The following is a 144179-nucleotide window of genomic DNA, read 5'->3' on the forward strand; positions in this document are numbered from 1 at the left end:
TAAACAGAGCATTTGGCATTTGATCCTGGAGGCAATAGGAAGCCAATGGAGTTTATTGATTAGAAGAGTGACATAATTGGACCTGTGCTTTAGGGAAATAACTTTGGTAGCTGAATGGAGGATGGATTGGAGTGGGGACAAACTTCAGACGGGTGTGTGTATGTGTAAATATATGTATATCACCATATCTGTTCATTGTTTATCTATCTTGCATACCAAAAACCTCATCAGAGAAATTTGATGCAATGATTCTCCCCCCACTCACCCACCATTTCACCATTTTTCTAGGTTTATTAATTTTGTTTGTGTAGAAAGTTTCATTTTGATGTAATCAAAGTTATATGTTTTATCTTTTGGAATTGCCTCTATGTTTAAGATATATATATTATGTATACTTTATTGTTAAGGATACATTTCCTACCTATGGTCTGCTTCTCACCTGATTTTAAAAAATATTTTGATTTTTAATAGTAAGTTCATATAACCATTTAAAACATATTGTGGAATCTAATACAAAGTTTTGGTCAAAGTCTGATTTCTCTCATTTTATTTTCCAGTTTTTCTAGCAGTTTTAATCAAGTACAGAGTTTGTCCTAAGTAATTTATTTTTCAATTTATTGAACAATGGATTATTAATTCCATTGTTTCTGATTCTCCCTTGTCATCTCCATTTTTTTTTAGGCAATTGGGGTTAAGTGACTTGCCTAGGGTCACACAGCTAGTAAGTATCAAGTGTTTGGTCTGAGGCCGGATTTGAACTCAGGCCCTCCTGACTTCAGGGCTGGTGCTCTATCCACCTCACCACCTAGCTGCCCCTGTCATCCCCATTTTTTAACCAACACCAAATGGTTTTGTTGACTGCTGCTTTACATATGGCTTGAGGTCTGGGAGTACTATTCCCCTTTTATCCCTATGTCTTTTCATTACTTCCCTTGATATTCTAGATCTTTTACTTTACCAAATTAATTTTATTATTATTTCATAAAGTCCTACAAAATGTTTCTTTGATGATAGGAATGGTAAACCATTACAGCTGTAAATTAACTTTGGTAGTATATAGTTATTTTTGTTATATTTTGCATGAACACTGAATAATCCTCCAGCTATTTATGTTGCTCTTTATTTCTTTAAGGAATATTTCATAATTGAATCAAGTAAAGTATTACATTATGTTGGTAGATTGATTCCTAAATATTTTAAGCATTTTGTAGTTATTTGTGATGGGATTTCCCTTCCTATTATTGCCTGTTGGATTTTTAAAAAATATATTATATGGAAATTCAATGTAAGGGTTTATTTTGTAGCCTGTGAGTGTTGAAGTTATTAATTGTTTTAATTAGTATCTTTCCTGACTACCTTGGAGTAAATGATAATTTACTTAGGAAATTAAATTATCATTTCATTGGCAAATAGGGATAATTTTTAATCTCCTCTTTACTGATATTTATGTTATTAATTTCTTTCTCTTGTCTTATTATTGTTGCTAGCATTTCCTGGAATATGTTGAAAAATAGTGGAGAGAGTAAAGAGCCTTGCTTTACTCCTGTCTTTAGTGGGTAAGTTTTTTGTTAACTTCTTTGCATATGATGCTTGCATTTAGTTTTAGATAGAATTTTTTTTATATTTTAAAAAGACACCTCTATCCCTGTACTTTGTAGGTTTTAAGTATAAATGAATCTTGTACTTTGAAAAAGACCTTTTGTGCATCGATTGATATAATCATGTGATTTTGGATTTTTTATTTTAATATGATTGTGTTGATTTTTTTCCTAGTGTTGAACCATCCTTGCATGCCTGGCATAAATCCAATTTATTGATCATGAAGATTTCTTGACTGAAGTGCGATAGTTTGACAGTGTTTTTACTTGAAGATTTTGAATAGATATTCACTAAGGATATTGGTCCGTAGTTCTTCTGCTCATTATTTTTTCCCCCTGGTTTAAATATTAGGATTATATTTGACTCATATAAGGAATCTGAGTGCCTTCTTTCTCAATTTTTGAGAATAATTTGTGTAGTATGGATATTAATTATTCTTTGAATGCTTAATAGAATTCCCTTCTGAATCCATTAAGACCAGGAGTATTTTCTTTGATTGTTCCTTTTACAGCCAATTCTCTTTCCTTTCCTGAGATTGGATTATTTAATATTTCTCTTTGGTCTTCTGTCAGTTTGGATATTTTAAATTTCTGAAGGCATTCCTCTTTTTATGTGTGTTTTTAGTTTCATTAGCATGTAATAGTATGTAGTAGATTCTTGTTATTCTTTTTATTTCATCTGGTTTTATTATGATTTCACCTTGTTTGCTATTTTGTTGATTTGATTTTCTGCCCTTTTATTTTAATCAGATTGGCTAAAGGTTTATACATTTTATTTTTTTTCCAAAGAATCAGGTTTTAGTTTTATTGATTGTTTCCATAAGGTTTTTTGGTTTCCAGTTAGTTTATTTCTCCTCTAGTTTTTAATATCTTCACTTTGTACTTATTTCATATTTGGTCATTTTTTGGCTTTCTAATGTTTAAATATGCTTAATCAGTTCATTATTCCTCTCTTTTTCTATTTTGTTAATATATATCTCTAGGGATAGGATTTCTTGCCCTGAGGACTGCTTTAACTGTATCCCTGAAATTTTGGTATATTGTTTTATTTATTTATTTAGTTTTTTGGTGAGGCAGTTGGGGTTAAGTGACTTTCCCAGGGTCACACAGTTAGTAAGTTGGTATATTATTTTATTATTATCATTTTCTTTCATATAATTGGTAACTGTTTCTGTGATTTTTTTCTTTGGCCTACTCATTATTTAGGATTTCATTGTTTAGACTCCATTTGGCTTTCTGTCTTTTGTTTGTTCTCCTTGAACTAATTACTATTTTTATTGTGTTGTGGTCTGTAAAGAATGTTTACTATTTCTGCTTTTTTATATTTGTTTGCAATATCTCTGGGTCTTAGTACATAGATAGTAAAAGTTTTGTGTGGTGCCAAGATGTACATATAGTATTTCTTTATTTAAAATTATGTAGATATTTTTCAATGAGCGAAAATCTACTTTCTCTCTTTTCCACACCTAACCTACTCTCTAAGAAGAAAAAAGAAAGAAAAACACTTCTGTAATAAACATGCATAATCAAGCAAGACAAATACCCTTATTGGCTATATCATATATATACATATATATGTTATATACACATATGTATATGACATATATATATATATATATATATATATATATATATATATACATATACACATATGTGTGTGTCTTATTTTGTACTTTTGAGTCCTTTCACCTCTCTATCAGGAAGTGGGTGGTATGCTTCATAATTTATCCTCTGCAGTCATGGTTGGTCATCACACTGATCAGAGTTCCTAATTCTTTCAAAGCTGTTTATTTTTAACATATTGTTGTCATCATATAAACTGTTTTTCTGGTTCTATTCACTTCACTTTTTATCAATTTATATGAATCTTCTCAGGTAAACCATCCCCTTCATCATTTCTTACAGCACAATAATATTTCATCACATTTATATATCATAACTCATTCATCCATTCTCCAATATATGGGCAATCCTCATATTCTCACTTTGCCACCTCAAAGAGAGTTTTAAATATTTTTGAACATCTTTAGAGTTTGTTTTCCTTAAAAGCTCTCTTAATCTACCCTCCCTCTAATTCCCCCTTTCCCACTTTTCCTCCTATTGAATGAAATGTACATCTGTACTTGTCAGTGCTAAACATTTCCACAAATTCCTGAAATGTTACTGCTAATGAAAATAATAATAGAGCTAACATTTATATAGTTATATAAAATGTACAGAGCACTTTACATATATTATCTCATTTGGTACTCAAAACAATCCTGTGAGATACAGGTTGCCATTATCCCCATTTAACATCTGAGGAAACTGAGATTGAGAGAGGTGAGGTACCTTACCCTTTTCACATGGTTAGTCAGTGCTCTATCTACTATGCCATGCTATTCATCCAGTGTTGAGACAAAGAATACACATGGTCGAGTGATGTATGTAGGAGAGGACATATCATTGTAAACATATAATTCATGTTGCTAAGATGTCTCAGCTGGAATGCTTCTCTGTTCTACTAGATCTCCCACCATAAAGATGTTGCCATTGGCTGTTGGACTGTTTTCTTAATTGAACTTTCATCTTTTGATCCTTCACACTTGGGTTATTCTCTGCAGGTCTTGGATGCCATCTCTTAGTCACCTGCCACTATGTAGCATTTTTTTCTCCTGTGTGTGTGGGGTTTATTAGATCTTTTAGCTCATAGCCCCAGAGACTATTCCAAGCTCTTTTGTGATTCAGACCATTTTCACCCAACTAATCCTACAGATTTTAAGTCTGTCTTTTGAACTTCTTTGATTCTGTCTAGCTGATACTCCCTGAAATCAGTCTGCTTTTCAACTTCGGTTGGGAAAATTCCTTTCAACATGTTTCTGCTACCATCATACCAATTGTGGGTCCACGAAAATCAGCCCAGGAGCAAGACCCAGAGAGATTTGAGGGTAGCTTTTGACTCTTGGCTTATTTTCCTACCAGTAACAAAGTTGTGCCCCTTTCTACACTGCTTCTCTTCCCTTCCCTGTGTTGCCCCTGAGGAAGAAATGTCAATCTTGGGATACCATATCTATTATATGGGTGCAGAATGTAGCTACTTATGAACAATAGTTCATCTGTTAATCATGGCCCTGTTGAAACTACCTCAGGTTCAAGGCATGCTTCAGTTCAGTATCTGTGCAAAACTATTGATATTTCTTAACTAGACCAACCAGAAGATATTCGTTCATTTATTTATTTTTCTGTCATGTAGCTGTACACAATTTTCTAATAATTTTCTTTCATCTTCATTTGTTGTGAATTCTTTTTCATTTGAGATATTGTTAATTTGATTTTCCTTTTTTTTTTTTTTTTTGCTAGGCAGTGGGGTTAAGTGACTTGCCCAGGGTCACACAGCTAGTAAGTGTTATGTATCTGAGGCTGGATTTGGACTCAGGCCCTCCTGACTCCAGGGCTGGTACTCTATCCACTGCACCACCTAGCTGCCCCTAGAAGATATTAGTTTAAAGTAGACATTTGATTAAATAGCATAGCAAAACAGATGACAATTAACATTTAATGTGTACAGGGCACTCAGTCACAGTAATGACTGGGAAGCAGTAATTGCTTCCCAGTGACCATATTTTGATTCTAATCCCTATCCTCTTCCTATTGCCTCTTTTCCAGGAAAGAGAGACACAGTTGATTTATCAGTAATATTACTAGCTTCCAAATAGCCCGCCTGCCTGTGTCCCCAACACAAGAAGAAAAACAGATCAATTTTGCTTATGGTAGGTATTATGAAACATGACTACTTCCTTGCTGCTTGCAAACATGCCCATGTCTTCTTCATCCTTAAACTACTCACTTGATCTGATCATCCCAAGTAGGCATCATCTTATATCCTGCTTTTTTTGGTGGATAAACTTGAAGAAAGCTGTCCACAATCTGTGACTTCACTTTTCCTCTCACTTTGTCAAAACCTCTATAGTCTGGCTTCTGACTTTATCATTCGACTCAAATTATTCCCTCCAAAGTCACCGGTGATCTCTTAATTGCCAAATCGAACAGGCTTTTCCTTAGTTCTCATTCTTCTTGCCTTTTCTGCAATTGTTGACACTGTCAATCATTATCTTCTCCTGGACATTGCTCCTAATGACACTGCTCTTACCTGGTCCTCTTCCTTACTGTGTTCTCAGTCTCTTTTGCTGGATCTTCTTCCAAGCCCTACTCAATAACTGTAAGTATCCTCCAAAATTCTTTCTTGGGTCCTTTTCTCTTCTCCCTCTATACTGTCTCACTTTCTGATCTCATCAGCTTCCATGTATTCAAGTATTATCTCCATGCAGATGATTCTCAGATTTATTTATCCAGTCCTAACCTCTCATCTGACTTCTAGTCTACAGTCAGGTGGTGCAGTGGATCTCAAAATCTTATAAAATTAAATGTTGAAAACTAAAAATAAGTGAATGATTTTTTTAAAAATTCAAAAGAAAAATTAAATAAATGAATGAATGACTCCAGCTGGTCCTGGGGTCAGGAAGACTCATCTTCCTGAGTTTTAAATCTAGCCTCAGACACTAACTAGCTAAGTGACCCTGGGCAAGTCACTTAACCTTTTTTTGCCTCAGTTTCTTCATCTGTAAAATGAGCTAAGGAAGGAAATGGTAAACCATTTCAGTATCCTTGCCAAGAAAACCCCAAATGGGGTCATGAAGAGCCAGACATGACTGAAAAGTGACAGAACAACAACAAACCTGACTTCTGGTCTACAACTGTGTTTTGGACATCTCAAACTATATGTCTTATAGACATCTCAAATACAACATATCCAAAACAATACTCATTATCTTTCTTCCTAAATCTTCCCCTCTTTTAACTTTCCTATTACTATAGAGGGTGGCATAGTTTTCCCAGTCACCCTGGTTCGCAGTCTCAGTGTCATACCAGACCTCTTACTGGCACTCACCCTATGTAACATCCAATCTATTGCTGTCTTGTTTTCTACCATCACAACTTCATTTGTAAATGTTCCCTTCTGTTTTCTCACACAAGTACCATCTTTAATTACTTCACAATCAAGACTATTTCAAAAAACTTCTGGTTGGTCCTTCTGCCTCAAGTTTCTCCTGACTCTAACCCATCCTCCACTCAACCAGCACAGAGATCTTCTAAAAGTACAGGTGTAACCGTGTTATCCCTTTACTCAATAAGCTTCAATGGTTTCTCTTAACATCTTAACATCTAGGTTAAAATATAAAATCTTCTGTTTGGCTTTTAAAGCCCTTCATAATCTAGTCCCTTCCTAATTTTCCAAACTTCTTACACTTTATCCTCTTCATATACTGACTCTATGATGTGATGATACTGGCCTCTTTGCTGTTGCTCACACAAGACATTCTATCTTCCAAACTCATGACTTTTCTTTCTATTAAAATTTTTTCTTGTATTTTAAAAAAATATTCATTTATTTTTAGTTTTTAGCATTCACTTTTATAAGATTTTGAGTTCCAATTTTTTTCTCCTTCCTTTCCCTCCCCCCTCCCCAAGACATCATGCAATCTGATATAGGTTATATATGTACAACATATTAAACATATTTCTGCATTAGTCATGTTGTGAAAGAAGAATCAGAACAAAAGGGAGAAACCATGAGAAAGAAAAAACAATAACAAAAAAAGAGAAAGTAGTATGCTTCAATCTGCATTCAGACTTCATAGTTCTTTCTCTGGATGTGGATAGCATTTTCCATCATGAGTCTTCTGGAATTGTCTTAGCTCCTTGAATTGCTGAGAAGAGCTAAGTCTATCAAAGTTGGTCATTGCATAATGTTGGTGTTACTGTGTACAATGTTCTCCTGGTTCTGCTCACTTCACTCATTATCAGCTCATGTAAGTCTTTCTAGGTTTTTCTGAAATCTGCCTGCTCATCATTTCTTATAGAACAATAGTATTCCATCACATTCATATACCACAACTGGTTCAGCCATCCTCTAATTGATGGGCATCCCCTCAATTTTCAATTCTTGGCCACCACAAAAAGAGCTGCTATAAATATTTTTGGACATGTGGGTCCTTTTCTCTTTTTTATGATCTCTTTGGGATATAGACCTAGTAGTGGTATTGCTGGATTGAAGGGTGTAAATCCATGCCTTTTCATTGTCTCCCTCCAGCCCTGGAATGTGCCTCATTTTTACCTTTACCACCTGGCTTTCCCAGTTTTCTTGATGACTCAACTCCAATTGCACCTTCTACCTGTCATCCCACTCCCCCACCCCCAATTTTCTTCCCTCTGAGATATCTTCTATTTGTACTATATATATTTTGTATGTATATACATGTTTGCCTGCTATCTCCCCTATTCAAACCTGAGCTCCTTGAGCACAAGGATTGTGTTTTTGCCTTTCTCTATATCTTTTAGTACACAGTGAGTGGCTCATAGTAAGCACTTAATAAATGCTTATTGACTGTTTGTTGACTGATTCTTGAAATACAGTACCAGCAGCATGACTTCTGTGGATAGGGACTCAACTGAGGAGAGAAGTCTTGTTAACACACTTTTCCCAGGGACACACTGCATGTGCGTGATTTAGACTGAGGGGTAGATGAATAGCAAGCCTCACGGAGGCAGAACTGAGCCTCATATCTTGCTGTTCCAGTGTGATTGCTGCTTCTGCTGCTCTTACTGGTCCCAGTGGGGATGAACCCTGAGATCCCTAATCTTCTGAAGGACTTCAAGGTCACGTCATTTAAGGACTGATTGGGAACCCAGATTCACCACCCCCGACAACCCCAATAAACTTAAAAATGAGTCAGTTAAAAAAAGGAATAAGAACAATCACCTGTGAATAGTAATGAGATAAGGAGTGAAGAAAGGTAACCTCTTGGCAAATGACCTCAAGATGTTGAGCAAAGGATAAATCAGTACTCATTGGTATACTATAGAGGAGATGATTGTTCGTGTATGAGTTGGACTTGATGATGTCTGGGGCCTCTTCCACTGTTAAGCTGCTATGATTCTGTAGTAAGTGATCAAGAAACCAATATACGTAAATATAATGAAAATATTATAGGTACATTCAAGAAGTGAAAAATAAAATATTATTTGACTTTTGAAGAGGCTTTTGGGGTATTAGAGAATGCTTCCTGGAGGACATGGCGTTTGACTGGACTTTAAAGAATGGATTGGCATTTTGCAGTGGAATGGACTTTGCATCTGTTGTTAATAGGAATACTTTAAATTTTTCCCGTTCTAGTACGATTCTTGATTGTAAAGAGAGTTTTAAAAAGGAAATGTCCTTTTATCCTTATGCTTTTTAAAAAACACAAGTGAATGCTGTGTTCTACCAGTGGCCTTTTCAACATCTATTGATACAATCATGTAGATTTGTTATTTTTCCTATGAGTATTGATTACCTTCCAAATATTAAATCATTCTTTTATATGTCTTGCATAGTCAGGATGAATTATTTTTTGATATATTGAAATATTCTATTTGTCTGTTCAAAACCTATAAGTGGTTTTCTATTACCTCTAAGATCAAATGTAAACTTATTAGCTTTACCGTCTATAATACGATTTCAATCTATCTTTCCAGCATTATCTAATACTATTCTACTTCATACTCTATATTTCAGCCATACTGGACAAATCAACATTCCATGTCCTATCTTCATGTGTTTGTGCAAGCTATTCCTCACACTTTGAGTGACCTTCCTCTTTTCTCTCTGCCATTAAGAATCTTTATCTTTCTTCAAGACTTAGTTCTGGTACCACCTCCATGCTGAAACTTTCCTGAATCTCTCAGCTAGAGATCTCTCCTTCCTGAAATTTTCCTGTATTTACTTATCTTTGTACCTGTTATATCCTGATATATGTACATAAATACATACATACATATAATACACATATATCTACATGTATGTATACATGTTCATGTATTTGGAAGTAGCATTGCACGATGGAAAGCATATCACATTGTAAGTCAGAGGATCTGAGTCCTAATCTAAGCCCTGCTACTTATAATTTGTGTCACCTTGGGCATGCCACTGTAAGATGAAGGAATTAGAATAGATCACCTTTAAAGTTGCTACCTGCTCCAAATCTATGATCCTTCCAGTAAAATGTAAATTCCTCCAAAGCAGGTACTGGTTTCTTTTTTGTACTCTGCTAGATGCTGGGGACATGGTGTCTTTGGCTAAGTTTCTGAGTAATGGGATTTCAAGACTTAAAACTAGAAGGGAGAGATCATTTAAGTGATAATGTAACCCTACTCCTCATTTTTCAGAAAAGGAAAATGAGCCTTAAAGAGGTTAAAGTAATTTGTCTAATGTAACAAAATAGTAATTCAATTAAGCAAACTTTGACTGTGTTTATTAAGCATCTTTGACTATGTTAAGACATAATTCTTGGTCATATACATTTGCATCAATTTCCTATTTAACTTAGATATCAGACCTTAATCAGAGATATATGATGTAAAATTTTTTTTCTTATCAAGAACTTGTTTTTTTATTCTAGTTATATTGATTTTGCTTCTGCAAGAACCTTTTAGTTTTATATTATTCAAAATTGACTGTTTTGTCTTTTGTGATTCCTTTTCTCCTTTAGTTTATCTTAATGACTTGTCTTGTATGATCCTTTCTTTCCCTTTGGCTCATCTTAATAACTTTTCTGGTGGGTTTTATTTGTTTCCATTTCTTTATTGAAATAAGTATTAAATTATTGACTGACTATTGAATGATTGGTGACAAAGATGACCAGTTCTCACTTTGAACAATTTAAATTTGATCCTCAAGAAATTATGGGCTTTCTAGATAGTCACACTCCAATGAATCTGTGATCTCATTAATGTGTCTATATCCTTTAATATTGCAGATTATAACCCATCCATTCCTATTCATTCAGTGTAACTCTTGTTTGTGTACTCCTATAATTTCACCATAGGGAGTGTGCCCAACGTGTTGGGTGAAATTACACACATACATACATACATACATACATATATATATATCTATATCTATAGATATATCTATATATCTATAGATATATCTATAGATATAGATATATATGAAATAGTCTATGTTCCTATACATCTACCTCTCAACAATATTATTGTCAGGTTTGGGGATCAAAGCTAAAGGAACACAACCTTATCTGAGAGTCTTGCCTAGAGTTGCTAATATGACTGTGGTAACTGGGGACTGGCCAATGGAGTCTGGACCTTGGAGAGTGTATAGGATGTTCTGCCTGCTGGCAATTTGAGTGGAAGATTGATGAGCCTGCTTCCAGAAACATGGAATAGTATTAATGGAGGGACTCTGCCTTCAATATAGAGTATGCACAGTATCCTTTGACTTTTTCCTGCTGATGGATATGCTTGATAATATGATGTTCAGGACCTTTTCAGCTCCCTCAGTTGCTTCTCCCTTCTGATTGGAGGGCTGGAGGGCGGACCAATGACTTCCTCCAAAGCCTTCCTCACAACTTTTCAGGTTCTGGAACTCCATTTTCCATCAGCCACATTATATGCTTTTTTTTTTTTTTGGCTAGGCAGTGGAGTTAAGTGACTTGCCCAGGGTCACACAGCTAGTAAGTGTTATGTGTCTGAGGCCGGATTTGAACTCAGGTTCTACTGACTCCAGGGCTGGTGCTCTATCTATTGTGCCACCTATCAACCCCTACTTTTGATTCCAAGGGATGTCATACCCCAACTCCTACCCTCCCACCCCTGCCTCTTCTCTCCCAGTTTTCTTTTGTGTATTGAGTTTCTCCATCAGATTGTAAGCACCTTGAAGGGAGGGACTGTCTTTCTTTTTCTTGTTTTTTTTTATGCCCAGTATTAAACATAGTGCCTAGCACATTGTAGGTGCTTAATAAACATTTACTGAATTAAATTGAATTTATGGAAAACTTTTTAATTACTTGTTGAGCCAGAATTTAGCATGCATACAAAAGATACAAACATATGAAAGTTCCCTCTATCCCATACAGCTTTCTAGTGAGAAGAAAGAAATGCTGCAAGCTTCTCCACATGGCTACTGCTTCTTCAGTTTCTGTCATGTGGCTTCTTTCCTCATCTTAAGTGAGTGAATATTAGAAACAGACTAGACCAGATTATGACCTTATAAGCCTGAAAATGTCCAAAGAGTTGCTTCAGCAACTAGTTGCTCTTCAGGGCTGGATCCTTACTGGTCTTAGCTACTGTAACTAATAGCTCTGGTTACTGACAGGGACCCTCTTCTAATCTTTCAAGTCTCATGAGGTCATAATCTGGTCTACTCCATCGCTAATACTCATTCTAATCTTTCCTAAGATCAGTAGAGAAGAAGCATAGCAGAGACAGAAGAAGCAGCAGTGCCATGTATTTGTGGCCACATGGAGAACAGGTAGGCCCCCATCCAGTGGCTTAAAGTATTTCTTCCTTCTCACTAGAAAGCTACTAAGGAAAGAATGAGTTTTGGTCTATTTGTGCCTTGTATGCATACTACTTTCTGGCTTAGCAGGTATTTAATTAAAAGTCTATCACTACAAGTAAGCCAACTGGATAACTGGTAGATGCCTAAATCAGGGCAGGGCTCCTCTATTATGTATGGTCACATGTTTCTAGGAGCAGGGTCACTGAGCATCCCCTTCAATTGCCAGCTGGAAGAACATGCAATGTATATTCTAAAGATTGGAACCTGTTGACTAATCCCCCATTATATACATATATTTTTTCATGGCTTACCACTTCTCTCCCTTTCTTCCTGTAGCCTCTCACCATGCTTTCCTCTTCCCTCCTCTTCAAAGCTCATACTTAAAAGTTACATCACAATATTGACATTTCCCTTGAACTAATCAAGAACAAGGGAGGAGAGCCCAACTGGAAATGTACCTGTCCTAGCAGTTAGAAACCAGTATTGATGGACCAGAATTCTGAAGTGCTTATCTGTTGTTTTTTCTTTAAGGGCCACATATCTACTTACTCAGGCAGAACTCTCCTGTTGTGGCCAGTCCCTATCATAATAAAGCTTAGCCTTTGCTAAAAACCTGGTAGGCTTGATCCAAAATGAAATCATCAAATGTTAGAGTTAGGAGGGACTTTAGACATCATTTTACAGGTGAGGAATCTTTTCCCTTCTTCCATAGAATGCAGGCTCCTTGAAGACAGGGAATATTTGTTTTTATCTTTGTATTCCCAGCACCTAGCACAGTACCTGACACATCACAGGTCCTTAATAAATTCTCATAGATTAGTTGATTGATTAAAAAGGATTTGTCCATGATGGCACAATGAACACCTATGCCCTTAGCTCTCTCCCAAAAGAGAGAAAGAATAGTATTCACTTATATTTCTGTAGACTTAAAGGTTTATGAAGGCCTTTGTTCATTACCAATAGCCCCAGAAGGAGGGTTGCCATAGATATTATTGTCCCTATATTGAAGACACAGAAAATAGGCTCAGAAAATGGGGCTCACTTTTAGTCACATAGCTAGTGAGTCCAGAGCTTCCAAAATCTTGTGCTCTTTTCATTCAACAATGTTGTTCAGATGGAAGAGAAGGCAAGCTTTCCCCCATTGTGTTCCACTTGGGAAAAGATAGTCATTTCCTAGAACTTCAAGCAGTTACGTAGAATTCCAGTCCTTACTACTTCTGCATAGTAACTTGCCTTGTCTCTTCTACTTCAGAGCTTTTAATGTCTACTCAAGGTTTTTACCATGACATTGTGTGGAGATCCCTGAGACACTGAGATTCTGTCACAGGTAATTTCTTAGACATTTAGGATAGTAATAACAACCTACATTTCCATGGTGCTTTCAGGTTTGCAACTTGCTTTCTTCACAACAGTACTGTGATGTGTGTGTGGTCATGCTAGTGTTATTTACATTTCACAGATGAGAAAACTGAGGGTCTCAGAGGGGAAATGATTTGTCCATGGTCACCTAGCTAATACATACTGGAGATCAGATATAAACCCACATCTCTGAACTCTAAGTTTTGCAGTGTTTCCTTTATTCTATGCTGTCCTTGAGGATGTAAAAGTGATCCCAGCAGTATTTGGTTTTGGGGTAGGGTGGGGTGGATTATGGACCATGTAATTTTGCAGCCAGTTACCTTTTCCCGGTCTGTGCCCTTTAATTGCTGGAATGGGATTGGCTGGGAAGCAATAGCCTGTGGACTTGTTTTTGGGGTTTTTGAACTCTTTCCTATACCTCTGTTGTCCTGAGGAAATTCATGTACCAGCCTCTTGTCAGCTTCTTCCTCCCTTTGAAGGTTTTTAATGGGGGCATAAGGGAAGAGGATGTTATGTTGCAGCATGATTTCTACCTTCAGGCAAGCCCCGAAGGCTAACTCATTCTTGTCTTGAATGCCCATTTGCCCACTATCCTCTGTCAGGAATAGCCTCCAGTAGCTCAGCCTTTCCACTCTGAAAGTCAGTAGGACTGTCTCAGGCAGCAGAGGCATCAGTTGACTTCTTTATTATGTCTCCCCTCTTGTCCCCTCCAAATCAGCTCACTATTTGTCCCTTTGTCTTGGGCCTTTTCCTATCCTTAAGAAAGCTTGATAAAAATAAGATATCTTGGCCCTGTTTCCATACCAAATGATGCATATTTTCTGTCATCAGATTTTGGGGTTTGGAGTGGCTCAGAAGGAGGTGCTATGTGTGTGTGTGTGTGTGTGTGTCTACACACACACACACACACACACACATATATATATATACAAATTGTAATGAATATATTTATATTTGTGAATATATATACATATATTTATATAGACATTTATAGTTGTGAATATTTATATATGTGTGTGTGTGTGTGCACGCATGTGTGTGCATGTGTGTGCGTGTATGCCAGGGGACTGGCTAATGAGAGCCTGTTGCTTATGAGTATGTATAGGATGCTCACTTAATACAATCCCACACATAAAATCATGTGTCCATATTCTGTGACTGATTCTGTAGAGAGTGTAGTGAGTGGCCTAATATTTCCACTCGTATTGATATTAAACATGAACACATGGCCCTGCTGTGGCTTTTGTCCCTATTGTGTCTGTTCCTTCTTGCCCTAAGTGAAGAGTATTACAGATGGAACCCACTGAAGCTGTGACCTTGGGAGCTTTGGAAGGGTCTGGAGAGCACCAAGAGAATTGGTAGGTGAAAATAATCAATTGCTCTTTGTCCTTTATTTTCCAGGTTTTTCCACAGTATAGTTATGAAAGCTTTTTTGAACTTTGATTTTTTTTTCTCCATGAATTATTCAACTTGCTCATTGATTTTAAATGTTTATCTTTTGTTTTCAAAAAGAAAGGTTCGATTTCCTGGGAAACTGATTCTGGAAAACGGTAGAAAAAGACATAATGAGATACAATTAAATGGTAACAGTGAGGAATTAATGAAAACTGAAATTTCTATTAAAAATCACAAGAGGAATGGAAAAAAATTAACTGACTACAGCTTAAAATTCCCTCTCAAGGAAAGGAAATCTCAGCTTTATTGGGGTCTCAAGAATATGTTCAAAAAAATTCTATGACCATTACATTTCAGGAAATTATATAAGAAAACTTCCTAGAACTGTCAGCTTTTATTAAGTCTTTTATGGTTTTCATAAAGAAACCATGAGACTATCCTTGATGTTTTTGATGAGAGATGCTTTTCTTCCCTTTGTTAATTTGGAAGGTTTTTACTTTTAGGCTGTTGTTTTGAGGCTTGACATTAATGTGCTTGGGTGAGTTGAATTTAAAGTTTCCGCCTTGTTGTTGTTGTTGTTTTTTGTGCATGCATGTGTGTGTGTGGGTGTGTATGTGTGTGTGTGTGTATGTGTGTGCGTGTATGTGTGTGTGAATTCTGTTTTTAGAATATTACTTGGTTTTGCTAGTTCTTAGAGATGTCCTTTCCTTGATCTCTTTTCTGCAAACATCAATTCCATCTGTTTCACAATCTTTCTAACCGTATCGATTTCTGAACATTTTTCATTCATCTATGTTGTTTGCTTTCTGCTAACTGTTTTGATAATTGTTTTAGTCACATAGATTTAAAACTAGAAGGGACTTTTGAGGCCATCACACTTACTTCCTAAGTTTATAGGTAGGGAAACAGAGGCATAGAAAAGTGAAATAAGTTGCTCACACTAATAGTAAGCATCCAGGGCAGCATTTGAACACAGATCTTCCTGACTGCAATTCTAGTGCCCAGCCTCTACATGATGCTGCATATCAATTCACTGATATGTTTAAATTCCTATTGGATATAGATATAGGGCCTGGATTGTGATTTCATTAGTATAGGGAACTCCGGATGCAAAATCCATTTCTACCTACCTTTTCGTCCACATAGAGTCTTAAAGATTGCCCGGAACATAGAGAGGTTGAGTTAATTATCCAGAGTCACACAGCTGGCATGTGCCAAGGAAAGGTCTTCTTGGGTCTAAGACCAGCTCTCTACCTACTTACTATACCATATTGTTTCCCAGTCTATTGGGTTTTATCATTATATCCTCTTGAGATTTCTTTAGTTGCATTCATTTCTTTCTGGTATTTTTTCCTGATAGAATATAAGCTCTTTGAAGGCAAGGGCTCTTCCATTTTTGCCTTTGTATCTCTAGGGCCTAGCACAGTATCTGGCACATAGCAGATGCTTAATAATACTTGTTGGCTGATGATTTCATTTGATATTCTTTTATTTTACCTCAGGATTTCTTCTGTTCTTTCTTGTACTATTTCTATATTGTGTTGGTATACCTTTCTTTTAGTGTTATTGCCCTTTTTCTCTCATTCCATGATGTGTCATATATATGTGTATGTACATACAGATATATACATATATATCAGTGAATCAGAACACTTCTTCATTTTGCTTATGACTTCTAAAATAATAATAATAATAATAATAATAATAATAATAATAATAATAATAATAATAATAATAATAATAATAATGATTCCTAATTTAATGCCTCATCATGGCATGGAAGTAATCCTGGTATTTCCAAGGCTGTGACACAAGTGTATGTTCTGACAGGTAATCTACCAAGATGGGAAGGATTTGAGTATGGACCTGGTATCAAGCTGGATGTCCACTATTTGAAGACAAAACTGGTAAAATTTGGAGAAACTCATCATCAGGTTGGTCTCAGGACCATCTATTCTTCAATGCTCAAAGACCATCTACTAAGTAAGATCTGTGTCAACTGAGGTTATATTCACAACAATGACATTACAGATCTCTAAAGTTTGCATGTTGTCGCCCCAATTAGGTTGTAAGCTCCCTGAGGGCAGGTGAAGAATGAAGCTCCATTATGATCTCCAAGTCCACCATCATCCTAGAATTGTCGTGAGGACGATTAGCTGATTAGAAATTCATAGGATGGAATGTAGACTGGTGACATGGAGACAAGTTAGGATGCTATAGCAGTAGTCCAGTGAGAGGTGATTAAGACTTGAACTATGATGGTACCATCAGGTAACCATGTATATTGGGACTAATTCTTCTCTGAGTAGTGTGAGCCATGCAGGTCTAGAAGGAAGGAAAATCCCACCAGACATGAATGTTGTTTGATGCCCACTGGAATGAAGAACAGAACTTTCTTGACTTGGCAGGGGGGTTGGTAAAAATGTCATTTTGCATTTTGGGTATTGTCCATTTTTTGACCAACTAAATAAGACTTATCCTCTGGCCTAAATCTCGTTAGCCTGGATGTTTGCTAAGTAAATGAGAGGTTTTAAAATAACAGAATCCAGGTTGTGTTATTTCCAGGGAAAAGCTGAACCATTCAGATTATTATTGTCAGAGAGGCCCCCAAGCCAAAGTTGGTCAGTTGTGTAAGGGCCATATGACATATGAGTTACGTAGGTAAAGTGCTTTATAAACCTAAATGTCAGGTCTTCTTATCAATAACAATTATTACCAATAATCTACTCCTGTATGAATGCTGTTGAATGCTACTAATAGAAGTCAGTGAACAGCTCTGACTGGGTCCATTACAATTTATGCTGGTTTCAAAAGGACCCTCCCTATTGTGTGGTAATCCATTAACTCTTCCCTGATGGATAACCTATCCTACCCTACTCAAGAGGTTTTGATGGGTTGTTATTTAGGATAAATCTTCTGTTTGACATTTAATGTCTTTCATAGCCTGGATCCTGCCTGTCTATCCAAGCTGGTTGCTCACTACTTCCCCTCACTTACTTTACATATCTGCTCAATGAATCTACTTGCTATTTTTTATTTTATATGACATTCCATCTCTCACTTCTGTGATTTTGCACAGGCAGTCTGCCATGTCTGGATGAGTCTACCTCCTCACCTTTGCCTCCTGGAGCCCTTAGTTCCCTTCAAGGTTCAGTTGAAGTACAATATTCCCCAAGAGATCTTTCCTGATTTCTTAAGTTCTTTGTGCCCCCTTGATCCCCAAATTACTTCTTATTTATTTCATATATATTCAGCATTTAGTTTTCTAGGAGAAGGTAAACTCACTGAAGGCAGGAATTATTTCATTTTCATTATGTTTTCTTTCCAGCATTATAGTGTTTGGCACATGAGTCTTTTTTTTTTTTTAACAAGTCTTTGACAAGACTTTTTTAAAAACAAGTCTTTGGTGAACTGAATTCAATTGGATTGGAAGTTACTGCAAAATTCTCATTCCTCTCTCTGAAAACAACCTAGGGAAATAGGTAATGAAAATATTATTATCCCTGTTAGAATTATGAAAATTTCGAGCCTTTGAAAAATTAGGTGATGGTGAGCATGGTACAATGGAAAAAACAATGGCTTTTAAGTCAGAAGACCTGTGATCTAATGCTACCTGTGAAGCTTGCTCTTGCAGGACCTTGGGCATGATATAAAATCTCATTGGGACTCAGTTTCTCATCTGTTGTTGTTATTGTTTGTCCTTCATTCTTGAAGAGGACCATGACATCAGGGAGGTGATGCCATGACATGATTTGGCTGTGCAAAATCACCAGCCTCTCCTTCTCTTCCAGAGCCATCTGGGTCCCAGGATGACTGGAGATGGCCCAGGATGCAGTGGGGGACCTTAGCTTTTTTAAGCTGAGGTCTTTGACAGAGCTCAGTAAAATGAGGGGGTTGAATGACCTCTGAAGCCCTTTAAAGCTTCCAATTCATGATTCTATGATCTTATTTGTGCAGTCACAGAGCCAGTGAAATGTTAGAGCCAGGAATAAACACATGGAACTCTATGTCAGTTCCTCTTTCCATCACATCATGTATAGCATTGTACTTATCCAAATGGACTTAGGCTGTAGTAAGGTAGCCAGGAGCAAAACCATTCTTCTACCTGTCCCAGCCTATGTCCTTACCTGAGAACACTGGATACCCAAGATAGGGCACTCTTTCCTTTGATCAGATCAAGTTGATTTCATCAGCATCCATTGGTTCATCTATCACCTCTATGCAAATGCCTTCCAGATCTATCTATCTATCTATCTATCTATCTATCTATCTATCTATCTATCTACCTACTATCTCCTGGAAATGTTCACTAGGGACATCTCTGTGCACTCTGGGGACTTGCAAGTTTACTACCAGGGACCTATTTCAACAAACAATTTAGAAAATTAATTTATTATGAATGTTATCTGTGAAAGGTTACATAGTAGGTACTGGAAATGAAAAGATGAAAAATGATATAAACCCTGACCTCAGGAAATTAACTGTCTACTGGTGGGACTATGCCTTTTTATACCTATTATATGGCTGAACACTAGATTAGACTGAAGGGTTACATCCTCCTGTCTCAGGAATCATTCTTCCCCATAGACCAGGATGTTGCATGCATATCTGATTTCCAGATGGCGAGCTCTGTCCAAGGATACCTCCTCTCTGGTTCTGTACTTCTTAGGACATGTCCTAGGTACAACCTATTCTGGACTCAGAGCAACTCTTAGTGGTGATATTTCACATTTCTATAGCACTTGGTACTTTTCAAAGCACTTATACTTGCATACTTACTGATGTTCTCATGTAATTCTCCCCCAATAACCCTGAGCGTTAGATGAGGGACAGATACAATTATTCTTATTTTATGATAAAGGAAAGAAACTTAGGAATTTGTCCAGTATCAATTTCAAGACTTTTCTATAGCTGAGGTCTTAGGAATCTTTTTCAGAGCCCTTTTCACTGTACCACATCACACACACACACACACACACACACACACACACACACAGAGAAGGTCATCTGTGAGCCTGTTGTATAGTACTTCTTTAAACAACCTATTTAAAGATGGAGCTAAGTCTTATAAGATTTGAGGGCTTTATTTGCCATTCCTTCTTAATTTGCCTTGGTGGATTATTATTCACATTCTCTACTAAGTGGGAGCATTCCCAAGGCTCATAGGCCCCTTTTGCTTCTCTCTCTTCATTCTCCCTTAGTGATCTCATTTGCTTCCATGGGTTCAACTATTACTTCTATGAAGATGACTTCTAGATTTATCTATCTATCCATCCATCCACCTATCCTCCTTCTATCTTATCTATCTTTCTATCTATCTATCTGTCTGTCATCTATCTATCTCTCCTGAAGCCCATACCTGCATTGCCAAATGCCTGCTGGGCAACTCTTATCTAGGTATCACATAGGTTTGGATAACTCAACGTGTTTATAACAGACCTCATATTCCCCTTTTTTTCCATCTCATCCCTCTTCCAATTCACTATTTCTGAGGATTACGTTGCCATTCATCCAGTCACCAAAGTTTGATATCTTGGAGTCATCCTTTACTCTCCCTTCTCCCTAAACCTCAATATTTAATCAGTTGAAAAGTGTTATTGATTCGGTCTCCACAATATCTTTTCTATCTGTCTCTTTTTCTCTACTCACACAACCTCTAGCCTAATTCAGGTTCCTATTGCCTCTCACTTGAACTTTTCCCAATATCCTTCTAATGGATCAATCTGTCTTTCACCAAAAGGATATTCTTAAGACAGTTCTGACTGTATAATTCTTCCTACTCAAAAACCTTCAATGGTTTCCTATCACCTCTAAGATAAAAGACAAAATCCTCAGCTGAGTATTTAGATCTGGCTCTCACTTTTTCCCATGATTCTCTCTCACTCTTGCTGGGTCAGTCCTACTGGCTGCTAGATTTTACCTTGATGTTTCATCTCTGGTTTCCTTGCACAGAGAGAATTCCAGACAGGACCTCCCATATTTGGAATTAACTTGATCTTCATCACTGACTCATAAAACCTTTTGCACCCTACAGAGGATCTGCTCAGACACCACCTCCTAATGAGACCTTTGCTGATCTCTAGAGTTGATGGCACTTTGGTGGAATTACTTTTTCTATATTTTGCATTTGGTCACTTAAATACTTCCTTTTTCAGACTGTCTGGAAGTGCAGTGGACACTTATATGTCTCACCCTATTGCTGATCAGCACAAAATTTTTGACCTGCTCTGCTTTTGACCTGGGCCATTTGGTCCCTCCTTAGGTGGGCTGGTGGCCTCCTGCCCCGAAGGGGCTCACCATATTGATGCAGGACTTAGAGAGATTCCTCCATCTGCTTTAGCCCCACTGTAGCTCACAACTTCTGAGCTCTAGTGATTTACCAGATGCTATCTCCCTAGGAACAGAGATTTTGCCACTATGCCTGGCAATTATTTGTACTTTGTAGGTGATTCCCCTGCTCCTCCTACAGCAGAATGTAACCCCCCAAAGGCAAGACTGTCTTGTTTTAGTCACTGTATCTCCAGCACCTATCATAGTGCCTTGTATATGGCAGGAGTTTAAAAGATGTCGGTTGCATTGAATGAAATGTTACCAAACCTTATGACATGGCAGCCAAGAAGAATCTATTACCATTGTAGGCTGAGTTATTAGAAATGTAGCATCTAGTCCCAAGGACGTGATATGATAGTCCCATTATATCCTGCCTGGAGCAGGAGAATGGGATCTCTATTTTCATAAACAGCTGACACTTAGAGTTTGAAGTAGGAGTGTGCTGGTAAATGATAAACTCTCTGAAAAAAAGAACCCATGACACACTTACATTATAATCTGCATGATTAACATTTTATTCATCATTTTCTTAAATCTAGATAATCAACAAAATAATAAATCAAGCCCTGATTTGTAGCACTTGCCTATTTCTGAGGCATAAATGCTCTCAATGAAAATCTAACAATTGGCTCTTGCAAAACAGTTTGATCTGACTCCATACTCTTGGGAAAGGACCACCAAGGCCATCTAGTCTTATCCTTACCTGAATAGTAGTCCCTTCTATAATATCTCTAATAAATAGCCATCCAGTATCTGCTAGAAAACCCCCATTTGTAGAGAATCCACTGCCTCCAAGGCAGCCCATTTCACTTTGGGACAGCACTAGTTTTTAGGAATTCTTTCCTTAGAGTGATCTAGATTCTGCCAGGTTCTTCCAGTTCTGCCCTTTAGGGCCAAGAAGGACAAGTCTGATCATTGCCACATGACAGCCCTTCAAATACTTGAAGACAGCTATTGTATTCCCCCTAAGTCTTCTTTTGTATAGGTTAAGCATCATCAGTTCCTTCATCCAGTCTTTATATGGCGTGGTGTCCAGTCCTATCTCCATTCTGATTGCTCTCCTCTTAACACACTATCAATCAATCAATCAACATTTATTAAGCGCCTATTATTTGCTAGACACACCTTCCTAAAATGTGGTGCCTAGAACTGACACAGTACTCTAACTGTGATATGATCCACAGTCGTTTCTTTCTTTCTACTGTGCTTTTATTAACTAGATTAAGATTTTCTGAATTTTGTGACCACCATTTGACACTGTTGATTCATATTTTGCTTTTGATCCATTAAATCCTTCAGGCTACCAGCTCATACAATTTAGAGCCAGAAGGGAACTGAGAAAGCTTGTAGCCCAACCCCCTTATTTTGCCAGTGCACAAATGAAGGCCCAGAGAGGTGAAAGGACTGACCCAAGCTCACACAGGTAGATAGGAAATGAGGACTGTGGCCTGAGTCACCTGACTCCAAATTCAGAGATTTTTCAGGTAAACTCTCCTTGCCTAGCCAAACCTTCCCTATCTTGTACTTGTGCATTTCCTCTTTTTTTTTTTAAACTGACCTAGAACTTTTTATTTATTATTTTCTTCTTGTTAAATTTAGACCATCCTTCTGGCCCAATGAAAATCTTTTTGGTTCTGTCATCTAATGTGTGTTAGTCAATCAGACAACAAATACTTATTAAATGCCAATCATGTGGCAGGCACTGTACTAGCTGGGAAGGGGGAAAATAAGCTGTGTTCTAGACACTGTGCTAAGTGCTTCACAAATATCCTGTCATTTGATCTTCACGACAGCCCAGGGAGGAAGGAGCTGTAACTAAGTGCTAGGAATACAAAGAACAAACATGAAACCTTTCTTGTTATTCAGGAGTTTACATTTTAATGTGGGACACAACTCGTGCCTCTATATAGAATATATACAAAATGATTTCAATGTAATTCTGGGAAGAAGAGCACTAGCAGCTCTCTGTGCATGTGCATGTGTGTGTGCATGAGAGAGAGAGAGAGAGAGAGAGAGAGAGAGAGAGAGAGAGAGAGAGAGAGATCAAGAAAGATTTTCCATAGAAAGTGACACTTGAGTTTTGAAAGAAACCAAGGTCCCCTCCCAAAACAAGCCTGACATCATAGCATTCAGGGAGGACTAGCACCTCTGGTGTGAGGGCTGCGGAGCCCTTTCAGGGGTGCTCATCACTTTTGGTGTCCACCTGGCCCTCGACTCTCATCTGTGGCTCCAAGAAGCTATAGCACGTGCAGTGGCCACATTCTGGTAAAACTGTGTAGGCAGACAGGCTAAACCAGGTTGAGGGTAATCAATAGGCCTCAAACCCATCAGTGAGTTAGAGGGATGTCTACCCCAAACATATGAAGTCTTTCCCTGACAGAATGGGTGGATGAGAACAATTTGTTCCAATGGCCATGAAGGTGACCAAAGCAGGCACTATGGAGCACTTAGAGTTTGGTTAGACACTGAAGGTGACAAGGTCATCTATTGCATCCCAGGCCATTGCCAGTCCTGATTTTTGTCTTGCTACTGGACTTTGATGACTCTGGAAGAGAGAGTAAGGCTGAGGACTTTGTGCAAGTTTGTCTCACTTAAATCTAATTCACTGCTGGAGTCAAGACATCACCCCATGATATCATTGATCCCCTTAGAAAATGAAGAATGAACAATAGGACTCCTGGCTGCAGTCCCACAGATGGAATGAAGAGAAAACAGTACACTTTTAACTGACTCCTAGGTCATTCCAATCCTCTGAGCACCCCTCTCACTCTGACCTTCTATTGGTCAGAGCAGTGGGACTTTGGCTGCTGGTGGGGAGAGAAAGAGGAAGGATGCAAGCAGAAAGAGAGAGGTACCTCAGAGAAGATCAAGGAGACATTAAGAAAGGATGAGACAGATATACCTCTTGGCTTTTGGAAATAGGAAAGTTCAACTCCAAAGATACGGGAGAAGTAAGATGGCAGGTGAAGGGAGAGGAGGCAAGTGAGACTGCCTCAGAAAGACACTCAGACAGAGAGAGAATTTCTGGGTTGCCTTGACCTTTGCCTCCACCCTTGTTCCACAAATGATGACCTACCTGTGGTGAGAAGTAGTTGGAGGAGCCAAGTTTTGGGTGTAGGGTTCTTGAGTTTTTAACATAAGAACTGAGACTACTGGATGGAATCAATGTACATCATCAGCAGAAATCTGTGTTGTATTGTCTACATGCCTTTCCTTTCTTGGAGGTGAAGGAACCATAAGAGAGGGAGGTGGGCAGAGTTGAGCGAAATAGACCTGTGTCAGAAGATTGGAATGAGTAAGAATAACAGAAGAAAAGGAAAAAGATCAGTGAATACTTGAAGCTAAGAAATATGAGTTTTTTTTTAAGAAGGCAAATTACCCTCTGAGGAGAGAAGTCTTGTCTTCCAGGGAATGATGAATCAATCCCTAGGGGCTAACTAATCAGAGATTATCCAGTAAAGGTCAAAAGAGGCAAGTAGCACGCTTTGTGACTCTTCAATGAGTGATCACTCCCTGACAGTAATAGCAATTGAGAAGTCAGTGATCTTTCTGGGGCATATATCCAAGATTTTAAAAAGATTCTTTTAAGACTTTTCAAACCTGATGACTATTGCCCATTTTGGGTGTCAAAAGGACCTTAAAAACAGATGCTAAGAATTGCGAAATCTGAGACAAGCTACACAAGATCTTAGGGAGACAATGTTTTCTTCATGTCTGCAAATTGGAGGCAAGGGCTTGAGAATTGAAAGGCAGCTTTGAGAAGTGAACAATTCACTACAAAAATAGAGTCTGAGAATTGGGTTTGGATTTATGGGCCATGGTTTAGAATATTAGAATAATGGACTACTGGTTAGAAATAGATCATACTTAAAAGAATTGGAAAAAATATATTTTCCTAGAGTCTTACAAATCTAATCAAAGGGGTTTTAGGCTGAAAAGGAAGGAGGAGGGAGGAAACATCTATCTATCTATCTATCTATCTATCTATCTATCTATCTATCTATCTATCTATCTCCACCAAGTTAGATAACACAGAGAATATTTACAATGTAGGGTGACTAGCAATGGAAGTGCTCATAAATTCACAGGCTAAATTCAGGAAAAAAAACCAAAACAATGTTATATGGTGTCATTTGTCTATAATATAAATGTATGAACCATGCATAGCATGTGAGATGCAATAGTTACTCTAACCTTAGGATGCAAATTTGATATAGGTATTACTGGTGGAATGCTGATACATATTTAACAACCTACATTCCAAACAAAAAAATGTACTCATGACACACTTTTAAACTTAATAAAAATTAGTAATATTTCCTCTATTACTTCCTTAAGTTTAGACAAACACCAAAACAACAAATCAAACCATAATTTATAGCATTTGTTGATTTCTGAAGTATAAAAGTTCATATTGAAAATTGAACAATTTACTCTTGCAAGCCAGTTCAAGCCAGCTCCAGGATTTCTGGGTATCTATCACTAAGATTTGGCAGAATAGGACCCATGATTGGAATATGGCTTTGGAAATTAACCTTGTTCAAAAGAAATGATAGGCAAAAGCCTGGGGAAGGGAAAGGGACTGTCGAGAAGGAGAGAAGTAGGAGATAGAATCATATATTTAAAAGACAGACAAATGTGAAGAATGTGAAGGCAGCATGGTAGAGACCATTTGAGTAAAGGTCAACAAAGGAGGAATAAACATGGTATCATCAGAGTATATTACAAATCAATTCTGCACAACAGAAAATAGATGTTTGGGAAATTGATCATAGATTTGCCATGATGGCATGGTATTGTAGTGATGAGGAACCTTCAATTATCTAAACATATCCTTGAGCGCTCACTCTTTCTGTCTTAAAAAAAAGAATAGTTAATTTTTTGGCCTGCCTTAATGATCATTTCATTCTAAAAAAGGCAAAAAAGTGGAGGAACCAATGAAGATAACTTATATTTTTGGTCTGATTATAACCAACCCCAAAAGACAACAAAAACTTTTTAAAGCTAGATATGAGAGGATAAAAAAAAATAAGATTGTGATTTAGGATGGATGGGATGCTAATAATGGGCAATGGAGGGCAAGCATAACTCTTCAAATCCTTTTTTTGTTTTTATTTTCTCTGTCAAGGAGAATGAGCTTTGTACTAGAAAGTACAGAACGAAACTAGTGATTAGGAGGTTGATACCCAAATTAATTAGGCAGATAGAAAGAGTGTGTCCAGCTGTCCTAGTTGACTTCAAATCACCAGGCCCAGATGACCTGCACCCCAAGTTACTGAAAAAAATTGGTAGATGTAATGGCCAAGTCACTTTGAGTGATCTTTGAAAGATAATGAAGAAGAGGAGAGGTACTACAGGACTGAATAGAATCTTAATATCATGCCATATGAGGGTCAGGAGAAGGAAGAGAAGGAAGGAAACAAGCATTTATTAAGTTGTTACTGTGGATACAAACACAAGCAAAAAGAAAGTCAGTTTTTGCCCTCAAGAAGCTTACATTCTAATAGTGGAAGACAACATGTAAAATGGAACTGAAGAATGGGCATGTGGGTTAATGAAGGTACCCCGAGTGGGAACATTATTTTGAAGTCTAGAAAGTCAAGAGTAGGACTGTGAGGGATATGAAGGTAGACAGGCTTGAGCCTCTTCACAAAATGTAGGCTCCAGGAGGAACTCAAGGAATAATTTGGCTGGTGCTTAGTATATTTGGAAGGGAGTAGTATAAGAAGGAATCAGATTCCCCAGATTGTGGAGGACCTTATAATTCTAGCTTAACAGGTTAAGAATTATTATTATTATTTTTTGGCAATTGGGGTTAAGTGACTTGCCCAAGGTCACACAGCTAGTAGTGTCAAGTGTTTGGTCTGAGGCCGGATTTGAACTCAGGTCCTCCTGATTTCAGGGCCGGTGCTCTATCCACTGTGCCACCTAGCTGCCTCTTGGTTAAGAATTATTTGAAAGGCAAAAGGGAGTTGTTGACAATGGAGATGGGAATGGGGGAATATGGGTATGGGAAATGCTGGGGTGATGATGACAGAACTTGCTAACAAGATATTGGAGGTGAGGAAAAGGAAATAAAGGAAGTCAGAGATAAGTGTAGAATTTAGGGGAAAGATAAAATTCTGCTCTGGATGAGTTGAGCTTGAGGCACAAAATATAATACACAATCAATGCACCGAAGTAGACTGGAAGTACTAGAAACTGAGTTGCCTTGAGGCAAGTGAGAACCATACTTTAGATCAATGATCCCTCTGAGCTACTTGGCCTTTTCAAAATGAGAAAACTCTGTTTACTTTTTAGATAGAGTAAATATCCCTTAAAAACCACCGCTTGTTTATTTCAACCTATTTTGCTTTTAATAGTCTGTTTAATTATTCATCCTTATTAGAACTGTTTTAGAGTCTTGGCTGTTTTAGGGTGCTTTGCGAATCTGCCTACTGCAGAAAAGGGCTGTCTTCTCCCTTAAAGAAGACTCATACATAAATGGGTCATATTAACGAAGACTTAAGCTTAGTGATTTCTTCACATACACGTTGTGTGTGTGTGTGTGTGTGTGTGTGTGTGTGTGTGTGTGTGTGTAGGTGGGTAGGTTTGAGGAAGATACTTCAGTCATTCAGTCAAAAAGAATGATCACTTATTATGTGCCAGGCACTGGTACTAAGGATGCAAAACTGAAAGAAGAGAAAATGTTCAGGAAGAGAAGGTGATCCAAAGTGGCAAGTTCTTTGGAAAGGTCAAGAGAAATGAGGGACTGAGAGGTCATTAGACTTGGTAATTAAGAGGTCATTGGAAAGGGCAATTTCAGTTGGATGATGAGTTGGAAGTCATATTGAAGAGCATTTATAAAAGAGTGAGAGGAGAGGAAGTGGAGACACAGTATAGATAGCTTTCTTGAGGATTTTTGCTAAAAAGAGGAGGATATCTATGGGATGATAGCAGCAAGAATGGTAGGATCAAATGAGGTTTTCTTTTTAAGGGTGGGGGAGACATAGATCTATTTGTAGGCAGAAGGGAAAGAGTCAGTAAATGGACGTTGAAGATAAGAGAGATGATGGGGATGATCGTGGAGGTGATTTGTTAGAAAATAATAGGGACGGAATTCAGGATGCATGTAGAAGAGTTGACCTTGGTGAAGAGAAGGGCTACTTCTTTAGGTGTGACAAGAGTGAAGAAGGGGATTGTAGAGGAAGATGACTGAGCGATATGAGATGATAATGAGGAGAACAGTGGGAAGATCTCAGAGAATATCCTCAATGTTTTTCTGTGAAGGATGAGGTAAGCTCCTCAGGGAAGATAGTTGGGGGAGGAGGTGATGTGGGAGTGTGGATTTGGAACAGCCACTGCAGAGAATGGGTTAGTAAATCAATTAGCTAGGAGTAAAGCAATTGCCTTGCTGTAGTGAGGACCCAGTTGAGATTCGATAACATTTACTTGTAGTGGATGCAATCAGTATAGTTTCCTCCAGCTCTGCTCAGTAGCATGTAAACAAGATTGAAAGACATAGATGGTAAGAGTGAATCAGTCTAGGGTTTGGAAAGGCATGATTAGCAAAAGGAAAAGAGGGTGAGAGATTTGACAGTAGACAATAGTGTTGAGCTGAATTGGTTCTGCCATGGGTCAAACTATGGAAGAGAGGAGAGCATAGCCAGTGCAGGGGTGATGGGCTGGGAAAGAACTTAAAGGTGGAAGGAATAGAGATCATGGGGAGGACAAAGAACACATTTAGGGGTTAAAAGGCATAGGGAAAAATGGAATGATATTATAATCTAACAAAGAAATTTCAGAGTTCATGAATGTGGAAGTAGAATACTTGTTTGTGATAGCAAGAGTGGGGATATGACCAACTTTGTGTATAGCTGAGGTGGAGTAGAAAAATAGGTCATGAGTATGTTGAGGAACTGAGAAATTAAGGGATTTAAGAGAGCGTCATATGTTGAAGTCCCTAATTTGAGGACAGGAGTTGGGGTGGAGAGAGAAACTTTGAGCTAGGTACTGAACTCATTGAAGAAAGAGCAAATGTCTTAAAGATTGATAGATAATGACCACCAAGAGCTGAATTGGGTAATAAATTTGGAAATGATGAACATCAGTGGAGGAGTAAGTACTCAGTGATAGTGGTAGAGGGAGAGTTTGGAAGTGCCAATGGGGAGCAAGGAGTATTCCAATCCCCTACATTGGCCAAAGAATTGAGAGATGAGTGAAAGTGAAATCTGTACTGGAATACAAGATAATACAAAAAATGCTTATTAAGTTTCTCCTATTCACCAGGCACTGGGTTAAGCACCAAGGATACAAATAAGAAAAAGAAAGATAGTCCATGCCTTCATGGAGCTTATAGTTTAATGGAGGAAGACAACAACAAAAAAGGAAGCTGAAAGTGATAAGGGCAGAGGGTACATGGCTTTGGGGAATGTTCATGGTAGAATTGACTCCAAGGAGTGTAGCTGGTAGGAAATCAAGAGTTGGCTGAGTTTTTGAGCCCCGACCCCTGCCTTTTTTTGAGGCAGTTGGGGTTGTGACTTGTCTAGGGTCACACAGCTAGTAAGTATCCGAGGCCAGATTTGAACTCAGGTCTTCCTGACTCCAGGGCTGGTGCTGTTTTCATTGTGCCACCTAGCTGCCCCATGAGCCCTCTTTAAATGGAGGCATTGGGAGGAGTTTTTTGCTTTATCCTCCAGCCCTCTGATCAGAGGAGCAGAGAGAGGCAATTGAGGGTGCTGATTTGGTATGAGTACCAAACCTGAGAGAATCTACATGAAAATGAATCTCCTGATGATGGGGGTGGGGTGGAGTGATGGAGGCATGATGATGGTGGAGTGGAATTCAAAGACAGCTGGTAGAAAAGTGTGATGAGAGAAGCAGTGTCATCACAAGGAGGCTAGATATTAATGAGTGTTTAGAGATGGAAGGAATGTGAGAGGAAGAGGGTTAAAGTGAAAGAAAGTTTGTCAATTATGGAGCAAAAGTTCCAGAGGGCACGACGGCCATATCTGAAGTGGGGAATTGAAGGAGGGTATTGGGTTGACATGGATGGGAGCAAGAGAGTGGACATTTGGGGACAGATAATGGGATATGTCCATTGACTACTCTCCATTTTCCATGAGTGGATCTTTTTGGTTTGACTCCATGGAACATGATGCCTTCCCAGAATAAGCTGGTCACTGGAAATCTCATCACCATGTTGACTTACTCAGCTTTTGATGCACATCACCTTCTCAACTCCCTGAATTATTTCTTCTCTCTGATTGGATGGCTGGAGGATGGAGCATTCCCCCCCCCCCCCCCGCAAAGCTTTCCTTTATGAAGGGCTCAGAATTCTTCAGGTAACTCTCCATTTTCTATCAATAGCTCTGCTTGGTTTTGACGCCAGGCAACACTGTATCCTTATTCTGGGTTCTCCTCTGGTGGTATCTCCTTTTTTAGTTTTGTTTTGTATCTCGTCTTCCCCATTGGGTTGTAAGTTCCCTGAAGGCAGAAACTGTTTTTCTTTTTCTTATTTGTATCTCCAGTGCTTAGCACAGTGAGGCGGCACAGTGGATAAAATGCTGGGCCTGGAGTCAAGAAGACTCATCTTTGTAAGTTCAAATCCTGCCTCAGACACTTATTAGCTGTGTGATCCTGGGCAAGTCACTTAACCCTGTTTGCCTCAGTTTCTCATCTATAAAATGATCTGGAGAAGAAAATGGTAAACTACTCCAGTATCTTTGCCAAGAAAGCCCCAAATAAGATTGCAGAGAGTTTGACAACTGAAAAGATGACTTAACAAAAACAGCAACAACAAACAAATGTTTACTGAATTGAATTGGCAACCAGGCTCTACAACATCATTTGTAAGGGGTCATCCAACATTTTCTTGAGGATTTCCTGAGCCCTCTTTAAATAGAGGCTTTGGGAGGAGTTTTTGGAAAGATCTATTTTCTCCTGAAGCAGCTCATTTGACTTTTGAATAGCCCTAATTTTTAGGAAGATTTTCAGTACATTAAATCTAAATTACACCTGCAACTTCTACCTGCTACTAGCTGTTCTGCCATCTGGGGCCAAGCAGAACAAGTCTAATCCTTCTTCCATATGCTAGCCCTTTAGTTACTTGATGTTAGCTTTCATGTATCCTCTCATCTTTTTTCTTAGGCTGAACATCTCCATTTCTTTCAACTGGTTTTTATACAATATGAGTGGGACTTTTATTGTCCTGTTTATCTTCTTCTGGATGCTCTTCAGCTCATCAATGCCATACTTTAAAAATATTGCCCAGAACTGAATAGAACACTACAGATATGTTCTGATCATGACTGAACGTGGAACCATGACTTTCCTAATATTGGATATTATGTCTCTCAAAGCATCCTGACATCTCATTAGACTTTTTTGTCAACCATATCACAATGTTGACTCATATTGAGTCTGCTAAAACAGCCACATTGTTTTCAGACAAAACTGCTATTTAGACATGCCTCCCATCACCATCATTGTCATCATCATCATCATCATCTCTTCTTCTTCTTCTTCTCTTCTTCTTCTTCTTCTTCTTCTTCTTCTTCTTCTTCTTCTTCTTCTTCTTCTTCCCCCTCCCCATCATTGTTAGCTTTTATATAGCATTTTAAGATTTGCAAAAATACTTTATAAATATTATCTCAGTTTATCCTCACAACAACCCTGGAGGCAGATTCTGTTATCCCCATTTTACAGATGAGAAAACAGAGGCAGAAAGAGGTTCAGTGACTTGCCCAGGCCACATAGCTAGTAAGTGTCCAAGGCCAGATTTGATCTCAGGTCTTCTTGACTCCATGTCCAGCAGTCTATTTACTGCACCACATCTGACTTCAGTAAATATCTTGGATTCAAGAATAAGAATCTATATTTATTGCTATTAAATTTCATCTTATTAGATTCAGTCCAATATTCTGTCAAGGCAAAGGTATTTGTGGGTCCTAACTTTGCCAAGCAATGTGTTAGTTATTCTGAACTCCAATAGCATCCCGTCTAGATTTGTGTCATATGCAAATTTAAAAAATTTATACCTTGGTCCAAGTCATTTATAATCAATTGTTTTCAGTGAAAGGAAACTTGTAACTAAGGTTTCTTTAAAGGTCCTATAATAATAGTACATATCCCCTTGTGAACCAAAGAATAAATTTTATCTTACAGTGGGAACACTCTCTATTTTCTCAACTTCTTTAGTCAATTGGCCAATTCTGATTGATGGTGTGAGAGCAGGAACTAATGATCTAAGATTGGTTCTTCTGTAACTGTGGCACAGGCAATAAAACTAGTGGCTTGCAATCAAAATCATTGGGTCATGAAGTACTATGAATACAAGTGCTTCCTCAGGCATACTTGAGCAACAGATTTATTAGGCAGGCCTGACCCAGCTTAGCGAGCATCATCTACCTAGACTTGGATGGTTAGCTCCCAGCTCAGATGTGTGGTGCCCTAAATAGGGGAAAGGGAATATACTATGTTCACAAATAAGTAAATTCAGCATATGTACAAAATAGTGGTTTGGAATAGGAGCTGAAAACTGGGCAGATTAAGAAAGGTATCTTCAAAGACATGGTGCTTGAACTGGATTTTGGAGGGAGTCAGGGGTTAGAAGAGGCAGAGGTAAAGTAGAACATTTCAGCTGGGGGGGGCAGTGTGTACAAAGGCATCAGAACAGGAGGAAAAGTGTAATTTATGTAGAAGAGCAATCAATAATAATAATAATTAGAATTTATAGGATGCTTTTAATGTTTGTGAAACACTTTGCATATTATCTCATTTTGTCCTCTCAACAACCCTATGAGGTTGGTGCTCTTATTATCCCCATTTTTTTAAATGGATAAGTAAGCTAAGGAAGACAGAGAAGTGACTGTCCAGGGTGGCTAATAAGCACCTGAGGTCAAATTTGAATTCAGGTATTCCTGACTCTAGGTCCAGCACTTTATTGTGCCAAATAGTTGTCTTGTGTATGTATGTATGCATGTTATGCGTCTGTCTGTCTGTCTGTCTGTCTGTCTGTCTATCTATCTATCTACCTACCTACCTAGCTATGTTTGGCTTTATGGTTCAGGTTAAAGCAAATACCTGGGTTTAAAAAGTTCTAGAAAATTGATACTCAGACAAATGATACAGTCACTCAGATTTACGTGGTGCCAGCAGGCAAACAAACTGTATATGCATACTATATGATAATAATAACAGACAGATTCATTCCCATGATGCAAGAAACTCACCCAGCATGACGGGGAGGAAGATGTGTCAAGGAAGAAACATACTTGTACTTGGGGTTCAGGTGGCAAGATTATATACTCTAAAAATGGGCTTGGTTGATAATAGGTCATTGGTGTAGATGTAGGTGGAGGCATTCCTAATCAGACCCAGTTATGATGGAAAGATCTTTGGGTCCCTTATTGATACCAGGCTAAAGTGAAGTCACAGTAGTGGGAATTTCTTTATTGGGACCACAAATTGGTGGGAGAATCCAATATTAACTAATTTAAGGAAGTCAAGAATTCATTCAATCAAAAAGCTGCAAGTCTTATCTGCCTGACCCTAAGTTAACAGTGGAAAAATTAAAACTTTCTGTTTCAGCTATATATTTCTGTGGGGATTAGGACCACTTAGCCTAAGTGACTCCGTAAAACTATGTCATCAGACAATAACCATAACATCAAAAATATAGAGTCTACAATCATTATCACATGTATGTATGTATATATGTGTGTTTGTTAATACATACATGGTTAGTATGTAATCAGCTTAGAAAGGTAGGTTAGAGCCACATTGTGAGGAACTTTAAATACCAAATGGACTTTCTTTTAAAGGCAATGAAGAATTACTGAAGAATGCTACTTGAGCAGATGAATGACAAAACAAGGTTGAACCTGAATTTTGGCAATATCAACATGGCAGTAATGAGGAAGCTGGATTGGATATGGGAGAGACTGCATACAGAGATCTTATTCTCCCTGGGAGGCAGGCTGAAGAAAGGATAAGACTGAGGATGCCATTATTCCTCTGTCTTTCCATTGAACTTGTCCAGCCCCTGGTCACACCAATATCCCACTGCCACTCTGTCTTTCCACTTGTGTGGGATCATGGAGAAACTCCCAGTATGGCACTATTTTAGCTCCCTGTGTGCTGCCTCCTTGTACCCTTTCATCTTCTCTGTTCTCTTAGCAGGTAGTTTCTTCCCTTCTCTCCAAAGTGAATCTTCTGCCTCTGCTCTGTTATTTCATAGCTTTCTGCTGAGATCCTTTCTACAACTCAATTTCTCCATTAAATCTTTAACCTTAGTATTCACTGACTACTTTTCTTCCACCTTTAGATATATACAAGTCCCCTCTATCTTTTTTTTGTTTTAAATTTTTGAAATCCTATTTCATTTTGTTTCCATTTTCAAATTCTCTTCCTCCCATCACCCCTGTCCCTCCCAATTTGGAAATCAAAAAATACAAAACCCATTACAAATATTGTCATACAAGTAAACTTCTGCATTAGCCATACTCTGAAAAAAAAAACAAGAAAAAGAGAGAACATATATATGCATATATGTAGAGTCAGTGGCATAGGGCAGACTAGGAGAGACCAGTACCAGGAGTGGGGCCAGGTTGATATAGCATGGTGGATAGTATGGCATACATTCCAGAGACTGTGAGGTGCTCAGCTAGGAAGAGGCATGTGGGTACCATGGATTGAGAAGACAGGGCTGAAGTTGGGGTCTAGTCAGGCACTAGACCAATCCAGAGAGGTAAGTCAATCAGTTAGATCAGATCTCTTGAGTCTTAGTGGTGGAATAGTTTCTCATGAGTTGTCTAGTTTATTTCCTTTTCCAAACAGAGCTTAGTATCTTTGCACCCTAAATTGCTCCTCCTTCTAACTTCCCTATTTTTGTCAATGGTATCATCATTCATCCAATCTCTGGTGCTCAAAACCTGCTGAGAACAAGTGACAGAACTCAGTACTCTCTCTTGTCCCAGTCTCTACTCCACTTTCCCTGATACCTCTGGTTCAAACCTTCATCACTTCATGCCCAAATTATTACAATACCTTCCTGGAAAATTTCTTGACTTCCAGTTTGAGTCTGATTTGGTCCATTCCCCCCATGCTAATATTTGAATGATCTTTCTTTTTTTTTAATTTTTATTTTTTTGGTGAGGCAATCAGGGTTCAGTGACTTGCCCAGGGTCACACAGCTAGTGTCAAGGGTCTGAGGCTGAATTTGAACTCAGTTCCTCCTGACTCCAAAACCAGAGCTCTATCTGTTGTGCCCTAGCTGCCTCTGAATGATCTTTCTTAAACCCTATTTTCATTACTTGGATCATGACAATAGCTCTCTATTACTTGTTGTGTTGCACCCAAACTAAATTATCCAGAATAGCCTTCAAGGCTTTGTTACATGGCACAAGGAGTAGACTGCTGAGCCTGGAGTCAGGAAGACCTGAATTCAAATCCAACCTCAGACACTTAATAATTGTGTGATCCTGGGCAAGTCACTGTCTGACTTAGTTTCCTCAACTGTAAACAGCACCTACCTCTCAGAGTTGTTGAGAGTATCAAATAAGATACTTGTAGAGCACTTAGCCCAGTGCCTGGCACATAGTAGACACCTAATAAATGCTTGTTCCTTTCCTCCTTTCCCTTTATCTGCCCATCTTTCACTGATATCTCAGGACTTCCCTAATTGGGCCTCTGGGTGGCCCAGCGGATAGAGTGCTGAGCCTGGAGTCAGGAAGACTCATCTTCCTGAGTTCAGATCTGGTCTCAGACACTTACTAGCTCTGGGGCCCTGGGCAAATCACTTAACCCTGTTTGCCTCAGTTTCCTCATCTGTAAAATGAGCTGGAGAAGGAAATGACAAATCACCCCAGTGTCTTTGCCAAGAATACCCCCAAATCGGGTCACTAAGAGTTGGACATGACTGAAAAATGACTGAACAAGAACAAGACTTCCCTAAACTAGCAATCTTTTCCTGCCTCTTTATCCCCACTATATTATTGTATATTCCCAACTAGATGATAAGCTTCTCTAGGACAAGAGCTGTGCTTCTTATTTCTTTGTCATCTCCAGCACTCAGGATAGTGATAAGTAAATGCATAGTAGGTCAGTTTTTACTCATGATAACCAAAGAACTCTTCATGTTAGAGTTAAAAGTTAACTGTGGTCCCATTACACAGAGTCCTATAAAATCTTCACAAAATAAAACTATTTTGAAACATGAATATGATATAGATCAAGGGGATATTATTTCTGTGTCATCAAGCAGCTTCCAGGGTAACTGGTACAACTGCCAAATTGAGATTCATAAAGTACAGGCCTGATCATGTCATTCCCATGCTCGTTAAGCTCTAGAGGCTCCCAGTTACATTTAAGATTAAATATAGACTCTGCTTGAGATGGGAAAGGGGAAGGGAGGAAGGGAAGGAATAAGCATTTTTTTTTTAGGCAATTGGGGTTAAGTGACTTGCCCCAGGTCACACAGCTAGTATGTGTCAAGTGTTTGGTCTGAGGCCAGATTTGAACGCATGTCTTCCCAACTCCAGGCTCAGCCCTCTATCCACTGCACTATCTAGATGCCTGTGTAAAGCTATTGTCTAAATCTGTCCTTCAAATGTGTTCTAGTCGAGTCGTCATACTTGCTAATTCTCATCTGTGGCGTTCTGTGTCCCATCTCCTGGCCTTTGCCCAGGCTGTCCCTCATGTCTGGAATGTACTCCTTCTTTTCCACCTCTTAGAATTCCTTGCTTCCTTCAAGGCTCAGCTGAAGTGCCACCGTCTCCATGAGGCTTATCCAGATCTCCCTGGCTGCTAGTGTTTCCTTCCTCCACAGTTAATTACTTTGGATTTATTTAGGATCATAGGAGCATAGCTCCAGAGCTGGAAGGGACTTCAGAGAGCATCTAAGCCAACCCCTTCATTTTACAGAAGAGGAAACTGACCTCAGAGTGATTAAGTGACTTGTCCCAGGTCACATACTGTTTCCCTTTGGTAGAATATAAAGATCCCTGAGGGCAGGGACTATTTATATGTTGCTTTGTATCCTTGGCCCCATGGGCAGCTAGGTGGTGCAGTGGATACAGTGCCAGGTCTAGAGTCAGGAAGACTCATCTTCCTGAGTTCAAATCTGGCCTCAGACACTTACTAGCTGTATGAGCCTGGGCAAGTCCCTTACTCCTATTTGTCTCAGTTTCTTCATTTGTAAGATGAACCTGAGAGCAGAACGGGGCCTTGATAAATGTTTATTTAATTGAAAGATGACATGCGGGAAAAGTATTAAATTCAGAGACAAGGCATCATAGGTGATAGATTTGGAGCTGGAAGGGACCTTATCTAGTCCCAGTCTTTTCACAGATGAGAGACTAGATGGTTTTCCCAAGGTCGTGGGCACTAAAGACAGGAGTGGCATTTGAGCCCTGATCCTGTTTCCATTGTTCCACATTTCCTCTCCTGGTCCTGAATCTCAGTTCTGTTAATTACTAGCTATGTAACTTAACCCTCTTTGGGATTCAGCTTCCTCATCTGTTAAATGAAGAATTAGAGCAGATGAACTGAGCCCTTCCAACTGTAGACCTGTGATCCACGCTCCCATAAGTGAAAGAGGGAAGGAAGGTGCAATTAGAAGTAGTAATTTCAGAAGTTAAGAGGAAAATATGTATGCCACTCCTCACCCTTCAGATCAGGGTTAGGCCAGGGTAGGAGCTGAGCATAGATCAGGGTGAACAACCAGTGGGGGAGGAGCAAAGTCAGGAAGAATTAATATGGTTTGTACAGGTTAGATTTGCTACGGGTGGATAGAGAAGGGTATAATTATTTGTATACAAGTAAGAGTCAGACACCACTGAAAAATAACTTAACAACAAACTAGTTAACTTTTGATCTTGGTTAATGGATGTACAGGTAGGTGTCAGGAATGTTTATGTCTTCAACAAATTCCGAGAACTCCACACTTTGCAACTCTTTCAAGGGTAAAGTCACAGAATTGTCCTCTTCATTATGGTTGATTCATAATTGATTGAGTTCAGAATAAAAAAGAAGTAAGATGAATTTGTTTTTAGTTCCAGTTGGACAAACAAGGAAAAATAAAGATTTGGCAGGTAGATGTAGCTAGCTACATTCTTGCTTCTGGCTTCAGTGATCCCATCACTATGATGACTCTTAAATCCATATCCCCAATACTGTCTATCACTTGAAATCATTTTGTACCTCTGTCTACTGGGAATTTCCACATACGTGGAAATTTCATTACTTTGTACCTTCTTGACAAGGATTATAGGTTTAGAATTGGAACTATAGATTTAGAAGATAGATTTAGAACTGTGTCTTCCTTAGTACAAGCCCAGGATTCTATCTACCATGTCCTTCACACAGTGGATGCCTAATAAAAGTTAGCTGAATCATTGAATTGAAGGACTTTGTGACATTTATTTTGGTTACTTAAGTCCTGGGTTGCTTCTGTGATCTTTGTAGATGAGCTTGCTAGATGGCTCAGTTATGTCTAGGCCAGATGTTACTTTACTGGGAAATAAGGAACTTCACTAGTTGGCACAAACATGGTTGCCATTATATTTCCCTTTCATAATGAACATTTTGCATCTCATGACTGTCATACTGGAGTTAAGCCCAGCCTCCTCTTTCTTATTCTAGGCTTTGTTGTTGAGTCATTTCAGTCATGTCTAACTCTTTATGACCCCATCTGGGGTTTTCTTGGCAAATATACTGGAGTGGTTTGCCATTTCCTTCTCCAGCTCATTTTACAGATGAGGAACTGAAGCAACCAGGGTTAAGTGACTTGCTCAGGGTCGCACAGCTAATAAGTGTCTGAGGCCAGATCTGAACTTAGGTCTTCCTGACTCCAGGGCCAGTGCTCTATCCACTGCATCACCTAGCTGTTCCTGATTTTATAATTTATATTTCCATTGGGATAGAACCAATGACATTACATAATTACATAATTAGAACTTTTAATAGTACTATTAGCTATATGATACCACTTCATGGGGACCTAGCTATACATTATATATAGTCATTGTCTATCAGATTAAGTTTTTTGACTGGTTTTTATTTCATTTGCTTTAATTTTGGCTTTCCAACATAATTTTAAGCACTTTAAGAACTTGGACTATCTTTTACTCCACATAGCCCCTAGCATCATGCTGAGCTTATATAAAATAACTCAATAAAAATGTCTGGATTTTTTTTCCCATTAGCATCAAGTACTTACTATATTGATTTCAGATTAACAGCTATTCTAGGCTGAGCACCATTCAGTCCAAGCCCCTAATAGTTTATATTGAATATTGTAATGAAATGAGATGCTTGTAGGTGCATTCAATAGTTAACAAAAGCAGATTTGTTAGCCATGGGCAGGAGGCTATTCAACAAAGATACGCATCAAGGATGTCTTGAGTTGACTTGTTTGCAGAAAAATTCCCTTGCCTGAGGTGCCTTTTATGGTCTATAAGCTCAGCATCAGAGATCTCTTGGAGTTCCTCATGACAACTTCATATTCATATTATCAGGAAGTGATATCTACAGCTTGAGCCTTTAATACCTTGAGCCAACCAAATCTTGAGGATGTTCTTAATACGTTTTAAGGAAAAACTAGCCTAACTTCCACTGGGGGCAGGGATTAAGATATTGTATTACCCAGCATGACCCTGAGATATATCCTAGCTGTAGGTCACAGGGTGTTTGAGACTAAGTTCACTAAAAATGGTTGTTTGGTAGTAAATAACTCTTGGCTATCCTGGGACAGAGATTTAAGGAGAGATTTAACTGTAACATATACACATTATCTGCACATTTATCTTGGTTATTTCTGTTGAAGTTGGCTTCTTAGTACAATACAGATACTAGCAATCCTGACAGTAGATGTGTTCTGGAAAAATCAGTCCCATTCTTGGTAATTTAGTAGTACACCTACTGCTTTACCTAATTGTAGAGGGCCAGCTTTGGGGAGTTGGAGGGCTTAAGCCAGCCCGGGTCTTACCTGTAGTTTGTACTAAGCCCGACAGCTGTGAAAATCAGGATGTCGGCTCACCACCCCCCTGTCCCGTCTCTTGAGAACAGGATGCAGGAAGGGAGGAAACGGATGGGGTACAGGACAGGACGCAGGAAAGAATGTAACAGACAAGGTACAAGGAAGTAAGGAAATCACTTAATTAGATTTGTACTTTTCATGAATAATAATGTTACTATTGCTCGATCCAGTACTATATAAGCCTGAGCCCTCAGATCAATAAACAGAGTTTGTTCTTCACTGCTCTCCCCTGGCCGGTGATTCTTTCTCTCTTCACACTCGCTGGCATCAAACCACAGCCAGGACACAGGCGCTCCCGGCATTTGGCGCCTCAACAGGGACCTGAAAGGAAGGCTTCCCCCGGCAGAGTGGCCCTGGACAAGGTGGGCTATTTGGGCAACAACAGCCCTAGAAAAGGAGCTCAGGTCGTCAAGAGAAGACGCTAACAAGGTAGGGCGATAATTTTCCTGTACAGTTTTTTATTTTCACCAGGTTAAACGGGGATTAAAAAGAAACCAGACTGCCACTTATCGGGGTCTCTTAAAGTGAAAGTGAACTTAACGAGACTGCAGCTTATTGGGGTCTCAGATTTAAAGTGAAAGCAAACTGCACAGGCGGGAAAGCGAACCGCACAGGCGAACAAACGCAACTGCGGCTTTTCAGCGTCTCCAAAAGCGAAAGTAAACTTCAGAACAAGACTGCCGCTTTTCAGCTTCTCTGATTTAAAGGGAAAGTAAGCCACACTGGCTAAGTTGTGTCCTTTAAGATAGTTAGCTAATATGGGGCAGAGCTCGTGGGCAGAACAGAGAGACAGACAATATTATTTGAAAATGTTCAAATACAGGGGGCACAACTACAATTTTAGCATGCAAATAAGAACATTGTCTTTCTTTAAATTGTCGGCTGCATCTTTGTCATTTCTGTTGAGAACAAACCAAGTACCATTCTGCTACTGAAATCTCTGCATAAGATACCTGTACTGTCCAACCATTGCATTGCAAGTCATAGCTGAAATCAGTCCAGTGTATCACCAAGATTCAATCTGCTGCTGACTATTTTGCTCGCCAAGACTGTACTAATAGCAACGTTGATTACACTAGGAAATGGCAGTGCTCAGTCTTTGTGGTGTTGCAGTTTTCACATATTTGCTATTTTATTGATTATTGTTTAAAAATAATAGTACTGTATGAGAACTTAATGATTGTATCTTGGAATTATTTTGTATAGAAAATATACTTAGAAAAGTAGTTACCATGCTGCTGTCTTGTTCTTGTTAAAAAGACCCATGTCATAAATATTCAGGACATTGGCAGCTGATCACATTTACAAAGTCAGTATATAAGTGAAGTTATTACTCCCTCCATAATGCCTTATGGACGAGCAGGAGCTGTGATGTGAAGCTACATTGTATTTCACATTTTATATATATCTCCCTATTTGATTTTATTCAAGTTATAGTACATTCTGAAAAAGTTGGCCTTAAGTGTGTGTCGTTGTGGCATGCAAAGAGTTATGATGACTTTACATTAAATGTTAGAATTTGTAGTCGTTATGATATTGGAAATTTTTGTTGTTTTCAAGAGTCTCAAAGAAAATTGTATATTAACATTACAAAGGTAAATGTGATATGGCATATGAGCAGACTAACCAAAATCAGTGGTTAAGGGGATTTCATTTTAGATCCTTTTTCATAATCAAAGAAAATGGGACATTTGCCTTATATGTATGTATGTATGTATGTGTATATATATATATATATGTGTATGTATGCATGTGTATATATGTATATGTGTATGTATGTATGTGTATATATATGTATATGTATATATGTATATATGTATGTGTGTATGTGTATATATATATATATATATATATATATATATATAAAGTTTATTGAAGTTAGAGCTAAAATAGCATACTTAATTTTATAGCTTTTGTAGATACATGTCCTTTGCAACCTTCCATTCATTTCCAATCAGTTTGTAAATCCAGAGTTCTATCTTATGGTAATTCTAGAAAAATAAAGCTTATATTATTTTATCTACAACCACCATTTAGATAACTTTAAAATTACATTGGCATTCAAAAAAGAGGAAAATTATTTAAGAAGCTAAGTTATATCAATAATTAGAAAACAAATCAACTTGTTTTCTTAATCAGGTGGGGAGGAAACTTCAAGGGTAGCAGTAAATAAACTCTCTGCTTTAGAAATTTGACAAGAGCAGTTTGTATGTTGAACACAGTCTAATGCACTGTATGTATACTAAAATTTCCAGTAAGATGTAGCTCATAAATTTTGTGAATCAGCTCCTTAGTACTAGTTATAATATAGCTAAAATCTTAATATATTTTACAGTATATAAAAGGCTATAACTTCATAAGTCCTTTTTAATGTATCTTTGATAGAACTTTTAGATTTAAAAAATTTTTCATTCTGACTTTGTTAGAATATTAATAGCAATATTTTTAGGCTTTCATTTGTCCTGGTGGTTCTTTGGGAGGATTTGCAAGCAAATTAAACAAGCAAGAGGGAAAGGGGACATTTATTTGTCTTTGAATATTTAGAAATAGATTTTTACCCTTGCCCAACAAAACCCTCTTGAATTCAGTAGATAACTAAAGAAATTCTTTTGCTTTGCTGCAGAGTTCTACTGCCTAACTCCTCTAGAAAATCCAGCATAAATTTGTCATAGCCTGGTCAGTAGTTAAAAACATTTCAGAGTTGAAAATAATTTTTATTAATTAAACCATTCGGGAATTTTTTTTTAACTACAGATAGGAAACATACTTATTTCTGTGTTTTTTGCCAAGAAGCATAGCCTTAAACACATTTCTATACATACCTGATTTCTTAGCTACTTAAACTTATGCTGTTCAAAACTACTTAATCATATTTAGTTGGCTATTTTTCTACTGAACAATTACACAATGTTAGGGAGAGTCTTATTCTAAAATTCCTTTATTTCATATCAATGTGTGATTCATGTTTTTTAAGTGTAATTACAATGTATGTGTCAGAGTATGTGCAAAAAAAAAGTGGGGGAAAGATGAATATCATATGAAGACAAGCAGATATTTTGGATTAGTTACATTTTTAAGAAGGACATAAGCAATATCATTTCTTGTTTTGCTTTAATATTCTTGGCAATCCAAGACACCTCAAGACTGACAATGGTCCCCTATACTAGCAGGAATTTTGCACAATTTTGTCTCCTATAATATCACTCACTCTACTGGCATCCCTTACAATCCTACTGGACAAGCCATTGTTGAAAGGTGCAACAAGGATATTAAAATCCTCCTTGATAAACAGAAAAAAGAGGGAATAGAAAATAGGGTAAGAAGGAGATTGGATCAGTAATATATACCAAAAATTTAAAAAGGAGATTGGATCAGGTAATACATACCATAAAATTTTTAACACTAGATGATCAGGGACGTACTACTGCACAAAAACATTTTGCAGGGCAAAAGAACAGGTTGTTAGATGAGCAACCAGATGTCACAGTAATGTGGAAGGATCCAAAGATGGATAATTGGGATGGTCCAGTAAAATTACTAACCTGGGGTCGAGGTTATGCTTGTATTTTTCCAGAACATGCAGGAGAACCAGTCTGGGTTCCCGAGACGAACATCTGCACCTGTCAGCATACTGACCAGAGGGATAGAGACCCTGAGCATCAAAGGAAAAACTGGTCAGAGAGACAAGTGGAGGAGGAAGGCGAGACCGAGAAGATGAAGAGCCAATAATAAGATGTTGACTGTCCTTTTTGCAATGATGACTGGGACAGAGTCATGATTACATTGGACTTATATGCCTTACCCCACCTTGGGTTAAACCTGTAACTTGACCACTATACTTTTGTTTGTGTAACTCCCTATTTGCTTTCTAATACTACCAATGTAACTTCTGATCAAATATTGAATAAGCTTCAGGGCGCTTGGCATTCCAAAAATATAACACGGATGGTATTGATCCTCAAGATATTGTTTATAAGCTATTGTACTATATCAAGCAACTTAACACTTTCCAGAATATTTCAAGTTTGCTGTTGCATTTTGTACCCTGATAGTATTCTTGTTACTCTTGAGTTTTCTCCTGATGTGCATCCCACATTCTCAAGCTAGAACAGAAGAAAGGGGGAGATGTAGAGGGCCGGCTTTGGGGAGTTGGAGGGCTTAGGCCCGCCTAGGTCTTACCTGCAGCTTGTACTAAGCCTGACAGCTGTGAAAATCAGGATGTCGGCTCACCACCCCCCTGTTCCGTCTCTTGAGAACAGGATGCAGGAAGGGAGGAAATGGATGGGGTACAGGACAGGACGCAGGAAAGAATGTGACAGACAAGGTACAAGGAAGTAAGGAAATCACTTAATTAGATTTGTACTTTTCATGAATAATAATGTTACTATTGCTCGATCCAGTACTATATGAGCCTGAGCCCTCAAATCAATAAACAGAGTTTGTTCTTCACTGCTCTCCCCTGGCCCGTGATTCTTTCTCTCTTCATATTCTGCCGGCATCAAACCACAGCCGGGGATGCAGGGCGCTCCCGGCACCTAATAATTATGAATCACACAACTTCCATTAGCTTATAACCTCAGAGAAGTTCTGACTGATCTCCACCAATGTGTTAGTGGATTAGTTAGTTAGTTAAATTCCTCCAACATTGACAGGTGCCATTTTCTGTCATTTTTGCCAATTTTCAGGGTGTAAAATAAAACCTCAGAGTTGTTTTGATTTATATTTCTCTTATTATTGGTCATTTGGAGCATTTTTTTCATGTGGTTGTGAATACTTTGCACTTTTTTAGAGGATTGCTATCAAAGTTATCTGTGATTGTGATCACAAAGATTGTGATCAAAGTTATCTAATTTATCTTTTGTTGTTACTTGTATCTCTTGCTTGGTTAAAAATACATGTCTTATCTACAGCTGTGAGAGATACATGATCTGTTTCTCTTCTAGTTTGTTTATAGGATGATCTTTAATATTAAGGGCACATATCCATTTAGTATGTATTGTGGAGTGTGGTATAAGGTGTTGGTCTAAGCCCAATTTCTGTCAGACTGTTTTCTATTTTTCCCAGCAGTTTTTATCAAATAGGGAGTCTTTCCCTAGGTAATTTATGTTTCTACTTTGTCAAAAACTGGGTTGTTGAGTTCTATTGTTTCTGAGTCTCCCTTGTCTAGTTTGTTCCATTGATCTATCTCTATTTTTAAGCAAATACTAGATGGTTTTAATGACTGCTGCTTTATAATATAGTTTGAGGTCTGGAAATGCTATTCTTCTTTCATCCCTTCTTCTTTTCATCATTTCCCTTGATATTCTAGATCTTTTGCTTTTTTAAATGAATTTTGTCGTTTTATCAAGCTTTGTAAAGTATCCTCTTGGTAATTTGACTGGTATAACATTAAAGGTATGAATTAATTTTGGTAGTATTGTCATTCTTATTATATTGAGTTATTATCTTAAGACTCAAGATGCATTAGACAGCCAGTCAATATTTGCACTAGAAATATAATTTTATCTTGACCATTGGATAAAGATCATCTGATTTTTGGCTAATATGGATGCATGCTTGTCAATTGACATTTAGAGAGAAGACCCATTAAGAGATCTGGAAAGAACCTTAGCAATCATCTGATTCAACCAATTCATATTTTTATTAATATCTTTAGTTTTTACATCACCTTCATTTTTTGATATATCTCTCTTCCCTGCCCCAACCAGTGCAATATCCCTTTTAACAAAGAATAAAAATGAAAGAGAAAAAATGCAGTTCAGCAAAATCAACTGATACATCAGTGGTGTCTGGCATGCAATATTCTATAACTTTTGTCTTTAATTTCTGCAAAGAAGGGAAGGAGATGTATTTTTTCCATTCTTCTACTCTTCCAAACCTGACCATAATCATTACACAGAGTTCAATTTTCTTCTTTTCCCATCTACTCCCCCCAAGCAATTTCTTTTATAAATGAGGGAACAGAGGTCAAGAAAGATGATATGACTTGCCTTGGAACAGGACTAGAAATCTAGGTCTAGTTTAGTGCTCTTTCAATTTTAACATCATCATTATTATTAAACATTTATTAAGCACATGAAAAATTCTTCACTGGGAATACAGGGAGGTCTAAGGCACACCCCCTATTTCCAGTTGCTTTCAGTCTAGTTTGGTGAGGGGATAATAGAGCATATCCAATAAAAAAATAACAATAGAAGTAGTATGTGCCAAATTCTTGATTTAGATAGTAAGTGCTACAGGAATTCAAACAAAAAGAAAGTTTCTGAGGGCTGGGGGAGACTTATTAGTGGTTTTGAACTTTGATCTTAAGAGAAGGCAGGACTTTTAAATGGAGAGGAAAGTGGACTCTCTACCTCCAGGGTAACCCATTTGCTATTTCCCAAATTCTGCTTGTCAGGACACATCAAGAATGTTGTGTTTGCTTCTGGGTGCCAGCTTTGCAGAAGGGCATTGATAGGCTTGGAGAGGTCCAGTTGTCTTCAAACATGAGGGAGGGGAGAGATCAGTCTGAAGTATGGGTTCCTGACCTGGGGGCCATAAGTTCAATTAAAGATCCGCAGTGGGGACCCTGGGATTCCAGACAGAAGAATGAAAGTACTGGGAGCTGAGAAGTGGTTGAAATGCCAGATGATAACTTTGGGAGAGAAAAGAAAATAGAAGTTAAATGCTACTGGGAAAGGCTAGAGAGTCAATGGGGAAAGAGTCAATAGATTGGAGTGAAGCAAAGAGGACCCTGTTGAGATCAGATAACATAAATTTATAATGACCAGTCATTAAGTGGCTTCCTTCAGTAGTATTCAGTAGCACTCTCAAAGGAATAAATTGTTACTATTGATAGGTATTAATAAAAAGAGCTGACGTTGAAGGTTAACAAAGCAGTTTTACTTATGTAACTTATAGCACTTGGGCATTGCCCGTGAAATGATTGACTGGCTTCAGCATTTTTTAAGTCATTTTTTTCCCTCAGTTGTGTCCAGCTCTTTGTGACCTTATTTAGGGTTTTCTTGGCAAAGATACTGGAGTGGTTTGCCATTTCTTTCTCCAGCTCTTGAGGACACTAAGGTAACCAGGATGAAGTGACTCGCCCGGGTCATGCAGCTGGTGTCTGAGGCTGGATTTGGACTTAGGTCTTCTTGACTGCAGGACCGATGCTCTATTCTCTGTGCTACCTAGTGTTCAGATTTGGCTGAGAGGTCTCTTTTGCAGTAGCAAAGTTCTGACTCATGTATGTTCAGCAAATATTTGTATTAAAAAAAACATTGACCTTGAGTCTAGGGTTTTATTTAGAAAATAAAATCCCCAGACAATATGACAAATAATAGAATGACTTTTTAACTGAGTCCATCACTATTTAAGAAAATTCTATTCCCCTTTTCAGAGGGCAACTCCTGCTCTGATGGGTCTTATCTTCCCTTTGGGCCTACAGAGTCCCAGTGATGGATAGCTAGGTGGCTCCTCATGCACATGGTTCCTTACTGGGTTGATTCTTCTTCCTCTTTGTGGACGCAATGATGATGCTAATGTAGGCCTCTCTCCTGGTCTAAGTGATGCTGGGCATCTCCATGTCCCCTCTTGATTTCTCTTCTGGAGACTCTGAATTCCTTTCCTCTCACTAATTGAACCTTGTTTCTCTTGCATTTTACTCTGGTATTGGCTGCTCAAAATACTTGGCTCCCTATCCAGACCTTGTGGATGCATAGACATTTCTTTAGATCTCCATATAGAGAAATTGAGTCAATGAGACCAAGTTAGGAGAATAATGGGGATCCAAGACAAGGTGAATTCACATATTCGGTTAAGAATCCCAGGTAAGCCTGTGCATACCTGTTGTGGAGCCTCATAACAAACCTATTTAGGGGGCACTTTGGTATTATTAATCTTAGTTTTACAGAGGAGCAAACTGAGATGAGGAGAAGTTAAGTGATTTTTCTGTGGTTGTAGAGCTAGTTAGTATCAGAAGTAGAATTTGAACCCAGAACTCCCCTGACCTCAAGTCTAGGGTTTGATTAAATGTTTTTTGCCTCTTCCAGTGATTATCCCACAAACATCCACTGTCCACTAGTCAGTATTCTAGACTGTCAGAGAGATACAAAGATTAGCAAGGCATGGTCTCTGCCCTTAAGGAATTACAATCTAGTATGGGAGATTGAGGAGGTATAAAAATAATTATTTTATGGCAGTATCTGATAAACGTGTTGGAGAAATGAGAGATCTTTTAAATGGATAGTCAGGGAAAGCTTTCTGCCTCCTTCCCTCCATTCTCTGCCTTGACCTAATCTCCCTAACTCAGGGAAGAAGGGAGGAAAAAAGGAAGGAAAAAAGAAAGAAAGAAAGGGAAGAAAGGAGAGAGGAGTAATCTTTTCCCTCCCTCCTCCCTCCCTTCCTCCCTTCCTTCCTTCCTTCCTTCCTTCCTTCCTTCCTTCCTTCCTTCTTTCCTTTCTTCCTCCCCTATTTTATTTCTTCCCTTCTCTTCTTCCCTTCCTCCTGTCCTCATTTCCTCCCTTCCCATACCCTGGCTGCCAAACCTGAAGACTTATAGACAGAAGTGCGGTCTTATATTAAAATGCCATAAATGCCAGTCTGGCGTAGGTACCACTTATCTTGGCCTCCAGTGGTTATCTCCTCCCAGAGATAATATATCATATCTTAAGTCTCTCCTAGCTCCTGTCTGCCTCCTCTACCACCCCAGTGCAAGGCTGTCCAAGGAGAGAGGACAGCAGTAAATAAAGCTTTAAGGCAGCTTACAAGGGCAATGCCAGTACTTTTCCATCCAAGACTCTTGAGGGGTATAAAATCTTCTGAACTAGGGAAGGATTGGTCACAATTAGGTTCTGCTAGTTGACTCCACTTCAGCTATCTATCCATGGCCCAGGATATCACCACCCTACCCCTCACATCGGTGAAAGAAGTACCCCCTTCTCATAAGTGAAAGTGATTGTTATAAGGCTGCTGACTAGAGCTTCTTCCTTCAGAAAATCCCTGAACTACTGTGTGTGTCCTTGCAATAAATCCATGCTGCTGCCAACTGTGAGCGGGTAACACCCTTCTCTTGCTGGGAATCCTTGAGCTCACTGAGGCATTTGAGCAGTACTAGGTACTGGTCAATATAAGAATAAGTCTGACATTTGCTTCTCGTACTCTGTTATCACCCCTTCGTGCTCCCAGGCAGGATTTTTTTTTTTTGCAGGGTTAGGGTAAATTGGAAATATCACCTTCATTTGTTTTGGGTGGCTAAGGATTCTAGAGTGGAGCTGGGGTAGGTACAGAGGCAGAGGTAAATGCTTTCTAATAGAGGAGATGTTGAAAATTATGTAAGAGACCAAGAGAATATAAAAGAGGAGGAAAGGAAGAAGAATGGGATATCCTCCATTACACTTAACCATTAGCCATGGTTTTTGGCACTATCCTTGCTCTCTTGCTGTACCCCCAATCTCTGCTTAGCATTATGGCCAGTGCACAGCACAGACATAGTATGGGGTGGTGGGTAGTTCCAGATAATTCTCTGTACAGGGACATACTATCTTCATTTTTGTCTCAGAGCCCTTAATCACAAAGTTAAGCATTCCTTATACACAATCACACCCAAATAAAAAACATTAGCCCAGGCCTCCAATCTCCTCAGCCCTTTTCTCCCTTTTTCCTTCTCCTACACCATCTCCTTCCTAAAGCCTGTTCCATCAACTCTAGCCCTCATTGTTTCCTCTCTCTCTCTGAGCGCCCACAGGTACCTTTGAATCTGGCTCACACCAGATTGTAAAACACTCCATGTCCAAATGCCTCCAGTTTGCCTTCCCATGGAGTTTTAGCAAAAGAAAAAAAAGCAATAACAACAACAACAAACCTTTTCACATTCTAATTGAGCGCTTGATACTGCCCACAGTCTGTACCACTCATTTTGCCAGGCACTTAATCACCTATTTATTGTTAACTGTTTCATGTGTGTTAGTTTGGATTTTCTGGAAGAACAGCTCTTTACAGAAGGGCAAGAGCCATTCCTTGCACTTAAAATAAATATTTTTTTGCTTCCCAAGTGTGTAGTACCATGCTGGACACCTATCAGGTGTTCAATGAATTGTTGGAGAAAGAGAAGGGGAAGGGAAAGGAATCCTCATTCGTCAAATGATTAGCACCAAGCACTTTACAAATATCATCTTGAGATTTTGAGAAAAATAAGAAGGGAAAAGGAAAAAGAGGAAGAGATGTAGAAATAGGAGGTGCAAGAGAGGAGAAGATGGGTAAATAAATTTCTGTTCCACTTAACTTTTTAAAATAGTTATTTGGTTCAAAACACATTAAGTACCTCTTCTGCACAAGGTGCTGTGCTAGGCACAGGAGATAGAGAGTCAAGCACTAATAGTCATTTCTTTTGTGAAGCTTACGTTTTATTGCAAAGAAACAGTATATATCCATGGTGAAAAAAAATGAAGCATGTAGAGTTATGTAAAGTAATTTCAAGAGAGAGAGAGCACATTAACAACTGAGGACACTTGGAAAGGTCTTATGTAGTAGGCAGCACCTGAGCTATGCTTTGAAAGAAGCTAGGGATCCAGAGAAGGAGGGTGATGAGGAGAACATTCTAGACATTAGGGAGCCTTTGGGCAAAAGGCATGGTCTTGTGCCGAGATAGCTAGCACACTGGTTTGTGGGGAACAGAAAGCAAGTAAAAGTGAGTAATATGCATTAAGTCTGTAGAGATAGGCAGGAGCCAGACTGTGGAGGGCTTTAAATGGCAGGCTGAAAAGTCTGTCCTTTGTCCTTGAGATATCAGAGAATCACTGAAGGTTTCTGAGCAGGGCATTGACCAAGTTAGGTCTGTGCTTCAGGAATATCAAGCGGGCACTGGAGAGTGCACTGGAGAGAAGACTGGGAGGAAGGAGACTAATTAGGAGACTCTAAGCAATAGTCTAGATGAGAGGAGATGAGATCATGGACTTGGGTAGAGACTGTGAGTGAAGAGAAGGGGACAAATTTGCAAGATATTGTGGAGACAGAATTGTCAAGACAAAAGACAAGATCTTTCAACATTATGGAGATGAGGGAAAGAGAAAGTCAAGGAGGAGGCACCAGTGGTACAGTTGGGCTACAGTTGGGCACTTAATAAAATGTTTGGAGCTCAGCCAATTGCTGCATAATCACTTCCAGCTAGTGATAGGGGGCTTACCATCTCACTAGACAGTCTATTTCTTTGTTGGTTAGCTCTTACAGCTAGAAGATTCTTCATTATATTGAATTAAACACCTATTTCCCTGTACTTTCTCCACACTACAACTCTACTGTATCACCACTGGTCCTGATTCTGCCTTTGTGGATCTACATATACTAAATCTATGATATTACAACCGTCAAGTGACTTTTATATTAAATGCCATAAATGCCAGTGCAACTTTTCTCCAAAATGTTGGCTCAAGAAGAATCAAATATCTAGACTACCTGATTTGGGGGAAAAGAAGTGGAGAAAAAGAAACATATCAGAATGAATGGCGGAATATAATGGTGGGAATAATATCATTAAAATAAAGACTGTTTGTCTTGGAGTCAGGAGAGCCCTGGCTTTGAATACTGTCTCCAGCACTGAATTATTTTCCTTTAAATTAAATTAAAGAATTACTAATCCTTAATTGTAGAATATGGAAGGAGCATTAGATTTGAAGTCAATTAGATTGAAGACCTTTCTTAGAAATCCTGACTGTGTGACTTTGGGCACATCAGTTAAACTCGTTGACCTTAGTTTTATCAACTGTGAAATGAGAAGATTGGATTAAATGGTGTGAAAGTTAAAAAGAAATGGTTTCTCTAAATATATAAGGATTCCTTGTGGGAACATTTTCACTTAGAAAACCATACAATAACACCATCTATATCCTATTGTATTTTTATTTATTTTGTTGATTTTCCCCCCAATTACATTTTAATCTAATTAGGAGGCATAGGCTGGTGTTTGACACTTCTGGATTAGATAATTTTTCAGATTGCTGTGATCTCTCTAGCTTTGAACCTTGAATCAGAGCAGGTGGGGAAAACTCAGCAGTAGGAGATTGATCACTCAAAAGTGAAGTGAAACAGAGCTTGATTTAGTAGAGAGGGGAGTTCAAACCATGCCACTTAATTTCTCTAAGCTTCAGCTTCTTCATCTGTCTTATTCAGTTGTTTTTCAATCATGTCTGACTCTTTGTGACTGACCCCATTTGGAGTTTTCTTGGCAAAGATATTGGAGTGGTTTGCCATTTGCTTCTCCAGCTCATTTTACAGATGAGGAAACTGAGGCAAACAGGGTTAAGTGACTTGCCCAAGGTCACATAGCTCGTAAGTGTCCGAGGCTGCATTTGAACTCAGGAAGAGGAGGCTCCAGGCCCAGAACTCCACACACTGTGCCACCAAGGTGCCCTATTTGGTATGGTAGCAGGTTTTAAAATGCTATTCAGGGTTAGGTCTGAAAGACTGTGGGCAACATGTTGGTCTGCTGGGTCTAGTAGAATTTATTAGTTGAATTCACAAAATATTTTGAGGTCTATATTTGTAGTATAGGGATTTGTTGTCTGATGGTCCTTTTGATTCCATCCTGGATCTAAGCCACGACATAGGCTTCATCCAGAGGTAAATAGGATATCTATGACAAAAACCCACTTGTACAGGAGCTGGGAGCTTTCATTCACAAAGAAGATTCTACTGAGTATGAGCTGACAATAGTGATGATGGCAAAAGATTGTGACCTTCTGATGTATATAACTCTTACCAATAGGTCATATCTTGCTAGGTATTTGGTAGGTGTTAAATTTTTACAGCCTACAGTCATGTATTGCACGGTTTCCTTGCTTCATCTACATTGATCATTAAGTGTGGCTCATTAAATATAACCCTTCTGTCATTTCTGGTCATGATGGCCTAGTCCTGAATTGCCATCATAAACCACTCCATTTCTTTAAACAAGTCTAGACACTGAGTCATTTGTTTGACACTTATTTGTTGACCTTTCATTGGCTGGTTTCATTTAGCTATTGCCCGTGAAGGGCCTTTTGATTTTCATCTTTCATCTTAGCCATGCCATAGACTCCATTCTGAAGGAAACCGTTTTTAGTTACATTTGACAAATTCAATAGTGCATACCTGTTTTCACTCTTGACTATTGATTGGTGAAGTAATATCTGCTTGTTCTAAATGTATTTCTATGGTTTTTGGTCTTCTTTATCATGTGCCCTAAGAAGGTCTATCAATCCTCTTCCTTCTTTCTGGTGAGGAGGTGTAAGCTACTTTTTTTGGGGGGGGTTAGGCAATGGGGTTAAGTGACTTGCCCGGGGTCACACACCTAAGTTTTGTGTGTTTGAGGCCGGATTTGAGCTCAGTTCCTCCTGACTCCAAGGACAGAGCTCTATCCACTGTGCCACCTAACTGCCCCTGTAAGCTACTTTTTAAAAAAATTTTTTTTTTTGGTTTAGGCAATGGGATTAAGTGACTTGCCCACGATCACACAGCTATGAAGTGTTATGTGTCTGAGGCCGCATTTGAACTCAGGTCCTCCTGAATCCAGGGCTGGTGCTCTATCCACTGCACCACCTAGCTGCCCCTCCCCCCCAAACTACTTTTAAAAGGTACTTATGCTAGCTTAGAATGCTGGACCCCCTATTCTGTTAACATAGCATTATTATTATTATTATTATTATCATAGCAGAAGAAATGAAGATTATATGGGAATAAGTTGAGGAACAGACCTACACAGCAGTCCACAGAACATAAGATAAGAAGGATTGAAAGGATAGTGTTGTCTTCAGGCTATTTTTGTATGAATCCCATTACAAAGATGAGAAGAATGAGATAACAGGGATAATGGCAATAAATGAAAAGACTGGGTCTAATAGAGGCTTCCTCTGTACAACATATGGATTACTAAGGCACAACGAACTTTGGGATGAAAAGTAAATCTGCAATGGGCATTGGAAGACGTAGGATTCTTGACATGAATTTATTCATTGTTGACAAGATTTCAGCTTTGTAGAAACAGAAACAGGAACCAGAGCAGGACTTACAGGTCTTAAGGAGCAGGGAGATTCTATTCTAGTCCCTAATACCCCCTGAGGGGCCATGGTCAGGAGCTTATCGGTCTCCTAAACTGGGACAGGTTGTTTTGTTCCTTCTACCCAACGAGCTCTTGCAGGAAAGCACTCTTCACTGCCATGGTCATTCAGGTTTGTCTGCTTCTGATTCATTTAAAGACTGGGCAGGTCCACAAGCTACAGCCAGCTGGAGGAAAGGTGGAAAGAGGGTATACAGGTGAACAAGGGGGTTATGGCAAGGATATGAAGAGTCCAGCCTACTAACCTTCATTTCGTTGTTGGACAACACTTTGTTACCCTGCTAACTTATGGGTTTTTCCCCAGGTAGCTTTCTATAACAATAGTACTTACCTCTCAGGGTTGTTGTGAGGATTGAATGAAACAAAGTACATCAAGTGCTTTGCAAACTTTAAAGTGCTACAGAGTGAGAAAGCTATCTCCTTCCATTGCTGAGCTTCCAGAACCTAACACACATATGAGGGCAAGAAGCAGTGGGTAGTGAGGATGCTAAGTGCTACTGACTAGGGCTTCTTCCACTACCCCTGAGAGAGCTGCTGAGTGTCTTATGCCTATGGATGCTTGCAATAAAACTGTGTTTCTATTAACTGTCAATGATCTGTGTGTCTTCTTCATTGGGAAGCCTCCAACACCATCTTAACTCCTACAGCTACTCTGAGGACTAAGGCAGAGGTTGGCAGTAATTTTCTGGTGTAGAGCTCATGAGAGGGGGAAGAAACATTGCAAGTTAGGGTGAGAGGTAGAGGGAGCAGAAGGGGCTGAGGAAAATGGGAAGAAAGAAATAAGGTATGTTGGGCTTAAAGAGGGAGCTAAAAGCAAAAATGGTGAAAAAAGTGGAAAGAATCTGCGATTTTTGAGGGGTGAAGTGGGAGAGAGCAGGCAGGGATGGACTTCTGTTCTGCCTCTGCCACCAGCCTGCTATGTGACAATTGGTGACTAGGATCATAAACTTAAGACTGGGAAGGGAAACACCTCTTGACCTCAGCTTTTACATTTACAACATGAAAGGACTCACTTAGATCATCTTCACATTGGATTCTCATCCCAAGATTCTGTGATTTTGATTTATTTTGTTGAAGGATTTGGGGCAGAGGGAAAAGAGTGAGGAAATCTAAAGTGAAAAAAGAAAGTGGAAAGAAGGGTTGAGAGAGGTCATGTTAAGCAGGATTAAGAGACTGGAAAGCTGGAGAGGAAGAAAAAAGGGAAAAGGGAAGCAACAAGAAGAAAGAGAACAGGAGAAGCAAAAAATATTGGCTGAAACATCTTGAAAGAACAAGGTGATTGGGCTAAGAACTATAGGAATGGGAATAGAAATAGTTTTTATCTGTTTGTGAAAGATGAGAAAGAAGCCAGTGGAGAGCAACTTCGTTAGCAAAGCCACCTGTGCCATTTGTGAAGTGCAGCCTGCTGAATTGTGCAATATGTATTCCAGAAAGATCCCTCAGACTTAACATTTCAGACCCAGGGCTAACTACCAATTCCATGGGAACATATTGGGAGACTTAGCAGAAGTATGAAAGCCAGGAGTGGACAGGAGCCCTCTTCTGGGACCAGTGAACTGTCTGTCTTCCATTTATTTGCATCTCCTAAGGGCCTAGGACAACATTCTGTCTACTGAATGACTGTTTTTTGGAGGAGTGTGGGAGACTGAGGGTATGAGGAAGGAGGGGTGGAGGAGAAGAACAAGAAGTAAGAAGCGCAAAGACTAAAGGGTTTAGGGCAGAAGGGAAGAATGAAGAATGGGAGTCTAGTAGAGGAGAGTGGAAAATGATCCGACCTGCAGCCATGGTAGAAATGAATGAAAAGGCTAACAATAGGAGTGAAGTACAAATGGAGGGAAGGGAGACAGATGAAGATGAAGAGGAGTGGTCAGAGATGAAGAATGAGTGGGAGAGGTTGGGGCACTAGTGACGATGAGTGGGAGTAGGGAGAGAAGGGGAGAAATAGGGAGAAAGAGAGAGAGAGAGACACAGAGAGACAGAGACACACACAGAGACAGAGAGACAAAGACAGACACAGAGACAGAGAGAGACACACACAGAGAAAGGGAGAGAGACAAAGACAGAGAGAGACAAACATACAGAGACACACACACACACACACAGATAGAAACTGGGTAAGTTCAATAATGAGACTGCATTATGGAGAGGCAGAATGTCCAAGCAGCTATGATATGATTGTAGATTTAAGAGCTGGAATGAGCCTTAGAGTCTGTGTAGTCGAATCCTTTTTATTTTATGGATGAGAAATCTGAGGCCCCAGAGACATTTAAGTAAGTTGCCTCAAATCACACAGGTAGTAAGTGACAGAGGCGGAATATGAACCCAGGTCCTAAGACTCCAAAGCCGGTGATCACTCCCATGTACCACGCTGCCTCTGGTAGTACCTTTCTAAGAAGAGACGCTAGTGGAGGAGAGAGGGTGTGTGGTAAGGTGGGAGAGAAGGACTGGGGACAGGATCGTCCCTAGGGAGTTCTAGTGGTGGTAGTGGGTAAACCAGACTTCACCGTCAGCATCACCACCCACGCATTTTCCATCCCAGCCGAAGGTTACAAGGAACAGGATCGATCTTTAAGGAGAAAAGAAGCCTCTGAAGGGCAACCGGGGAAGGGGAGAAGCTACGAAGTCTCTTCTCTCATTGTAGCGGCGGTGGCTGAAACTGATGGATTGGAGCCTCGGGGCTTAAAAAAATCAACGGGAGTGGATCCACTTTCTTCTCCCGCCTCGGGCTGCCTCCCACAGTTTCTGCTCAGCCAAGCCATCAGCCTGGAGAGTAGGTGACGTCCTGGCCAGGGCCACCTCTCTATTTGCCATACCCTCCGGACGCCTCTGACTGGGGGCGGGAGGGGCTGGTGTGTGTGGGTAAGATGGAGGGGCGGGGGACCTGGCAGAAGGGGCGGACACGGGGAGGTGTCTCTGTCCCCATAAATGGACCTTTGGGGGCTGCGCTCTTCACACGCGGAGTGGTGGTGAGAGGCGCACCGTCGATATGCCCACGGTGTGCCAACTGAACCCGGTGTTGGCGGGCAGTGCGCTGCTGGTCGGCTTTGGGCTGTTTAGCCTGCTGCGCTCCAGCCCAGGAGGGTATGGCAAACGGGCTGAATGCCTGTTGCCCTTGGCCACCCAGTTGCCTGCCCGCATAGCCTGGTTCCTCCAGGAGCTCCCCTCTTTCGTGGTGCCCGCTGGGCTGCTTGCCTGGCAGGGCCCGCTCTTTGGCCCACCAGGGACCTTACTGCTTGGCCTTTTCTGCGGACATTACTTCCACAGGTACCCACCGCCTGCCCCTAGCTTTTCCACCTCTTTCCTCACCCTCCCTCAAGCAGTCCCAGGGTCTTGGATTGCGTCTTCACACCCGGGATTCCCCGGTTCCGGACGGCAAGTAGCCAAAGAGGGACGGAGGAGCTCAAGGAGGGGTCCTTTTCTATTCCCCGAGACTTGCGCGCAATCAGTTGGTCCATGGGGCTGAAGCATCCCAGGACAGAATGGAGCAGCCCTGGCTAGGCTGGCCAGAGGGCTGGAGAAGCAGTTCAGTAGCTCAGAAATGTCTGGCCCCGCCTTCCCACACCTGGCTTCTCAGAAGGAAATAAGCGCGGGAGCCGGGAGTCTTCTTAGGACTTTTCCCTCTTGGAAACTCAGCCGGAGGCAAAGCTGGAAGGAAGGCTGTATGGCTAGAGGATGGGGGGTGGGGAGGAGAAGAAGGGAAGGGAAGAGGGAGGGGGAAGGGAGGGGAGAAGAGAGAGAGAGAGAGAGAGAGAGAGAGAGAGAGAGAGAGAGAGAGAGAGAGAGAGAGAGAGAGAGAGAGAGAGAGAGAGAGAGAGAAACAGACATAGAGACACAGAGAGACAGAGAAAGGAACAGGGGTGGGGGCGAGAAAGAGGTAGAGATAGAGAGACAAAGAGAAAGAGAGGCAGAGAGAGGGTTGGCTAACGCTTTAACCGAAATGAAAACTGCCTGATGATGGCTCAGAGTCAGCCAGAGGCATTCTTTCCACTCTTAGCCTTCCTCACCGGTCTTTTTTAGAGAGTTTGGGTGGATGAGTGTATGGCTAAGAGAGACTCTTGGATCTGCCAGTCTAAGAGATTGTGAGCTGGAGTCCACCAAAAGGCACTCAGAAGTGATGGGACATAACTCGGGAAGAGACATACAGACCAGAGATTAAGGCTGGCTAGGGACCAGGACAGGGTTTCAGTGGTGGAGAGGAACTGTTGGCTGTAGTACCTGTGTACTTAGTTTTTAGTGTCTATTAGTGGGAAATGGTGAGCTATCACAAGCCAGGTCCACAGATAAGCTAAAATCCACCCACACTCTCGTTCACACACAAGTAAATCGGACTTTGTCCCAGAGGGAGATTTTGTCCCAGAGGGAGACTGTCCCCAGTAGATATAATACTACATCCCCTGTTCTATTGCCTTCCCACCCACCCCACTCCTTCCTCTCCTCCTGGTCTTCTGCCATCCAACAGAGAACAACCATCTTGGGCCAATACCACTAACATCTTATCTCATAGGTTGATTCAACACTTCTTAGTCAACATATTGTTGGTTGAATTCATGTGAATGTCGGGGTGGAAAAGCTTTTTGTCTCCACTCTCATATCTTTGGCATTTCATAGGCTCCATCTGGAAATCAACCACTTTCTGTTATAGTCAACAAATCTAGGAGCGTAGAACTATTGTCCAGCTTTACCCTTACTTTGTGGAGTGAGATCTGTTTGTTCCCAAAGTAATTCTATAAACTTTTAACCTGTTTATCACATTCTCTGAAAACATCTATCATTTATTTCACTTTTCTCCTTATGGAAGGGGAGGACATTCAGGTTTCTAAAACCACCCTGGGGTAATGGGTTCTTTATTCTGTTAGTATTTTATAGATTTTTATTTAGATAACTTATAGAGCTGTGCCAAAAGTACAGTAGCTGGGCAGCAAGATGACACAGTGAGCAGAGTGCTGGACTTGGAGTCAGGAAGATGAGTTCAAATCATGCCTCAGAAACTTATTAGCTATGTGATCCCTTTAATTAATTAATTAATTAACCTATCTGATCCCTTCCCATCCCCCCATTAATTAACCTATCTCAGTTTCCTCATCTGTTAAATAGGGATAATGATAGCACCTGCCTTCCAGGGCTGTTATGAAGATCAAATGAGGTAACATAAAAAGTACTTTGAAAGCCTTAAAGCTCTATATTAGAACTAGTTATTGTTGTTGTTGTTGTTGTTTTTCATATTATTATATCAAGACTCATATTGCATAGGTATTAATTGCTCTAAAAGTCTTTTTCCCAGGAGCATGTCATTTAGTCTCTTAAAATGTATAACCTTAGCTTTCTCCATGATAGCCAATCTTATATTCAATTGGTTTTTCTTGAAGAAGATTGATGTATTTCTAAGAATTGCCTTTGTCCTTTGATTCAATTTGATTCCTGTATTTAAGCCCAAAGATTTTAGTTTTTATTCTTCTTTAGTATGCATGAATAATTTTACTTTTATTTAGTTCAGATGGTATCCTGATATTACTGGAGAAAGTTTCCATGAGATGAAAGATCTGCTTTAATATGATTTAATTAATGGGGGGTAGCTAGGTGGCACAATGGATAGAGCACCAGCCCTGGAGTCAGGAGGACCTGAGTTCAAATCCAACCTCAGATACCCTAGGCAAGTCACATAAACCCCATTGTCTCAAGAAAAAAAAGATTTAATTAAGGTCATTATTATTACTATTATTATTTACATAGTGTGTATTTTCTTGTAAAAATTTCTTTCTTAACTCTATAGGACTTCATGTAAATTTTACCATATTTTATTTTTCTTCATATTAATCACTTTGTATGGTATGATATAATTCAATCATGTTCCTATGCCACAATTTGTCAAAGGTTTGTCCAATCACTAGAAGTATGGCTTATTTCTAGTTTTTTCCTATTATGAATAATGGTGCTAGAAATATTTTTATATCAATAGATAATGTATTTTCTTGTCTGTTAATGCCAAAAAGATTAATAAGGAGATCTTTCCTCTTAAAGTAAATAAAGATCAATATGGAGAGGGTGGTTTTCATTTTTATCTTTGCAATACAGAGCCTGACACATAGTAGGTGCTTAATAAATGCTTATTGAATTCATTTGATAATAGTGTAACTTCAGGTCACTGGTTTGACTTTTTTTAGGGAAGAGGAAATTAAATGACCAAAGAAATATTGTCAAATTTTGCAGAAACCTAAGAAAATGAACCATAAAGGTTATTAAATGAGCTAATTGAATCAACACTTATTAGGTGCCTACTATGTATAGCACTGTGTTGTTGTTCCCGAAGAGGACCAATGACATTAGGAAGGTGATGGCTTGACTTTCAAGTGAATTGAACTTAAGCGAGGCATAGCTGCGAAGTCATCAGCCCCACTTTCACCTCCAGAGTCATCAGCATCCAGTGGCAAGACGTAGGTCAAGGTGACTAGTGATAGTCCAGGATGCAGTGGGAGACCTTAGCCTTTTTAAGCTAAGGTCTTTTCCAGGTCTCAGTTTATTTGTGGCAACACCTACTCAGTAGTTAAAGACTAGGTAAGAATTGAGGTAAAAGGGGCAGCTAGGTGGCGCAGTGGAGAGAGCACCAGCCCTGGAGTCAGGAGGACCTGAGTTCAAATGTGACCTCAGACATGTAATACTCATTAGCTGTGTGACCCTGGGCAAGTCACTTAACTCCATTGCCCAGCCAAAAAAGAAAAAAAAAAGAATTGAGGTAAAAGATGGTTTACTTTGCCTTCACAAAACAATCCAGTACTATGTTAAATGCTGGGAAGAGCATCGTATATGAACTCACTTGAGTTTCACCACAATCTTATGAAGTACTTCTTACAGATGTTATTATTCCCATTTCACAGATGAAAAAACAGAAGCTAGAAAGGTTAAAGTAGCTTTGAACAAGGTCACACAGATAATGAAGGGGAAAGATGGGAGAAAAAAATGTATCAGTTAATCACTGCGTATATATACACACATACATATAAATACATGTACACATACATACATATACTTACATATAATCATGCTTATATATAGACACACATTCATATGAATATATGTAATACTGTGCTATACTTACACAGTACAGCATTACATAGATTCATATGAATGTATGTCTATATATAGGTATGATTATATATGTATACATATATATGTATATATGTGTATTTATATACATATATACTGTATATATGTGTATATATCTATATCTATATCTATATATATACAGTGTGTGTGTGTGTGTGTGTGTGTGTGTGTGTGTCCCTCTTTAACCCATTCCTGATAAGAGTGGGGTTCCAGAACTATCATCCTCTTCCCCCATCTAATTCCTCTGTGTTAGTTCTTCTTCTCACACCTCATTTGTATAAGATAATTACTCTTTTTACCTTTTCCTAAATGGCTTTACTTTTTAGAATCACATCATACTCAGGTCTACCCCAATCTTTCTTTTGAACTACTCAATTACTAATAACAATCTTAGACATATGTTTTACATTTTCTCATACAAAAGTAAACAGTCTGTCCTTATTGAGTCCCTTGTAATTTTTCTATCATATGTACCTTATATTTCTTGGATCTTGTATATCAAATTTTCTATTAGGTGTAGGGGTTTTTTTTACAATAAAATTCTGAAAGCCTGACAATGCATTGGATGTCCACTTTTTTCATTTAGGATTACGCTTAACTTTGCTGGGTATGATATTTTTGGCTGCAACCTCAGTTCTTTTACTCTTCAATATGTAGTATTCCAAGAACTGCAGTCTTTTATTTATTTATTTAGGCAATTGGGGTCAAGTGACTTGCCCAGGGTCACACAGCTAGTAAGTGTCAAGTGTTTGGTCTGAGGCTGGATTTGAACTCAAGTCCTCCTGACTTCAGGGCTGGTGTTCTATCCATTGCGCCACCTAGCTGCCCCTTACCTGCAGTCTTTTATTATTACCACTGTGTTAGGTCTTGTGTGATTCTAAATGTGGCACTGCCATATTTGAATTGTTTTTTTTTCTTGTTGCACATAATATTTTCTCCTTGAGCCGAGGGTTTCAGAATTTGACTATAATATTCTTGTAGGTTTTCCTCATAGGATCTCTTTCAGGTGGTGAATGGTGGATTTTTTTCTATTTCTACTTTCTCCTTTTGTTCTAATGCTTCAGGACAATTTTCTTTAATTATTTCTTATATTATTGTGTCAAGATTCTTTTTTTATTGTAGTTTTCAGGTAATCTGAATATTCTTATGTTTTTTCTTCTTGATCTGTTCTCCAGATCAGTTGCTTTTCTTGTCAGATGTTTCCCATTTTCTTCTTTTTTTCATTCTTTATATTTTGTTTTATTATTTCTTGGTGCCCAATTCTAATTTTCAAGGAGTTGTTTTCTTCCTTAAGATTCTGGATCTCCTTTTCCAGTTGGTTGACTTTCCATAATCTTCTTATTTTTCTTGATTGTTCTTATTTCTTTTAAGTTTTCCCCCCTCAATCTGTCTCATTTGATTTTTAAAATCTTTTTAAAGTTCTTCCATAGATTCATTCTGGAAGGTGACCATTTGACGTTACTCTTTGGTGTAGGAGAGATTTCAGTATCCTCCTCTGAAGATCAATCCCGGCCTTCTCTATTCCCATAGTAATTTTCTATAGTTGGGTTCTTTCTCCTTTGCCTGCTCTCTCTCTCTCTCTCTCTCTCTCTCTCTCTCTCTCTCTCTCTCTCTCTCTCTCTCTCTCTTTCTTAATTTATAGCAGTTTATTGTTGTAATCACCTCTAGTCCTGGGGCATGGGGGATAATGTCTTTGGCCTTAGATCCTCCTTCAGCTTTCCTCTCTGGCCTGGAACCAAAGCCAAGAACTCCACCTTCCTGTAAGTGCCCTAGGCTAGTGTCATCTCTACCCCACTGCTTCTACTCTCACTGGGCATATACTGGTTCCTTCTTGTCCAGGGCCATGTCTCGGCAGCACAAATAGGTGTGGCATCCCTTATCAGCACAGATTCCCTCAATCTTCCCCTGCTCAGATGCCTGATTTCCCACACTGTCCAGGAGGTGAAAATTCCTGTGGCTAGGGCTTAGGCTACCTCCCAACCCAGCTAGCCCCAGGACTCACTGCTTGCTATTTCAGTGGAACTAGACTGGAAGTGTAAACACTTCACAGGGACCAAACCTCAGACCTGGGATTTCTCTTCAGATCTTCTCTGGTTGTCCCAGGAGGACCACTGTTCTGCCCCAACTCTTGTTTACTTTTACTGCTCTACATATGCTCTGAGGCACTATTTTGTCTTGGTTGGGAGGGAAATCTGGGGAGCTTGGAATTTTCTGACCTATTCTGCTATCTTCCCAGAATCCTCCCCAATAATTCTTAAATTATCTCTCCTCAAATTATTTTCCAGGTAACTTGTTTTGCCAATGAGATATTTCACATTTTCTTCTGTTTTTTTTATTCTTTTGACTTTGCTTTGTTGTTTCTTGATATCTCATAGAGTCATTAGCTTCCACTTGCCCAATTCTAATTTTTAAGGAATTCTTTTCTTCAGTGAGCTTTTGTATCTCTTTTTCCATTTGGCCAATTCTGCTTTTTAAGGAGTTCTTTTCTTTAGTGAATTTTTGTGCTTCTTTTATCATTAGGCCAATTCTGTTTTTTAAGGTATTATTTTCTTCAGTTTTTTATGTCTCTTTTACCAAACTCTTAATTCTCTTCTTAAAAATTTTCTTGCCTCACTCATTTCTTTTCCCAATTTTTTCTCTACCACTCATCTCTTTCTTCAACTCCTTGAAGAATTCTTGCTGGTCTTGGGTTCAATGAGCATTTTTCTTTGAGATTTTACTCATAGCTGTTTTCATATTGTCTTTTTCTGAGTTTATGTCTTGGTCTTCCCTGCCACCATAGTAGCTTTTTATGGCCAAATTCTAATTTTGTTGTTGTTGTTTGTTCATTTTTCCAGCCTATTTTTTCACTTTGAACATTATGTTGAAGTTGATATCTGCTTACTTGAAGGTAGCTTCAGGCTTTTTTTTTGTGTTGCTGTTTTCATAGCTAGTCCTGTATCCACTGCACCACTTAGCTGCCCTCATTCATTGTATCACCCACTTAATAAATGTTGAGAGGGGAGAGGAGAGAGAGAGAAACCCTACATTCTTCCAGGGCCCAACTCAGCGCTGCTTCTCCCATGAAGCTTTATAGGATCCCTCCAGCTGGGAGTACTTTCTCTCTCCTGAAATCTCTCATCTCATCAACTACAACAACAATGATCCATAGCACTGAGTGGTATTGGTATTATACTTTGGAGCTTTCATCTGTATCTTTGTCATGTCTATATCTGTAAATACCATATATATGCAGAGATGTACATGCACATATACATACACATATTTATATCTACATAAAATTTTATTTAATCCTTTTAATAGCTCTTTGAGAGGCAGCTGTGTTGAAACAGTTAAAGAGCTGGCCTCAAAGCTAGAAATGCTTGAGTTTAAAGTCTTCCTTCCTTCTGATGCAAACTGGCTCTGTGACCCTGGAACAGTCATTACCTTTGAGGTAATGAAGTACATATATTGCTATCCCCATTATATAGCTGCTGAGATTGAGGATTAAAGATGAACATCTCTATGACATTCTAAGCTCATAAAGCTAGTGGCAGAGATGAGACTTAAAGCTTGTCCTTAGTGAAAAGTGCTCAGTAAAAGGATGCTGCTAGCTCTGGTGCATACTACCTGTATGATGTTGGATAAGTCATTCAGAGGCAGCATATTGACCCAGTTTAAATATAATGTTATCTATGTTTTATTGTATTTTTATTTATTTTGCTAAATATTTCCCAGTTGCATTTTAATCTGGTTCAGCCACTAAGGAGTGTTGCTGGCCACTTGGGCCTATAAGCCAGGTGTTTGACACCTCTGCTCTATGCAGAGGTCCCTGGCAACCCAGGTAATAATGGATTTTATCTCCTTAGACCTTCACAGAATTTGAGAGTTGGAGGGGACCTCAGCTACCATTTAGCACAACCCCATACACAAAAAGACTCTTCATTAAAACATACTGGATGAGTGGTCCCTCAACCTCTGCTTGGAGACCTCCAGGGAGAAGGAACCCTCAACCTATCCAGGAATCCTGCTTTACTGTTCAATAGTTCTAATTGTTAATAAGTTTTTCCTCCCACTAAGCCTAAAGTGGTCTCTTTGACACTGCTCCCCATTGTTCTGTTGGAGAGACGACAGAATTATTCAACTCTTAATTTTTTTTTCTCCTCTCCAGAGAGTTACCTTTGGCCTGGAAAAGATAAAACAAAAATGGCTAATGGGGAGTTGAAGTTCTAGATGAGTCAAGAAAAAATAAGAAAGCACTAAGATGGCTTTCAATAATTCCAGGCACCAAGTTCAGCAAACTGCATCCCAGTACATTGGGAAAAACTAACAGATATGGTTGCTGAGCCATCCTCAGTGGTCTTTGAAGGGACCTTTTGTTTTTAAACTCCTTGAGTAGGTCATGGTGCCTCCAATACCTTTCCTTTCATTCTCTTCTTAACTCTGCAGTCTGGCTTCTGACCTCATCTTTCAATTTCTGACCTCATCTTTCAATTGAAATTGCTCTCTCCAAAATTACCAGTGTCTTCTTAATTACCAAATCTAATGGCCTTTTCACAATCCTCAGTCTTCTTGGCCTTCAGCCTTTGACACTGTCAATCACTTTGTTTTTGTGATAAATCACTCCTGTATCTTTGCCAAGAAGACCCCAAATGGAGTCACAGAGAGTTGGACATGACTGAAAGTGTTACACCTGGGTATTAAAAAAATGTCTTCCATGAATAGAGAAGTGATAATACCACTTGACTCTGCCTTCCTTAGACCTTATTTGGATTACTACATTCAGTTCTAGGTTTAAGAAGGAGGTTGACAAACTGTAGAGTGTCCAGAGGAGAGCAGTTGGGATGGTAGAGAACCTGGGATCCAAGTCGTAGGAGGACTGGTTGAAGAAAGAAGTTGTGTTTAGCTTAGAGAAGAGAAAGCTAAGGCTGGGGGGCACTTTATAGTTGTTTTCAACTTGAAGGCCTGTTTTATAGTAGAAGAATTAGACTTGGGTTGTTTGAGTCCAGAGGGCAAATCTATCAGGAACAATTTATAGAAATTGTGAAGAGGCAAATTTAAGGTTGGTCAGGAAAACTTCCCAATAATCAGAGCTGTCTGTAAGAGGAATGGGCTGCCCGAAGAGGTTTTGGGTTCTCCTTCCTTAGAGGTCTTTAAGAAGAGTTTGAATGACTTTTTATCGGCTATGTTATTGTGGGGATTCCTTACATTCATGGGTTGGAATAGAGAGTTGCTAAATTTCCTTACAGTTCTCCAATTCTGTGATTCTTTAATAGGAAGCCAATGGAGTTTCTTTTATTTTTTAAATTTTTATTTATTTAATTTTTAATTTATGGAATAAAATAAGCGTTTTTATAACATGGTATAATAAAAAAAAGGATTGCACAAGAAACTGCAAATCCATTATATATAACTTGCTATTCCTTCTAAATATATAATTATTGTGTCAATTTCTTTTTTTTCCCTTTTTCCCCACCCCCCTGCTCTAGAGATGGCTACTGTTAGACACAAATATGTATATGTACATAAAACCATTCTATACATGCTTCTTTATATCAATTCTTTCTCTGGATGTATATAGAGTCTTCCTTCATATGTTCTTTGTAGTTAATTTGGGTATTTATAATAGTCAAAATGGCTTATTTGCTCAAAGTTTTTCTTAAAACAATATTGCTATTCCTGTATACAATGCCAGTAGAATTTATTGAGTAGAAAAAGAAATGACACAATCATATTTATGCTGTACAAAAATCCATTTGTTGATTCCAGTGACTGGAAAGATGTACTTTCAACAGAGATAGGGATATTCAGAAAAGGGGTGAATTTTGCAGGAAAGATCACAAATTCTGTTTGGAACATACTGAGTTTGAGGCTTCCCTGGTTTCTTTCAAGTCCCAGCTAAAATCTCACTTTCTATAGGAAGCCTTTCCCTATTCTAAAAGAGAGAACATATAGAGAAAAGAGAAGACAGCCCAGGACAAAGTGTTAGGGGACACCTATGATTAGGGGGCATGCTATGGATGATTATCCAACAACAGAGATTGACAAGGATCAGAAAAGTAGGAGAACCAAGAAAGAGAAATAGACAGCTAATTGGTGCAGTTAATTGAGTGTTGAGCCTGGAGTTAAGAAGACTTGCTTTCAAATACAGCCTCAAACACTGACTAGCTGTAAGTCACTTAACCTCTGTCTGCCTCAGTTTCCTCATCTGTAAAATAAAGATAACCACAGCTCTTACCTCCCAATGTTATGATGATAACACTTTGTAAGCCTTATAGCAAAATGCTATATATTGTGCTATATAATACATAATTTATGCTATGTAATATGTATATATGTAAAATGTTCTATAATATGCATGCTATATACAATGCTATATAAATTCTAGATATTATTAGTATTAGTCATAAAAACCCAGAGAGAAAACATGTCTGGAAGGAGAGGTTGTTGAACAGTATCAAGTGCAGCAGAGAGGTCAAGAAGGGCTAAAACAAAGCTATCAAATTTGGCTTTTGAGACTTCATTGGTGGCTTTGGAAAGCACAGCCTCATTTGGGTTATCATGATAGAAGCCAGATTGTAGAATCTCTTGAAGAGAGAGAAGAGAAAGTAAAAGTAATGAGTATAGAAGCCTTTTCAAAAGTTTGGCTAAGAAAGGGAAGAAAGATAAAGGATGATATTTTGCATAAATTTTAAGGTGTAGTGAGTTTTCTTTTTCAGGACTAGGGAGATTTGAGAGTGGTTGTAGAAAGCAGAGTAGGAACCAGTTGAGTCTATGACATATTTTTAGCCATTTTATGGAACTCTTTTTACCAAACTCTCCAAGGTATATTATTTTTAGGATGATCAGAGATTCTGGTAATAATATTTGTTTACTTTTTAAAATAGCCTGATAAATACTTAAGGAGAAGATGATAAAGGTAATTTTTTGCAAATATAATTAAAAATTTAAGTATAGTGCAAAATGAGCCAATCAACAATTTATTTATTAAGTGCCTACTATGTGTCAGGCACTTCACTGGGTTCAGGTGATGCAAATGCAATCAATGAAACAATCTCTATCCATAAAGAGCTTACATTCTAATGTGGGAGACAACAAAGAAAAACATATATACCATAAATATGAAGTTAATAAATACGAATATATATATGAAATACTTAAATGCGAGTTTGTTTGGAAGGGAGGACACTAGCAAATGGGTGGATCAGTAAAGGCTTCATGCAAAAAGTAGTGGTTAGGCTGCTTCTTAAAGGAGAGACTTTATGAGATAGAGGATAGGAGGGAGTGCAGTGCAGGCATGGCAGATGGACAGTGCAAAGGCATGGGAATTGTTAACCCTTCAAGGGCAAAGATTGTGCTATTTTTCATGTGAGTGAGAATAAGAGAAGAGGCCAGTTTTTTTGGGTTGCAGAGCATAGGAAGGGGCATCATGTCAAGTGAATCTGGAAAGACAGGCTATGGCCAGATTGCGATGGGTAAAGCTAAACAGAGGGCTTTACATTTTGTCCTATAGGCAATAGGGAGCCATTAGAGCTGGTTGAGTAGGAGAGTGACATGGTCACATCTGCAGGCTAATGAAAAATCACTTTGGCATCAATGTGTAGGGAGGACTGCAGTGGAGAGAAACTTGAGGTGGGGAGGTCAATGAGGAGGCTGTTCCCGATGAGGTCCTCAGCTAAGCTGGTGTCTGTATGAATGGAGAGAAGGGGTAGAATATGAGAGATGTTGTAAAAATAGAGCCTTCATAATTTGGCAACTGATTGGATATGTGAGATGATGAAGAGGAAAAAAATCCTTCCTTGAAATGAATCACTTTTATGTAATTGATTACATACTCTTGTTTTGGTGGCCGTCATGAACCCTTCTTTAAAACCCTTTATTTCTCTCACTCCCTTCCCTCTTTCTTGCTTCCACTATTGCAGTTGTGGAAATTAACTCTTGAAAAGTAACTTTGTTGACATCTTTCTTTTCCCTTACGTTTCAGCTTAGATGGGACCCTCCACGAAGCCTTCTCTAACAATTCCAATGAAAGTCAATTCTCTTACAATTATCTTGAGTACTTTGGCTCTCTTTTGCTCTTATCTCATTCCTTCTTGAAGCGTGTCTATTTATGAACTTGTATTCACTGTTCTTTTTCCTATGTTTAGATTATCAGTCAGTCAAGAAGCATTTATTAAGTGCTTACTATATACCAGGGACTGTGCTAAACTCTGGGGATACAAAGAAAGGCAAAAACACAGCCCCTGGAATTGAGGAGTTCACCTTTCGGTGGAGGCTGGGGGAGAGATCGCTTGTAAATGATCAGGTACATACAAGTCACATACAGAGTAGATGAAAAGTGATTTAAGAGGAAAAGGCATTAGCAGGTCTGGTGGGGTCTGGGAAAGTCCTGCACAGGGTGGTACTCGAACTTAGTCTTGAAGTAAAGATGCAGACGGGGCAGAGAATCGTTGGCATGGGAGACAGCTAATACAAAGGGACAAGATTTTGAGCTCTTCAAAGGGCGAGATTATGTTATTCTTTATCTTTCTACCACCATCTCCTAACTCAGTGCCAGACACACAGTAGGCATCAGATAACTAAAAAACATTAAATAAATGTTTGTTGGCCTGTTTGCTGTTTGTTGAATTTCTCCTGGAGGCGAAATAAAGTCTTGAAGTGCACTGTATTAGCTATTTTCCTTAAGAGGTAAGATGGATAAAAGGAAATAGACATATTTTCTTTGGCTCCATTGGGATAAACTAGGAAAAATAGTTAAAAGCAACAGGGCAAAATTTCAGGTCAATATAATGAAGACATTTCTCATAATTAGAATGACTGGAATGGGTTGCCTAGCCCTAGGGAGATCTATATATCCTTCCCCTTCTACCCCCCCCCCCAAATCATTGGAGGTATTATTCCAGTGGAGGCTAGAAGGCATGATGGATGTTTTACAGAAAGTCATAGATTTAGAGCTGGAAGAGGTACATGAAGAAATCAAGAACCAGAGAAGCAAGACAGCAAAAATCCCAGTTAGCTATTCTAATTCCAAATCCATTGCTTTTTTCACTAGGGCACGGAATTTTTCACTTGGCTTTTGCCTTCAGAAAGGGGTTGGACAAGGTGATCTCTGAGGTCCCCTCCTTATGTTATGTCATGATTCTTACATTTTAAGTGGGAAGACCTAATATTTACTACGTGCAAAACATTGTGCTGAGCGCTTCAGGGTTATAAAGATGAATAACTTATGAGAATTTATGATTTAGCAATCTCTTGTGATTTGTTAACACATTTCAGTTTTCTAAGACTTTCTTGTTATTATTATTGGTTCAGACCTGTGATTTCATCCAATTTCTATCCATGTAGATTGGCAACTCATTTCTGATTCAGAGAGTTGCTGCAGGCACTAAGAAGTTAAGTGACTTGCTCAGGGTCATACAGCTAATATGTGTCAGACAGAACTTAAAACTAGAGCCTTCTAGCTCTGAGGCTGGCCCTCTGTCCACTATGCCAAGTTGCCTTTTCTTCATAGGCATAAGAATACTTTAAAGAATTATTATATATTGTGAATTAATAACCCATCAAAAGTGAACAGGGTTATGGCCACATCTGTCACATGCAAACATTTCTATCTCCCTGGGCTATTTATTTCTCAGTGACATCAGGAATCCAAGGGAGCACAAACTACTCTGAGGCCCAACAGCTGGAATGTGTAAACCGTGTCTTTGGTTTTCTCACTTTCTTTTTCCACAAACAATGAGAAATAAAGCCTTAACACTTGGGCCTGCAGGAATGCAACCACCTTGTCATCAGTCTTGGAAGACTCAGTAAGGACTCTAGGACTTGTAGCACTTCACAACAAGATTGGACTAGATTTTTTGTTCTAGTTTCATTTCTTTATGGAGCTAGAATTAGAGGAAGAGGGAGGAATACCTCCAAGAAAACAAAGTGAAAACCCATCTATTGGAGAACAGCTGAACAAAATGTGTTATGTGAATGGAACAATATTGTTGGACTGTAAAAAATGATTAGTATGAGGAGCTCAGAGAAATATTAGAACTATAGGCAGCATAGTGCATTGGGCAGAGTGATATAGTAGAATCCAGGAAGATCTGAGTCTGAATCTTACCTCAGATACCTACTATCTGTGTGGTTAGGTAAGTCACTTAACCAATGTGGGCCTCAGTTTCCCTATCTGTAAGATGTAGAGTTACACTCAGTGACCTCTAATTTCTTTTCCAGATCTGGATCTATGGTCATATTATTTACAATAATAATGTAAATGAAAAGAACACTAAAAAAAAAGATGATGCTGTAATTATCATAATCTGGTTTGGCTGAGGGGAAGAAATGAGGAAATGCATTCCTTTTTTTTTTGTTTGGTCAGGAGATGTTGGGAACCATGTATACAGAATTCAAATACATGTGACCACTTTAGGGGGTACATTAGACCACTTGAGGTTGTTCATTATTTGTACTATTCTGAACCTTGCTGTATGTATTTATTTCCCCTGATGTGTTGCTTGGTGGGAAAGGTAGTGGGGATGCAAGGGAGAAAACAAGGTCAGTGTACTGTTGTCTGAGTACCTTGGCTGAACATTGTACGTTTTCCCTGTGATAGGATTGAAGGGTGGGGGATTTTCCTGTGCAGCTGAATCTGTGACAATAAGGCCACTCAGAGAAAATTCCAGCTGCATTCATGATGGAATACCTGTCTTGAGACTGTCTTGTCACCCTGTGAGTATTTTAAAAGCACAGCTATAAGAAGGTACTGCCATCTTTTGTTGTTCATTTGTTTCAGTCATATCTGACTCTTCTTGATCCCATTTGGGGTTTTCTTGGCAAAGACACTAGAGTTGCTTGCCATTTCTTTCTCCAGCTCATTTTACAGATGAGGACACTGAGACAGAGTTATATGATTTGCCCAGGGTCACGCAGCTAAGTCTGAGGTGACATTTGAACTTAAGTTTTCCTCAATTCAGGCCTGGTGCTCTTTCCACTGTGCCACCTAGCTGTCCCATTGTCATTTATCAAAATATTTTATAACAGGGTAGTCATAGCTCTACGAGCAAATAGTATCCATTTGAGTCACCATTGAAATAAACCTATTTTGTTGTCATTGTTCAGTTGTTTTCAATCATGTCCAAATCTTCTTTACCCCATTTGGGGTTTTCTTGGCAGAGATACTGGAGCAGTTTGCCATTTCCTTCTCTAGCTTATTTTATAGATAAGGAAACTGAGGCAACCAGGGTTAAGTGGCTTGCTCAGAGTCACAAAGCTATTAAGTGTCTGAGGCTGGATTTGAACTCAGGAAGAGGAATCTTTCTGACTCCAGGCCCTGGCACTCTATCCACTGTTCCACCTAGCTGCACCAATAAACCTTCAGTCAGCTGAAGAATTTAGACCAAATGACAGCTTCTAGCTCTTGACAATGTCTGTTAACCTGTTTCTGCTATACCAGAAGAAGCTGGAGTGGAGGTGGGAAGAAGGAAAATTTCTTGAAATTACAATTCTTGAGAGAAATTCCTTGGTTTGACACAGCTGCATTTTGTTTTTCTACTGGAAAACAGAATGCATGAAAAAAGGTAGGGGAGGGGAGAGGAATAAATAGCATCACTATGCTGGTCAGTGTCTGATTTGCTTTTTGTCTTTGCTTCGGATCCTGTAAGCAGGGAGGTTGAATGACCGTAAGTAGTCCCAGGCTCAGATACAACAGTGGTTGCATTTTTAGGGGGAAAATTGTCCTCTTATAGTAAAACAATGGCTATTACTTTCTTAGAGGGGTTAGAGTAGGACTGAGCTTTGGCTTATAGACAATGACATTTGATCTTTTGAAAGGAGTCAGAGAATCCAATTAGAAATATAAAGAAAGAGAAAAATGCGACATAGTAGCTTCCTCTTAAAGGATCAGAAACTACATTTTAATAATAATAGTAATAATAATGATAATAATAGCTAGCTTTCATATAATACCTACTATGTGCTACTTTACAAATATTTCATTTGATCCTCACAACAACCCTGGGAGGTAGGCATTATTTTTATTCCCATTATACAGTTGAAGAAGCTGAGGAGGACAGAATTTAAGTGATTTGCCCAAGGTTACATAGGTAGTAAGATTTGAATTCACATTTTCCTGACTCCAGGCCTAGAGCTCTATCCACTGCACCTTTTAACTGCCTTCTCATATACTGAGTTCCACTCGACAAAAAGCAAACCAAAACCTAAAAACCCGCCCTAGAAGGTAAAGCTGTGGGTTTGAATTCAATTCAATTTAGCAAGCATTTATTAAGTACCTACTATGTGCCAGGAATTGTGCTAGCCCTTGGGAAGATAAAAACAAAACCATTCCTCCCTTGCCAGGAGATTGCAATCTAGCATTGTCATCCTAACTAGATCCTGAGAAGTTAAAATGAAGAGAAGGTAAAGAAATTTAAAACGGTAATTGTTTTTCTACCAGAGGTATGGTCTTCCCTGAGACAAGGGGCAGAGGACCTTCTGGCCCCAGAGCTGGGCTGGAGACTCCTGGGGGTGCAGGTTGAAAGAAGGATGTTAGAGTGTATTTGGCAGAGAAGTTTAAAGAAAGAGAATTCAGGAGATGCTGATTGAAATGGGAGCGCCACTGGGACATTGAGTAAGGAACTGAAGATCAAAACTAAGAAGGTTACTCACAGAATTCCTGTGGGCAAAGTCTACTGCAGGGGTGGGGAACCTGGGGCTTGCAGGCCATGTGCGTCCTTCTAGGTCATTAAGTGTGGCCTTTTGACTGAGTCCAAGTTTTATAGAATATATTCTTTTATTAAGGTTATTTGTTCTATGAAATTTGGATTCAGTCAAAGGGCTGTGCTTGAGGACCTAGAAGGCCACAAGTGGTCTGGAGGTCCCATGTTTCCCACCCTTAGCCCTACGTCCATTAATTTATAGCTGAGATAGCTGAAGGCCAGAGAAGCTGAGTAGCTTGTTCAAGGTCACACAGGTAGTAAGCTTCGGAGACAGAATTTGAACTCATTTCCTCCACCGCCAGAGCCAGTGAGTACCCTTTCTGCTATGTCATTTTATTTCTACACCTTCCCTTTTAGGGAACACCTTCACTTTTCTTGAGAACTCAATTTAGATTTCTGGTAAAAATTAGCACGGATAAACAAGGACAGTAATGGAAAGAATCCAGGCTAAGGCAGGTGCCCGCTGGCTGGAAAAAATATTATTGGATATTTTACTTTTTTTTTTTGTCCATGTTGTTGGTTAATGACCAACTATGTATTTGTAGTTTTAGAAACTGATCACGACATCCCTAAGATTCTGTAGCTAATGTTCATGGATTGCTATAGTTGGAAAGAATTTTTCACTTTGTGGACCACCTTCTGGTGGTGAGCCTCTGCAGACTTAGGTAGGCTAGTTCTCAGATGATAGCCCATCACCAGAACTGCACTAGGAGCTTTCTGTTTTGTGGGATCTGAAGAATTCTAGTCTGCTAGGTGGTACAGTGGATAAGGTGCCAGCCCTGGAGTCAGGAACTTCCTGAGTTCAAATCCAGCCTCAGACACTTACTAGTTGTGTGACCCCGGACAAGTCACTTAACTCTGTTTGCCTCAGTTTCCTCATCTACAAGTGAACTAGAGAAGGAAGTGGCAAACCACTCCAGTATCTCTGCCAAGAAAACCCTAAATGGGGTTACCAAAAAATGAGATATGACTAAAAATTACTGAGCAACAACAACTGACTTAACCATTGCTTGGCATAGTACCTAGTAGGTGTTTAATAAATGTTTATTGATTGCTTGATTAACCTTCAAGAATCTATAGTTAGGGGAAAGAGTTAGTTGGCAGTGGATGACTGCTGTGAAGGGTTAAATTTAGGCTTGATGCAAGGAAAAGCTTTCTAGAGCCTAGAACTATCCCAAATGAAATGAACTCTGGCAGGTTGTAAGAATCCAACCTCTTTGGAGCTATTCGAGCAGAAGGTGGATGATCATTCATCAGGGATGTTGTAGAAAGGCTAGGATGCTTGGTCAGGTATGAGTTGGAATAGATTGTCTTTGAGGTTCCTTTTAATGCCGAATTTGCTCATCTTATAGATTACTAGTTGTGTTACTCTGGCCAGTTCACAACCCCCATACCCTTGTAAAATGAGGATAGTAAGGTTTGCATTATCTACCTTTCAGTAGGTCATTATGGGGAAATTTTTTTGTAAACCTTAAAACATTATGTAACTGTGAATTAGTTTTACAATGTATATATATATACATATATATATATATATATGTTTATGAATATATATAATAATTAGCAGTTAAACAGCAATGACTACAAAAGGACACACAAGCTTCTGTCCTGCCCTGAGTCAGGCAATACATATCTAGTTCTAGTTCATCTGATCCTCCAATTTTCAGAGCTATTCTGGATTACCATTTCCTAGAGCTCTCCTTCGATTTCCAACTCCAACCTTCATGCTGGACTCCTCTGCTCTTCTAATTAGCTTCCAGGCTCTTTATCATCAATGCTTGGGACTGTGGCTTGTTGTTGGGTTGAGATTTTGATTTCTTTTAGTTACCAAGTTTTTTTTTTTTAATTAGGAAACCAAGTTTCCTTTGGTTACCAAGACCCATCCAGAGTCCTTCAGCTCTCCAGACCAGAGATGACTAGGGACTCAGTGGCACATGTTGGCATAGAGGTGGTCAGAATAGCTTCAAATCTGGGAATGAGCTAATGGGGGAGTGATAAGGATGGAGGGATGATGGGGAGAAAATAGGTGATTTCAATTCAATAATTTCTACTTTTGTGTTGGATGTCAGTCTCTATGCTTTCTAAGGGCTTGATTTGCTTTATATTCAAGGACCTCCTTGTTTTGGTTGCTTCCTTTCCCTGAGTTGCCCCACCATGAGTGCTGATAACATAGTGAAACTTTCACAGATTTTTAGGCTGGATTGTTGCTGTAACTGTGCCTGGATGGGGAGGGGGGGGACGGGCTCCTCTGAGTTGGTTCCAGAGGCCCACTGAAGTACGTCCAACTTACAATGGCCTGGGGCTTACCATTTTTATTCCTGGATGATCTGGGCTTTCAGCTCCCAGGACTGACTTTAAGCCCTATGTTTTCTGTTGCCTCCCACCACAATCAAGATGCCTGTTGCTAATCCTACTGCCTCTAGGCTGCCATCTGGGGGAATGTACACTCTGGCAGGCCAACCATAGATCAGATAAGGCTCTCTTTTCCTCAGTTTGCCCTTTCAACCCCTTTTCAGTATGCTCAGAGAGCACTATGTTTGGGCACCTGGATGCAACATGAAGATTCTAGAATCTCAGTATGGGCAGGCACTTTGGAGATTGTCTAGGTCCACTCTCATTCCTGAGGCAGGATCAGAAGGGAGGGTGTGTGGCATAAGGGAAAGGGCTCTGATTCTGCGGTCAGAAGACCTGGGCTTGAATCTTGGCTTTGACATTTACCCGGGTGACTCTAAGCAAGTCATTTTACTGAGGAAGCTGGGCCCCAGCTTAACATATGTGTGAATTATAGTGGTATCATATGAATTTAGAAATATTATGGGCCAAATCATATCCCTTTCTGCATACCTATTGCTTTGATTTGTCATATTTCTTTCTCTTTTTTCCACCTTCAGTTTTTAGTGCTTATGGCCCAAGTTATGCTAGGTGGAACAGTGATAGGGACCTGGGCCTGGCTGAGGAATACTTGTTCAGATACGGCCTCAGAAACTTACTAGCTATGTGACTCTGGGTAAGCCACTTAATTGTTGTCTCCTTAGGTTTCCTCAGCTGTAAAATGGGAATCGTACCAGTACCTACACGCCCCACCCCCAAGGTTGTCGAGAAGTTCAAGTGAGGTATTTGTAAAGTGCTTAGCATAGTTCTTTGCACATAGTAGGTACTTAATAAAAGCTTGTTTCCTTCCTCCAATGCAACTTCATGTTTGTGCTGTGCATTCTTTGAGTTTACTTATCTGTGTATATGTTGTTCACCCCCAACCCCCACCCAAGTAGAATATAAGTTCCTTGAGGGAAAAGTCTGTTTAATTTTTATTTTCTATATATCTATATATACTAACTATACTATATATTACTATATATACTATACTATGTATATCTATATATACTAGCATATCACTTTGTTTATAGCAAGAGTTCAATGAATGTTTGCTAAATTCAGTCAACAGTTGATAAACAAACATGTATTAAGTGCCTACTGTGTTCCAGCCACTGTGCCAAGCTCTGGAGATGAAGGGGGTGCAAAGAAAGACAAAGGACAGTTCCCTGCTCTCAAGGAGCTCATTGTCTAATAGAGAAGATAACAAGAAAAGAAATTATTAGAAAAAAATATGTACGGGATAAATTGGAGATAATCAACAGAGGGAAAGTTGTAACATTAAGAGAGATTAGGAAAGATTTCTTGTAGGTAGGATTTTAACTGAGACTTTAAGGAAGTAAGGAAAGTCAGGAGGTATAGATAAGGAGGAAGAGCACACTAGGCATGGGGTTCAGTCAATGAAAATACCCAAAGTAGGTAGATGGAGTATTTTATATGAGGGATAGCAAGGAGACCAGTGTTATTGGATTGTAGAGTAAGTAGAATGGTACTCCTATGTTAAAATCAGAACTGGGGTTGTGGTTAAATAAATAGCTATGTTGCTTGATGACTAAACAGGTTAGGATTGGGCATAGCCAAATAAGAAGGTATCACCATGTCACCAACCTAACAAGAAAACCAAAGGATCTGAGGAATGTGAATTTAGGATTTAGAGCTGGAAGGGACATTACAGATCATCTATTGCAACCCCCTTATCTTGGACAAAGTTCAATGGTCTTTTTGACACCACGATGCTAACTAAACCATCCTGCAACATTTCAACTCACATAGTTAGTCAATCTTGGACATTCTAGAAAGAATCAATTTCATTGGATTATAGGATTTAGAGCTTAAAAGGTCTGTAGGGATTTATTTATTTATTTATTACCAACCTTTATTTTATAGATAAAATCTGGATCATTGAAAGGAATATCTAAATTGATGAATAAAATCCATTTGAGTGTTTTGAATATCCTTTATGCAACTAGTAGAGCATAGGTAATCATAGTATGTGATTATGCAGATTGATAGATTTGAGTGGATCTTTGATTTCATGAGCGTGGGGAGCTCCTTATGAAAAATTTCCTCTTTTGATGTAGGTCAGCACTTTTCTGTGTCTTAATCATGGAGAGTTGTGTGGAGCACTGAGAAATTAAGTGATTTGCTCATGGTCACAGAGCTGGTAAGTATCAGAGGCCAGATTTGAACCCAGGTCTTTCATCCGAGGACAGTGCCTTGCCCACTATTCAAAGCTGCCTCACATTTATCTATCAAGTCCAACATAAGGAGCCTTTATTGGCTCTGGGAACCCTTGCTTCAACTCTCACTCATACCGATGATTTGAGTACCCAAAATAAGACTACATCTCCTCTTAGGAAGTAGTATCCTTGAAATATCAGGGGTATCTCTTGCTTGAACCCCTAATCCAGTGTGTACTCTCCAATTTTAACTGCTAGTGATCAGCGCCCCAATTTCATTTAAGAAATTAGAATCAATTAGCTTTCATAAAGGAATATTTATCTTACAGCTGGCATTTACATAGTGATTTGATGTTTGCAAATCACTTTATATGTTATTTCATTTATTTGGTCCTCAAAACAATCATGTGGTATAAGTGTATATCCTCATTTTTACAGATGAGATGACCGAGACTCAAAGAGGTTAAGAGTGAGTTGACAAGGGTTACACAGCTAGTAAGTGGCTGAGGCAAGATTTGAACTCACATCTTCTCGACACCCATTTCAGCATTCTATCCATTATACCACTTAGCTGCCTTTTTATTGTAAAGATGTGGCAAGAACAGGAGTTACAAAGCATTATACCCCCATGCCTGGAGGCATATTCTCCTATACCACCTTGGTCCTAGGGGAGAGTGGGTTCAAACTTAAAGTAGTTTCTACAGAGCATTCACTTCACCAAGTTCACTTCCAAATTTGGCTAGCCAATGGATGAATCACAGCAGCTCCTTTTTGGGTGACTTCCAGCTATTCTGCATCAAACAGGTTGCTCAGGACTTTGCTATTTACCACATGACTTCTGGAGAATTCTGGCTTAGACTCTGCCTCCTAGACTTCTGTTATCTTGCACATATATGAATGATATGAAAACCACAATGTTTTTTGCATTGCAGGCAGCTCTTCAAGACCATATATTTCTAGGAGTTGTAATCAGTGAAGAAAGTTTGCAACCCCACAAATGTATTTCCACACACATATAGGAAGATATTTTCAGTAAGATAGCTTGCACTTATTTTGATTGACATTGAAATTGTAGAATTAATATTGCTTGAACTTTCCAGGCTTGATAACACCTAGCAATAGCATTTATATTTGCAGAGGGTTAGTTTAATATCAGTTGGTCTATATAAAATTTGTAGATTGAAGTTTTCTCCCTTAATTTTCATTTGGATTGGCAATTTCCATTCATCCCTTCTAATATGACTGCTCAAATTGGTATTTGTTTAGCACTGATATAATTCTATGTATTTAGAGACTTCTTAATGATCTCTAAGTTAGCTTGTGCTCGAGACAGAGGAATCCTGGATCTGGAGTAGGAAATGCAGTTAAATGGACTGTGTTCTCAAAGGGCTTAAACCTCAGAATATATCAGAGGCTTCTGGTAGAGGAATTACTGGGCTGGATAAGAGGGTAAAAGCTTTTTATGAGATGCTTGGCTCTATCTTTTCTCAGACCTTCCAACATTTTTATCTTTTTCTTCCTGTTCACCCTTTGGTTACTCAATGTATTTAACCACTTATTTTGAACAATTACCAATTATCTAACATGACAATACCATGCCACATTTAGGAGAATTTATTCTCTGTTTCCTCCTGGTTCATAGTCCCTGCTACCCCCCTACAAGAAGCAACTATTAATATTTCCACTATATCAGACAATTGTTCATCACTCCCCAATCTGTATGAGGTGGGGCTTTTGCCTTTAGGTTGTTTTGATGTTTCCAAAATTTAAGGCAAGTGAATCCTGTCTTCATGTGTCCCTTCCCACCTTCCTCTTTCTATTCCATCTTGCTTTTTCTCAGGGTCATATCTCTCTCAGCTATTCCTTCCTAGACTCACCCTCTCCTGACTCTAGGTGCTAAATGCTCTTATGGAAAGGAGAAAAGGAATATTTGTTTAGAAACTCAGAATCCTAGGGGCTTGAGTTCTGGGCTCCATGGGCTCCACACTTAAAAAGAATATTGATAATTTGGAGACTGTCCTGAGGAGAGTAACCAGGAGGGGAAAGGCTTTTAGTCCATGACATGCAAGGATGTATTGAAGGAATGCTGAATATTTATCCTGGAGAAGAGAAGACTTGGAGGGTCCATGATAACTATCTTCAAGAATTTGAAGGGTTGTGTGTAGACTTGTTTTGTTTGGCCCCAGAGGGAAGAGAGTAGAAAAGAGGCCAATATGGGTTTGATATGAGGAAAAAATCTTCCTTAGTGTTTGAACTGTCTAAAAGTGGAAAGGGCTGCCGCAAGAGGATATGGGCTCCCCCACCTTGTTGGTCTTCAAGCAGAGGCTGGGTGACTTCATTTGTATATGTTCCTTTCATAGACGAGTTAGACAAGATGGCAATGGAGATCTCTTCCAGCTGTCAGATTCTGTGATTCTGTGATCTAGTCCAAGCTATGCCTGAACCAGAATCCCCTCTATAATAACAGCAAAGAAATGGTCATCTATCTGGCCTCTGCTTGGGGACCTCCACTGAGGAGCACCGCCTCCTGAGGCAGCCCGTTCCACTCTGGGAGAGCTCTAATGGTTGCAGAGTTTTTCCCAACATCAAACTTTACACCTTCCACTCATTGATCTTTGTTCTACCCTCTGAGGCTAAGCTGTACTGTCCCACTGAAGTCTTCTTCAGATTCCAGATCCCCAGTTTCTCCAACCGATTCTCATATGGTCTGCTTAGAGGCAGTTAAGTGGTACACTGGATAGATCATGGGACACAGAGTCAGGAAGACCTAAGTTCAAATCCTGTCCCAGACATTTAGTAGCTGTATGACTCTGAGCAAGTCACTTAACCTCTGTTTGCTTCAGTTTCCTCAACTATATAATGATAATAACAGCACCTTACCTTCCAGGGTTATTGTGAAGATCAAGTGAATTAACAGGTGTAAAGCACTTTAAAAATCTTAAAGTCCTATATAAATGTTAGCTCTTATATGGTACAAATTTGAGACTCTTCTCTATTATCTGATCAGCTTATTCATGTTAAAGTATGAGAGATTCAATTATCACTATCCTTTTCAGGAATGTTTGCATTTTAAATAAAGCCTGGTTAGAGAGGGCAAGGATTTACCTAAAGATATTAATCTCAAATGGTAGAATTTCAGGCACTGTTAATGCCTAGGCAAGGGACAGGCTTTTAGTCAAAGGATTTTTCTGGCCTTTAGCTCCCAGAGTAGACCATTGACTGATGAACTGGTCGGTCAGCCCTGAGTATGGGTCTGTACACAGGAGAGGGGGTGAAAAGAGGTGATTTGGATCCTAAGTGCAAGCTAATAAAGTGATCATTTTGAGACATGACAAATTACAGATACCAAAATTCTCATCCCCAAGGGCCTCAGGAAACTGACATCACTGTCCCAAAGCTATAAATGTAAAATCTTTTATTGCAGAGAAGAAGCAAGGCCTTGTGACTCAATAACTTGCCAGGAGAATGGATGGAGGAAGTGAGAAAGTTTAACTTAGGGATAAATCTAGTTATCCTCACCATTCCCATGGGGCATTCCACATCCAAGGAAGGGGAAGAAAGATGGCATGCCTTGCTTGTCCAGGGAAAAGCCTTGCTGCAGATCCTTACAGTAGTTCTGCTGCTCTTATCTGTTTGTAGTGATTCTGTTAGTTAAGGCCATTGTTTCCCAGGGTGGGAGTTGTGAAGAGCAGCAACAGCAGAGGGGGTGATGATGGTGGTGGTAGTAGGAGTAGGGTCCAGAAGACCTGGGTTTGAATCTTGTCAAGGGCATTTAATACTAGCTATGCAGCTAAGAGACCCTGGTCAAGTCACATCATCTCTCTGGGATTCTGTTTCCTAATCTATAAAATAAGGTGGTTGTACTTTATGACCTCAGGTCCCCTTTAGTTCTAAATTTTTGATCTTCCGATCACCCTCTGATCATCACAAGTCAGGAACAGGACTTGAACCCAGGTCTTCCTGACTCTAAAATTGGCTCTCTACCCACTATGGTGTGTTGCCTGTCAATGACTATGATGAAGAAGAATGATTAGAACTGTGACAATAAGGAAAATAGTAACAATAGCTTCTTAAATTTACATGGCACTTTGCTTTCACACCCAATTATCTAATTCAAGCCTAATTCAAGATAAATCTTGAGTGGTTAGGGGAGAGTTTATTAACCGTGCTTTAAAAAAGAGGAACCTCTGGGCAGACAAAATTGTGATTTGCTCAAAGTTGCACAATTAGTAAATGATGGTCATATCTCAATCGTTCAAGCCAGAAAAAGATGAGAAGGGAGAATATTCTTGGCATGGGCTAATCCAAAGGCACAGGGATGAGAGATGGAGAGTCAGGTGTGAGGAATAGTAAGAAAGCTAGTTTCACCTAGACCATCAACTTCAGGAAAGGGAGGTTATTGCAGTAGAACAGATGAAAGGTGATGAGGGTAGTGACTGGGTATAAAATGGGAAAGTGTCAGATATGAGAAAGCAAAGGTAAAAATGATGACCTCTGGCAACTGATTGGATATGTAGGGTGAGGGAGAGTCAGGAATTGAGGATAATGCCAAAGTTGTGAATCTGGAAGACTGGAAAGATGGTGGTGCCCTTGACAGAAATATGGAAGTTCAGAAGAAAGATAGGTTTGGAGGTAGAAGACAATGAGTTCTGATTTGAATATGTTGAGTTTGAGATGTGTATGGGCCATCCAGTTCAAAATGTCCAACAGGAAGTTGATGATGTGTGACTAGAGCTCAGGAAAAAGCTGGATTTATAGATCTGGGAGTCATCAGAGCAAGCAGAGCTGCTCCTATCTCATCTTCAGAGGAGCCCCTTCTATTGAGAGGGCCATCCACCTGAAGGCCTGCTCTTGCACTAAAGACAATCCGTCTAGAGCAGCAATTTTCAAAGGGTGGTCTAAGAACCCCTACATGTCCAGGGAATCTCCAAAATCAAAACTATCTTCATAATATTATCAAGACATTATTTGTCTATTAAAATACTCCTCCCTTTTCCAATTACATTTCAGGGTGAGGCCAGATTTTCTTTATATAGTTAAACCAAAACAACCCATCCCAACAAACTGAATAAAGAAGCAGATAAGAGAATCCAGCTGTCTTCTATTGAACTAGACATTAAAGAGATTTTGAAAAAAAAAAGTCAAATAATGCCACTCTTCTAACTGTTTTTTGAAAACATAGTTGTTTTTCATAAATTTATCATTTCAAATAATTAATAAATCTCTAGAAATATACCCATTTTAATTTTTAATGTAGTAAACATTGGTATTTATAAAAAAACATAAACAAAAGCTCTTAAGAGTGTAAAGGGGTTCTGAGACCAAAAGGCTAGAAAACTAACTAGGAATCTAGAGGGAAATGTCTCATCCTCTGTACCCTTTCTTTATCTCACTTCTGGCCTCCCAAAGGGATTTCATTACTACTCTCAGTACCCTGGATCCACTAATGGACCTCAATTTCAGCGATACCTAGCTTGTATTTCCGAAAATTCATTCAAATTATAGGCTGTGGCTTGATTTAAAAATTAGAGGGATGGTCTTTGGGAAAGATTGCCCTTATTTTCCAAAGGGGCAATTGTGTTCTGTGGGAGGGGGTGGACCTAAATATATCTTGGTTTAAATAGAACAATTGAGTGGTCAGCATTTTTTTAAGTAAAAGAGAAGTTGTGAAAGAGATAAGTGAGTCTAGTGTGTCATTCCCTCTGGACGACTTTCCTAAATCATTAGCCATAGGTTTGCAGGTTGGTTCCACGGCAGATACCACCTTGGGGTGTGGCTAACGTTTGTATCCCCATAGCTTCACATAATGTGATGAACACAAGAGGTGTTTGATAAATGTATGTTGAATGAGCAGACAAAGGAATGGTGTGAAGACGTGGTTATTCTCATGAAAGAAAGATATATTGTGGTATGGTGGATAGATCGCTTGGAGTCCAGAAGACTTGTATCAAAGTCATACCTCTGACATATACTGTCTGTGTGAGCCTGGGTCAGTCACTTAATTTCTCATGCTCCAGACACCTCTGGAAGACACCAAGTTACAGACCAGGTATTGATCTGTTTCGATAGAGAGACTTTTCTCACTAGCAGTTCCCTATAAAATTGAAACCACAGGTCTAGACCAAAAACTTGTGGAGAAATAAAATAAATATTTCCTCCATATGTACAAAAGGGTCTAGGTCATGGCCGGGGTGGGAGTGGTTCAAGCTATAGTGGTAAGGAGATGACCCATGAAATGAAAGCAGAAAAGAAGAGCTAGAGAGATTGTATGGAGATAAGAAGATGGTGAACATATTATTTTAATCATGGAGAAAAGCTGGAATAGAAGCCTTTATTATGAGCCACAACAAAATACAAGAATTAAAGGAAGGAGTAGCTGACAAGTGAGTCTAGTGTAGCATTCCCTCTGGGCTATTTTCCTAAATCATTCATCAGTCATAGGTTCGTGGGTGAGTTCCATGGCAGGTACCTACTCACAGGTTCAAGGTACTCTGTGGGACCATACTATAATTTATTATAATTTAAACAATGATTTACAAGCCCCTACCAGTGAGCTTACCTTTCATTGTCAGCCAATAGACACAATTAGTTCAAAGCAAAGGCATTTACTAATATGGCATAATAAAAACAATTCTACAAAACATAAATCTCCCCATAAATTCTCCCCGTAAATCTGGGGCAAACTCTCCCATAAATATACAAACTTGGGGTGATACATTAGGGAATATATGTGACCAGGAAAACTCTGGTACTGCAAGGCCCTTTTTTCATGGTGGTCTCATGATGCTGCCTTTGAGAGTAGCCTCTCTGCTGCAGGGGTCACTCATGTGGACTCACCAGGCTTGTTCATCAATGCAGCTTGACTCCTGATTGCCAGAGCTCTTTCCTTCTTTAATGACTCTCTGTTGCTCTGGATCACACTCCAGAGGGTTAATTCTATCATCTCTTACTCTAGAGCTGGCAAATTAGCTTTTAAAAAAATTTAAAGGCCCCCAAGAGGCATGGCTATACTGTGCCAACCAATGGCAAACTACCCTTCTAATTCCCCCACGGAAGCTTCTTCACATCTCATAAAGGGATAACAGGGCATAGATGAGTCTTTACACTTTATTTCACACATTAACATCTCATTATTTCTGTCCTTTCTGTAATTTTATCAACTAGGGCTGGTGGACTGGGAGGGAGGGGCAGAGAGTAACTTCTCTCTCCCAATGTAAATGAAAAAGTTGAATGCTTTTTGAAACATAAGCCACTAATGCCTTCTGCAAGAGAGTTGAGTGGGTATGTTCAAATCCAAATAACCTGAACTGGCCTGATTCTTTATCATGTAGTGAAGTTATGTGTGCATCAAACTACCCCGTTTCCTGGTCTGCTTTCTGTGTGCATAGCAGTAGGAAAAAGGGTGCTGCTGGAGGCAAAGAGGAAGTGGGAGGTACTGGGGCCCAGCAGTGCAGCCTTAGAAGCAGAAAGTTCCACCCTTTTGTGTGTCCTTGAGTGTGGATGGAGAGCCAAATCTCTCCAGGATAATTCAGCTGTCCAGAGGCAGAGGGCAGTAAGGAACCTATCTCCTGCATCATCCCTACACTCTCTTTGTCTTAGTTTCTTTTCTCAACCCATAGGTTAGGGCTGCTCTCTGTATTTTGTCCAGCACAGCATTTTTGGTGTTCAAGAGATGTCTACTATCAATAGAGATGCTTTTCATTCATCTTGGTTTACAAGGGTGTTTTGACGTCTTTGGAGTCCTTTGCTAAAAGGCCATGTATACATATGGAAAGAGAGATTACTCATTCTTCTCTTTCATTTACTCTCTTAAGAGTAGAGTTCTGCTCTTCAGATAATGGATTCTTACTGATTATTATTTTGCTTCTTCCAAAATGAATGAGAAAACATGCCCACATCTTTTCTCATACTGCCTATCTATGATAGAAGATTGCAGGTTAAAAGGGAGAAAGGAATTTTGTCTGGTCTACTCATTTTGAAGATGAGAAATCTGGGGCCTGGAAAATGTAAGTGACTTGCTCCAAGGCCTGTAGGCACTAATTGGGCCCTAGATTATCTAGCTCCAAATTCAGCCTACTTTTTTGCTGTTCTGATGGCATCCTTGAGGTCCAGCAATAGTTCATTTTTGTCTTCATATCTTCATCACCTGACACATAGCTGTCACTTACTACATGCTTGTTGACTGAGTATGCTGGATGGGACCACTTTTCAGAGTTAAGACATGTTTCTGTATGCAGAAACCAAAATGAATAATTGAAGCAGATGCCTGAATAATTCAGATTTTCCTCCCAATTCTCCCCTCCCACCTGAAATGGGCATATAATGTAAACATATCTCTACTCATCCCTTGGATTTCTTTCATAAAAATAAATGCCTTAACTCTTCTCTTTATTTTGTATGAATAGACATAGCATAGGAGCCAAGGTCTGTCAGTGTTTTCCTTTATAAGGAGTTTATTACAGGCAGTTTTGAAATTGCATAAGATGTGAAGGAGCCTTCTCGCATTAGGTCTTGGGAATACTGAATGAGGCTGCCCTGTCAGCTCCGCCTCTCTCCCTGAGTGATGAGAAACCAGTGGAAAATGATACTTCAGGGTTCTGTGTTATCTCAATCAAGATTCACAATATTCCCAGAAGCAGCTGAATAATCTTAGAAAGATGAGTCCCCATTGTATCAGCATCTCCATGTCCTGCAATCTGAAAAATAACAGAGCCAATACTATGATAATATTTGCTGGGAGTCACTAATTACAGGTACTGTAAAGCTGAAGGGGGCGGGGAGGAAAGCTGTCTCAGAATGATGAGTTAACTGTATTTTGTGTTTTCAGTATTATTTCATTTTCTAGATTCTTTGAATCTTCTTCAGCCACTCAAGTATATGTAATATGGCTGAGTATAAGCATGAATCCTGAAGTTTCTCATTCTGGAAAAGGCCTTGTATCTCTTCTAAGTAGTCTGAGTTGCTGTGTTCTGTTTCTGATAATACACACAAATTATATGGCTATCACTTACTGGTTAACTCAAATAACCTTTCTTTTTTTCTAGGGTTGTGTTGAGATGATTGGAAAATAACAAATCACCCAACAATCCAAAATAGCATAGCCTAGGAGATTTGGCATTTTAGTTTTCTTACAAACTGGGTGAGATTGCTTCCTGATTGATCCAATCAACCATCCAAATCAATAGGGTTGGATAACCTTCATCAAACTGACTTGACAAATTGCCATGATGCCAGGTCACCAGACAGAATTTTTTCATGTGTAGCAGGCCAGTTGGTCAAATTAGTAGTGCCATGAAAGTGATTTCTTCGGACTCATTAGGCCTTAAGCATCATCATATGGTTTTTGGTTAGTTAGCTGCTGTTAGAGGATGTTCATGTTGAGTCTGGTTGTATTGGAACCACTCAATCCACTTTTTTTCTCAGAAGCTTGGGATTATTATTGAGGCATATCCACCCTACAGCAAATCAAAGTTTACTGAGTTTAGCCAACCTTGTCCTTGGTCATATAGATACTTCTGTATTTCAAAAGATCTATGATTTTTAAAAATCAATATGAGCATTCCTGTAGTCTTTATAAAGATTGGAGTCCTTATCCCAGCTCCTATTTGTACTGTTAAGTTGGGTCCCCAGAGAGCAAAGCTGGTTTCCCCTTCAGGATTTCAGGTTCCTCCCTGAAGGGTGGGTGTGTTTTTTCATGTTATTAGCTTGAATTCCCCATTCAGATGTGTTTCTTCAATATCTATTGCCCTTTTTCTCTTCAGTATCATCTAATCAACACCAGCTAATATGTCCTCATTATTTTTTATATCATTGATTAGTACTCTGATATTTAACTAATTAACATCAATTAGCCTTAACAAAAGGATTTTTATTGAGAAGGTAAGGGAGGACAGAAGTTCAAACACATCCCTCTGAACCTGGTGTCACACTCTTCCCTATACCACTTTGGCTCCTGGGGAGAGTATCATGTTAAGGCATGTGCTGCAAAATTTTCACTCCACCAAGTTTATTTCCAAATGTGGCACAGCCCAATACTTGAACACCTCTCTTGTTTGAAGGACACCATGTATTTCAGTCATTTTTATTCAGTGCTGGACTGGATCTCACAGATCATGTCTTGGGGCTGTTACATTTGAAAATTAAGAAAAACTGAGAGACAATGACCCGAGCATGATAACTTCATTAGTTAAGTTAGTAATAACTGATAAATCGGGACAACGGCCTCTCTCAGTGACCATAGACCCTGAGGTGGGACTAACTAGCCTTCATATAGTTTTGGGAAATATAGGAGAAGAATAGGACTAGGTAGGTGGAGAAGACAATGCAATTGGCCACAGGGCTGTGGTTGTGAAGACAACATTGCACCCAGGTGAAGCTAGTAACCACTCTCTCTGTCATAGAAGAATGCTTGATTGATTTTTGGGGTCTATCTATATCCTGAGGATATTGATAGTGGACCAGGGATAGCAGACTCCCTGGCTCCTAGGAGGGAGACAGGACCCTCCTCAATTGTACAAGGATAGGAAAGCACAGACAATATATCTTTTAGAGCTAACTTCAGGACCTAAAGATAACACCAGATACATTGGTATTTTCCCAGGAGCTGAAAGTATGGCAGATAACAGTTTCTCCCATTAATTATAACTTTAAACTAACTTAGAGGGAAGTCAAACTCTCATGACTAAGAAATGTTCATTGTATGGGTTCACCTGCAAGGTTAGAGATAATGGACCAGGGATACAGTTCTGCACAAGCCTTGACTTGTATGGACTCTTATCACTTGGACCTCTGGTCCTTTGAGCTTTTGAAACTTACAAGGTCATTCTGTCCCTAATACTCCATCACTGCAGGACAGGTAAAAACACATAACAGGTCCAGATGTGACATAGGAGCTGTGTAGGTAAGAGATTTCTCCACCTAGAGGCTTAAAGCATTTTGCTTTCTTAATTTGAACACAACTAGGAAACAGGACAAGTCTTGGTGGTATTTTGTATGTACGCTCAATTCTGACTTGGCAGCCAGCGTCTCTTTGACACACAATAGACAGACAAGAACTAGTCATAGAATACTCTGAAGTGGAGCTCAGGTCTTCCACTACTCTTACTTTGAAGAAGGTTCACCAAATGGGTCTTTATTGGCTGGTTCCTCTGTTACATTCCCATCATGCATGCAAATATGCTCTACTTTAGTTGATAGTTTCACAAGCTGTGCTTTACATTTTACTAGTTAAAACTAGTCATCATATGGTATCGAACTTTCTGGGGAGCAGTCTTTCCTGCACTGGGTCAGGCTGGTTTTGGAGTTTTTGTCCTGTGAAAGTGACACCAGATTTTTGAAGGTAAGGTTACTTTCAAGTATAATATAAGCTCTGGAAGGATTTCCCAACCCTGAAAGGCTTTGAACATGGTTTAGCATCAGAATAACAAGATATTTTGATATACTGAGGATTCTTATTATTTTGTACATGTTTTTATATTTATTTGAACATATTTAGCATACATTTTATTTTTCTTATTTAGTATCTATTTTGAATGTACCAAATATACATATCCTGTCTCTCCCAGATGAATATAAGTTCCTTGTGGGCAGGAACTATTATTTTTTTTGTCTACATATATATATAATATACATATGCAGCTGGACAATTGTCTTATCTCTCCAGATTTCTCTCATTTTATAGGTCATTTTAAAGCTCTGTTGTTCTCCCAGTATGAATTTACAATTTCCTTTGAAGTCTCTTCATTTGCTGCTCAGCTGATGGCCATGACCACAGGTTCCATCTAAGGCTGTGAGTAGCTGCTCATCTCCACTAGGAGTCCATCCACTGGGGGAGGTGAGAAGAGCCCTGTACTTGGAATCAGAAAACATGGGTTTGAATTCTGGCTCAAAAGTCCCCCCAACAAACCCTTATTGAGTACCCTTCAACAAATCACTTAACAATAATAGCTGGTATTTATTCATATGGGCAGTTAGGTGGTGAAGTGGATTAGAGCACTGGGCCAGGAGTCAGAAAGACCAGAAAGGCCAGAGTTCAAATTTGACCTCAGACACTTACTAGTTATGTGACCCTGGGCAAATCACTTAACCCCTACCTGCATAAAACTGGAGAAAGAAGTGGAAAGCCACTTCAACATCCTTACCAAGAAAACCCCGTGGACAATTGGTCCTTGGGGTCACAAAGTCAGAAATGACTGAACAAGAACAATTTATTTATATTACATTTCTCACTCTCCTTCACCCCCACCTATTCAATGAGTTGTCAAGTCTTGATAATTTTACCTTTTCAATACCTTTCACATCCACCACCTTCTGTCTTCTCACATAGCTACCATCCTATTTCAGGCCCTCAGCACTCCTCTGGACAATGGCCATTGTTGCCCAATTGTTCCCTCTGCCTGACTTTATCCCTCTTGCTAATCTATTCTCCATGAAGTTGCTACAGTGATTTTCCTAAAACATTGATCTGACTGTGCCATGGGATCGTAGATCTAGAGTTGGAAGGTATCTTAAGGGTATTAGAGTCCAATCTTCACATTTTACAGATGAGGAAACTGAGCCTAAAGAGATAAAGTTACTTGCTGAAGGTCACACTTTTGCAATAAGGGGCAGACCTAGGATTTGATCTCAGGTCCTCTAAGTTTCTCATTCTTTCTACTCTACTGTATGGTCTCCAGTGGTTCTAGAATTGTATACAAACTTATTTATTTGGCATGCAAAGCCTTTCACAATGGGCCTTCATGCTAGCACATGACAGTCCATCTCCTGTCTCCTTGCCTTTGACAGGCTGTCCTCTGTGCCTGGAGTACACACACCCTCCTCACCTTGGCCTAGAAGAATCCCTGCTTTCCTTCCAAGCTCAGCTGAAGTGCCACCTATGAGGTCCTTCTTGATATTCCTCCCCAACTGCTAGAGCTTCCCCAACGACTGTATTTATTTTATATTATATTGTGTCTAACCTAGTAAAATGTAAGTTCACTGAGGGCAGGGACTGCTTCATTTTTGTCTGTATATCTCCAATGCCTAACACATAGTAAGTGCTTAATAAGTGTTTGTTGAGTGATAATGTTATTTGATCCTCACAACAAACTGTGGTGTTAAATACTCTTGTTATCTCCATTTTATTGAAAAGGAAACTGAGTCTCAGAAAAGTTAAGTGACTTTCCTAGGGTCTCACATCTAAAGAGGGTCTAAGGTGGGATTTGAATGCAGGACTTCTTGATTCTTAAGTCCATTACTTTATCTGCCATGCCAGGCTGATTCTTTCCTTACTTTTTTGGTCCTCAGCTGTGAAATGAAGAAATTGAACTGTGTGAATGCTTAGATACCTTCGAGTTTTAGCACCTGAAAGTGTTCTCCCCCTCAACTTTTTGTAGGGAATTTTGTTTTGGATCCGTGATGCTCTATCATGCTTTATATTTTTTGTAGCATCAGTGATTCATAGCTCCCAAACTTCCCACTAGAATGTAAGCTCCTTGAGGGCAGGCTCTGTATCTTATATTATCTGTATAACCCCTTGTGCATAACAAGTACTTTTTTGTACAGATAATAATAAATATTGTTGAATATGTATGATAGATCTTGGGCCTAATTCATTATTTAAAAAAACCTTTTGTCCTTAGAATTAAATCAGTGGCTATATGTGCTACCAGGAGACCAAAGCTTTTTAACTTAAAATCTGAATGAGTTCTCCAACTAACTTAAGTGGATCAAAATGACCTTTATACAACCCAGGGATTTTTTTTCTGCTCTAGCATAAAGAAATGATGACGAAACTTACACACAGTTTTACTTTCCTATTCACTTGTTCTGTTTTCCCTGATTCTTTCCTACTGCCGCCATAGCAACTTATTTAGAAAGTTGTATTGCTGATACCTTCTACCCCTGGGCAGGGATTGGAGTACGATTAGGCACAGATAATTTCTGGGGAAGGATAATTGGTGTGAGTTAAACCCTTGTTTGTCTTGGTGTAACCCATAGCAGCTCTGAGGATCTGTTTCTTATCCTCCATTCTCCAGACTATTCTTAGATTTCAGAGTAGGACGATTTCTCCCCATTAAGGTTCTAGGGGTGCCCCTGAGAAGTTGGAGACAACTTTCTAATGTCATCAGCCCCTACCAGTATGCTTCCCCAAAAGATTATCAGTGAATTATCAGTTTAGTCAGATAACCTTAAAGTAGCTTTTATGAGAAAATGGGAAGTTCAGCACCCTTCAGACCCTTCAAAGCTTGTGAGGTCTTCCTCTGGCCCAAAGGGTGGTAGCAGATATCCATGGTGAAGCTGAAACCAAGACCTCTTTTCTTTTCCCCAAGGTAGTTTTTAAGGATGGCCAAGGCATCCTCAGGAGTTTGCTGGAACGTTGTTCTCCTGCTTTTTGTTTTGAGCTACTTGCTAGACCTCCCTGAGTCCAGCCAATTTTATGCTTTTATGTAGGACCCAGAGGATGTGAGAAAATCTTTCAGCCAATTAGAACAGGTTTCCTGTCTGGCTTTTATCCACTGGCTTTCAAAGATTTTCCCTACTTATTCCTGAGTCTACATTTGGGATTGAAATAATTTCAGAAAATTACATTTTTTTCATCACACAGTCTTAAGAAAGCGCTTTGTAAGATCTGTAAAATGCCACGTAAATGGGAAAATTTGAAATCATATGAGATCTAAAATGGTGTACATTTGTGGGTCATCATAATGCTTGAGTTTCTATTTTTTTTCCCATTTGTGTTGTTGTAGTCATTGTGTTGATTGTTTTCCTGGTTCTGTTTACTTCACTTGTATTGGTTCGTACAAGAATTTCCAGGCTTTTATATTTGTTCATATTCATTGTTTCTTATAGTACAGTAATAATCTTCTGTTATGTTCCTATACCATCTTTTGTCTAGCTATTCCCTCAATCTATGGGCACCCGGTTTATTTCCAGCTCTTTGTTATTACAAGTAGTACTGCTACAGATAGTTTGGTAGACAAAGGATCTTTCTTATAACCTTTGACCTCTTTGGGGTTTATGACCAGTCATGAAATCTCTGGGTCAAAAGCATGGATGTTGTAGTCACCTTTTTAGAATTTTCCCAATTTTTTTTTTTTACTAGAAGGAATGGATTTATTCATATCTCCACTTGCAGGGTACTGGTATGCCTGTCTAGGAAAGACTCTTTATAAGAGGGAAAGTGATATAATTGAGTTACATTCTTTAAATATTTAAACAGTATATATTATGTGTAATATACACTGTATGTCTCTGGAGAAGATACAAAGATAAATAAAACAATATCTCTCTCAAGTAGTTTATAATCTAGGAGACCCATACATAGATCCTCACACTATAAATTATAATGTAATAAATGCATGAGGACAATAAAATGTTGAGAGAGCAGATAATGATAGCTAACATTTATATAGGACTTTAGGTCTTGAAAGGGGCAGCTAAGTGGTACAGTGGATAGAGTGCCTGGCCTGGAGTCAGGAAGACCTGAGTTCAAATCCAGCCTCAGACACCAGCTGTGTGACCCCAGGCAAATCACTTAACTCTGTTTGCTTCAGTTTCCTCATCTGCAATATGAGCTGGAGAAGGCAATGGCAAACCACTCTAGTATCTTTGCCAAGAAAATCCCAAATGGGGTCATGAAGAGTCGGAAATAACTGAAATGACTCAACAACAAGAAGTCAGGTCTTGAAAACCTTCTCACATACTATCTGTTTGATGGAGAGATTACTTTTGCACCAGGGAAGGTTCTGTGCAGAAAGTGGCATTTGAAACTTTATCTGGTTGCTCTTTTTTTTAATGTTGTTTTTACAACTTGTCTTTGCTTCTCTTTTCAAATTTTCCCTAGGACATTCATTTATGCCTTCCTTACCAGAGGAAGGCCCTTCCCACTAGCAACATTTATTTGTGCCCTTATCTTCTGTACCCTGAATGGCTTCCTTCAAGGATACTATTTAATTTACTGTGCTGAGTACCCTGATGAATGGTTCACTGATGTCCGATTTACTTCAGGTAATTACCAACTTTACTCCAGTTCCATTTTGTAATTCATTGTTTGTCACTTGCTTCTTTCTGCTCATGAAAGAATGCACCAGTAATCCACTGTCTTCTGGGTGGCCTTGCTTTTTAATTCTTTGAAGATTATAGTGATCCATGACTTGCAGCTGTACAACTCCAGAATTGGGCTGTTAAAAACATGGGCCTTTGTTCTGGGAGAAACTGGAGGTCGGAAAAAGAATTTTGCCATTTCCCAAAATCAATCCAGTTGCTCTCCTTCTCTTTCTGTTCAATTATGGGCCCAAGCTATCGCTCCTTTGTGGTGTCTGTCCCAAATATCTATCTATCTATCTATCTATCTATCTATCTATCTATCCATCTAGGTACATAGTAGCCTCGGATGGGGAAGTGCCTATCTATAGATACAGATAGATATTAATATCTTTCTATATAATAGATATCTACATTTATATTATATACATAGATAACTATCTCTTTATTATGAATATATTATGTAGAAATAGGTACAAAGATAGTTACCTATATCTGTTATAGATATCAATATCTCTAGAGATACACTTATCTATATTATAGATCTAGATCTATATCAATAACTATATTATAAATATAAATCTCTATAGAGATACTGTTATTTCTTGAGATATTGATATCTATAACATCTCTACATATTTTATTTGACTAACCTCGTAAATATAGATATATAAGGTTACAGCTATATAGATAGCTCTAGATATATTATGTCTATATAACATATGTGATGCACATACATGTATACACATAAATATGTATGTATACATACATATACATACATACATACATATATAAATGTATATGTGTATATTTGTGATTATGTGTGTGTGTGTGTGAGCGTGCATGTAAATAAAACAAGTACTCTGGCCTTATTCTTTGTGAGTCATGGTTGCCTAGTGTCTTTTGAACACACCACTAGCTCCCTTTAAGCAGCCAATCAGAAAGGCCTTTCTTCATCACTTAATAAGCAGATTGAAAACAGTTACAAAATACCTATATGTCTTACAAAGTCTTGCCAATATACTTCTTTACATGTCATCATGTATATCTAGAAGTAGGTTCTCCAGACTCTTTTCTTTTCCTTGCACCCTTCTTTCCTTCCTTCCTTTCTTCTTCCCTCCCTCCTTCCTTCCTCTTCCCCTATCTTCCTTCTTTCCTTCCTCTTTCTTTCTATCTATCTATACATCCATATGTATACATAAACTAAGCAGTAAGGAACACCTATTGCTTGAATTATGATTTGCAGTTCGATAGACAACCTATAGAACTCATCTATCAGTATATACATATATGCATACAAACTAGGGCATGCATATCCACATATATGTTTGTATGTATGTATGTGTGTGTGTGTCAAACTAGGGCATGCATATCCACATATATGTTTGTATGTATGTATGTGTGTGTGTGTATATATACATATATATATATATATATATATATATATATATATACTAATGGATGCATTCTATAGGTTTGCCCATTGAACTTCATATCATAGTGTTGGCAATAAATGGTATTCTTCATCTGCTTGGTTTCAGATGAGAAAAAAGAAGATGGGCTGGTCATGAGGCAAGAGTGAGGCATAACCTATGTATAGCCTATATGCTCCATTAGTATTCTCATAATATCAAAAGAAGGTGAGAAAGGAGTGATCCCCCCATCCCCATGGCAAAACTATAGGTAGACATAGATACCTGTCACACTATATGGGCAGGTATGAATGAACTGTCATTTGTATTGCTTGATGGAATACACACATTGATGAGATCACAGGTCTTTCTAATTATATGAGTATAAAATTAGAGACTTACCTGTAAGAACCAGCATGCCACCTGAACCTTTAAGGAATTTGCTCTTATTGGAAGTTGTATTAAAGTTTGGTTAAACTCAAGCATCAGTTCAGACTTATTGGACCAAGGATTTTAGGCATTATGGAGCTCATGACGACAGGCATGCCAGTGGCATACTTTAGTTTCTGCCAAAGTTTTTCAGGATGGGTGAGTGTGTTGAGAGGGAAGGCACAGACTGTTACTGTTTGGTAGACAGTAGAGGTTGGATAGAAGCATTGGTTGAGAAGTATTTGACTTTAGGCACAGAAATGGATCAGAAACAGAATCACAGCATTGTCATTTAGAGCCGGAAATGACTTTTGAGAGAATTTTGTGTAAGCCCTTCATTTCATAGATACAGATGACTGGCTTGAGGTCACAATGGTGACCTGATTCCTAGCTCAGTGCAGCTTAGGATCATATTTAGAGATGGAAGGATCTTCATCTAGTTCATCTAGTTCACCCTCATTCTTTTACAGATGAGGAAATAGAAGCCCAGAGTGGTCAAGCAACTTGCCCAAGGTCACACAGGTGGTATTTGAATCTAGGTCTTCTGACATTACTTGTGACTGTAAGGAAAATGGAAGGAAATGCAGATATTTCCTTGCCTTCCCAAATCTCTTTCCATCCTTCTATTTGCTTCCATACAATGGAGTTCCAGGGTTGTAGGAGTAGGCATATCTAGCTGTTTTTGTTAAACTGTCTTTTCTTACGGCCTGATGCTTTTCCTTATATCAGCAGAGTGAAGGTCATGGGGAGAGGTGAAGTCGAAGATATTTGTGGTTTGCAGTATCGGCTTAGGGAGGCTTTTCCTACTTTGGCGTTTCCCAAACTAATCTGCCCCCCCTCCCCTGCCCAATATATTTAGCTTTCCTTGAAATAGCTGATGCTCATTTAGGGGATATTGTGATATGAGTTTGCTCTGTATTGTTTTTTGATTCACAGCCATGATTTCATTGTCATAAGGACCTCCCACTGCAGAAACTTCCTTCACCAAAGGAAGTCACCACTTTCTTAGAAAGCCACCTAGAACACTAAAAAGTTAAGTGACTTGCTGAGAGTCACACAACCAGTAGGTATGAGAAACAAGATTTGAATACAGGTCTTCCTGGCTTCAAGGCTGACTTTCTACTCACAATATCATATTTCTTCTTGACATTGAATTCCCTGGGGATGAAAGGGGAGTCAGAGAAAATATTGGTACAAAATAGAGGAGGTTGAATTCTCTTTTGTTCTGAAAAATTGCCGCACATAATGTCTTTTTAGACATGCATACTTTCATATTTAATATCTGGAAAATATTGGAGAATGAAATCAGCATTTAGAAGTGCCTGTCTTCTATTCAGGAAGACCTGGGTTTGAATCCAGCCTCAGACTTTTTACTTTCTCTGTAATCTTGAACAAGTCACTTAAGGCCTCTAGCCGTCAGTTTCCTCATCTATAGACTAGGACTGATTATACCTGAAATACTCGTCTCACAAGGTCGGTCAGGAGGCTCAAATGAGAATAATGTGTGGAAGGTGTTTTGCCAACTTTAAAGTGGGACATAAATGATTGTAAATAAATGAGCCCCAGGTCTTTAAAAGGCACTGATTGGCTAACTGCTGCTTTCTTGAATCACTCTTTTTATCTGTCCATTACAGCAATGCCAGGCATCTCAAAATACAGGGCCTGGGACAATAGCCCTGATTTGCGATACCCTGGGGTTGGCTCTGGTCATAGAGGCTAACTGAGATTTAGATATTTTTCTGCAATCATTTAACTAATGTATCCAAGTTTGAAGATCATAGCATCTTGAATTTTGTACCTATTATTTGCTTTCTTTGCTTAGGTATCCTTTTATTTTTCTTGGGAATGGCAATCAACATTCACAGTGACTATCTATTGCGCCAGCTCAGAAAGCCAGGAGAAATTTCCTATAAGATTCCACAAGGTAAAAATTATCATTTATTTTCTTTCCTCATTCCTAAGGTTTTGAGACACGTTAATTAGTTAATTAGTTAATTCATCATCAGCCAGTCAGTCATTCAACAAACATCTACTAAGTGTCTACTGTTGCAGTGTGAGAGGTTGAGAGTTTGTGACTCCTCAAAGACTGAAGTACATGGGTCATCTGGCATGAATTCACAGACTCAAGCATTCTTTAAGCCAAGGTGGCAAAATTTATTGTTACGCTTTTCAGCGGGCAAGGATTCTTAAAGGATCCTGCAACCTTAGAGAGGTACAGTTAAAGTTTATATAGGATAAAATACAATAAAACATGTGCCAAATATGCTAACTAGATGATTCAGGTGGGTTAGGGAGTGGTTAAGGAGTGGTCAGTTCTTAAAAGAACATGTACTTCTTGAACCTACTGAGCAGGCGTTTTACCCAGAGTTCACTGGGAAAAGCCCACAAGGGGGGCACATGGAGGTATGGTTTTAGGCCTGCTACATCACTAAGTCAACTAGAGTTCAGGGTAACTGAGAGCTGTCCAGTCTGCCACCAATCAATGTCTTGTTAGACAAGATAGATGTAGGGAGTTATACATATGGCTTAAGTCTAGAATACAGTTAATGAGGAGCCCAGGATGTAGATAATGAGGTAGGGTGGTAAGATAGTATAGTAGTGAGTAAGAATGTCTTTATGACCCAGTGCAAAGCCAGTTTAAACTAATAAATCCTTCAGGTGCTGCTTGGAACTGCACCAGGGAGAGAGACATGGGTCTTGCTGGGGCCCACTCATGAGTAATTGCTAGGCACAGGGTCCTTGGGCTGGGGAGAAACTGTCAGGGACAGTGTTTCTGATGCCAGGGAGAAATTGGGGTCCAAGCACAAGCACCCAAGCATAAGCACCCAAGCACCACATCATCTACCAGGTGCAAAGCATTGTGCTTGGTGTTGGAGCAGTTAGAAAGGTAAAGAAGCCTTTTTCATCAAGAAACTTATATTCCAGTGTAGTTGTGAGTAGATCAAATACATTACAAATTAGAATATGAAATGGACCTAAGGGTAGGTCAAACGGCTGTGAGGTTAGATGAGCAAAGATTCACTTCTAGGTGAGGGGATTGAGAAAGACTTTCTGAAAGAGGAAGCTCTTGAGCTGGTCCTCCAAAGAGTGGTTTCAGCAGGTGGAGATGGGGCAGAGGGTTGGACCTGGACAGGTTCAGGCGTTTTAGGGGTCAGTATGAGCAAAGACAGGGAAACAGAAAGTTGGAGCAGGAGAGTATGGTGAGTAAGGCAGTTTGGCCTGAGTTTAGAAGGCACAAGAGGGAGCAGCAGCATAAAGGAAATCTAGAAAAGCAGGCCAGAAGCAGGCCTCACTCAGACTTTTTTGATGCCCCATGCAAGGTGAATATCAGCTCTTCCTAACTGTGCCTTTTTCATGTACCACATTCTCTATTCCCAGACACACAGAGTCTTGGGTCACCGTCCAGTTTCCCAGGGCAGTGGCTGGCCCTGGTTGGACTTTGACTTTGGCAACATTACTTTTTTTTTTTTTGACAGCTCAAACATCATGATATAGTAGGAAGAGAACCAGATTTAAAGTCAGGGAGCCCTGGGAGGCATCTGTTGGTACAATGGATAGAACACCAGGTCTGGAGTCAGGAAGACCTGAGTTTAGATCTGGCCTTAAACATTTAATAGCTGTATGACCCTGGGCAAGTGGCTTAACCCTGTTTGCCTCAGTTCCTCATGCATAAAATGAGCTGGGGAAGGAAATGGCAAACCACTCCAGTATCTCGGCCAAGAAAACCCTGGAGTCACAAAGAGTCAAACCCAACCGAAAAATGACTGCACAACAAAGTCACTTACCTCTCTAAGCCTCAGTTTCCTATCTGTAAAATGGAGGTAATAATACCACCTTCTTCTTTAGGCTGTTGTAAGAACTGAATGAGATGTTGTATGTAAAGCGCTTTGGAATAATGAATCAATAAGCATGTATTAAGTGCCTGCAACCTATTAGGTGCTAGGAATATAAAGACATAAAAAACTGAAACTATCCTTGTTCTAAGTAGCTTATGTTATGTTGGGGGAAGACAATATATACATATATAAGGAGAGGGTCTAGACCTGGGATTTCACTGGTAAAGGTAACTCTTAGATGAGGAAATTCTCTCTACCTATGCAGGTTGGCCTCTTTTAGATATTTGCCTAGGTCATTAAGAGGATTTTCCCAGGGTTAGTTGGCCAGCATGTGACAAAAGTAGGCCCTGAACCCAGATCTTCCTGATTCTAAGGCTAGCTCTCTAGCCAATAAACCATACTGTCTCTCATATTAATTATTATGATTATACCCAGAGATTCCACAGCACATTAAAATTGGATTGTCAGGACTGAGAATCTAAGCTATAGAGTATCCTCTTAATTCTCCTGGTCTCACTTCCTTATTTCATCAAATCCAATATATTGTCCTATAACTGGAAGCCCGTTGCTATTTACTTATCGTATTCTAACTTATTTTATATTTATTTGTATACATATCTCTCTTGAGACTGTTGATCTTCTTGAGGGTAGAGATTGTCTTATTCATCTTTGTATTCCCTTGTACCAGTGCCTAGCATGGTGACTGGTACATAATAGATACTTAATACATGTTTGTTGAATAAAGGAATTAATTAATGGAGAAGAACTATAAGGAACACTTTAGCAAGGAATGGCATTGGATTCTCATTCCTGAAAAGGTATAGAATCTCAAGGAAAATAATGAAAAAAAGGAGGGTAAAAAGACCTCAAATTATATTAAAAAGTGGTAATCATCAAAACTATTTGTTATCAGTTATTAAAACATAGAAAAGTGGAACAATGTTAATAGATTAAGGAAGAATGAGAAATAATCAAACTTAAAACTCAGTGTTTGATAAACTCAAGAATGTAAATTATTTGTGGAAGAGCTCCCTGTTTGTTAAACTTTCTGGGAAAACTAGAAAGCAGTTTCTCAGAATTTATGTTTAGACCAGTATTTTACACCATATACAACAATAAACTTAAATTGGTTAAACCTCAATATTAAAAGTCACATATTTAAAAAGAAAAAAAATCTAGAAGAAAAAAAGATTCAGTGAATTTCACAGCTATGACTAGAGGGAGAATTCTTAACTAAATAAAGGATAGAGATGATTATCAAAGATAAAATAGGCAATTTCTATCACATGGAATTGAAAAGCTTCCCCCTTTTACGTACAAAATCAATGGAAAACTTTTGCTGGGAAAAAATATTTTACTTTGAAATATCTGTGTTGAGGGTCTAATATCTAAGACACATAGGCAATGAGTAGAAGCATCCAGACCCAGAGTCATTCCCCAATTTATAAATGGCCAAAGGATTTAAACAAATGATCCTCAAAAGAAAAATGGCACACTGCTAACAACTGTATGAAAGATTCTTCAAAATCACTAATAATGAGAGATTCAAACCAAAACTAATCTGAGGTTTTACCTCACTCCCAGAACATTGGCAAAAATGACAAAAGATGAGAATAGTCAGTTTTGGAAGGGTTATATAGAAAGATGGGCACACTAATATAGTATTAGTGGAGTTGGGAATCAGTCTTATAATTCTAGAAGATGATTTGGAATTGTGCTAAAAAAGTAGCTAAAATATCCTTGCCCTTTGACACAAAGATCTTACTGCTATGTGCATATATATGTATATATGTACATGTATGTATACACACATATAATTGTTATACATTTGTTATACATTTATATGTTATATATGGATTATTATACATAGAATTAACATATATTTGTTTATTGGTCCTGACTTATGCTTTCGTCAGTTGGGGAAACTCCATTCACTAGACTGGCAACTCATTGGCAGCTTTCAGTCTTATTGGCTTTCTTGGTGAACTAAAGTGTTATTTGTCTTTCCTGTGGGCAAACAACCAGTATATTTCACAGATAAGACTCAAATCTAGGTCTTCCTCATTTCAAACTCAGTTCTTTTCCCAACATATCATGTGGCCTCTCATATAGCTTTTACAAATAATATTGTTGATATTTTGTATTAGTATAATATTATGTTATTAGTTCATCAGAGAGTTGCAAAACAAAGTATTTTGTGATGTCTTCAGGGGAAGGTCATCACTAGAGTCTGGGAAGGAGAGCATTTCATGTCTAGGAAATAACATGAGTGAAGATACAGAGGAATATAAGATATGCATAATTTGATGGACGATTCCTAGATCCAATTTAGCTAGAGCACAGACTGCATGCTGGCAGGAATATTAGCTAAGGCTACACAGGTAGGTCAGGGTCAGATTGTGGAGGATCTTGAATGCCAGGCAAAGGAACTTGATGGGATCTCTCTACATAAGAACGATTAGTTTGGGAACTATTTGAAAGATGAGTGAGAGGCAGAATACAGGGGAAGCAGGAAGACCTGGTAGCAAGCTTTTACAAGTTGTTTCATTAATTGTGTTTGGTTCTGAGCACCTGGCACAGTTCCTGGAACATAGTAGGTGCTTAGTAAGCACGGTGGATAGAATACTGGGCTTGGAATCAAGAAGACTCATCTCCATGATTCCAAATCTGGCCCCAGACACTAGCTGTGTGACCCTGGGCAAGTCACTTAACTCTGTTTATTTTAGTTTCCTTGTCTGTAAAATGAGTTGGAAAAGGAAATGGCAAACCACTGCAGTAGCTTTGCCAAGAAAACCCTAAATGAGGTCTGGAATACTGAATAGTACTGTACAGTACACAGTACAAACATCAGAGGTAGGATTTGAACCCAAGCACTCTGACTCTAGGAGGAGAGAAATGTGAGAAACATTGCGGAGATAGAATCAATAGGACCTGGTAAACTGGGTGGATATGAAATTTGAGAGAGTGCATTTTTCCAATTTTGTCTTTCAGTCACATTCACTTCTGCTGTCTTTGTGTTTCTGAATAACTGAAGGATAAACATAATGTTTCATACACGTTGGCCCAGTAAGTTAAAGTAAAAAAAAAACAACAAAATAAAACAAAACAGACAAAGCTGTAAATGGCCAGATTTCAAAAGGTTGTGGTTATTGTTAGAGGAGCATTTGAACACAAAAGTGTCCTTTCTCATGATTCCAGAGAGAAAGGCCCTGTTTGGGGTGCAACTTTCCAAGTCTTGGGCCTGGCAGAGAACCTGTGTGTAGATCACTTTGACTAGGTTTAAACTGTTTGTTGATTTTTAGTCACAACTGGAACTCAAGAATGTTTCCACATTATACACTGATAACAAGAATATAGTCGTCTTCTTCCAAGAGAAAACCAAACATTCAAAATCAATAGAAGCATAATTCCTGTAGAGGGAGGGTAAATTCATCTTTTTCACATTAAGCTTGCATAGATCAAATTTTCTTCCAGCAGGGGATTGTAAATGTCAAAACATCACCTAATGATGCTTTATTTTTTCATGTTAAAATTTATTTTCATGATTTGAATGTCATGTATTTAAAAAACATGTGACTAGCTGGGCTGCTATTTTGTGATGGAGTCCTTTGCAGTTTTTGACTCTGTAGGATAGAGGCAGGGAGGGAAGAGGAGGCCTGACATAATTTCATAGTACAGTGGTACAGTCACAGAATGGTCTTAGAAAGAGGCAGAAAACCTGGGTCCTAGACTGCTCTTGGCCATGGACCAATTCTATGACTTTGGTCAAGTTATCTTGCCAGCCTGAACCTCAGCTTCTTGTAAAATGGGGATAATTATGCTTGTATTTCTGTACTTCTCTGCGTTGTGGGGAAAGTATTTAATATACTGTGAAATACTATGCAAACTCTTCTGCAGCTTAGTATTATTATATTAAGAGACATATTTATCACAATCCTGAAGAAAATTAATGGCAGAGAGGGAAACTAAAGCAGGGCTGGATAAACTCCACAAAAAATGTAGGCAAAGTTCTCATAATGACAGGCCATTAGGCAAACTTTCCAAGGGTAGTGGGTTAACATTGCTTCTTTCTTATCTCATCTATATATCTATATTTTTATCTCTACCCATATCCACATCTGTCTATATCTATACCTCTACCTATATGTATATCTACACCTATACCTATATCTATACCTATTACTATACCTATATCTATATGTATATCTATACCTATAACTATACTTATCTCTATCTTGATCTCTATCTGGAATCATCTGTATTTTCAGATTAAAACACATACACATTTGTATGCACACATTTGCATATCATATATACATTTATTTATATAGATAAACATATGTATAGGTGTACGTGTTTTATTGATGTTCTTCAGAAAACACTATTGCCACTTCCCAGTAATAGTGGCATCCCCTTAGAACCCTTCGTCACAGCAAAGCATTCAAGCAAACTAAACCAAAACACTGATCATGTCCAGCAGTGTGTGCCTTGCTCTACACGTGTAGTCCATCACTTCTCTGAGGAGAGGAGGGAAGCATGTTTCCTTATCAGGGACCTGGAGTTAAGACAGTTTTTCCCATTGACAAGAGTTCTGATGCCTTTCATTGTTGTTTTCATTTGTATTGTAGCGGTCATTGTGTTAATTGTTCTCTTGGTTCATGCAAGCATTCTCATTTTTTCCTGAATAATCATCATCATCATCATCATCATCATAATAGCTAGCATTTATATGCTTTTAAGGTTTGCAACACACTTTATATATATTATCTTAATTTGGATAATGATTACTTCATATCTGTTATTTCTTTTTAAAAATTAATCAATTAATTATTCAATTTTTAGTTTTCAACATTCACATAAGATTTTGAGTTTTAAATTTTCTCCTCCTCTCTCTCCTCACCCCTGCCCAAAACAGTGTGAAATCTGATATAGGCTGTACTTATATATTCATTTAAAGCATATTTTCACATTAGTCATGATGTAAAGAAGAATTAGAACTAATGAGAGGAACCACAAGCTAGAAGAAACAAAACAAAGCAACTACAGAAAAGGAGGGGAAATAGTATGCTTTCAACTGCATTCAGATTCCATCGTTCTTTCTCTGGACGTGGATAGCATTTTCTATCATGAGTCTTTTGGAATTGTCTTAGATCTTTGCATTGTTGAGAAGAGCTAAGTCTGTCAAAGTTAGTCATTGCACAATGTGGCTGTTACTGTATTCAATGTTCTTCTGGTTTATTTGTTATTTCTTATGGTGCAGTTATATTCAAATACATTCATTTGCTACAATTTGTCCAGTTATTACCCAACTGGTGATCACCCACTTTGTTTCTAGTTTTGTTTTTTGTTTTTTGCTCTTGCAAAAAGTTTTACTTTGAGTATTTTTGATTACGTGGATCCTTTCCTTCTAACACTGTGTATGTATATGTATGTGTGTGTATGTATCTCTCTCTCTCTCTCACTTCTTCTGTCTCTCTTTCTCTGTCTCTCATTCTGTGTGTGTGTGTGTGTTGTGTGTGTGTGTGTGTGTGTGTGCATGCACGTGCGTGCGTGCGTGCGTGCTTCCCTGGGAAAATATTCAGTTGTCCTCTGGAATAGAATGATTTTGAATGAAGGCCAGACCAACATGCATGGACTATGGAAGGGAGCACACATTTTCTATGCATGCTTAACAAAAACCATAAAACTTGTTGTAGGTAGAGGGAGTAGAGGGCAGAAATAGAAACATCAATATGTCAAGGTTCTGTGATTTCATAGGTTTGCTAGACCTTTGGACAGAAGCTTAGCTAGATTAATTGAGTAGTCAATCGTCATAAAGGTAGTAAGTGTTAGAAGCAAGATTTCAACATGGGTTTAACTGACTGTGGGTTCAGCATCTGCTATGGAATACTGACTCTTTCTCAGAGAGAAAAAGGAGAAAAATAATAAAAGTTTTGGTGAGTAAGAGTGAACAAGTATGATTCTTCCTCTGCCTTTAGGCAGGCTGAGATAGAGGTAGATCATTGGCTTGGTGGATACAATGCTGGGCCCTGAGTCAGGATAACCTATATTCACATCTGGCCTCAGACACTTACAAGTCACTTAACATCTGTTTGCCTCAGTTTTCTCAAATGTAAAATGTGGATAATAATAGCACCTACCTCTCAGGGTTATTATAAGGATTAAATGAGATAATGTTAATAAAGCACCTGGCATTAGTAGGTACTAACTGAATGTTTATTCCCTTCCTTTTGGGAAGTGACTGATAGTTTGACGTAGACTCCTTCTCTTCAGTCCCAGCTAGGCCTTGGAACAATCAAAGGCGGGATTTCTTTTCAGTGAGAGAACATGATCTGTGGTGATAAAATAAGCATGATCGCTGCTAGATTTCAGGTTAAAAAGTGTACGTTAGTGACCAGAGATCTGTGGAGAGATCTGAACTTCCAAGAGAAGGGTCCTTTGCCAAGCACCGCTGCGTGGGTTTCTATGTGCCACCCAGCTTAAACCTGTGTTAATGGAGCAGCTAGGTGGCATAGTGGATAGAGCACCAGCCTGGAGTCAGGAGGACTTGAGTTTAAATCTGACCTCAGATACCTGATACTTACTAGCTATGTGGCCCTGAACAAGTCACTTAACCCTGATTGACTAGCCAAAAAACAAAAACAAAAACAAAAACAAAAAAACCCAAAACAAAACAAAAAAATCTAACATGCACACAAAACCCTATATTAACCCCTTGAGTGTCTATTTGAAACAGGGGGAGGGAGGGTGCTAATTCTTGTGGTAACTCATTATGCTGACTCGAATGTTTGAATCTTCTAAATATAGGAGGCTTGTTCACTTATATTTCTGGAGCCAATTACTTTGGTGAGATTGTGGAATGGATTGGCTATGCCATGGCAACCTGGTCATTCCCAGGCCTGGCCTTTGCCTTTTTCTCGTTATGTTTTCTTGGAAAACAAGCTTATTACAGTCACAGGTAAGCCCCAAGAGGAAATGTTTTCTTTTATACAACTTTATTTCCTGTAAATGCACTTGGTTAGTAGCAAAGTTGAATATTTGGTGTGATTTAGGACAGGGAAAGTAAAATTTAGCTTTCTAGGTTTTTAATTTCTTTGAATATATGGATAACAAAGATTAGAGTCAGAATGACAAAACTCTTTCTTTTTGAGGTGAGGTTAAACGCACATGGACAGCTAGGTGACACAGTGGATAGAGCACCAGGCCTGGAGTCAGGAAGACCTGAGTTCATATCCTGTCTCAGGCATTTACCAGCTGTGTGAGACTGGGCAAATCACTTAACCCTGTTTGTCTCAGTCTGTAAAATGAGCTGCAGAAGAAAATGACAAACTACTCCCGTACTTTTGCTGAGGAAAACTCTGAATGAGATCAGGAAGAGTTGGGCATGACTCAACAATAAGAGCAACAAAATAAACTCATAAACAAATGGTTTTGTATCAAGATTTCCTTGATCAAATATTTCTTCAAAATTCTACTTGATGTATTTGAGAGGTGAAAGTCTCACTGGACTCTGGAACACAGTTGGATGAATATGTCCAGTTCTGAGTATCACAACTTAGGAAAGCTACTGAGAAGCTGGAGGATGACCAAGATGGTGAAGGGTTTTGATTTCATGCCACTTGAGGACTGGCTGAAGGAAACGGGAATGTTTAGCCTGGAAAAGACTTCAGTGAGCCATAATCTCTGTCTTTGAGTATTTGAAGGATGTCATGGAAAAAGAATAGAGTTGTTTTATTTGGTCCTAGAGGGTAGAATCAGGAGCAGCGGGTGGAAGGGTTAGGTGTGGGGTGGACTAGATTATTTTTTCAGATATGAGTGGAGCTAAATGACTTTTGAGGTCCTTTCCACAGCTCTGAGGTTCTGTAGTTCTGTTCTGTTGCAGTTATGGGTGATTTCAATGAATAAAAAAGCATTTGTTAAGCACTTAATTTGTTTCAGAAACCACACTGAGCTCTGGGGATACAAACAAGGAAGACAGTTCTTGCCCTCAAGGAGCTTACCTTCTGGTAGGAAAAGATGACACATATAGAGGAATGGTGGATATGGAAGAGTGTTCTAGACAGGGGAAGTCATAGAATGATGATTGCAGGCACAGGACAATTGATTGACAAATATGTTCTTCTAGAGAATGGTAGTGTTGGTCTCAGAACTCGAGTTGGAAACAGAGGGGATGGTTGGTAGGTTGGTACATGAACTTGGTGATATGGCAGAGAAAAAACCAGGAAGCAGCATTGAGGGCCTGAGGTCAGGCATGATCAGGTGAATGTTCACCAGCAAAAGCTTAGGGTCATGGGGATGAGACTGTCAGTTCTGGATGGAGGTAGAGGGTAGAGAGCAATCAGTATGGCATGGAGGTGGCTGGGAAGTGTCAAAGAAGATCTGAGATTTCTAGTCAAACTGTTCATTAGTGCCTTGTGACAAGAATAGGTACATTTAATTGGCTGGAGTCATTGTCTCAGTGTGTGTGTGTGTGTGTGTGTGTATGCCTTGTGGCTAATGAAACTCATATTAATCTTATAGACTAGTAAGATACTAAGGCTGGAAGGGATCTTAGATTTTTGGTGTAAACTGTTCATTTTCTAGATGAGAAAACTGCAGCTAAGTGGTTTGTTCATGTAGTGAGTAGTACTGGTTTTTAAACCTGTTCATTTTGACTTCCAAATCTACTCTTTCTAATGTCTAACAATTTTTAATGGAGTAGAGATTACAGAATCAAGTTACAGAGTAAAAAGATCAGTGTGCTTAAAAATACAGAGGAAAAATCCACTGTCAAGTACAGTGGAACAATTACCTTAATTTTCCAGACACAACAATCAGTTCCTCCACCAGTCTTCTTCTCAGGTTCCCTTGTGGGATGGAGATGATACTGGGCTCTCAAAAAAGCTGTGGAGATGAAGAATGAACTCTGCTAGGTCCCACCAAGATAGAGGCTCTTCAAGTATAGGTCCAATGATAAAGAGTAGGACTTTCATCTGAAGCGCAATCTCATTAATTTCAGAAGGGTTCAGCACCATAAAGCTGACCACCAATTTTTTTTTTCCAGCCACAGCAACTTATGATAAATGTCTACTAAGGCAGAGAGGGTTCTGTGGTCTGAATTGAGGGAGGGGATAGTCACAAAGATGAGATCATATATCTTTGAAATAAAATCTATGGAAGTAAGCCTATTTCTTTTAATACATCTTAAGCTAGCCATGTTTTTATTGGTATTCATGTTAAACTATTGGCTTTGACTGAATTTGCAATCTGCTAAAAGTCATAGGTTTATTTCTCATGACCTGCTGTCGAATCAGTACTCTTCATCATATACTCATGCAATTGATTTTTAAAACTTATGTATAGGACTTAATATTTATCCCTATTAAAGATCATCTTTCCATTGGGTTTAGACAGTTGAGATCTTTGGGGATCTTTATTCTGTCATATAGTGTATTAGCTCTACTTACTGGCTTTATGCCATCAGTAAAACTGCTAAATGTGCCATCTATGCCTTCATTAAGTTCCTTATAAAAATGTTGAATAGAAAAGGGTCAAAGATAGACTGATGGAGAGTTCCCTCAAGGCTGATCGATTTCCTTTAGCTAAATTGTTTAACCTGGTGGGAATCCACTAAACTATGCTACCAGCAGCTTTATCTTGTCCTCGTTTGTGTACTCTCCACTCAGACTAGCTCCAACTCCTGCTTGTTGCCTCTTTATTGTACAAATAGGAAGGCACATGTACAACTTGTAAGTACTTGTGACTCATCAATTAGACCATATTTGGAATTTTCACATAAATAACTAAAATTAACCCCTTCCCTCTTTTTTGGCCAGTTCAGTGTAGCAAGAAAACTTGCCTGGAAAGGAGATGGTTTAGAGCTGGGCATTTCCAGGATTTTTGAATGGCCTCTGGTGGTCAATGCATTCCTAAGGCTAGATTTTAAAGATTTAGCTTGTCTACAGGTCAGTGAATCACAGAGCTATGATGAATACTAGAAGGATTTCCTTGACTCAGAAATGATGTATTATCAGAAATGAATTGAGATTTCAGGGGGAAGTCCTGGGTAAAATAAGAGTTCATACTTTAAATTGTTATTGGTTATTTGGTTATATATTTTTTGGCTTTAAGTGCTGTGCAAAGGAGAAAACATAAAGGCTTTGGTGCCTGAGAGAAGTAGGGAGGGAGCACAAGGGCAGAATGAGGAGGCTAAAGGTGTATAAGTTTAATTTTCATGTACTTTATGATATTATCTATGCTCCTCCCTGGCCATGATTATCTGGGTCTCTATTTTCTGCCTCACCTAGATCAAGCTGACAATTTTACATGGATATTAACTCCTCTCCTTGCTTTGGTTTGTTTTATAAGAAGAAGCCAAATGACCAAGAGTCAGAGTGTAGGTAATGAAGCACAAGAGAAGGGCCTAAAGCCCTGGGAGAGCTACCTAGTCTAATCTGACCTCCTCATTTTACAGATAAGACTGAAATTTAGAGATTTGTCCAGATTTATCCAGAGTCATGCAGCCAGTGGAAATGGCAAAGCCTAGATTCAAATCCAGGTCTTCTGATTCCAGATCCAATATTCCTTCCACAAAATAACATCCCTCTATTGTGTGTCATTCTGTGGCAGTTATTTGTGGAATGACTCCTGAATAAAAAAGGGTGGGCTACAGTGCATTAATTCTCTCATTCACCCTCCTTTTGCATGAGGGAGCAGAATATCAGCATGCTTCATTTGTCTCTTGCCCATCACCTGCCCAAAGTATTAATTATGTTTCTTCTTTTCATCTAGGTTCTATCTCAAGAAGTTTCAAGACTACCCTAAGTCTCGGAAAGCCCTAATTCCTTTCATCTTCTAAAACCACAGATGATAGAAAAGAATGGAAAACTTTCAAGCTGCTGAACTTCACAACTGAGTCACACTGTAAATAATAATAATGATGATAATAATAATAGCCTTTATATAGGGCTTTTACATTTGCAAAGTGCTGTACAAGTATTATCTCCTTTGATCCTCATAACAACCTGTAAGGTAGATGCTATTAATATTACTGTTTTACAGATGAGTTAACTGAGTCTGAGAGAAGTTAAGTAAAATTTGCTAGTTAAGTGTTTTAGGAAGGGTTTACAATTTAAATCTCCTTAACTCCGGGTCTAGCACTCTAGCCACTGTGTAATAGCTTACATAGCAGATGGCTTGAATTCACTGAGGTAAGCCTTTTAGTCTAACGACCAGAGGCCCAATTACATCTGAGTGGTGTACCTTTCCATCTTGCTGGCCACACTCAACATCCAACATTAATGTCACCATCTGCTTTCAAAGCCTGATCAATGTTCCTTCCCAAATGGGCACTCTTTATGGCCTCTTCTGAAGCATAAAGTTCTCTCTCTATATATATGTGTGTATATATACATATAAATATATATGTACATATATACATTCATATGTATGTGTGTGTGTATATATATATATACACATATGTATACACACACACACACATATGTATATATGTCCTCTTGCTGGCCCAGCTGCAAAGACTTATTGGCTAAATCAACCCTAACCAGCTCTCTTCATGAAATTAAAAAGTGAAATTGACGGTTAAAAACATTCAGGATCCCAGTGCCCCCTCCCCCTTCAAAGAAAACTCTGTGTGTGTGTGTGTGTGTGTGTGTGTGTGTGTGTGTGTGTGTGTGTAGAGAATGGAGAGATCATCACCTCTCATTCATTACTGCGTGAACACTTCAAAGATCTACGATTTCACTGATGTGGGTATGCCTTCCACCAATGGAGGTGACTTTGTGACTTAGTAGCTAATCTTTATGGGTTGCTTTTAGAAAGGCAGTGTGGCATAGTGAACAGAGTGCTGATCAGGAAGATCTGGGTTTGAATCCCGCCTCCGTTATTTGCTAGCTATGTGACTGTGGATAAGTCACTTGACCTCTGTACCTCATTTTCCTCACCTGTAAAACGAGATGCTTAGACTAGGTGGCCTTTATGGTCCTTTTCTGTTCTATGAAAGCAATTGCCTTCTTGTGACCAGCTCTCTGACGCTGAAACTCTCCAAATTAATATAGGCCTATAGACTATTCCTTGGAGAATATCTAGGGCACCTGTTGCTGACCCTGGCCCCGGGCAGTTGCAGAATAAGGACAGTGGCAGAAGTGAAAAAGGAAGAAACATTAATGTCAAAATTTGGATAGTTTTTGAGTTTTCTCCTTCCCTAACCCTCCTGCAAAAACATACTTTTTTCCTCAAGGAAACTTTTAAAGTAAGCTTTTGGTGGATTATTTCATTGGAAATGAGGATTATAGAACAAAGCATGGGTCTCAACTACCTCCATTAGAGAGAGGTCTATAACTGTAAAAGGAGGCAGTGGGTGTTACAGGGATAACCAAAGATGATTGGCATCCATGGTATGTCAAGAAATCTATAGGAAGTATCTTGGGTGTATCTTTTGTGAAAATTTGTGAAAATCTTTTGTGAATAAGGATAGTGGTATAATACAAGAGGGTATTGGTGGGTACCCCCATAGATGATTATCACTAATCTGTTTAGAGATGATAATGAATACTGCCCCTTTACTTAAAAAGTACCTCAAAATGTTTAAATTTAGTTAAAACAGGAATAAATGTTTAATTTAATGTCTTTATTATTACCTTCATTTCCAAATATACCCACCCCTCCCTTCTAACTGTAATTCAAGCCTTGTAATGAAGAATAAAATAATAAAAAAGCAGTTAGGCAAAACCGACCAGTGCAACAATGATTAACAGTATATGCGGCATTCTACGTCCATAGTCTCCCACCTCTGCAAAGTTGAGTAGGAGGTCCTGCTGTACCCTTATTAACTATAAATTAGATATCTTTTCGCAGAGAGAAACTTGTACTCATTCACGAATACAATGAGGCTTTACCCAATGTCATGCCAAGTCAAGGTTTCCGCCATGGCCTGGGAATCTATATGAATCTTCACAATTCCATTTGGAGATATCATCACCCTATCCATCTCTCACTCCTCCAAACACACACACACAATACATATGAATACATACATGCACACACACACACACACACGTACACCATTGTCATGATTTGTAGCTCAGATGTTCATAATCTCCAGAAATGACCCTTGATGCCTGACTGGCAAGTACAGAAGTGCCAGGCACCTTATCTAGGGCAGGTCCTCTTTCCAATTTTAGAGAGTGCTGCTGGAATTCTGTAAATAGGAGGAAAGTGTACTTTGAAGGAAATGAGTCATTCAACTGAAATACTGGCTAATTTACTTTCCTGGGAGAAGTAGTAGAAGAAGTGATGTTGGCCTAAGGCTCAGAAGCCTCAGGTGTTAGTGCTGACTCTGGCCCTTTATTAGCTGTAAGACCTTGGACAAATCTCTGAAGCTCCATGGGTTTTAGTTCCCTCCTGGAGGAAAGAAGAGGTGGAGATGGAGAACAGATATGGAGAGAAGAGTCACTCAACCAACAAACACTTATTAGGCCACAACTATGAGAGGCAGGGTGGTATTGTGACTAGAAAGCTGGATTTGGAGACAGAAAGACCTGGGTTCGAGCCTTGTGCCTAACATATGTTGGCTGGGTGACTCGGGAAAATCACTTACCCTCTTTCCTGAGGATATGCTGACCTGCATTGGTACAGCATGTTTCCTTGTGGAGAGTTCCCTATACCAGTGACATCACAAGTCCAATCCCTCTTCCTAGGTGCTAGACATTGGAGATACAAAGACATCCTACCCTAAAGGAACATATTCTATAGGGGAGATAATATTACATGTATGAGTGTGGCTTGCCTGCCCTGCCTATCTCACAGAACAGTAAGGATCAAATGAGCTGATACGTCATATGACTGTGCATTGTAAACCACACAACTTATAGGTAAGATAGGTGGATGACAAAAATAAAGCTGATGGAAAGCACTGAACAGAGAGGCCCTTATGAACTTTGCTTGCCCCAGATGACCAGCAGCACCTCCTCCAGGGGGATGGACATTACAAAACTCTCTAAAATATTAATTTAGAATCATAGAATCTCAGAATTGGGGAGGTCCTTTATGGGATCATGTACTCTTAACTTCCTCTAGAGGAGGGGTTCTTTAACTTTTTATGTCATGAACATCCTTGGCAGTCTGGTCTAGCCTATGGAGTCATCAGGAGGGTGTTTTTAAATGCACAAAATTAAATCCATAGGACTACTAAGTTTATGAATCTCAGGTTAAGAAACCCTAATCAAGGGTACCCTTTTGGAGAGGGGCCTCTAGAAGATTCTTGATATTGGGGAGACTTGAATTTTTACAGAAGGCATTAAGTACCCATCAGCAATTTGCAGGGAAATCAGAATTTCAGCAAATGCCTGGCATCTGAATGTGAATCTGGGGGAATCTAGTGCCCAGAGCAAGAACTCAGTCCACGAACAACATAGAAGATTTGGTGGGCCTGGAAAGAGTGTTACTTGTTGGGGAAATGTCCATGCAAACGAGGGTTTTGTTGAATAATAAATATCTCTCAAAGATATTGCTGTTTCATGGTTTTATTTGGCATAAATAAAAAAAATTGCACAGACCTCTGGAGAATATTGCAAAGTTGTTGAGCTAAGATTCCTCCTTCCTCCCTTCTCCTCCAACCCCCCCCCAAAACAAACAGACAAACAAACAAACAAACAAACACATTCCTTGGATTATTTTGGTGTGGCTTCCTTTCTCTTACCATCTGACTCTCTTTTTCAAGCCTTCTGGAAATAAGGTGTGAATACTTGGAGCTACTCTGAGTGTAGCTCAGAGGCCAAAGCAAGGTAAATCAGTTAGTGGAGAACCTTCAAGGTCCCTTCTATCTCCAAATGATCCTAGGAAACTGTTTTTGGTTTCAGTTCTTGCTGTTGTAAATATTTTTACAGTGTATTTTGGTAACCAAAAAACAAAACCACTGTCCATTAAACAACTTTTAATATGGCCTTTCTAAAAGGATCCTGTTAAAATATTATACTTGGAAATTTTGACGAATTCATGATTTCATTGATGTGGCTACTTCTTTGATGGATGCACCTCTTAACCATGTAAGTCTCCTCATCCTGTGACATTCTTCTTGTCCAGATGTTATCCCTGGCCTGTGGAGGAGGATTGGGGTAGGAGATTTCCCAGAATGGGACTTTGGGCTTAAAGAGACTTGGATTCAATTCGGGGGGGCCTGATCCAAAGAGAAAGGGTTCAGACCTTTTCTCAGATTTCTGGTTCAGTATGCCCCAACTCCAAGATCCTAGGGGAAATCTTTTAAATAAAATTGAGGTATGGCTCATGTTTAGGGTCTCCCCAAAGGAATTAACAGGGTCCTTATTATTATTCAATATCAGGTGTTCAGAAATCAGGTGGAGGACAGTTATTTATTTCCTCAACCACACAAAAAAAATCCTTAAAACCAAAGATTCATGAGGATCCATTAACACACACTTTAAACATGAAATACTTTATTAAGGCTGCTGAACAGATATTCAGGCCATTTACCTCAGATCTGTACCACCCAAGCAATTGACAAGGTACTGATTTCTTGGTAACAACATTTTGTTTTCTAAACAATTGGAATACAGTTGTAGGAATCACCTTCATTGCCAGCAGATACCCCTGGAACTCTGGAACTTTCTGGTTTATAAGATAATTACCAGGGCTGGAAATATTAATCTCTTAGAATTGCTGTTCATAGGTCTGGTCCAAAAGTAAAAACTGTATATTTCTGTGTCTCAGTTTCCTTGTCATCTGTAAAATGAAGAGGTTAGTCTGGACCAGGAGGTCTTAAGCTGGAATCCAGGAACTTGTTTTTGTTTTTTATAACATTTTATTTTTTCCCAATTACATGTGAAAACATTTTTTAACATTTTTTTTAGAATTTTGCATTCCAAATTCTTTCCCAACCCTCCCTTCCATTCTTCCTGAAACAGCAAGCAATTTGATATATAGGAACTTATTTTTGAATATTCTGATTACTGCATTTCAATATAATGTCCTTTGTAATTCTATGTATTTTATTTTCTGCATTTAAAAATATTATTCTGAAAAGGGGTTTTACAAATCACCAGACTGCCAGAGAGGACCATGACACAAACAGTTTAAGAACCCCTGGTCCAGAAGCTTAGTCTGCTCTCTGATAGCTCCAAATCCTATGGTTGTCTTAAGACAATGACTAGGCAATTTCCATACAATTATTGTATTCTACCACTATTCATCTCTGTGAATTTAAGAGGATGAAGGTCTATTTCCAAATTGAACTACTTGGGGGAAAAAAACCTCAAACCTCATGTTCTTTTTAGACAAGTACAGCATAATGAGCCTTATTCAATCTTTAATCTTTTTTTTGACCTGTGAAGAATTTGCAGTGTCTGGGGCTATTATTCTGAACCTCATTTCAAATTATCCAAGACTTTAACTCTTGCTCTAGCTTTAGATATAGATACTAGAGATATAAGAGACTGGGCTAAGTATCTTCTCATAGCAGGGCATATCATGAGATTTTGCTTTGCATTGAGTAAATCCTAGATTTTAGATTAGGATCAGAAGTTTAGAGCAGAGAGAGATATCAGACATTATTTTGTTCAAAACTACTGGATGACCCATAGGCACTTCCAACTTAGCATATCCAAAAATTCATTATCTTTCTCCCAAAATCCACCCCTCAAACATACTACCCTATTTCTGTTGAGAGCAATACCATCCTTATTGGTCCATCAGTCCAGGTTCACAGCTTTGGAGTCATTTTAAATTTCTCACTCTCCCTCACTCCTCATAGCCAATCAATTACCAAGTCTGGTCCATTCTACCTCCATGATATTCTCACATTCCACCTCCCCTAGGCAGCTAGTTGACACAGTAGGTAGAACAGCCACATGGAATCAGGAGGACCTGAGTTCAAATCCAAACTTGTTGTCATTCGGTTGTGTCTGATTCTTCTGACCCCTTTTAGGGTTTTCTTGGCAAAGACACTGGAGTGGTTTGCCATTTCCTTCTCCAGCTCATTTTATAGATGAGGAAACTGAGGCAAACAGGGTTAAGTGACTTGCCCAGGGTCACCCAGCTAGTAAGTGTCTGAGGTCAGATTTGAACTCACCAAACTCAACTGACTCCAGGCCTGTTCTCAATTCACTGTGTCACCTAGCTGTCCTTACCACAGACACTTATCATTTGTGTGACTATGGGCAAATCATTTAACCTCTCTCCTGACAGCAGCTATGTCATGTATAAAATGGGGATTGTTATAGAATCTACCCCATGCAGTTGTCGTGAGGAACAAAATGAAATAATAAATAAAAAGTGCTTTGTAAATTTTAAAGCACTATATAAATGCTAGCGATTACTACTGCCCTAGCTCCCACCATCATCACCTTTGCCTGGATTATTGCCACAGCCCCCTAATTAGTTCTCAAGTACCTCCCCTCTCTAATTGTTCCTCCATCCAAGTGTTAAAATTATATTGTAAAACATAGGTGTGACATGTCACTCTTCTAGTCCATAACCTCCACTGACTACTTATTACCATTAGGATCAAAATCAAATACCTCTGTTTGTGATTTAAAACCCTTCACAACATGGCTCCAACATTTCCAGGCTGATTACATATTACCCCCCTTCTTGCAGTGTAAGGTCTGGTAAAAATAATCTCTAGCTCTTGGCATTCCATCCCCCATCTCTGTGCCTTTGAATAGGCTGCTCTCCACCACCACCCCTCAGGACCCCCAGTTTCCTTCAAAGGCCAACTCGAGTGCCACAGTCTTTCCTGTGACTGTCAGCTACTAGTATTCTTCCGCTGAAATAACCTTGTATTGATTTTGCAAATATTCTATAGCCGTATGTGTTGTTTTTCCTATTAGAATATGAGCTCCTTGAAGGCAGGAATAGTTTAAATTTTTGTGTTTGTATCCCCATTACTTAGTATAATCTGAGCATATAATCAAAGCTTAATAAATATTTATTGATTCATTAACTGATTGTAAGACCCAGAGAAATGATGTGACTTGCCCAAGGTCATACTCATAGTAAGTAGCAAAGTTTTGATTTGAAACCAAACCAGAAGGTTAGAGCTAGAAGGGACATCAGAGGTCATCAAGTTCATCGCTAATTTTATACAGGAAGAAACTGAGGCCAAAAAAGTTGAAGTGACTCGGTCACATAGCTAGTTAAGAAGCAGAGCTGGGATTCAAACTCAGGTCCTTTGACTAAGATCTATTTCTGAATCCTGGTTCTACAACTCCCCACCTGTTTCTTTTCCCCTCCCTAAGCCTCAGTTTCCTTAGCTGTTAAAAAAAAAAAAGGAAGTTGCTGAAATGATCTCAAGAATCCTTTCCATTTCCAAACTTCCAATCTACCCCCCCAAAAGCTCCTCTGAATCTTTGCAGCCACCTGACTGCCCTTTAAACAGGAAGAAATAAAAAAAGGAGCTTGACCTCCTCCAAAGGGAGGAGAAAACATTCATGAATGCATCTTTTCCTTTCCAGTTTGGCCTTTCTCATCACTCAAATAGATTGTGGGCTAGGGTCCCTAAGGGAAAATAAAAAGGGTAATTTAAAATGCATAACAAAGTCTTCTGGAGGAGGCTGTCACTGTTTTAGGACTTTTACATTACCCTATAAAAAGAGAAAGAGGATTTTTGGCCAAATGGTTGTGGTGTTTGTGTGTGTGTGTGTGTGTGTGTGTGTGTGTGTGTATGCATACACAGGCAAGCGCGTGTAGATTTATGAGTCCATAGAGCAGACTTAAGTTTTAAATAAGCCTATATAGTAATTTTCCCTACAAGTCAATTGAATTATGATCTTAGGATGTTCAACATTTGTGAGTATGTGTGTGTCTCATCCCCTCTCACAATTTCTGCTTTGAGATATTTGATAATTAAATGATTAGTGGGAACTGATTAAATGTACACCCCCCTCCTTTGACTGCACCAAGTTCTTGCTCTTTTCCTGTTTTAAATACCAACTTTTGCTCAGTGGAATCCCAGCTAAAAGTAGCTTCTGTTCTACCATCTTCTTTGTAGTACGGCTGTCCAAGAGATTAGAACAGGAAAAAAGTATGGAGAGGAAGCAGAAGACTGGAGACAGAACCTCACCTTTATCCATTTTGTGACTTTGGGCAAGTTGCTTCGACTTCCTCATCTCCAAAATGGGAATGGTAATGTCCTACCTAACTCACAGGGCTGTGAGAGATTCAAATGAGAGCAGAGCTACCATCTGGCCTGGTTAAGTGCAGTTGTATTAGGAAGGGGGTTAGGCAAGGAGATTGTCTTCCCTAGAATTCTGTCTGAGCTTCTTTGACCACAACAGATGACTTATGAGAAAAGGGGTTGGGAGGTAGAAAGACTGGGGTAGTGTTGGGGGACAGTGGTGGTGAGGAAGAGGGGCATCATTGTGATGGGACTTCCAGGAAAGTGTGCCAAAATACGCTTAATATATTGGCTAAACTTGACATGCTGGGACAAAGCTCAGATTGCCCCTCTCTGGTTATAGCTCTAAATGAGAGAATTAGCCATGGCCATACTCATGGATCTAGCAACATATATGAAAGCAATTTATAACCATGAATTGCTATGCATGTAAATATAAGCTTTTATTATCAAAGAAAGACTCTGGGTAAATTAATACCAGAGGGCGACAACTCTTGCCCCATGACTATAGAAAATCACTTTTTGCTCTGTTCCCTTCCTTCTGGAAGATAGAATCAGTCCTCTTTCAAGCTCCTGTTTCATGAGATCAGAAACAATGAAGAGGTTTGGGGGAGCCCCAGCTTTAAACATAAGCCACATGGCAGTGCTTTGTGATAAATAGTTTAATTGCCTCTCTGTCTGCTCACCTCATAAAGATGGTTTTAAGCCATATCACAAATCAACAGCTGGAGCCAAGATGGAATTGTGTAACGGGCTCTGAAAATGGACAATTGAATCTAGGCTAAACTGGAAGAGGCAGGAAAGCAGCTGAACAAACAAGAGTATTGTCACTGGCCAGTTTGCCTTGCCTTGTCATGAACTCTTCTCTGTTAACAATGATACCCTTCATTTTAAAGAATGGATGCTTACCAGAGGAGCCACTAAGAAACCCATTTCCACAAAACCAAACCATTTCCTCCACTCCCTGGCTTCCTTTACATCTCAACTAAAACCCCACCTTCTGTAGGAAGTCTTCCCTAACCCCTCTTAATTCCAGTACCTTCCCTCTGTTAATTATTTCCTATTTGTCCTGTATACAGCTTGCTTCATATAGATTTGTTTGCATGTTATCTCCCCCATTAGACTGTGAGCTCCTTGCAGGCAGGGACTTTTTTTTGCCTTTTTTGTATCCTTGGCCCTTAGTACAGTGCCTGGCACATTCTTGTTGTTCAGCTGCTTCAGCTGTGTTCAATCCTTTGTGACCTCATTTGGGTTTTCTTGGCAAGGATATTGGAATGGTTTACCATTTCCTTCTCCAGAAGGAAATGGCATTTTACAGATGAGGAAACTGAGGCCAACTAGATTAAGCCACTTGCCTACTGTCTCATAGCTAGTGTCTGACACCAAATTTGAACTCAGATCTTCCTGACTACAGGCACTTAGCTGCCGATGCCAATAGTAGGCTTTTAATAAATGTTTATTAATTGATTGATTTCCTCACTGATTTTCCTTTTAAATTGAGAGATATGCTTTTAAAGAGGTGGAAGAAGGAACAAGGGAAGAACAATGTTGGGAGTCAGAAGTAGGTTGGAATCTTGTGTGTGATCTTGGACAAGTCACCTCTACTCTCTGAGCTCCCACATCATATCTATAAAATGAGGCGGTTGGACTAGATGACTTCTGAAGTCCCTTTCAGCTCTAAATGAATTAAAGTAAATTAAAACCTTTTGGTTAGAAAGTGTGAACTATTGTGGTTAGTAATTATGTCATTGTTAGTAATTGTGTCATAGGGACTCTGCTAGAGCTGAGACATTTAAAGAGGGGGTAATTGAAGATTGTAAAGGGTTGTTTTTGGGTGTCTGGTTGTTATTAGATGCCTACTATGTGCCAGGTGCCGGGTATCCAAAGATAAGAACATAACAGTCCCTGCCCTCAAAGGGAGTGTGCAATGCCCTGGGAGAAATAATAGATACACAGATAAGTAAGTTAAAAATTATATATGAAGTAAATACAAAGTAATTTAGGGTTGGCCCAGGGGTGGGGAGAAGAATGATAACTGGGAGTATCAGGAAAACTCTGGTGCAGGGGATGTCCTTTGAGTTAAGTCCTAAAAAGAACTTTGGATTCCAAGAGCAGGACAGAACACCCCAGTATAGAATGACAGCCTACACAAAGGCATGGACTAGGAGATGAAACAAATGCTGGTGATCCTAGATCAGAAATGAGGGGGCAGAGGAGGGCCAAATACATAGATTGGGAATTGTCTGCATAGAAATGATAATTGAATTCAATAAGCATTTTAAAAATACCTATTTTGGCACTATGCCAGGTGCTTGAGATACATTGTATTCAGGATAGAGAGGCTGAAGCAAGGGGAGGTGCTTGAGATACATTGTATTCAGGATAGAGAGGCTGAAGCAAGGGGAGGGAATAAGCATTTATATAGCTCCTACTGTGTGCCAGGCACTGTGCTAAGCACTTTACAAACATCATCTCATTTCATCCTCATAACCTGTGGGGCAGGTGCTATTACCCCCATTTTATAATTGAGGAAACTGAGGCAAACAGAGGTTAAGGGGCTTGCCTAAAATCACAAAGCCAGTAAAGTGTCAGAGGCTGGATTTGAACTCAACTCTGCTGTGCCACCTGAGCTCTGGCTAGTGCTTGAAACAAACTCTGAAGGAAATTAAGGATTCTGAGAGGTAATGGGGAGGTAGGGGATGAGACAGGAGAGAGGTGAAGTACGATGCTCAAGGAAGAACAAATGGGCCAGCTTGGCTGGAACATAGATTGTTTGAAGGGGACTAATGTGTAATGAGTTTGGAAAGGTGCAGGCTGGAGTTAGTTGTGAAAGGCTTCAAATGCCAAACAGAGCATTTGTTTCTGTTCTTGGAGGCATGGACTTAATTATCACTTCTTCGCAGATGGCTCACAAATCTATGTCCATCTATTAATCTCTTGAGCTCCAGGCCCACATCACCAACTTATTATGGGACATTTCAAAGTAGGTGTCTCAAGGACATGTCAAATTCAACATATCAGAAACAGAACACATTGTCTTTCTCCCCAGCCCATCCCTCTTCTGAATTTTTCTATTTCTGTCAAGGGTACCGCCATTCCCCTAGGTTTGCAATCTTGATGTTATTCTTGACTCCTCCCTCTCCCTCACTCTATATCTTTAATTAGTTGCTAAATCTTGTCATTTCTGTTTTTATATTATCTCTTGAGTCTGATACCTTTCTCTACTCATACAGCCACCATCTTAGTACAGACCTTCGTTGCTTCTAGCCTCCACTATTACAATGAACTTTTTGTTTGTTTGTTTGTTTTGGCTAGGCAATTGGGTTAAGTGACTTGCCCACAGTCACACAGCTAGTAAGTGTTATGTGTCTGAGGCCGGATTTGAACTCAGTTCCTCCTGACTCTAGGGCTGGTTCTCTATCCACTGTGCCACCTAGCTGCCCCTACGATGAACTTCTGATTAGTCTCGTTATCTCAAGTTACTCCCCTCTCCCTTGTCCTTCACACAGATGCCAACATGATTTTTCCTTAAGTATAGATATGGCCATTTTACATCCCTACTCAATAAACTCCAGTAGATTTCCTCCACTATGTACACCCTCTTCACTTCTGCCTCACAAAATCCCTCACTTCTTTCAAGATGCACCTAAAGCACCCCCTTTTACGGGAAGCCTTTCTTGATGCCACCAAATGCTGGTGTTGTCCCTCACTGTCTTGTATTTACCATACTCCTATTTATTCTGTATTTATTCTGCACTCATTTATACACATATTTTGCCTTCCTCCACAGAATATAATCTCTTTGAGAACAGCAATTATTTCATTTTTTGCCTTTGTACCCCCCAGTGCTTGGCACAGTGCCTGGCACATTTTGATATTTAGTTATTTTCAGTCATGTCTGACTCTTTGTGACCCCTTTTAGGGTTTCCTTGGCAAAGTGGTTTGCCATTTCCTTCTCCAGTTCATTTTACAGATGAGAGAACTGAGGCAAACAGTGTTAAGTGACTTGCCTAGGGCCACACAGTTAGTAAGTGTCTGAGGCCAGATTTGAATTCAGAAAGATGAGTCTTCTGGACTCCATGCCTGGCTCTCTATACATTGCACCACCTAGCTGCCTGCCTGGCACATAGTAGACACTTAATAAATGCTTGTTGATTGATCATTTGATTGAATAGGAAGCCAAGAGAACTCATGTAGGGGAGTGACACTGTCAGACCTATTAATTTTCATAGAGAAATGAGGGCTGAGATAGAGTTCAGGGTATACCTGCACATAGTACGGGATATAGCTTCAATCAGCAAAGAAGACTGAAGAGTGATCGTAAGGGTGGAACAAGAATCAGGAGCATGTACTGTCATTAAAAACACCAAACCCAGTCTATTTTAGGCACTCTATCTTGAATCAGGTTCCCCTGATTAAGGCAAGCACCAGTTTTTTTATTTTTCACTTTTGTATCTCTAGGGTCTGTGGCACAAGCTTAAAAAACATCAGTTGAATTTTATTTGCTTGAACCTAATAGACATATAATTAGAGAATTTCTAGGTCCCACTGAGTCCAAGCTCTATATGGAATCATTTCCATAACATGGCAGACAAGGGATCATCTAGTCTTTTATTGAAGATTTAGAGCTAAAAAGGACCTCAAAGGTCATCTAATCCAACCTCTTCATTTTTCAGATGAGGAAAATCAGGCTTAGGGAGGTAAAAATGACTTGTCCAGGGTCATTATCTGAAACCAGGTCCTGTGATTCCAAATCCAGCACACTTTTCATTGTACTTAATCTCTGGTGGCAGTGTGGTGGTGGTGGGGTGTCCATTACTACTGAGGCAGCTCATTTCACTTTTGGATATTTCTAATTAGTAAGAAGATTTTCCTTATATTAGAGGTAGCTAGGTGGTAGAGTGGTGCAGTGGATAGAGCTCTGGGCCTGGAGTCAGGAAAACCTGAGTTCAAATATGATCTCAAACACTTACTATTTATGTGACTCTGGGCAAGTCACTTGACCATCTCCTCAGTTGTCTCATCTATAAAATGGAAACAATAATAGCACCTACTTATCAGGGTTGTAGCGAGGCTCTAATAATAGTTGTAAAGCCCTATATAAATGTTAGCTATTATTATATCAAGCCTAAATCTTTCTTTCCACAACTTTTAGCCATTGATCTTGGTTAAATTCTCCACGGCTAATAAGAACAATTTGAATATTTCCTCCACCTGACAACCTTTCAAGTACTTGAAGGGATCAATCCTCCTCTTTGTCTTTCTGATAGAAGCATATTAGCCTGTGGAGAAAATGGTTTCAAAAGAACGACAGTGAAAGTAGAATGGTTTAAGATATTTAGCACAAAGGAAAGGCTGGGTCAAACTCATTATCAAGAATAAAGTCTGATTCTGAGCCTGGTGGGTGGAATAATAATAATAATGATCAGAGCTTAACATTTGCAAAACTCTTTACATATATGATATCATTTGATCCTCACAAGACTGTGAAGTGAGCAGGGCACATTTTAAGCAGTCCTTATTTTCAGATAAAGAAACTGAGGCTAGGAGAGGTTAAGTAATGCCCTAAGTTCATTGGGGCAGTTAGGTGGCACAGTGGATGGAGAGCTGGGCCTGGAGTCAGGAAGACTCATTTTCTTGAGTTCAAATCTGGCCTCGACACTTACTACCTGTATGATCCTGAGCGAGTCTCTTAACTCTGTTTGTCTCAGTTTCCTAAAAATGAGTTGGAGAAGGAAATGGCAAACCACTCCAGCATCTTTGCCAAGAAGACCCGCCCCCCCCAACTCAATAACAACAACAACAACTAGGTCATATAGTTAGTAGGGTAATAGAGTTCAGAGCTGGAAGGGCCCTTAGAGATCACTAGTGGTTGTTCAAATTCACCTAACCCGCTATCACAACCATATCCCACGTTCCAGCTAGCCATATGTCAGCACACCAAAGCCTACCAATCTTGGGTACCTTGACTTTAGCAATGCTACAACCCTTCTTGCTTTGCACCTCTGGTTTTTCCTCTGGAAAGAGTAATCAAATCAAATAGTTACCATGGCTACTGGAAAGGGTGTGACCACCAACAGCCAATGAGAGAAAGGGCAGGGAGCAAAGGGGCAAGAGAATGCAGAGGAATTCACAGAAAGAGTTGTATTACTCTAGTAGATAGAGTGTTAGACTCAAAGTCAGGGAGACCTGGGTTCAAATCCTGTCTAGGCTCCACTTATCTCCAGACCGAAATTCCCTTTTCTGGTATCCCTATATACATTACATTATCCTATTAGAATGTTAAGCTTGTTGAAGGCAGGGACTGTCTCACTTTTTTATTTATGACCCTAGCATCTAGTGTAGTCCTTGGCATATGGCGAGTACTTAATAAGCCCTTGTTCATTCGTTCATCATCTGATCCAATCCCCTTATTTTGCAAATGAAGAAACTGAGGCTCAGAGAAGTTACTTGCCTTGCCCCCATAAGCATGGGAACTATAATTCACATTCAGGTTTTCTGACTTCACACCTAATGCTCTTTGCAAAGCACCACATTACACAACTTTCTGAATTCTTCCCAGCTTTTGTTTGTGCTGAAGATTATCTGATATCTATATATTTCTAAAAAAAAAAAAGCCTGCATTTTTAGCAGGGAGAAAAAGGCTACTATCAGTTTCTTTAAAGAAGACATTGTTATTAACTCTTTGTCTAACATGAGGGAGTTGGTTAGATTTTGGCAAATAACTGATAGTAGAGTCAGAGAAGAGATGCTGAGGAAGAATGAGCTACTGGGAGAAAGGAGGGAGCAAAGGGAGGAGCGAGAGAAATTCCCAGAAGGAGTTTTACCACTCTGATACATAAAGTGCTAGACTCAAAGTCAGGAAGACTTGGGTTCAAATGTGTCTAGGCATTTACAAGCTGTATGACCCTGGACAAGTCACTTAATTTCTCTGAACCCAATTTCCTCTTCTGTATATTGAAGATAATAATAGAATCTATTTCACAGAGTTAAATGCTATAGAAATGTGAGTTTATTATTATTATTAGCCTTTTATTCCCCTGAGTGATATATTTGACTTGCTCTGACTCACCACCAGGTTTTGGAAAAAGAAAACCTAGAAAAAATTGGCTGTCTTATTTTTCTTAAATAAGAAATGTTTACATATATACATAGTGATTGACAGTTATCAAAGAAGTTTCATATATGTTACCTCAAACTTCATAATAATCCTGTGAAGTAGGTAGGACTAGTATTATTATCCCCATTAAGAGATGAAGAAACTGAGGTGAAAGAAGGTAATATTCAAGGAAGATAATAGCTAATTGACTTATATCTTGTTTTAAAAATTGCACAGGACTTTATGTGCATATTTTCATTTCATTTGATCTTCACAACAACCTTTTGAGGTTATTATTATTAAGCACTTATTAAGCACCTACTATGTGCTAAGAGCTTTACAAATATTACCTTATTTGATCCTCACAACAATTTTGGGAGGTAGGTGTTGTTGTTATTATTATTATCCCCACTTTACAATTGAGGAGACTAAAGAGACAGAGTGACTTGCCCAGATCACTTAGCTAGGAAGTGCTTGAGGCTGCATTTGAACTCATTTCTTTCTGACTCCAGGAGCTGCCCTCTATCCACTGCGCCACCTAGTGGCCAACTGATGACATAACAAAAGAGGAAGAAGACCAGAACACAGGATTGTCTCCACCATGAGGAAAACTCAGAGAGCTTTGCTGTTGGTCTTTGAAGCTGCTTGCAGCTTACAGGCTTCAGATTCATATAAAAAGAGAAGGTGAGAGGCACTAGTAGATCCATGATGAAAGGGGAAACATTAGCTCATTTGTGAAAATAATTGGAATGTTTATTCTGTCATTCACTATCTTTTGTGGCTCATGTTTTTCTTTATAATTCTTATAACTTAAAACTGGGTTTTGTCTTTTTTTCTTTATTCCTAGCACTAAGCACAGTACCTAACATATAGGAAGTGCTTAATAAATGCTTGTTGACTTGGTGAACGTTTATTAAGGGCTTACTGTGTGCTAGGTACTGAACTGGCCTGAGAAACAAGACCAAAAACTAACAGTTACTGCCCTCAAAGGACCTTGATTCATTCAGTTACTGTATGCTGAAATATTAGGCTTTCCATAGTGTTTTTACAATACCTATGTAGGCAATGATTGAAGATATGTGTTGTCTAGTAAATTTGGCATGTATGGTCATCACATATGCAGGAACATAGGATTATACATTTAGTAATGGAAAAGACCTTAGAGGATATTTACTTGAACCCTCATGTTTTATAGATGAGGAAACTGAGGCACAGAAAAGGGAAGTAATGTGTCTAAGGTCACATAGGTAATAAATGACAGAGAAGGGATTCAAATCCAGGTCCTTTGGCTTCAAACCCAGTTCTTTTTCCATTGTACCACACTGTCCCTCCAGGATTATAGAACCATAGAATCTTATTGTCATATTGCTCTCCAAAGGGCAGCTAAGTGTCATGGTGGATAGATAGAGTGCCAGGCCTGAAGTCAGGAAGACTCATCTTCCTGAGTTCAAATCTGGCCTCAGATACTTATTAACTGTGTGATCTTAGACAAGTCAGTTAACCCTATTTGCCTCAGTGTCCTCATCTGTAAAATGAGCTGAAGAAGGAAATGGCAAAGTACTCTAGTATCTTTGTCAAGAAAACCCCAAATGGGGTCATGAAAAGTCAGACATGACTGAAATGACTGAACGACAACAATGAGAACTAGAAATAATCATAGGCTTCATGCTGGAAAGGACCTTTGAGGTCATCTAGTCCAACCTCTCCATTTTCAATTTTTTTTCATAAATTAAAAATTTTTAATCAAATGAAAATCAATCTCTCCTACTTCCTCCCTCCATTAAAAAAAGAAAGAAAAACAAAAACTCTTGTAACAAATACAATATATGTAGTAAAACAAAACAAATTCCTGCATTGACCAGGTCCAAAAGAGATCTTATTTTGTACCCTGTATCCACCACCTCTCTGTCAGGTGAGTAGCATGTTTTATCATAGGTCTTCTGAAATCATGATTAGTCATTAGGTTGATTAGAGTTCTTAAGGTTTTTTTTTGTTTTTAACAACTTTTTTATATAGATATATAATAGGTAATAGGTATGTGTATATTTCTGCTCACTTTATTTTAGTCCATACAAATCTTTCCAGGTTTCACTTAAAATGTTCCTTTTGTCTTTTCTCATGGTGCAATATTATTCTATTATATTTATATACTTTAATATGTTCAACCATTTCCCACTTGATGACTACCCTCCACCATTTTACAGATATAGAAACTGAGGCATTATTCTTAGGCATCTACTATGTGTCAGGGACTTTACAAATACTGTCTCATTTGATCCTCACGGTAACCCTGGGAGGTAGGTGCTATTATTATCATCCCCATTTTACAGTTGGGGAAACTGAAGGAGGTAGTACCTTGACTAAGGTCACATAAGTAGTAAGTACACAGGTCCCCAATTACAGAGAGTCCATAAGGTGGCACGTATTTGGCCATAGTGATTAAGGGAGAAGAGGAGATGTATGGGCTAGTACAAGAAGAGGCCTTATTTAGGAAGCATAACACAATGGCCCACTGCTGATTGATTGGATACTTGTGGCTAGTTTATGGAGAGGAAATGGAAGACAGTTACTCATGATGGATGGGTGGCAATCTGCATAGTTAGAGGGAATGCCCATACCAGTGAGGTCACAGATTCGCTGGAATACCACCCCAAAGGTCTAAGCCTCTAGTAACATCAATAGTATTTGTGTTGTGTTATGACCACAAGGAGGAGCTTCAGAGCTTTGCTCCCTCTCCTACTCTTGGCTCCAGAGCTCTGGAAAATGGCCAAGTACCAGGCTGGTCTCCTGCCTTCAAGTGTGGTTATAGTGTGCAATGAAATGCAACCATTTTTAGCCTGAGCTTCCCTTTGAGGAAGTGAGAGGGGTGGGAGTGATGAGAAGGAGGAGGGAAGAGTAGACTAACATTGTGAAATTTTTTAAAAAAGGAGCAAGCAAATATAGAACTAAGAAAATGGAAATATAAGAAGTAACCAGAAAGGAAATCACAACTAACTATGGGGCAACAAGTAATAAGTTACAATGTATGGGCAAAGTAACACTATTTTGCAACATTGTTCTGTGTTTCTGGAATTTTCTCCCTCCTCGCCTCTGCCTCTTAGAATCCCTAACCTCATTCACAGTTTGATCCAAGAGCCCCTTCCTATGAGTCCTTATCCCTTAATTCTTAGTTCTTCCTCTGAAATTATTTGATATTTATATTGTATATATTTTGCATTTACTTATCAATGAATATGTTTCCCTCAGGAGACTGCAAGCTGCATGAGGACAATGAGTAGCTTGTTTTGTCTTTAGAAGGCACTTAGTTCATGCTTAATGAATTGAATTGAAGTGAATTTATGTTTCTGAATTGAAGATTAGATAGTCAGGATAAAAGGAGAGAGAAGAGCATGGAAAAGGATGGCTGGAAAGGGGTCAAAACAGAAGAGACAGAAAAAGGGAACCATAATTAGGTAGTCATAACTAGAAATTCTGGACTCCGAGGCAAATTGTGTGTGTGTGTGTGTGTGTGTGTGTGTGTGTGTGTGTGTGTGTATTGTTGGGGAGAAGAAAGGTGGAAGTGTCCAAAAGGAACAGAGATATTAATGGACAGAGGAAAAGGAAGGTAAAAGAAAATAGGGACAGAGCTAGGACTGAATTTCTAGGGGAGAATAAAAGAGGTGGCAGCTACCAGTGTCCACTGCTTTCCCAATTAACCCTATGCTGATCCCAGATATCCAGGCTTCATACTGTTGATCCCAAATCAAGTGATGTGTCAGACAATGAGTTCTAGTGGGTAGGTGGTATTTGGGAAAGAGGTGAAGGAGACACAGACTCTGGGGAAGGAATCCTGGTTGGGGAAGGTAAAGAAGCAGCTATTTTGATAGCAAGTACTCTGCTACTATAATAGAAAAGGGAATTAACATTTGGAGATATTTGTGCTTGGAGTATAGTCTCATCTGCCCCATCTTATTCTTGACTCATATACTGATAACTGTGGGGAGATCCAAACAAGAAGAAGGCACAGGCTTCTGGAAGCTGCACTCCAGGTAGGGAGCCAAGAACAACAACAACAAAAAATTAAGACTTTTTAAAACAAAAATATAAAATGAATGTAAATGAAAATAGTGCAAGTAGAGAATATAAGTATAACAGAAAGGGTGGAACAGCAGTCTTTAGCTATTAATGCTAATAAGTCACATTTGCATAGATAATAACAATTATAGAGGGTTTTAACTATGTTAACTCATTTGTTATTATGCTAATTTGACATGTGAGAAACTGGAAACTCAGATTATGTGATTTAGAATCATAGATTTTAGAACTGAAAAGGACCTTAGAGGTCATCTAGGTGATCCCCCTCATTTTACAGATGAAAAAAGTGAAGCCCTGAGTGGTCAAGTGACTTATGGAAAGGTTACGCAGGTATTAAAGCAGAGCTGGGATTTGAACCCAACCCCTCTACCTCCAAATAATAATAAGAGGTAATGCTTTAAGGTTTACAAGGTGCTTTATACATCACATTTAATTTGATACTCATAACAACTTTGTGAGCACGGTGCTATTATTATCCCTATTCTTCACCCGGGGAAAGTGTCTGAAGGAGGATTCAACTCTAGTTTTCCAGAGTCCAAGTCCAGTGTTACGTATGCTACATCATGCTGCCCCTCAAATTCAGGCCTCTTTCTCCCTTATCAAGATTTCTGAGATCATAGAACTAGCAAGTGTTAAAGTGGCAACAGGAGCCCAAATTTATTTTAAATGTAGAATTTAGAGCTAGAAGGAACCTCAAAGATTACCCAGTCAAGGGTTCTTGACCTGGAGTCCATGAACTTGTTTTAAAAATATTTTGATAGCTGTGTTTGATTACAAATGGTTTCCTTTGTAATCCTACATATTTTATTTTATGCATTTAAGACATTATTGGGAGAGAGGATCCATAGGATTCACCAGGTTACCACAGAAGTCCATGACACAAAAATAAACACTTAATCTAAGTCAACCCCCAGATTTTACAGGCACAGAAACTGAGGCCGGGAGAGGTTAAGAGAGTTTCCCAAGGTCAAAATGGGAAACAGTAAAAGTGGAATTTGAGGTTAGATGGTTTGATTCTTGGTCTAGTTCTCACACTTTCCACTGAACCACCTAATCAGTGTAGGGTTTGCTTGTAGAAGGTTTTCTGCAGGAGAAAAGCAGTATAAACAAAAACCTGTAAATAATTAAAGCTGTTCAAAGATAGAGTAAGCTGCCTCCAGAGAGAGCAGGTGTCTTATCCCAGTACCACTCGTTGACAGTGTTGCTAAAGGCATTCTTGTTCCAGCATGGGTTGGAATGAAGGACTTCAGAGGTTCCTTCCAGGAGTTTTGAATCCTTCTTTCCTTCTTTCTTTCTTTCTTCCTTCCTCCCTCCTCCTCCTCCTCCCCATCTCCTCCCCATCTCCTCCCCATCTCCTCCCCATCTCCTCCCATCTCCTCCCCATCTCCTCCTCCTCCTCCTCTCCTCCTCCTCCTCCTCCTTCTCTTCTTCTTCTTCTTCTTCTTCTTCTTCTTCTTCTTCTCTTCTTCTTCTTCTTCTTCTTCTTCTTCTTCTTCTTCTTCTTCTTCTTCTTCTTCTTCTTCTTCTTCTTCTTCTTCTTCACCGGAGATGGGAAATGACGTGTGCAGAGGCATAGAAATAGGAATTAGTCTTTAGGGGCAATAGAGAGCAGATTTATTTAGTCTGAGTGAAGTCTGGTAAAATTGTAGTATTGATACAGTCAGGTGTATGTGTGTGTGTGTGTGTGTGTGTGTGCATGCACTAGTGTTTAGGAGAAGTGTGTGAGAAAAGCATGTGTGGAGTAATGATGGCAAGTTGAAATTCAAACAAAGGAGCTTATATCTGATGCTTGAAATAACTGGGAGCCATTATAAAATCTTGAGCATGGGAAAGATATGTTAAAAATGGTATTTGAGGAAAATTATTTTAATCAATTGATCAAGAAGTATTGATTAAATGCTTTTTATGTGGCTGGCATGGTGCTAACTTTAATGTAGGAGAGGTACTAGCCAATGGGGGACAAAGCTTTACAGCACACACATTATTCTCTGCCTGCTGCAAACCATCTGATTGTAGAAGTCAAAACAATACTGCACATGATTTTAGGACTAGGGGCCCATTGGCCAAACTCCCTCCCCTCTTTATATGAATAAGAGGTAGCATTTATAAAAATTTTAAGTTTTGAAAACACTTTAGATACATTATATCATCGTGTTCTGCCTTAGACATTTATTAGCTATGTGCGGTGGGGCAGGCCACCTAACTTCTCTGAGACTCGCTTTCCTCATCTGTAAAATGGTGACTATAATGCACCTATCTAACAGAGTTGTATTAAGAATCAGAGATAATATATGTAAAGAACTTTGTAAATCTCCAAGTGCTATCTAAATGTTAACTATTATTATTATTAGTAGCAGTAAGTCATTGGTAGCCCAGGTCTTCCTGACTCCAATTCCAGTGGTCTTTCCATTATACTAGGCTGCCTTTCAAACTTCATCTTTGTGTAAGATAGAATGAAAGGGAAGCAAAAATGGCAGAAAAGATAAATAGGTGAAAAAGCCAAGAAGAAGTAAAAGAAGAGTGGGACAGAAAAAATAAAATGAGAGAAAGGAAAATAGAAGCATAGAGTAAAAAATACAAAGCTGGTAAAAAATAGGAAAGGGATAGAAAAGGACAAGGAAGGAGAAATGAATGGGTCATACAAATCTCGAGATGCTGGGAATAACAAAAATGCCTTATGTCTGTGACCAAAGGTCTGTGATAATAATAGTTTACATTTATATAGTACTTTGAGAATTGCGAAGCACTTTTCTCACAATAATCTTGTAAAATAAACTGAATAAGATAATAAATCAGTTTTAGAACTAAAAAAGGACCTCGGGGGGTCACCTAGTGCCACCCCTTCATTTTACAGCTGAGACAGCTAGGCAGCACAGTGGATAGAGTGCTGGGCCTGGAGTCAGGATGTCTTGAGTTCCAATTCATCCTCAGATACTTACTAACTGTATGACCCTGGGCAAGTCACTTAACTTTAGTCTTTTCAACTATAAAATGGAGATAACAATATAATAGCACCTATCTCATAGGGTTGTTGTGAGGATCAAATGAGATAATATTTGGAAAATCCTTAACACAGTGTCTGGCACACAGTAGGTGTTTAATAAATAAATGTTTCTTCCTTTCCTGTGTGTGTTTCTTTCCAACTGTGGGAAAGGTTACAGATGAGCAAGCAGTTTAATTAGGTTAGATAACAACTCAGTTAAATTAAATATAATAGAACATTCTATCATAAAGGGCATCTTACTCCCACTTCCTACTTCCAGGGCAACCACCAGCCCTCCCAGGGTAGAATCTGATTTTCTCTCTTCAGTCTTTTGGTCACAGCTAAAGAATTTTCCAGTTAACAACATATGCTCTCTGAATCTCCTTTTTGTTTTCATTTTGTTTCTTTTTTTGTTTCTTTTTTTTCCTTTTTCTTCTTTTGGCTAGGCAATGGGGTTAAGTGATTTGCCCAGGGTCACACAGCTAGTAAGTGTTATGTGTCTGAGGCCAGATTTGAACTCAAGTCCTCCTGACTTCAGGGCTTGTGCTCTATCCATTGCACCACCTAGCTGCCCAAGTCCCTCTCTTTTGAAGAAGCCCATTCTTCTCTTGGATGGACTCCATTGTTAGTAAGATTTCTTTACAATGAGGCGAGATCCACCTCTCTGCCACTTCCACCTATCACTCTTTGTTCTGCAATCTGGGGCCAAGTAGAATAAGCTGGATCCCTCATTTACATGTCAGCCGTTCTAATATTTGAAGTCAACTCTCTTATCCTCCCCAAATCAGATTTTTTTCCAAGGTAAACAGTTCTTTCACCTGATCCTTGTACGGCTTTGTCTCTTTGACATATGAGTCATCCTTCTTTGGAAATAATTCAGCTTGTTAATGTTCTTATTAAAATATGGAACTTAAAACTGAACATAATATTGCAGCTGTGGTCTGATGAAGGCAGAGTACAACAGAAGTATCCAGCCCTCATTCTAAACCCTTTGCTTGTCTTAGGAGAGACCATAATTGCATTAATAATCACACCTATCATTTGCGTAGCACTTTCAGGTTTGCAAAACACTTCACAAATATTATCTCATTTGCTTGTAGCAACTTAGGGAGGCAGATGCTATTATTATCACCATTTTATAGATGAGGAGATTGAGGTCAGGTGACTTGCCCAGGATCACACAGCTAGTCAGCATCTGAGGCTGATTTCGAAAGCAAGTCTTTCTGATGCCAGGCCTGCTGCTCTAACCATTGCAGCACTTAGCTGCCTATTAGATTTTGAGGCTATTTCCCACTTTTGTCTTGTACTGACTTGCATTCAAAGCTTCCCAAACTCTTACACCTAAACTTTAAATCTATGTAAGCCATCCTCAATCTGTATTTGTAAAGTGTAGGACTTTTCAATTATCCCTCCTAAAATCCATCTTATTAGATTCAGCTCATTGCTCTTGTTTATCAAGAATGAATACTAGTTTTTCATTCAAGAAGTTAGAGACATTTTGTACATCCCTCTTTTTTTATATTATACTGATTTAACACCCATGCTATGCCTTCACTCCCATCATTGAGAAAATGTTAAACCAGGGCTGATCCCAAGCTAGGTTTGTGGGGGACTCCATTAGAGACCTGTCTTTGGCAGGTATTTTGAATTTAATTTTAAATTTAAGGGGCTCATTTGAAATTAGAAATGTATTGGAAAAGCTGCAGCTCTGAAGATTAGCACTTTCTCATTATACTTCATATAGTTCTCTTTTCTGATGTTGGAGATATAGTAGCGATAAAATCAATTTGTCATTCAGAGAATCACAGAATCTCAGAGATGGAAGGGAATCACAGAATCCAGGTTAGAATCTTGTCCAATACATATTTGAGCAGAATTCCTTTCTAACATCCTTAATGGGTGGTCATCTAGCCTCTGCCTGATTGGCTCAGAGTGAGGGTGAATAGCAAATGTTTCTGTTTTGGCCAGAAACCCTGAGGGTCTTCCCCTCCCAGATTGATTTTTTTTAAATTAAGTCAAAGAGGCCATTCTCCACCTCATTTCTTACCTAGCCTTAATTACTGAATGAGTGTTGCCTGAGACAAACAGACCTGGGAAAGACCTTAGCTTAAAAAGACCAAGGTCTCCCACTACATCTAGGGTCATCTCACTGGAGAAGGAAATAGCAAACTACCCTAGTATCTTTGCCAAGAAAACCCTATGGGAAGTATTAAAATGATAAAAAATGTAGCACTGGAAGATAAATCCCTCAGGTTGGAAGGTATCCAACATGCTACTGGGGAAGAGTAGAGGACAGCTACAAGTAGCTCCAGTACTAGTGCCAAAAGGAAGCTCAGCTGCATATGTGTCTGGTATTGCATAGGAATCTGGAATGTAAGATCTATGAACCAAGATGAGCTGAATGTAGTCAAACACGAGATATAAAGGTTAAACATTGACATCTTGGGTGTCCATGAAGTTAAATGGTTGGGAATGGGTGAATTTAATTCAGGTGATCACTACATATACTACTGTGGGCAAGAATCCTTTAGAAGAAATGGAGTAGTTCTCATAGTCAATAAAAGTGTGAGAAAAGCAGTGCTGGGGCATAATCTCAAAAATGACAGAATGATATCTGTTCAAACCCAAGGCAAACCATTCAATATCACAGTAATCCAAGTATATGCTCCAACCACTAATGCTGAAGAGGACAAAGTGGATCAGTTCTATGAAGACCTACAACATCTCCTAGAAACAACACTAAAAAGAGAGGTCACATTCATTTTAAGGGATCGGAAGGCTAAAGCAGAAAATCAAAAGATAATTAGAATAACAGGCGACTTTTCCTTTGGGGTACAAAATTAAGCAGGACAAAGATTAATAAAATTGTGTCAAGATAACTCTCTGGTCATAGCAAACTTTTTTTTCAACAACCTAAGAGGTGACTCTACTCATGGACATGACCAGGTGGTCAATATAGAAATCAGATGGATTATATGCTTTCCAGCCAAAGGTGAAGAAGCTCTATACAGACAGATAAAATAAGACTCACAGCTGACTGTGGTTCAGATCATGAGCTTCCTATTGCTAAATTCAGATTTAAATAGAAGGAAGTAGGAAAAAAAATCCATCAGACCATATGGGCAATAACATCCCTTATGAATATGAAGTGGAAATGATGAATAGATTTAAAGGATTAGATCTGGTGGGTAGAGTGTCTGAAGAACTATGGACAGAGGTTCACGATATTGTATAGAAGGCAGCAACAGCGACAGCAACAACAGAAACATTCCAAAGAAAAAGAAGAGCAAGAAAACAGCATGGCTGCCTGATGAGGCTTTACTAATAGCTAAGGAAAGAAGGAAAATGAAAGGGAAAAAAGAAAGGGAAAGATATACCCAACTGAACACAGAATTCCAGAGAATAGCAAGGAGAGATAAGGTTTTCTTAAATGAGCAATGTAAAGAAAAAGAAAAAAACTGACAAAATGGGAAAGATAAAAGGTCTCTTCAAGAAAATTAGAGATATCAAGGGTATATTTCATGTGAAAATGGGCATGACAAAAGACAAAATGATAGGGACTTAACAGAAGTAGAAGAGATTAAGAAAAGGTGGCAAGAATATGCAGAAAAACTACACAAGAAAGTTCTTACCATCATTAATAATTGCGATGATGTGGTTACTGATCTAGAGCCAGACATCCTTGAGAGTGAAGTCAAGTGCGTCTTAGGAAGCATTGTTAACAGTAATGCTTATGAAGGTGATAGAATTCCAGCTGAACTATTGAAACCTCTAAAAGATGATGCTGCTAAAGTACTGCACTCTGTATATCAGCAAATTTGGAAAACTCAACAGTGGCCTGTCTACTGGTAATTTAAAAGTCAATCAGACTCAACCAGCCTCTAACCTGTGTATGGCTGGAGCTGAACAAAGCAGGCTAGAGACAGGAAAGTCAAGAATCAAACAGAAATTTAATTGCAAATTTAGGGAAACAGCTTGCAAGCTAAGTCCACCTTCTTAAGTAGGGTTTGAAGACCAAAAATGGCTGGACCACAACACAGGCATTCTTGGGTCTTGTGTGAACAGTTTCCAAGTTATTGGGGTCTTTGAGCCTTGTGATCATTCAGCGGGGCACAGAACCAGGGTTAGGGTGGTCAGGAACAGAAGCAAGGCACCTGGTTCAATTCACATGGTGGTTACAAGTGTGGGGATTGTTGGCATGTCAGAGAATCTGATTGATTGCTTTTGGCTGCCGCATATTGGCTACAATCTCAGCTTCCAGGTCAGGGTCCCCTGAAAAGTAGGAGAGCTCCAACAAATCTAAATAGTAAGTATAATCATTGCACATATCATATTGATTAATATGAAAATTATAAATCTCATTATAACAGACCATTGGATTGGAAAAGATCAGTTTACACCCCAATCCTAAAGAAGGGCAATGCCAAAGAATATTTAAATTACTGAACAACTATGCTCATTTCACACTCCAGCAAGTTATGCTTAAATTCTACAAGCTAGGATTCAGAAATATATGAATAGAGAATTACCAGAACAGCAGGCTGCTTTTCAAGGAGGCAGAGGAACTAGAAAACCAGTTTTTAACCTTAGCTGGATTATGGTAAAAGCAAGGGAGTTTCAGGAAAAAAAGCAAACAAACAAAAACAAAAACATCTATTTCTCGTTTATTGACTACACTAAAGCCTTTGACTGTGTATCACTACAAAATGTGGCATGTCCTCAAAGAGATGGGAGTAACAGATCATCTTACTTGTCTCCTGAGGAACCTGTATGCAGGTTAAGAAGCAACAGTTAGATTCAAACATGAAACTACTGATTGATTTAAAATTAGAAAAGGAGTATATTGTCACCTCCTATATTTAACTGAAATGTGATTACATCATATGAAATGCCACTCTGGATGACTCAAAAGTTATAATTAAGGTTGCCAGGAGAACCATCAACAATCTCAGCTATCCAGATGATACCACTCTGATGGAAAAAGTGAAGAAAAATTAAGATACCCTCTTGATGAGAGTGAAAGAGGACAGTGTAAAAGCTGACTTGAAGCTTGACATCAAAAAACCAAAAACCAAAACCCCAAAAAGCTAAGATCATGGCAACTGGTCCCATCACTTCCTGGCAAATAGAGAGAGAAGAAATGGAAGCAGTGTCAGATTTTATATTGTTGGGCTCAAAGACCACTGAAGATGGCAATTCCAGTTATGAAATTAAAAGATGCTTGCCTCTTGGAAGGAAAGCTATGGCAAATCTGAATAATATACTAAAAAGCAGAGACATCACCTTGCTGACAAAGGTCCATATAGTCAAAGCTATGGTTTTTTCCAGTAGCAATGTATGGCTATGAGAGCTAGACTGTTAGGAAAATTGAGTGCTAGAGAATCAATGCTTTTGAACTGTGATGCTGGAGAAGACTTTTCAGAGTGTCTTGGACAGTAAGGACATCAAATCAGTCAATGCTTAAAGAAATTAATTCAGTGTATATGTAGAGCCTATATCAGATTGCACACTGTCTTGGAGGTAAGGAGGGAGGGGGAGAAAATTTAAAACTCTAAATCTTATGGAAACGAATATTGAAAACTAAAAATAAATCAATGAATGAAAAAATAAAAATAATTAAAAAATAAATTACTCAGGAAGACTAAAAAAAAAAGAAATTAATTCAATCTATTCTTTGGATAGTCAAATACTGAAGCTGAAACTTAACTGCTTTGGCCAAATAATGAAAAGACAACAGTCATTGAGAAAGACCCTGATGTTGGGAAAATTGAGGGCAAAAAAAGAAGGGAATGACAAAGGATGGAATGGACAGATAGTGTCATGGAAGCAACAAACATGGACATGGACAGACTTTGAGAGATAATGGAGGATAGAAGTGCCTATGGTCTATGGGGTCACAAAGAGTTGGACTCTACTAAATGACTGAAAAAAAAAGACCACTACCAAGATCTATAATAAAACCACAGAATCTCACAATTCCATGGTATCTGATAGGTCATCAAGCTAAACCTATTCCTGAAAAAATAAATCTGCCTTGATAATATTATCAAGAAGCCTTTTCTTTAAGACCTCTAACAAGGGAAAAATCCACTACTTCCTGTGGCATCACATCCCACTTTTGGATATCACTAATTATTAAAAAGTTTGTCTCTACCTTGAGCTGATATTTGTTTTTCTACAACTTCTAACCATTGTTCCTAGTTTTCTCCTCTGGGGGCTAACCAAAAAAGTCTAATCCCTTTTCACCAGGGACATCTATTGAACACTGGTAGATAATTATCATGCCTCTTCTAAATATTTTCTTCTCCAGGCTAAACACCCCCGCTTCTTTCAACCAATCCTTGTATGTCAGCATTGTGAGGTCCCACAACATTCTGGTTACCTTCCTTCCTCTAGCTTATCAATATCTTTTCAAAAATGAGGCACCAAAATGGAAAATAATGCTTGAGATGTGTCAGCAGAACCTGAGCAGAATATAGTTACTTTCCTAGTCCTGAATGCTATGTACTTTAAAAAATTTGATCTAAGTGGCCACTGTACCACACTGTTGAATGATAAAGTACTTGAAAGCCATTAAAACCCACAGATCTTTTTAAATACAAGTTGCTCTCCAGCCACATGCCTACCATTTTGTATCTGTGGAGTTGATTTTTTGAACCCAAGTATAAGTTACATTTATCACTATTATATTCTGTCTTATTAGATTTAACTCAATATTTTTTTTCTATAAAGACCCTTAGGATCCTGCCTCTATCATCCAATATGTTAGCCCTCTCTCCTAGGTAGAGGGAACTAATACCCTCCTTCTTACAAATTTGATATGCATTCCAACTATGGAATGAAGCTTATGCTGTGAAGGTGGGAATGAGATTGTGCACATTAGATGACAGAATCATATTACAAAGCAATCTTGACAGGCTAGAACATTGAGCTGAATTAAATAAGATGAAATTTAATGAAGATACAAATAAAGAGCGGCAGCGTGGTATTAACAGAGAGAGGACTGATTTCAGAATCAGGAAGACCTGGGTTTAAACCCTGCCTCTGAAGAATCCTATGTGTGTAACCACAGACAAGTCACTTAAACTCTCAATGTCCCAGGCAACTTTCCAAAACTTTTAAGTTATAGATGACTTGTCAATCTGCATTGGTGGAGGGAGTTTCCACAATGAAAATTCTCCTCTCAATAAAATCATAGATTCAGATCCCCAAACAGGACCACATGGAAAGCCTTATGCCCATGTTTAAAAAAAAATCAGCTTCTCAAGTACAAGATGAGTGAGACATGACTAGGCAGCAATAAATGACAAAAAACTTCAAGATATGGTAGCCATAAGAGCTAATACTACTTTAAGATGCATTAAGAGAAACACCCCTTCTGGGATAACAACAGCAACACTTTCTCTGTACTTTGTTTAGTCAGACCATAGTGGAATATTGTGCTCAGTTTTGGTTACACATTTTAGGAAGGACATAGATAAGATGGAGAATCTCTAAAGAAGAATAAACAGGATGGTGAAGGGATTCAGGAGATATGATATGGAGATTGGTTGAAGGAACTTTGGATTTTTAGCATAGAGAAGAGAAAACTTGGAGGGATATGAGAGTTTATGTTCAAGTATTTGAATGTATGTCACCTAGAAGAGGGACTGGGATCATAGATTTAGAGCTAGAAGATAATTTAGAGACCATCTGGTCCAATGTTTTTCATTTCAGTTTTCATTTTACAGATGAGGAAACTGAGGCCCAAAGAGCTTAAATGACTTGCCCAAGATCATATTGGTAGTAAACGGGAGAGCTGGTATTTAAACCTTTGTCCTTTCCCTCTAAATTAAGATCCTTTCTACTGTCAAATGCTGATGCAATGGGTGGAAATTTCAGGGAGGCAAATATATACTTACTTGTTAACATTTAGAGTTTTCCCACAGTGGAATGGGGTAACCTCAGAAGGTATTGAGTTCCCTCTCATTAAAATTATATAAATTGATGCTGGATGAACCTTGTTGGATTATATTGTAAAGCACACACACACACACACACACACACACACACACACACACACATACACATACACACATTTTTACAGGTATGTGTTGGACTTGATGGTAGCTTAAGTTGATGACTTTGAGGCAGGGTCAGAAGTAGAATCAGGGTCTCTCTCTTGACTTCCAATACAGGATCCTTTCAATTACTCTATTAAGATTTTTCTCCAAAACAGCTCTAAAATCAATGAAGCCATTCATCAACATTTAAGTCCTTGTTATGTCAGCCACTGTGCTAGGTGCAAGTGATAGAAATACAGAAGTGAGGTAGTCCCTGCCTTCCAGGAACTTAAATCTCCTGGGGAAGATGACATGCTCATAGATAAATATAAGCTATATAACTCTAGCCTCTGAGTCAGAAAGCCCTGGGTTCAAGTTCTGCCTCTGACATACTAGCTATGGGACCCTGACAAGTCACTTAACCTTTTAATAGAGCCGCAGGCTCCGTCAATCAATCAACAAGCATTTATTAATCACCTACTGTATCTAGATACTGTGTTGGGTGCTCAGGCCAAAAATACAGAGAAAGAAACAATGTCTTCTCTCAAAGAATTTGTTTCATTCCATGACTGTAAGTTGCAGAACAGGTACTGAGCTGCATTGGTAGAAGAGTTTTCTCATTGGGAGTTGCCTATAATAAGAAATCACCGGTTTTGTCCACCTTATTATTATATAGGTATATTTATATATAAATTTGTGTATAATATATAAAATATGTGAGTATAAATATAAAAATATTTTTATTTATATTTTTAAATATAAAAATACATCACATACAAAATATGTAAGTATATATTTTGTATATAATTACGTCAAGTATATAAATTATTTATAAATATGTAAAATTATATTAATTGATATTAATATATAAGTATAATAAAATATTTTTTATATTTCTAGTTCTATATACATATACACACTATGTACCTATACATCTACATACACACCACATATATATAAGGACTGGACCAGTGATTTCTTGTATCCAAACACAAATAAGGTGATGGTGGTGGTGGTGAATAATAACTGGAGGAATCAGGAAAGGCCTCCTGAAGGAGGTGGTCTTTCACCTGTGCCTTGAAGACAGCCAAGATTCCAGGAGATGAAGGTATTGGGAGAGAACATTCCAGGGATGAAAGCAAGCCTGTGCAAAGGAAGTAGATAAGAGATGAACTGTCTTCTACAAGAAACAGCAAGCAGGTAATTGTGTAGAGAATCTCTTAGATGGAATCACCATGAACTCATGCTCCTAGTAACATTAAAATAATTGCACTGCAAATAAAACTAATACAAGCATTCCAAGTTCCCACTTTCTGTGTAGTATTATACTACACAATATTACCTATATAGTAACATATTGCTTAATATTACCTGTGTAGCAATATAAGAAAGGTCTTCTAATTTATTGAAATTAGTCTAGCAAACAATCAACATCAAATCAACACATTAAAAACCAAATTTGTTCCTAATTAAGCAATAAAATCCACTTAGGGCAGGGCAATGGTTCTCCAGTAAATGATTTTCCAGCAAGGATCATTAGGTATTGGTAAGGTTACCTTAATGTAGGTGGGGAAAGAAGACAGATAATTTAAGAACTGATTGTCAGTAGTTATGCAACGTCCCCTGGGGGGCTACTGCATGCTGGCTAAAACAGTCAGACAATTAGAAGAAGAGAGCATAGGGGTGGGACAGGGTGTGTTTCAAGTGTAAACAGAGTGCTGAGCTGGAATCTAGCCAGAGTTCACTGGAGGTAAGCAAATTCAGAGAATTAACCAGGGTAATGAAAGTAAGATCAAAGTTGCAGTCAGAGTCAAGGGGAGGTCTGCATAATCTAGTCACATTAGGGAGGCGGGGGAATGGCAATATATTGCCTGCAAAGCCTCTAGGGAGGCCACAGCCTCTTAGGGTGGCTGCAGGCTGGCTGAATCTCCTTCTTCTACTTTTATATTTTTACTGGACCTAGACATAGCGCCATTCAATTCAATAAACATTCCTTAAGGACTTTAATGACAAGACACTACTAGACATTGGGGATAAAAAGATGAAAAAAGGAGATGAAGTCTTTGCATTTCAAAAGCTTATAGTCTTGAAAAGTGGTTTCACAAAGTTTGTCATTCATTTAACCATATTAAATAGAAGAACATCTCTACACCTTTAAACGTAGCTGTTGTTTAGTCATTTCAGTTGTGGCTGTCTCTTCATGGCCCCATTTGGGATTTTCCTGGCAAAGATACTGGAGTGGTTTGCTATTTCCTTCTCCAGCTCATTTTACAGATAAGGAAACTGAGACAAACTGGATTAAATAACTTGCCCAGGGTCATAAGGCTAAGCAAGTGTCTGAGGGCCAGATTTGAACTCAGAAAGATGAGTCTATCCACTATACCCTAGCTGCCCTTAAACTCAGTACAAAGAGGCATAAAAATGGATAAGATATGGTGCCTCCTCTTGAGAAGTTGATTATTAGGGGAGGATGATAAGACCTATACTTAAATAACCATAATAAAAATGGAATACGATAAATGAAGTACAAAGTTCTATAGAAGATTCACGAGGGAGAGCCCACTTCTGGATACAATAGTCAGGAAGAAGATAGAATTTGAGCTGGCCTTGAAAAAAGGATGGAATTCCAACAGGTAGAAATTGACATGGTACAATGGAAAGTGTTAGATTTGGAATCAAAG

At 39.0% G+C, this 144179-nt stretch overlaps 1 protein-coding gene across 1 annotated transcript; it reads left to right on the forward strand.

The window, feature by feature from the left end:
- The first annotated feature begins 57119 nt into the window (after positions 1-57119).
- SRD5A2 (steroid 5 alpha-reductase 2) lies at positions 57120-111506 on the forward strand. Its single transcript, XM_020972376.2, has 5 exons — positions 57120-57407; positions 94298-94461; positions 98161-98262; positions 106982-107132; positions 110945-111506. Exons 1-5 carry the CDS (start codon positions 57130-57132, stop codon positions 111009-111011), a joined length of 762 nt encoding a protein of 253 aa, XP_020828035.1. The 5' UTR covers positions 57120-57129; the 3' UTR covers positions 111012-111506.
- The last annotated feature ends 32673 nt before the right edge of the window (positions 111507-144179 follow it).

Source organism: Phascolarctos cinereus, unplaced genomic scaffold (assembly GCF_003287225.1).
Source record: "Phascolarctos cinereus isolate Bilbo 61053 unplaced genomic scaffold, phaCin_HiC Scaffold_2;HRSCAF=192, whole genome shotgun sequence".
NCBI lineage: Eukaryota > Metazoa > Chordata > Mammalia > Diprotodontia > Phascolarctidae > Phascolarctos > Phascolarctos cinereus.

What these genes read in the sequence shown, in the direction of transcription:
- SRD5A2 (XM_020972376.2), top strand. Translation starts at nt 57,130, where the DNA reads ATGCCCACGGTGTGCCAACTGAACCCGGTGTTGGCGGGCAGTGCGCTG. An exon ending in TGCGGACATTACTTCCACAG is followed by an intron (nt 57,408 to 94,297) that starts GTACCCACCGCC and finishes AATTTTCCCTAG; the next exon opens with GACATTCATTTATGCCTTCC. An exon ending in TGATGTCCGATTTACTTCAG is followed by an intron (nt 94,462 to 98,160) that starts GTAATTACCAAC and finishes TTCTTTGCTTAG; the next exon opens with GTATCCTTTTATTTTTCTTG.